Source organism: Panicum hallii, chromosome 2 (genome assembly GCF_002211085.1).
Source record: "Panicum hallii strain FIL2 chromosome 2, PHallii_v3.1, whole genome shotgun sequence".
Classification (NCBI taxonomy): Eukaryota; Viridiplantae; Streptophyta; class Magnoliopsida; order Poales; family Poaceae; genus Panicum; species Panicum hallii.
In genome coordinates this window covers 12,552,141-12,696,319 of record NC_038043.1, presented here as the reverse complement: position 1 = coordinate 12,696,319, position 144,179 = coordinate 12,552,141, and the positions used below count along the sequence as shown (strand labels likewise).

General features: G+C 47.5%; 1 protein-coding gene across 1 annotated transcript; it reads left to right on the top strand.

The window, feature by feature from the left end:
• Positions 1-42,428: 42,428 nt before the first annotated feature.
• On the top strand, positions 42,429-45,656 carry LOC112879780 (the record flags this gene model as incomplete). Its single annotated transcript, XM_025944181.1, has 4 exons — positions 42,429-43,380; positions 43,492-44,015; positions 44,169-44,929; positions 45,056-45,656. Coding segments are annotated over exons 1-4 (2,838 nt in total), but the record flags the coding sequence as incomplete, so codon positions are not given.
• Between the last annotated feature and the right edge of the window lie 98,523 nt (positions 45,657-144,179).

The window sequence follows — 144,179 nt, the reverse complement described above, 5'->3', positions numbered from 1 at the left end:
TCGCGGAAGAGATGGTATAACGAACCAATTCGGCTCCATCGCCTCGTCCCCGGGATCCATGACTTCCAGCAGCTTCTATTCCTCGTCGATCGCCGAGCAAGTCCACAACACCTCAAGAAAGCTCGTAAACCCTTTCATCGAGCTCTTCCCATCGTCAATCCTGTTCACTGCGGAAATTCACTTTCCGCTTGTTCTTCTTCATAACCAAGGCTACCCCAAGGTTTGCCCTAATTCTCTGAATCTTCTTAATGCCGGCGATTCCTTTGCCGGAATGTCGTCGTTATCCTTCTGTTATTTGTTTTCCCGGACTAGGGACTTGATTGCTATGTTTTAAAAGTTCTAGGATGTTCTTTGTAAAATTTCCAAAGCTTGCTATGTTTCAAATCGATAAACTTCTACATTTTATAGATTTTCATAGGAAGTTCATAAAAATGTAAAATCAATTTCGTTTGAAACCCTAAGTCAAAACCTATAAGTTTTATGTTGTGATCTTGAGTGAAAATCTTTGATGTGTGGTTTAGGTCAAATGTTAGAGAATGAATGTTTTGTTGTGCTTTATATGGTATGTTTGTGTTATAACTGAAAAGTAAGTCATAGAATATAGATCTTAAATAGAAATATGTGATGTTTTGTTAAACCTTTCATATGAGTGCTCGTATCCTTACCATCAAGACTTTGTCCCCGTCTCGATTGCTGTTTCTTTAGGTTCCTTGTTGTATAAGGATCCCCGTTAGTTCTTGTGTGTCTGCTGCTTAGCCAAAACATCTCGACAGCTATGTTTCAGTATTAGGTTATCTACCCAGCCACTTAGCATCTGTTTTCTTTAAGTCTATGATGTTTCTGCGTAACAGCTGTCAGTCGATACTTCTACCACCGGCTGATTAGCTGATACGATTGTTACCTTTCTAGTATCGGCTACTGCCGATACAATCCTTTTGTTCTGTCCTACATCGACTGCGCAGAGTCGTATCGGAAAGATACCCACGATCTTAAGGTTCTTGCCATCGACCGACCCAGGCCGATTTTAGTTGCTCTCCATATCAGTTATGGCCGCTCAATCCTTAGTTTTCCCATCTATATCCACACACGTCTATCAGTCGATTTATCGACTGAGAGATCGACTATATATCTATCGGCCATATACCCTTAACCACACTCCAATCGGCTATACGTCACTCAATTGTTGTGTTGACGTAATCAAGTCGATATAACCACACTTAGTTACCTAGAGTAACACTTAAGCACATCTCAGTTAAGACAACTGTTTTAGGAATCATCCTTCTGCCAGGGTAATCGATGCTTTTATCGATCACCTAGGAAATCGACGCACCATTCCATCGGCTAAACCCTCATTGTTTCCAATCGGCTCTGTTGCAATCTTCAGCAAGTAACCGATCATAATTAGATGTCCTCTTAAAGCTCTATCTAAGTTTAGTTTCAGATCTTTTTGGGTGTTAGGTGAATAGTGTGTTATATGAATGCTAGATTGCAATTGTATTGGGAAGTAAAGTAGTGTTATGTGCACACTTTGAATGAAATGTTGCATTGCATGTAGATACGACTACGTTCGGCAACGGTACCTACGAGATCTCCCCGGAGTCTACGGAGGATGTTCCTAAAGATCAAGTGAACGTCATCAAGGAACTGACTGAAGCCCCGAACCAAAGTTCGGAAGATATTAACATTACTGACTTCAGACCCACCAGTAAAGGCAAGCCCCGGACATATCCCACTATTTTATTTACACTGCAATCTATGTCTATCTATATTATATCTTGCATTAAGTCTAGGAATTGAAGTGAAACCCTAGGTGCATGAATCCTAGGAATCCAATGTAATGCTCCCGAGTCCTTATCGGATAGATGCTCCGCTAATAGGACCGGTAGAAGTCGAGTGATTTCCTGTCACTCGCGCGACATAGGAATTGCATGTTTACATTTATGCAACCACTATAAGGATGACGGACAGGGTCATGTGCTGTATCATGACCTGGAAGTTTACCCTGTCTGTTTTGATAAAAGTTTTAAGGCCGAAATGTATGGTAGTGGTGGCTAAGCGTTTGAACAGTACTAGCCACATGCCGTGAAATTGTGTAAAGCGGTAAGCCTAGTAACCGATCGGCCCGGCAAGTGGGTATATTTCCACCACTCGATCTTTATGTTATGTTCACACGCACCGACCTGTGGGAGTACGTTCTGCATGGCAGACAGGAATACGGGTTTTGTAGTCGCGCTACAGACGTATGTCCTGCACGAGTGATGTGCGTACGGTCCTGCAAGTCGCTTGTGGTGGCCTGCCCACGAGTCGGAATGAAAGGTAAACGGTTGCTTCGGAACGCCCTGCCGGTATTCCCAAGCGTGTGTGTTAGGTTTACCTTGCAAGGTTAAATTCGATTCGAATCGTCCGCCTCTCACGAAGCTTGAGATTGCTTATCACTTCTGCCACATTGAGTAAAAAGTGTAACTGTTAATGAGACAATCTTGGTGAATGATAATATCAATCATGCTTGCTTAGTATAGGTGCTAACCTAGAATGGCTAATCAAGCTAGAATCTGAAAGCTAAAACTTGAAAATAAGTTATATTCTTAGTTGCTTTTCAGCTAAAATTAAACCCGGAACCATTACGAGCTTTCATGAGTCTAGTTATGGGTTAAAGTATACCCAATCCCGGGTAAGCCTTGCTGAGTATTAGTATACTCAGCCTTGCTAGTTTTATGTTTTTCAGATAAAGCCTTTGAAGATACTACTCTTCCCTGTCTTGGCCCTATGCTCGTCCAGAAGATTGGTCCGTGGAAAGGGATCCGTCCTCGGCCAATACTGATGATCTCGAGTGATGTCGTGCCCGGGCTTAGCATGACATCCGTCTTGACGACGTGTTGTAATTGTCGCGTATGTTTTCCGCTGCCAAAAACCATAGCTTTAATGGTTGGTAATCTTTTCTCTAGATTTGAAACTTCATACTTCTTTTGGAAACTCTTGTAATGTAATTCTCTGTAATGTAAAATGTGATGGTGATTGTATCTCTGGACTCACCTTCGTGTGAGGTAACCTTATTTGATCCTGTGTATCGGTGGTTTATCGGGACGTTACCCGACAGGCCAAGGGATTATACCGTTTGAAGCACGTTGGAGCCCTCTGGGGTGGACTCACGTACTTGAGCCGGTATAATTCAGGTTGGTTCTGCCTCAGTGCAGGCGGGACGACGAAGGCCGGCGGCGGCGGACGCAGGGGCTCGGCGCGGCAGCGTTGAGGGCTAGGAGGGGGAAGGCCAGGTGTGCGGCGGCGGTGGTGGGGAGTTGGGGGTGCCCCTCGGCCCCTTTTATAGGCGGCCGAGGCAGTGAGCGGCGGTGGCCGGTGAGGGGGGGAGCCGGCGAGCGGTGCGGGGCGCCGTAATGGCGTTCGTCCGCTTGCTCTTGTCGTGGCGCGGCGTGGCGGCGGGGTGCAGGTGCCGAGGGCACGTGGGGGGGGGCGCTGTGCGAGCACAGGGCGGGCGCGCGCGCGGGGAAGGGCGCGGCAGCGGCGGGCGGCGCGGCTTGACGACGGGCGGCGCGGCCGCGTTCCGGGGCGGGCGCGCGCGTGCGCGAACAGCGCGGTACGGCGCGGGCCAGGGCGAGGACGCGGGCGACGGGCGGCGCGGCGCGGCGCTCGGCCACGCGCCGCGCGTGCGCGCGCGTCGTGACACGGCCGGCAGGGGCCTGCGCGCGGCGCGGCAGGGGTGCGCGGTGCGCACGGGCACGCGCGCGTGCGTGACGCAGAGGGGGCTGGCGCGTGCGTGCGCGAGGGAGGAGGGCTGGCGCGCGCGCAAGGGCAGGGGTGGCGCTCGGGAGCAGAGGAGCAGGGGAGAGGGGAAGGAAAAAGAAAAGGAGGAGGGAAAGGAGAGAAGAAAGAAAGAAAGGGAAGAGAGAAAAAAGAAAAGGAAAGAAAAGGAAGGAAATGGGAGAGAGAAATAAAAGGAGAAAGAGAGAGAGAGGGGGGGGGGGGGCGTGTCGGCGCCGGTCGCGGCGGTGACCGCGGCCGGTCGGCCACGCGCGCGCGGGGTTCGCGCGCTGCACGAGGAGCGCCGGCGCTAATCGCGGCGGCCGGTCGCGCGTGAGCGGCAAGTCAGCGAGCGATGCGGAACGGGACATCGTTTAGGGTTTTGACATCGAGCCGTTTTCACGAATCACTTTTGCGCATGATTTAATTAAGTGAATTTTTCAGGGTGTCACAAACCTACCCCACTTAAATGAATCTCGTCCTCGAGATTCGGCTGGCTCCTAAATAGATGGGGAAACTCCTTCTTTAGCGCCTCTTCGCGTTCCCATGTTGCTTCTTCTACTCCGTGTCTGCTCCATTGAACTCTACATATCCGTACTTCGGAGTTTCTTGTCCTCCTAGTGACAGTGTCCAGAATTTTGACCGGTACTTCCTGGTATCGCAGATCCGGTTGCAGGTCTATTGTTTCTACCGGCACGTGTTCTCCCTCGGGTACTCTCAAACATCTCCTTAATTGCGAGACGTGAAACACTGGATGTATATCCGACATTTCTTCTGGTAACTCCAGTTGGTATGCCACTGCTCCGACTTTCTTTAGAACCCGATACGGTCCAATGTACCGAGGAGCCAACTTTCCTTGTACTTGAAATCTTCGCGTCCCTCGAATAGGTGAGACCTTAAGATAGACAAGATCGCCTGGGTTGAAACTTATTTCTCGCCTCTTCTTGTCTGCGTAGCTCTTTTGTCGCGACTGGGCTGCTTTCAATTTCTCGCGGATCTCCGCTACTTTTTCTTCCGCTTCTTTTATGAGCGCGGGTCCTACTAGGGCGCGTTCCCCAACTTCTGACCACATCAGGGGAGTTCTGCACTTTCTTCCATAGAGGGCTTCGAATGGCGACATGCCCAAGCTGGCTTGGTAGCTATTGTTGTACGAGAACTCTGCATAAGGTAGGCTCTGCTCCCAATCATTCCCATAGGTCAGTACACATGCTCTTAGCATATCTTCCATGACTTGGTTTACCCTTTCGGTTTGACCATCCGTCTGTGGGTGGTATGCGGAGCTAAAATCCAACTTAGTGCCCATGGCTTTATGTAGGCTTTTCCAAAACCTAGAGGTGAATTGGGTTCCTCTGTCTGAGACAATTCTGCTAGGCACCCCATGTAGTTTTACTATGTTTTCTACATAAAGCTTTGCCAGCTTTTCTCCACCATAAGTAGTTCGTACAGGTATAAAATGAGCCGATTTAGTGAGTCGGTCTACTATCACCCATATGGAATCGTGTCCTTTCTGTGTTCGGGGTAGACCCACTACAAAGTCCATTCCTATTTCATCCCATTTCCAGACCGGGATAGGCAAGGGTTGCAATAATCCTGCCGGCTTTTGGTGTTCGGCCTTGATCCTTTGGCAGGTATCACAATGTGCCACAAATCGTGCAATATCCGCTTTCATCCCACTCCACCAGTATTTTTTTGCCTTATGTCCATATACATTTTGGTGGATCCTGGGTGGATGGAGTAAGCCGAGTTATGGGCTTCGTCCATGATTAATGGCCGGAAATCTCCACCCTGGGGTACACAAATCCTATCCTCGTACCACAATGTTCCCTTATCGTCCACTCTAAAACCTGGCGCTTTGTTTTCTCCAGTTTGCTTGCGGATCTTCATTAACTCCTGATCCGAGCTTTGGGCTTCTCTAATCCTATCCTCTAGTGTCGATTGAATGTTTAGCACTTGGCTGGAACCTCGAGGAACAATGTGCACGTTTAATCGTGCCATTTCCTCGCATAGATGGTCATCCTCGGGTCCATAGCTTTTCCGACTTAAGGCATCGGCTACTACGTTTGCTTTCCCGGGGTGATAATGAATTTCCAAGTCATAGTCCTTGACCAACTCCAACCATCTTCTTTGCCTTAAGTTTAAATCCGGCTGGGTAAAGATATACTTCAGACTCTTGTGGTCGGTGTAAACCTCACACTTATTTCCAATCAGGTAATGTCTCCAAATCTTAAGGGCATGCACTACGGCTGCTAATTCCAAATCATGGGTCGGATAATTCTGCTCATGAGTCCTGAGTTGACGGGAAGCATATGCAACGACTTTCCCGTCTTGCATCAGTACACACCCTAATCCTTGTCGGGATGCATCACAATAAATGACAAAATCCCGATGAATGTCCGGTAGGGTCAGCACTGGGGCGGTTGTCAACCTTTGTTTCAACTCTTGAAAACTTCTTTCACAACTTTCTGTCCAGGCGAACTTCTTCTCCTTCTTAAGAAGTTCCGTCATGGGTCGGGCTATCTTGGAAAATCCTTCGATAAATCTTCGATAGTACCCAGCTAATCCAAGAAAGCTTCTGATTTCACTAACATTAGTCGGTCGCTGCCAGTTGGAAACTGCTTCGACCTTCTCTGGGTCCACTGCCACGCCTTCCGCGGTCAAAATGTGACCAAGGAAAGCTACCCTCTCCAGCCAGAATTCACACTTGCCGAACTTGGCATATAACCTATGTGCCCTCAGCTTTTCCAATACTACCCGCAGATGTTGCTCATGTTCCTGAATACTCTTGGAGTAGATAAGTATGTCGTCGATAAAGACTACGACAAACTTATCCAGCTCGTCCATAAATACTTTGTTCATGAGGTTCATAAAATAGGCAGGGGCATTGGTTAGTCCAAAGGACATTACGGTGAACTCAAACTGCCCATAGCGGGTGACAAAAGCTGTCTTAGGGATGTCACTTTCCCTAATCTTGAGTTGAAAATACCCTGACCTTAGATCGATCTTGGAAAAGTACTTGGCTCCCTTAAGCTGATCGAACAGGTCATCAATCCTGGGGAGGGGGTACTTATTCTTAATGGTAACTTCATTCAGTGCCCGGTAATCTACACACAACCTCATACTCCCATCTTTCTTCTTGACAAACAGCACTGGGGCTCCCCATGGCGACGAGCTTGGTCTGATAAAACCAATTCGTTGCAATTCTTCTAGTTGCTTCTTTAACTCCGTCAATTCCGAGGCTGCCATCCTATAGGGCCTCTTGGCTATAGGGGAGGTTCCGGGGATAAGGTCGATGACGAATTCTATATCCCTGTCTGGTGGCATACCGGGGAGTTCCTCGGGAAAAACATCTGGGTATTCATTTACTACCGGGACTCCTTCTAAGGGCTTGGCTTCCATGCTAAACATCATTGGGTCAAACTTACTATCCCGGGTGTGGCAGATCACTTGTACTCCTTCAGGGTTTGTTAGGTGTACCACTTTGTCCGCACAGCCTATGAGACCATTGTGTCGGCTTAACCAGTCCATTCCAAGGATTACGTCTATTCCTCCTGACTTAAGTACTACCAAATCTGCTAGAAAGTCTACCCCACTTAAATTGATCCTTACCCGTGGACAACCTAATTGACAATTGATGTCGCCTCCAGGCGTCCGGGTTAATAGGGGTGTAGCTAGTAGTACTGTAGGTATTTTGTGTTTTTCCACAAAACTTGAGGATATAAACGAGTGCGATGCTCCAGAATCGAATAGTACTGTTGCCAGAGCTGAGTTGACTAGATACTCACCGAGCACTACGCCTTGAGCTTCTTGAGCCTCCTGCGCATCGATGTGATTGACGCGGGCTCGTCCAAACGACTGCTGGGGCTGCTTCGTCTGCTGACTGTTGTCATTGTTGCGGACGGGCACACGGTTGGCACCAGTCAGGGCTGGTCTGGGTCCATTCACTGTGTTGGAGAAGGCTGACGTGGCCGGCTTATTCTTGGCATAAGGGCAGTTGGCAATGTAATGCCCTATTTCACGGCAGTTGAAACAGGCCCTAACATTGTTGCTGTCAGGGGCGGCCTGGCTTGCTTTGCTCAGCGGGGCCCTCGTGGTATTCTGGCTTCTAGGCGGGGCCTGTGATCCTGTCACTTGAGACTGAGTTCTATACTGCATCGGGGCCTGGGATCTTGGTGCAGTATAGTTGGAGTTCCTCGGCTTTTGGAAGCGGTCCTGTTGGCGGGCCTTACTTTCCAGGAATTTGCGTTTATTATCCTTTCTTTCTTCAGCTTTGGCCCTTTCTGTGAGGATAGCCTTGTTCATCAGGGTGTTGAAGTCCGGATAGATTTGGGGAGTAAGCAAGGTCCGGAGTTCTGGGCTTAACCCCTTCTTGAACATGCCTTGCTTCTTATCGTCGTCGTTCACTTCTTCCGGCGCGTACCGGGCCAATTCTATGAACCGGTGGGTGTATTCTTCCACCGACATGCTTCCTTGTTGTAGTGTGCGGAATTCATCTGCCTTGCGCTTCATAGTGGCCGAAGGGATGTGGTAGCGGCGGAACTCCCTTATGAATTCTCCCCAGGTGATGGTAGAGGCATCTTCGGCTGCGGCACAATAGTTTTCCCACCAGGATAATGCTGTTCCGGTGAGCTGGTGGGCTGCTAGAAGGACTTTATCCCGGTCCTGGCATTTGAATGGTTCGAGCTTCCTCTGAATTACTCGCAACCAGTCGTCAGCATCCAACGGGTTGCAGGATCCGGCGAAGGTAGGTGGCTTGGTCCTTAGAAAGGCCGTCAGCTTGTCGTTCATATTCTGCCCTCGTGGCTGCCGGTTAATGAGGGCATTCGCCAGAGTCTCCAGTATGAGGGTCTGGTTATGGATGATCTGCGCCAGGTCTCCGAGGGGTGGGGGTGGTGGTAGTTGTTCTCCTTCTTGACTTCCCCCTCGGTTCTGGCTTACTTCTTGTTCTCCTTGGGGAAGATCTTGTTCAACGGGATGTGCTCCGACACTAGCGGCTACGGGGTTCCGGCCACGGGAGGCCCTCGCGACGTTCCGGGGGGTCACCTGTTGATTGGGTAAACTAGGGTTACGATTATGTGATGTTTAAGTTGTTTAATTCGTATATATATAAGGCAGAATCTACCTCCTGCCGGTACTCATATAAATAATCAGCACACAACAAACCAGCAAACAACATCACAAACAACAAGCACAAACCATTTTATTACTGCAAGGGGGTTACAACTTAGGGTAAGGCTAGGTATCGTGCTACTCGTCTGGGATCAGGTACCACAACAAAAGTGGCTGGGGACACATTACTAGGGTGGCGCCGGTCATTTTACTCGCGGGGCAGGCCTTCTTCTAGGGCGGAGAGTGCGAGTGATCCTTGCTCGCCGTCCTCTGGGTTTCCACCGGTCAGGGGTTGCGCTTGAGCATTCCTTTCGACGGCGGCAGCAGAGCTTTCAGGGTTTCCGGGTGGGGCTTGTGTGTTTCCAAAAAGGGGTCCCCATCCTATGATGGGCGTCCCGAGTAAAACATGATCCTCCCCAATTGCCGGGACTGGTGTCCCACTCCGGGTCCAATCTTGCATACGCCGGTCTCGGGCCTGCCTGAGGCTCTCTTGGGCGACTGCTTCGCTACTGACCGCGGCTGCGGCTCTCGCCTCGGCGTGGGCGGCTCGGATCTGCTGTATCCTCACCGCGAGCTCTGCTTGCTCGGCTCGATGGGTCTGCTCCCTTAGAAGGTTGGCTTGCTCATCAAAGAGTTGGTCCAGGGCGGCTAGGTAAGTAGCCACTTGGTACAGGGGGCCTTCTTCGTGGCGACGTCGTTCCAGGTTTCTCATGCGTGCTTCCCAGACTGGGGTCCTGATGGCCGGCGGGAAGAACTTCGCTGGTGTGGGGGCGAGGTGTTCTTCAAAAATCCGGCACAGATAACGGAGTGCTTTTCGGATGGCCAAGGGGTAGGTGTCTTGGTGTCTAAACCCCGTGGCGGTCGCTCGCCAAGGCTGGATGTCGGGGTAGCGGTTGCTCCTGGAGATGACCAGGATCACCCTGCAGCGGAGGGTACCATGGTGCTCGTACTCTCGGCTGTAGTACCTTGGGCGCTCTGTAACGCCAAGGTCCTCCAGGGTGTCGATCAAGAGGCTGGGGAATCCAGGTGCAGCTTGGCAATCGCCCTGGGTCCATCCTTCCTCAGCCATCTGAAACAGAAATAGGGTAAACAACCTGGTATAGGTGCAAACGGGAGTAGATGATATTTATTATTACAACAAGGGTGGTACAGTTTTCATGGATACGTGGTCATTAGGGTAGGGTTTTCGCTAGGGGTGCTAATCCTATCATGGGGATTTTTCCTCGGTCCTGATAGAGCGCTTCTTTATTGGAAGAAACCGATCCATCTCGTTTTCGGTCTGAGTACCCTTATCCCAATGGGTTTCCATGGGTTCTTCTTCTTCTTCCTCGATCCATCCACCTATTCCGTTGCGGTTCTCGTATTCTTGTATCTGGACTTGGAGGGCGGCCACTAAATACTCAGCGTTCGCAGCTCTTGTTCGTTGCTCCTCCAGCTCCTGGGTTATCATTTCAATCCCATGGATTAGCTGCTTCAGTTGTGCCGCCTGCTCGCGGTAGAGTGCATCCAAGCCAGTAAGGTAGATGGACAGGTGGGAGACCGTATCTTCTAGGTCTTCTTCTTCTCGTCCAAGTCCTCTCATCCGGGCAATCCAAGTGCGTCCTCTTCCCTCAGCGGGTGGGAAAAATCCCATAGGGGTCCGCTGAAGGTGGTGCCTGTAGAGCACACGCAGCCGTCGCAGGGCTTTACGGGCGGCCTTTCGATAAGTGTCGGGGAAACGGAAGCCAGCGGTGGAGATGAACCAAGGGTCCACATCAGGGTAGCAGGTGCTTCTCTCCACAAAAACCATCATGTCGCACCGAAGGGTGCCTCCGGCGATGTACTCACGGTAGGCATACTCCGGTGGTTCCATAACCCCAACGCATTCCAGGCTGAGCAATAGTAACTTGGGGAGGCCGGGCTCTGCGTGGCAGATTCCGCTAACCCATCCATTGCCAGCCATCTGGAACAAGGCAAAGACCAGTGGTGAGTGTTTGTGCAGAAAATTTCTAAATCAGAACAAGTTCTGGGGCCTGAAAAGGGGTCTCGCTCCTAGGGTCTCGTCCTACGGCCAGCCTACGGCTCTGATACCACCTGAAGCGTCCCCCCATCAGGGAAGACTTAAAAGTGTTGCTTTATCAGTCCCAGGAGGCTGATAACACTTTTATTACATCAGATGGTACATCACCGTACTACTCTACGCGGTAATGGGCAGTGAAGCGCCACTATCGCGAGGATTACAACCAGAACCCACACAACTACACTAGCTACGAACAAAGGATCATCAGAGTCTTGCGCCATGCGGAATCCAACGGTGGTCTCAACCACAGGCAAGGCTGGGTGCAGGACGAAACCCTACTCGTTGTCTTCGGGGACGTAGTCTGGGTCCTCCACTGTAAAAGTAAGAAGGGGTGAGTACAAACGTACTCAGCAAGTCCAATCACACCCACGAGGGGGGGTATAACAGAATTTAATGCACAGGATAATCCAAGGATAAGGTTATAGTTCATTTACGGAAAACTCAGTTGTGTGCAAGGTTTGTTTCAAAAACAACTTTCAAAACGAGTTTCCTAATACCAAAAAGCACACTGTGTCGATCCACACAGGATCCAAGTTTTAAACTGCTACCGGACTCCCCGTCTGCCGTAGCACACGGCACAACTGCCGGACACTTTCCAAACAACTCACACCAGCCCACCCATTCCCAGAGAGAAACACTAGTTATGTGACCACACCGTAACTTGCCCAATACCGTGGGCACGGCTATTCGAATAGATTTTAAACTCTGCAGAGGTGTGCAACTTTACCCACAGGTGGGGTACCACAGCACGAACACCTTAGTGCCGGTGCAGATCCCATCGAAGCCCTTACCCACCTTAGCTAGACCTGACTAGCCACCACGGGATTTATCAAGGGGTCATTCGACCTACCACCGAGGTTTAACCAGGGCATAAGTCACACAGAGCTTATCCCGTCTCCTTGATCACCCGTTGCTCCCAGCTCTCCTGATGGCTATCAGACTAACTAGTGGGGCTAGGCCAAGCCGTTGCCCATACAACGGTCAAGTGGCTCGCACGACAAGAAGCTAGGTGAGATGTCACATCAACTCAGTCCTTAGGGGTGACAAGATGGATATCTCCCTTCCACGCTCAACCACACAGGTACGAGCACACCAACGGCAATTCACACAGAATTGCCATCCATCCCGTCTAACTCACTTTTCAAAACCACATTTTATCCCTTCCCAAACACACGCATTTTCTTTATAAAACCAAGTGGTCAAGGTATGGTTATCACAAACAAGGGTGGCTATCCTACCATGTTTTCAGCAAGCAAAACCATGCAATTTTATAAAACAGGCCTCTGGGTTGTGTTTATAAAAACTAGGACAGAAACATGCATCAAAGGGCGGAATTGAACTTGCCATCGTCAAACCCTTGCGGGAGGTCCTGATCGAAGTACTGTCCCTCGGGTTCGGGGTCGCAAAACTGGTCCTCGGGTGCTTGGTCGCAGTCGGGAACTCCTTCGTTCACTCCGTGTCCTACGACGCAAACAGACAGACATACCATCAAGCGAAAGAACTAAAAGCTTTCATCGTTAAGCTTGAATCGGAAATAATTTAGTTACAGAGTTTGGGGTGGTATCTCTAGGTGGTTTCTTAATGGCATGGCTAAAACTATACTAGAAAGGGTGTGGTAAAGTTTCGGGTCGATCGGAGGTCGTTTCGCACATAAAATGACGAGCTAAAGAGGATTCGGGTGGTTAAACAGGGCTCCAGGGATTTATTCGTAAATATCTGGAGGGGACAAGGGCCTGTTTGCAATTTCTAGAAATACGCAGGACACGTTAAAGGATGTCGAGTGTAATTAGGTTTACGTGGTGGAGGGACTTGGTTTGAAATAATAAAAAGAGTGAGGTTTCTTTAGCAAAAGAAGTAACTAAAGGGGGGAAGGGGTCCTCTTGGGAAATACAGGAAGAGGGGGGGGCTATGGGCAAAACGCCCTTCTCCTTCCTCTCCCCCATGCAAAACAGAGGAGGGGGAGACAGGGCGCCGGCGGCGGCCCGATCCGGCCGGCCAGGGCACGGCGGCGGCCCGGAAGTGGGGAAAAGGGAGAGGGGCGCGTGGGGATCCCATCCCCGGCCTCACCTCGGGCCGGGATGGCGTGTGCAGGCGGGACGACGAAGGCCGGCGGCGGCGGACGCAGGGGCTCGGCGCGGCAGCGTTGAGGGCTAGGAGGGGGAAGGCCAGGTGTGCGGCGGCGGTGGTGGGGAGTTGGGGGTGCCCCTCGGCCCCTTTTATAGGCGGCCGAGGCAGTGAGCGGCGGTGGCCGGTGAGGGGGGAGCCGGCGAGTGGTGCGGGGCGCCGTAATGGCGTTCGTCCGCTTGCTCTTGTCGTGGCGCGGCGTGGCGGCGGGGTGCAGGTGCCGAGGGCACGTGGGGGGGGCGCTGTGCGAGCACAGGGCGGGCGCGCGCGCGGGGAAGGGCGCGGCAGCGGCGGGCGGCGCGGCTTGACGACGGGCGGCGCGGCCGCGTTCCGGGGCGGGCGCGCGCGTGCGCGAACAGCGCGGTACGGCGCGGGCCAGGGCGAGGACGCGGGCGACGGGCGGCGCGGCGCGGCGCTCGGCCACGCGCCGCGCGTGCGCGCGCGTCGTGACACGGCCGGCAGGGGTGCGCGGTGTGCACGGGCACGCGCGCGTGCGTGACGCAGGGGGGGCTGGCGCGTGCGTGCGCGAGGGAGGAGGGCTGGCGCGCGCGCAAGGGCAGGGGTGGCGCTCGGGAGCAGAGGAGCAGGGGAGAGGGGAAGGAAAAAGAAAAGGAGGAGGGAAAGGAGAGAAGAAAGAAAGAAAGGGAAGAGAGAAAAAAGAAAAGGAAAGAAAAGGAAGGAAATGGGAGAGAGAAATAAAAGGAGAAAGAGAGAGAGAGGGGGGGGGGCGTGTCGGCGCCGGTCGCGGCGGTGACCGCGGCCGGTCGGCCACGCGCGCGCGGGGTTCGCGCGCTGCACGAGGAGCGCCGGCGCTAATCGCGGCGGCCGGTCGCGCGTGAGCGGCAAGTCAGCGAGCGATGCGGAACGGGACATCGTTTAGGGTTTTGACATCGAGCCGTTTTCACGAATCACTTTTGCGCATGATTTAATTAAGTGAATTTTTCAGGGTGTCACAGTAAGTTACTCCCAAACCAAAATGACCTAATTAGTAAGTCAAGACCGTCCCATTCCAGTCTTGTGGTTGCGCGGTTGTCCCAGGTTGTCGCTCTATGAACTGGTCCTTAGGGAGAGTGGCCAACCAAGCACTAAGAACCGTGCTGGCCCCTAAACCATGTTTCTAATAAAAATATATTTTAACGAGACGTGAGCCGCTCAAGCACACAGCACAGAGGGCCACTCTCGGAATCATGTTGCATATATCATTAATCAAATTTAATTAAAAAGGACCATAACATGTGAGAGTGCAGCACCTAGCACAACTAATCAAAATGCAACCCAAGGTATTTATATAAAGGAATAAAAGTGGCTAGGAAATCCTTATAGGCATACAGTATTAAAATGCAGGATGAAATTGTATTTAAAAGTGATAGGATGTTCATGTTATACTTGCCTTCCTCAAAGTTCTCCTGCTGCTGCTCAAAGGGCTCTGAAGAAGGTGGCTCCTAGTATTCCTCCGATGGCTCAACGTCTACTCAGGATCGCAACGCCAAAACATGGTCCACACATGCACATACATACAAACAATGGCAACAGATAAGAAACAGTACAACAATACAGTAAAACAGCATACAAAACTAAGCTAAAGCTATTCTACGCGTTACAACGATCGCGTGAGCGCGAAAACCACCTAAAACAGAGCTAAGACGCGAAAACTAGGGTTAAAACAGGATCTAGGGACTTAACTGTAAGAAAAATAGGAGTCTCCAGGGCTTCTGTGCAAAAACTGAGGGTCTAAACATAATTAAAGGGTAGACTTAGGGTCTAACCCGCAAAAAAATAGGAGATGGACGGTGGGTTCTATATTTAAGAAGCTCAGGGGCCTAAACGCTAAAAATAGGGCTTATCTGCAAATACTTTCGAACGGTGCTGGACCGCGGGTTGTTTTCAAATAAACCCAAGGACTCTTTAACAAAAACGCCAGGCCGAACTGGTACCTTCTAATCTGGGCCACTGGATCTAGATCCAACGGCTCGGACCCGATCTAAAGCGCGAAGGATTTCACCCGTCGGATCGGGATCTGACGATCCGGACCCCCTCTCAAGCTAGATCTAATCCTGGGCATTGGCTCCCGATCGGACGGCTCTGGGCGAAGAGGTACGCGGAATCTAATATCGACAGTAGCTCAGGATCGGATGGCTGGCACCTAACGCGAGCGAGGGGTGGCGGCGCCGGGTCGCCGGAGCGATTTCCCGCGGCGGTGCTTCGCCGATGTTGGCTGATCTCGGCCGTCCAGGCTTGGTTTTGGACAAGGTCCGACCTGGGAGGTAGAGCGCGACACCGTGAACTCATCTAGGCACTCAAGACGGCTGATTAGGGTTTGGGTCGGGGCTCCCCACGGCGGGGGCGGCACTAGGTCGCCGGCGTGCTGTGGTTAGGCCGCTGAGGGGGACTAAGGGCCGCAATTTCTAGCGCAACAGAAAGAGCGGGGTGAGGAGATGCTCATCGAGGCTGGGGTTCGGGCAGTGCGGCCGTGCAGGACGTCGACGTCGAAGTCCCACGGCGGCGCACGGGTGGAGGTTGGTGACGGGTCGATGCAGGCCTGCTCCGGGCTCTTGAGCTCCACGGGTCGGCGTGTGGAGTCCCTGTGAGGCCAATGGAGGGGTCAGCCTGGCCGGAGCGGCACCAACGGTGGCCAATTGCCACGGTGGCTAACTCACCCGAGATGGCGTCCAGGCTCAATTCTAGCATGCGCAAGGGCGAAGCCGAGGTCAGGGGGCTCGGAGTCGATCCTGGGCACGAGATAGGGCTTCTGCGGCGGCTCTGGTGGGCTGTAGTGCGGCAGGGTGGCCGGTCCACGGCGGAGTAGGGTCACGGTGTGGCGGAGCAAGCAGAGGCAGTGGCGTTAGGGCTTGGGCGGTGGGGCGTCCTCGACGTGCGGGCCTGGCATGGAGGGCTCGCCGGAGATCTCGGGTGCGGCCGGTGATGCGAGGGAAGAAGGGAGATGGAGAAAGGGCGCTGCCGGGTGGGGTCGGCTGGTCAGAGAGAGAGGGAACGCGTGCGGGTGAGCGAGCTGGCTGGGCCGCGTGCGGAAGAGGAGAAGGGGAGAGTGGGCCGCGCGAGAAAAGGGCCGGCCCAAGAGGAAGAGAGGAGGCAGGTTGGGCTGCCTTCTCCAATTTCCTTTCCTTTTTTCTTTTCCAATCCTTTTGAAACTCAAATCTATTTGAATTCAAATGAACTTTTGAATTCAAACCCTGTGCACTCATTCCAATAAAACATATGCAGAACCATGAATGCACAATCATGTTGTTCCTAAAATAAATTTTAATTCTTTGTATAATTTAATTAGGTTAAATGCAAACTAAGCTCAATAAATCTTTAGAAAAAAATTAATGGAGCCAAATTAAATCCATTATAATTCTTGGAATTTTACATTAGGGTGTTACGATTAATGAATAAACTTATAATGTTTTAACCTTACGAGATCAAGGGGGAGAATGTTGGAATTGATCTAAACCATTTTGCCGCTAATGGTTTTGCCTATGATCAGTGGGCAACAACCGACTATATTGGTGTCGATTCCCCTAATGCACCCAGGGAGAGAGACATAATAAACATCTAAGCTTCTATCCCTCCCCCACTTGTTCCTGATCAAAATCTTCTACTGCAAGCATTAGGAAGAACTACATAGAGCATCTACACATCTAGATGGCTTCTACATCTAAAGATGGTATGCCTATACCTATTCTAAAGCATTTACATGTGATTCATTTGGATCTAGTCGATCCAGAGGATATAACAATTTTAAGTAGCTTTTGGAGGATAAACTAATTAGTCTCCTCAAATAGCAAAGAATCTACTGGAAGCAAAGGGGAACAATCAAGTGGGTAAAATTTGATGATGAAGGGACTAAATTCTTTCATGCAAATGCCACAATTAGAAAAAGATCAAACTTCATAACTATTCTTCAAGATAGCTCTCGATAAAAAACAACTCAGCATGCTGATAAGGCTTCTATCCTCTGTGAAGCTTTCGTGGAATAGCTGAGCACCTCAGAATATCAAGGTATCCTTTTTAATTTGGAGACGCTCCTATCACAGGATTTGGATCTATCTTTCTTACAGGAACCTTTCACTAATGAAGAAATAGACCAAGTTGTGAAAAATCTCACCAATGACAAGTCTCCAGGGCCAGATGGATTCAATACTAACTTCATTAAGAAATGTTGGCCTATTATCAAGTTTGATTTTTATGAACTTTGTTGAGATTTCCAACAAGTGAACGTGTATTTTCAACAAGGGAACATGTGTTTGGGAAGTATTAATGGGTCTTACATTACTCATATTCCAAAAAGGGATGGGGCCATTTCTCTATCTGATTGTAGACCTATCTGACAGGGTACCATAAAGAAAGGTCCTCCCGGGCCTGGCCAAAATCGGACAGCCAAGGTCGAGCGAGTGGCCCACGAGGCCAATTGCACTTATAGCCGGGGTCTGCATGGCAGGCGATGGCCCCAGGTTAGACCTTAGCATCTGCAGGACACGTGGCCACCTCCCAACCTGCAACAAGCTAGGCGAGCTCAGGAGGCAAACGCCACTGCAATAGCCAGGTCCGACCTCCCGACCTGCAGGGGAGCTGTAAAGACGGGCTGGTGGAGGGCATTAATGTTAGGCTGATGTGATGCGCGCGTGCGCTCACGCCCTCCGTCTGACAGGCAAGATAGGGGCACGGCTAAAGGCCTGGAGGTCTAGGACGCGGTGCCCCTGGGCAGACAGACTATCATGATGCCGCGGACCGCCACCCATACCATCTGCGCCCGCCCTGTCAGAATGACGGCACGGACCATTACCCATCACCCTCCACCATCAGGCCTAGGACGGAGGGAGGCGCCAGGCTAGCAGGGCCCGCAGCGCACTATCAAGACTGGGGGAAGGGAGGCTCAACCTCCCGACCCCCTCGAGGGACGTTGACTTCGCCAACAGAACGAAGAAGCCCGCCCCGAGGGACCGGGGCCGCTGTATTGCAAGCACGCCCATGCCATGTCTTGCCAAGGGGATGGCGGACATGACCAAAGCCACGTCAGGTGGTGGCGCTAGCCAGGCGGATGAGACCTGGCTTAACGATGAGACCGAACGCAACCAACTGGAGACCCTAGCTAGGACACGCGTAGAGCTCTCGACCTCCTCACCGGGATGTCAACCCTAGGGGGAGTACCCCTTCTTCTCAATGTAGCCCAGCCCACGGAACTATATAAGTGGAGCCCGGCCTTCTCTTTGACAGGCTGAACATTCTCAACACATACGCATGCACCTGCTTGCAAGCACCCTGTTGTAAGCAACCAGTGCTCGATCGCAAGGATCACGAACAGGCCACCCATACTGGACGTAGCGCAGTTGCCCGAACAAGTCTAACCCCTGTCTTCGAGCATTAGACATCGAGCTATGGAGAAGCGTGGCGCAATTTATTAGCTGGTGAATGAAACACCAACACTATCTCTCTTCTAAATACTTCTATTGAAATCATTACCAAACTCCTGCAAATAGACTGCAATCAGTAATCAAAGCTCTCATCCATCAGAACCAATATGGATTCATCCAAACCAGAACAATTCAAGATTGGTAGCTTGGGCCTTCGAATATATCAATCAAGAAAGGATATTAATTTGCTAAAATTGGATTTCGAAAAGGCTTTTGATAAAGTGGAACATCAATCAACGCTTCAAATCATGAAACACAATCACTGCCTTTGCACCCAGTTGGATAGAAGCCTTCTAGCAAAGAAGGCCCCAAACAATAATAAAAAACTTCCTAAGACTAATACGGCTGGGCCTGAGTCTAATATACCATTTCCTAAGACTAATACAACTAGGTCTGAGTCTAACATATTCAGCTTCATCAGTAATAGATCTTTCAGCAACAACATTGTGGTCATCAATCCTTCTGCATAAGCAGCTGCCAGTGTAACGGAGCTCCTTTTGCAATACATCGATTGTGGCAAAGTGGCATTAAAATACCATTTCATCTATATATTTCATGAGCAGATCTTCCCATATGAAAAGCTCACATACCTGCAAAGATGAAAATATGACAATTAAATGAAGTAAGTGGTGAACGATGATACTAAATAGTATTGGGACTCTGTGGAGTTGAATATAGAAAAAGAAGTAGATGATGCTTAATGGAAACATGATCTATACCGGGAAATTTTGGAATCTATGGCCATAATTCCTTGTAGTACCGGTTGTACGATTGAAAGCAGAGAGCGGCCGTAGGAGCACTGTAGTTCAGGCAGCTCAGTGAGGTCGGTTCTTCCTCTATGAATCGAAGAAGAGCTAGGAAGAGTTTCAACAATGCCAATCATTGAAAGCACTGAGCTGGGAGAACCATCAAGTGTAGTCCATGAGTTGGTACACTTGGTCCACCAAGTGTAAGAAGACGCAACGAGGTACACAGGCTGGAGGAGAAATTCGATGGCATTGAGCTCTGCCACATCCTCCAGCACGGTAACAAAGCCGCTGACTTCCTGGCCAAGCTAGCTTCGAGCACACCAGCTGTCGGTCAAGCGCGACCGACCTTCCAAGCCGCCGTTGGGCCCGAACGTGCCCGACCCAGCCTCGAGGACTGCCAACGGGGTTGGCCCAAGACAGGGGGTTGGGGAGGGTGTGGCAGAACCAACCTGAATTATACCGGCTCAAGTACGCGAGTCCACTCCCAAGGGCTCCAACGTGCTTCAAACGGTATAATCCCTTGGCCTGTCGGGTAACGTCCCGATAAACCACCGAACACAGGATCAATAAGGTTACCTCACACGAAGGTGAGTCCAGAGATATAGTCACCATCATATTTTACATCACAAGGAAATTACAATACAAGAGTTTCTTAAAGCAGTACGAAGTTTCAAACTTAGGGAAAACATTACAAACTGTTAAGGTTATGATTTTTGGCAGTGGAGAACATACGCGATGATTTACAATACGTCGTCAAGACGGATGTCATGCTAAGCCCAGGCACGACATCGCTCGGTATCATCAGTGTTGGCCGGGGACGGATCCCATTCCACGGACCAACCATCTGGAAGAGCACAGGGCCAAGGCAGGGAAAGAGTAGGGTCTTCAAAGACATCACCTGAAAAACAAGTTACTAGTAAGGCTGAGTATACTAATACTCAGTAAGGCTTAACCGGGTTTGGGTATACTTTAGCCCGTAACTAGACTCATGAAGGCATTTCAAGGGTTCTGGGTCTATTTTCAGCTGAAAAGCAACAAAGAGTATGAACTACTTTTAAATTTTAGCTTTCACATTCTAGTTGATTATCCATTCTAGGTTAGCACCTACACTAAGCAAGCAAGGTAGAGATTATCATCCATCAAGATTGTTCCATCATTAGTTACACTTCTTACTCTATGTGGTAAAAGGGATAAGCAGTCTCATTCATCGTGAGAGGCGGACGATTCCTGAATCGAGATTCAACCTTGCAAGGTAAACCTAACACACACGCTTGGAATACCAACAGGGCGTTCCGAAGCAACCGTTTCCCTCATATTCCGAGTTATGGATCAGGGCCACCACAAGCGACTGCAGGACCGTACGCACACCAATTGTGCAGGACATACGTCTGTAGCGCGACTACAAAACCCGTATTCCTGTCTGCCATGCAGAACGTACTCCCACACGTCTGTGCGTGTGAACAAAAAATAAAGGTCGAGTGGTGGAGACGTGTTCCATTTGCCGGGCCATTCGGGTACTAGGCTTACCGCTTACCATATTTCGCGGTATGTGGCTAGTACTTTCAAACGCTTAGCCACCACTACCACATGGTTCGGCCTTAACCACTTTTAACAAAACAGACAGGGTAAACCTTCAGGTCATGATACAACACATGACCCTGTCCATTATCCTTATAGTGGTTGCAGAATTGTAAACAAGCAACTCCTATATCGCGCGAGTGATAGGAAATGTAACACCCTAAGGTAATTTCCTTAAATTTTAATGAATTTATTTTGGCTCAAATGAAATTTCCATGTTTTTCTGAAATTTCTATGGCATTTAAAGCAATTTATAACACAAGAAAATAAAATTAATTATAGGGTCAACTTGCTTGTGCATTCATGCTGGTGCATTGTTTTATTTGTGTTGGGTTTGAATTCAAATTTATTTGAATTCAAATGGAATGGTTTGAATGGTTTGAGTGTGGAAAAGGAAAAAGAAAAAGAATAGGGAAAGGAAGCAGCCCAAACCCTTTGGCCCGGCCCAGCTTTTCCCTCCCCTCTCCTCTCTTCTCTTTTCCTTGGGCCCTTTCCCCTCTCTACTCTCTCCCGCATGGGCCACCCGAGGCCCAGCACCCTTTTTCCCCTCCTCTCCCCGCGTGGGCCGCGCCCGGACCAGTCTCGCGTCTCTCTCTTCTCTCTTTTCCCTCGTCCCAGCCCGAGCTCCTCCTCCCTCTCTCCTTCTTTTCTCTCGCGCTCAGCAGCCGGCCCACGTGCGCTCGTTTTTCCCCGCTCTCCCCTTCTCCTTCCCCTCCTCTGTTTCTCCCTCCGCCGGCCGGCCGCTCGGCCACTGGCCGTGGTCCCGCTCCGCCGCGCCCCGGGCTCCCTTCCCTGCACCCGCGAGGCCCCACTGGCCAGTACCCGAGCCTCCTTTTCTTCTAGAAGCCCGCCGCGTTTGGATTAGGTCAACCCGCACGAGTTCGCGGGTGATGCGGGGCCATTGCGCGAACGACCCGCACGCCGAGGCCGTCGCACCCCCTTTTCTTAGCCGGCCGCTCTCTCGCGTTTTCCCTCAGCCGCCACTGCCCTCCCCAGCTTCCTCCGTGCCCTTGCACCACCGTGCCACCGCTCGACCGAGGGGCGCTGCCGTCGACCGAGCTCCACGACGTCGCAATTCTCCCCGGCGCCACCGATCCTCGACCGCTAGCCACCGTCTCAGCTTCCAGGGGAGGTAAGGAACGCGCCGAGCCCCTCTTCCCTCCCTATTTCCCTCTACGCGTGTGCGTCCCCCTTGCCGCCGTGATCCCGTGCCGCCTCCGTCGTGGGAAGCCCCAACCCGAGCCCTAAATTGCTTTCCTGAGCGTCTAGGTGTGTTCAGCGCATTGTGCTCTACCTCCAGGACTTGATGTCGTTCAAAATGGGGCCCAGATGGCCGAGATCGGTCACCTCCGGTGAAGCGCCGCCACGGGAGTAGTCACCGGCGAGCAATCGCCGCCCCCGGGCCCCCCTTTTCCCTGAGCCGTCCGATCGGTGTCGAGCGCGTGAGATTAGATCGAGCTCGAGGTGGATCTTGAGCCGTGAGATCGAGATCCGAGGGACCCGAGTCGCGCGTACCGCTTCGCAATAAGGATTAGATCTGGGCCGTTAGTTTTTGATCCGAGGGTCCAGATTGAGGGATACCGTTTCAGCTCGACCCTTTTGCTAAAGAGACCCTACCCTTTTGAAGAATCAACCCGCAGTCCACCCCGTAGTTCAAAAATAATTGCAAACAAGTCCTTTTCTTCTCGTTTGACCCCCTGAGCTTTCTGGAAATTGTTTCTCAGCCCTAGTCTTGGAGTTTTTGCAGGCTAGCCCCTGTGTCTACCCTTTAATTAGGTTTTAGCCCTCAGTTTTTGCACAGAAACCCCTGGAAGTTCCGTTTTTCTCGCAAATAGGTCCCTGGATCTTGTTTCAAGCGTAGTTTTCGCGTCTTAGCTCCGTTTTAGGTGTTCTTTATATCCACGCGATCGTTGTAACGCGTAGAATAGTTCTAGCATAGTTTTGTGTGCTATTTTTATGTAATGTTGTACTGTTTCTTATGGTTGCTATTGTTTGTGCATGTGTGTATGTCTGGACCATGCTTGATGATCGTGAGTAGACGCGGAGCCTTTGGACCAGTACCAGGAGCAGCCATCTTCTGAGCAATTTGATTAGCAGCAGAAGAGTTTCAAGGAAGGCAAGTATAACATGAACATCCTATCACTTTTTAATACAATTTCATTCTGCATTTTAATTCTGTATGCCTATAAGGATTTCCTAGCCACTTTATATCCTTTATCTATATCCTTTGGGTTGCATTTTGGTTAGTTGTGCTAGGTTGCTGCGCTATAACATATCTTGGTCCTTTTTAATTAATTTATTAATGATCTTATGCAACTTAATTCTGGAGCCGACCCTCTGTGCTGTGTGCTTGAGTGGTTTGTGCGTCCTTAAAAATATGTTTTTGTAGAAACATGGTTTAGGGGGCCAGCACGGTGCTTAGTGCTTGGTTGGCCACTCTCCATAAGGACCGGTTCATAGAGCGACAACCTGGGACAACCGCGCAACCACAAGACTGGAATGGGACGGTCTTGACTTACTAATTAGGTCATGTTGGTTCGGGAGTAACTTACCTACGTGGGCAAGAGGGGTGGTAAGCTTCAATGGTCCCTGCTCCTCCGGCTTGGTCTGTGCTGTGTGTCTTGTACCCCCGGAGGTGGGCCCCATCGTCGCTGATCCAGAATCCTTAGCGGTTACACCTTACCAACATGATCCTTTGTAACGGTCTCGTAGTGTGCTTGCTAGCCATCTCACCTAAGGAAGTGTGATGAACAACTAGCGTAGCTCACGACTTGTGGGTAAAGTTGTGCAACCTCTCGAGAGTGTAAAACTGATATATCAGCTGTGCTCACAGTCATGAGCGGCCCAGATCCTCCTTTTGATTAGTGGGGTTATCAACCTTTGATTAGGGAGATTCCCCGGGTGGTTTTAATTTGGTTGGTTTCTCAGTAGTTCTTAATTAATATTGATTAATTTCTTATGCAATATGGGTTTATGGTAATTCATCCACTTATAGCAAATGGTTTTAATAAAATTTGCCAAGATTAAAAGCTAATGCAGTGGAGTCAGCTAACCCTAGAGCCTGATACTCGTGTTATACTTGTTGAGTACAAGTTGTGTACTCACACTTGCCTCTTCCTCTCTTCTGTTCTCTTTGGGATATCTTCGACTGCTGCTCAGTACCAGGCGACGTGGAGGACTACGTCAGCGGCTTCGATGATTTCTAGGCGTTGTCTCCCAGTTGACGTCCCTGTGGCGCCCCGCTCTTCATGTATTTATTTTACGCTTCCGCATTCCTTGAATTGATTCTTGATTCAGTTGTAATAAAGATATTCATTTTATAATTTATACGTTTTTAAATTTGTGACATGTGTTGTGATATCTTGATAATCTGTTGTATATATGCGTGACTTGATCCTGGCGCATATATGATTGCTCGATTTATGTCCTCATAAATCGGGTATGACAGGAAATCACCCGACTTCTACCGGTCCTGATTAGCAGAGCATCTATGCGATAAGGACTCGGGTACATTACATTGGATTCCTAAGATTTTATGCAACTAGGGTTTCATTACAACTCCTAGACGTAATGCATAGATAGATATAAACATTATAAGTTGCAGTGTAGATAAAGTAGGGGTTATGTCCGGGGCTTGCTTTTACTGGTGGGGCTGAAGTTAGAGATGTCAATATCTTCCGAACTTTGGTTCGGGCTTTAGTTAATCCCTTAGTGACATTCACTTGGTCTTCAGGAACATCCTCTGCAGACTCCCGGGAGATCTTGTAGGTACCGTCTGCAGAAGTAGTCGTATCTACATGTAATGCAACATTACATTCAAAGTGTGCATATAAAACTATCTTACTTCACAATAAAGTTGCAATCCAATACTCATTTAACATACTACTCACCTAACAACCAAAAAGATCTAAAACTAAACTTAGACAGAGCTTTAGGGGAACAACTAATTAGAATCGGCTGCTCGTTGAAGATTACAACAGAGCTGATTGGAAACAACAGAGGTTTATTCGATTGAAAGGTGCATCGGGTTCCTAGATGATCGATGAAAGCATCGATTACTTTAGCAGAGGGGTGATTCCTAAAGCAGCTGTGTCTTAACGGGGATGTGCTTAAGTGTCATCTTAACTAACTAGGTGTGGTTGTATCGGCTCGATTACGTCAGCACAACTATTGAGTGACATACAGCCGATTGGAGTGTGGTTGAGGGTATGTGACCGATAGATATATATAGCCGATAAATCAGCTGATAGAAGTGTGTGGCTAAGGATGGGAAGACTAAGGATTGATCGGCTATAACCGATATGGAAAACAACTAGAATCGGTTTGGATCGGCCGATAGCAAAAACCCTAAGATTGTGTGTGCACCTCAGATTGATCGGCTATGTGGCAGCCGATGTAGGACAGAACAACAGAATTGTATCGGTAGTAGCCGATATTAGAAGGGTAACAACCGGATCAACTAACCAGCCGAGGGTAAAAGCATACCAAAAGAAGGGCATCGGCTGACAGTTGCTACACAGAAACATCATAGACTCAAAGGAAACGGATGCTTAGCGACTGAGCTGATAGCCGACGCTGAAGTATAGCTGCATAGATGTATTAACTAAGCAGTAGATGCACACGAATTAACAAGGATCCTTATACAAAATGGACCTTAAGGAGACTGCAATCAAGACAAGGACAAAGTCTTGATGGCAGGGATAGGAACACTCGTGTGAAAAGATTAACTAGATATCACACCTTTCTGCCTAAGACATATATCCTATGATTAACTCTTTAGCTACAACACATGCATACAACACAAGATACAATAAAGCACTCACTCCCTAACATTTAACCTAAACCACACATCAAAGATTTTCAGCTCAAGATCACAACATAAAACTTGTAGATTTTGACCTAGGGATTCAAACAAAATTGATTTTGTATTTTTATGAACTCCTTACGAAAATCTATAAAATGTAGAAGTTCATTGATTTGAAATAAAGAAAGTTCTGGAAATCTTATAGAAAACATCTTAGAACTTTCTAAATCGAAGCAATTAAGTCCCTGGTCGAGGAAAACAGAGAACAGGAAGATAACGACAAGGTTCCGGCAAAGGGGTCGCCGGTATTAGGAAGATTCAGTGGATCAGGGCAAACCTTGGTTGTGGAGAAGAACAGACAGAAAGTGAATTCCCGCTGTGAACAGGATTGGCGATGAGAAGAGCTCGATGAGAGGGTTGACGAGCTTTCTTGAGGTGTTGTGGTCTTGCTCGAACGATCGGTGAAGGGTAAGAGCTGTTGGATGTTGTGGACTCAAGGAAGAAGCCGATAGGGCCGGATTGGTTCGCTATGCCGACTCCCTCGCGAACCTCAGGGTTTTCCTGCTCACGGGCTGAACTTCTTTTGCTCACACGCGTGTGCTGCAAAAACATGGTCGGCACACTCGCGTAGCCTCCTGCAGAATCGCCGCGCTTGGTGGCATCTCCGGTGCGCCGCTTCTGCTTTGCTCCCGCATCAACGGCCCCCAGCCTGCATGCGCGTGGTCAGTTGCCTTGCATACGCACGCGCCTGGCTGCACCGCGGCTCCTTCATGCTTGTCATGCCCGACCGCCGCCTTCAATTGCCGTCTCACACTGCAGCTCCTCCCGCATCGTGTGCGACCTCCCTGCACACCAACTTGGTCGCGGCCTGAGCTGCCCAGCGAAGACACCGCCATGCGCTGCGTGCCGCCGCTCTGCACGTCGTTGCCCTGTACACACTCGCTCTGCACGCCGTTGCTCTGCATAGCTCCTCCTCCTTCTCCTGTTGCCAGATCTGCGCTTACTCCGGTCTTGCCACGTCGCTTCCGCGCACGCCCGAATCGTGTGCGTTCTTGGTCCGTGTCACGTCTTGCTGCGGCCGCCCGTGCCAGACCATCACCAGGTACTCCATGCGCGGGGCCTTGCTATCCTCGTGCTAGCCCACGCCAAACCACCGCGCCAAAGCTCCACCTGCACGTTCAGTCCTGCACGCCGGGCCGCGCCGTGCCCACACACGCGCTTGCGCACGCTCTGCTCCAGCGCCTGAGCCAACGTCGCCTGCGCCGCGCTCTGGTGCTGCCTGGATCCCGAGCGCTCGCACGTTCGGGTGCCTGTTCGCCGCGTGCTGCTCCACCTGTGCACCCGCATCACCAGCCTTCACTCCTGCCCGCGCCACTCCCAGCCACTGCGCTGCTTCCGCCGCGCTGCGCCCCAGCTCCCGCTCCTGTGCTTGGCTCACGCGCGCCTCCGCTCGCCCCATCGCCCAGCTCCCGCAGCCACCCGAGTTGCCGCCAGCTCCCGCGCCCTGCATCGCTCGCCCACGCAGCTGCGCGCCGCGCCAGCCGCCCGCGCGCTCCGCGTCCGCGCGCAGCGCCCGAGCTGCCCGAGCAGCGCGCTGCCGCGCGCTCCCGCGCCAGCTGCGTCCGCCGCTCCGCCCGCCGCGGCTCATGCGTGCTGCCCCACCAGCCGCGAGCCGCCTGGCGCTCCGCCTGCGCGCGCTCGAGCCCGGTCGCTCGCCTCCGCCCGGCGGCCGCGCCGAGCCGCAGCCGAGCCGCTGCGCGCCCGTCGCCACCGCGCCTACGGCCGCCTGCCTCGGGCTCGCCCGCTGCCGCTCTGGCGCCTGCGCCGCACCCCGCAAGCCAGCGCCGGCCGAGCCGCTCGCGTGCGCGCGCCGCCAGCCGCGCCTGGATCCACCCGAGCGCCTGGTGGAGAAGAGGAAGGGAGGCAGGGGAGAAAGCCCCAGGAAGAAGCGCTACCAGTGGAGAAGAGATAAGCGCCGGAGATAAGAAAAACAGAGGAGGAAGGGAAATGGAATTCCCCAAGGACTTATGCATAAATCTAGAAAACTGCAGGGACCTTTCTGTGAAACATAAATTTCTCATCAATCTAAAACCCTAATGAAGAAATGCCCAAAATGAAAGTTGGAGAGTTTTTCAAACTCTACAACATTGCTTTAGGGCTCAAGTTCAAAAACTCAAAACTTATATCTTTACACATGAATTTTTGAACAAAAGTTGGATTTGAATTACTTTTGTCCTAAAGGTGTAATTCATAAAATTTCAGGGCCTAAATGTAAGTCTTTATGACACGTCATGATGACGGGATAGACTCGTCATAATGATTGGATAGACATGTCATAATGACTTGCACCTTTTACACTTTAGTCCTGAGTAACTTTGAAAATTACTTTTGTAAATCAAATACTTGCATAAAAGGATCTATACTTTTATAAAATTACATAAACATCCTTATTTTTACCATTTTACCCAAAATTTTTACACACTTCAACACACACATTTCAGATGAAACTTTTGGATAAATATATAATTTTTACAGGGGATAAAATAAGAAAAACATATTTGCAAAATCACCCTTCACTTATTTGAAGTTATCCCTTAGCCAAATATATTTGCAAAAACAACCCTAGGCTTTTCTGTAATTACAAAAATACCCTTTTTACTTGCACTCTAAATTTTCAAAAGTTTCACATAAACACACACAAGCTTTACACTAACAAACACATACTTGACACTAACAAAAATATATGTCTAACTTACAAGTAATTGAACTGTCACAGCGGGATCCCCCGAGACTGACGAGGGCCGGGAGATAGCGACGACCGAGCCTGACTGGATTGCAGCCATCCTCGGATACCCCATGAAGGGAATCCTCCCTCTTGACGTGACGGAGGCATGACGCCTTGCTTGTCGAGCCAAGGCGTACGTCGTGGTCGGGGGTGCCCTCTACAAGCGAAGCACGTCAGGGATCTTGTAGAAATGCATCCCTCAAGAGCAAGGGCTGTAGATGCTCCGTGAAATCCACGGGGGCATCTGTGGTCACCACACAGTGCCGAGATCGTTGATCGGGAAAGCCTTCAGACAAGCCTTCTACTGGCCGATCACGGTTGCCGACAAGCAGCACATCGTGCGCACCTATGAAGGGTGCTAATACTACATGCGGCAGACCCATCTGCCCGCACAAGAGCTATAGACCATCCCGATCACATGGTCGTTCGTGGTTTAGGGACTTGATATGGTCGGGCCCTTCCGGAAGGCGCCCGGGGGCTACGACCACCTACTCGTCGTAGTTGATAAGTTCACCAAGTGGATCCAGGCGAAGCCAGTCACCCAGATTCTTGGTCGAGTTCTTCCTCGATATCATCTACCACTTGGGGTTCCCGAACTGCATCATCACCGACAACGGGACCGAGTTCACGGGGAAGAAGTTCTTACGCTTCTGCGATGACTACCACATCTGAGTTGATTGGGCCTCGATTTCACACTCCCGGACCAACAGTAGGTCGAGCGCGCCAACGGCATGGTCCTGCAGGACACTTCATCGGGTAAAGGCATGCCTGGGCTAATTTGCTTAAAGGCATGAAAATCTACCCCATGCTGCTATGAGGGACTCCTCGAATTGCTCAAATGCGACAATTTCAATCCATGGAGAAGGTGTGAAGGATAAAGGAGAGAATGAGTGACAAAAGTCAACTCACAGCTTTCCCCAATCACCGTTCACATTTCCCATGTTGTGGGTGTACCATTGCTCTAGGAGAGAGGAAGGAAACAACTTCCACCTCAAGGTTTACTGTGTAATGCCTAGGATAACCATACATGAACATACTTCCTTGAATTCTCGCAAATGATTGTGTGGATCTTCATTCTCAGCTCTAGAGAAGGGTTGTGCCCGAACCAAGGCAATGTAACCAGGGTGGAGTTCAAAGCCACAAGTTGTGGTAGGTTTAGAAGAGGGTTGTGGCTCTAAGAAGTCACCCTGAATGGTCGAAAGGTATGGACAAGGATAACCTTTCATGGGTAGCGGGGCTGAAGGTAGAGGTAAGGAAAAACAAAAAATACGAGGATAAACTGGGTAGCGGGGCTGTAGATAGGGGCAAGAAAAAGAACAAAGGATATGATTTTTTTATATAGATAAGAGGACGAACTAGGTTCGAAGTCAATACAGCAACCGTTCCCCGGCAGCAGCGCCAGAAATGTTTGTTGGTATTTCTTAACGTTCATGAATAAATCCGCAAGCGCACGGATATACCATCATAGCACTTCACTCGGAGAGTATTCAGGGTATCATATTTTCTCAGGAAACGGAGGTGTAACGGCATTCTAGCTAGTCTACCCTGAAGAATCAGAGATAGAATAGCCTAGGTAGTGTGGTTTATCTAAGGGAAAGGGTCAAGGAAGGATAAACTCAGCTGCTATATGTTTACTTCGGGCACTGATCTGACCCTGGTCTGCCATGGACCTCCGGCTATTAGCTAAACTCCGAACCCGGACATGGGGGACTTCACTAACCACGAAGCAGCTTCATAGCGGATAGACAGAGCTGCCACCACCTGCGATCTACCCCTGCAATACCTTGGGGCTCGCAGCAAACAAAGGTAATCTAGGGTCTGAACACCACGTTTATGCCGTCGACTACTACTCTAGCGTTGTATAGGGTTATCCCATCTTTATCAGGGGCCCTCTACTAGAGCATCTGCTACAAGAACGGACGATGAACCCACAAATGAATAACAACAAGAGAATAGCTCTACCAAGAACTTTACCACTTTAGATAAACTCGGATACCTACTCAAATGATTCGTATCCGACAAGGTACAAGCCGAAGAAGGTTGCCAACAACCCCGGCACTCCTCCACACTTCTCCTCCCCCACTCCCTATCTTAATCCTACAAGTAGGCCGAAGGTGGAGTCCCTCTACATCTCTTCTTCTTCACTTGTATCTTTGTGTGTGTTCAATGGGGGGCTCTCCTCCTCCTTATATAGCCCTCTAAGGGCAGAGCGTAGGGAGAACTTTCAGGGTGGTACCATCTGGAACCGGCGTAGGGAAGCGGTGGGAGAGTCTAGGAGAAAGTTGGGGCTGATTGGGCCTAGTGGTGATTTGGCCGAACCCAATATTTCTGTGGCCTTTTGGCCCAATCTTCGGTCAGTGCACTCCTTGTGGGCTTCTTGTGTGGGTTTTTGAGTGTTCATCTGAAGTTAAGTTAGTTTAGCATGTCATGTGGCCCTTGGATCCATGTGCCTGTCTCTGATTTTGTCAGAAGCGCATTTTCTCTTGGGCTTGGGCTGATTTGCTTTGGGTTGTGGGCCCTCCAATTCTCGTGCTCGCATAGGATGCTCTAAATTGTACTTTTTCTCTTTGTTTGAGCTCAGTTTTCCTCCGTTTGCAGACAAGGTCTCCTAGAAACAGTGATTCACCAAAACTCATGGAAATAATTAGTATTAAACTCCTATCTCTAGTTTGGTGTTTGGTTTGACACTATTCTCTGCAAGAGTTGACGGTCAGATATGATACTTAAGGATTGTTAACAGTCACTCATGGTGAATGGTTCCTTACCATGGAAATGTTTTGCCTCTTTTCATCCTACTTCTAAAAAGGCTTTTGTGGAGCTCAGGGTAGGGAATGGAAAAAAAGGCATACTTGCATTGCATATGTTGTGAAGTAAAAAACCGGACCAAAAGAGAAAATAAGTCATACAATCAGATCAAGATGTGATGTGTGTGGATATGTGGGCGGTAGGTGGAAGATGTATGAAAAACACCCTTTTATGTGATCTCTCTCCCTTTTGAAACTAGTTTGAGAACATGGCTATATATATATTTTTCTTCTTCTTTTTTGTACATACTTGGACCTTCATGTGTCCAACTTTTTTTTATTCTTGGACCTTCATGTGTCCGGATTTTTTTCTCTGCTTTTTTTCGATAGCCCTTGTCTCTTTTGTAACAATAGATGGAGAGAGAGACCAACACATAGCATGGAGTTTTTATTTTGTAGAATGAAATAGATGGATGGGCACAACTTCCAGTGTAGAAGTTGGCATGTATGGGTGGAGTGTACGTGATCTTAATCATGAGAGTATGAAAAGAATCTCACAAGGGTCGCAAACAATTTGACAAAGCTTAATGCAAAAACAAGTAGCATATGTATAAGGTTTTCAGCGAGATCAACATATGGCTTTGGTAGGAATTTAGCATCATCGTGGAGTCAAGCTATTGATTTTAAATTTTTTGAAAGAAAAGTTCTGAAGCACTTTGCAGAGAGAAGCAAGGTTCCTTTCAACATACCATATCTCATTCATCAACTACTTAGATGACATGTTTTCCCTAAGATAGATTGTTCACAAGTAAAAGGAATATAAGCGAGGAATAAAGAATATGCAAGCCAGCCATAGGAAAGCCATGTTTCACATGAGCAGATTGGCAAGGTTCACTGAGTTTAATTTTAGCGATCAATAAGAAATTTGTTTAAACTCAAGGATCAGGGAGTTAGAGGGTTGTGTGGCACAAACCCATCGTTGAAGAGGAAGAAGAGGAAACTGAGGGGAGTCAGAGGTGGTTTGGTCGAAACAGAGGTTCGGCCATCCCTCTCTGGATTCCATCCATCCTGTTCTTCAGTGTGATGGACCATTCGATGTTGTGCGACATGTTGGGGGAGGATCTCGAATGAGTGTGCACTTGGTGAACTTGAGAGATCTCCCCCACACTTATTCCTGTACCTATTTTTATTTGATGAAACCAGCAAAGGGTGGAAATAAAAATTCTACCTATTTGAATACCGGGGAGTTCAAACTTTTATTTACTCAAGGTGCATGCAGCAAGTGTGGTGCCTCAAAATTATTTTTGTTATTATTGTCATTATTACTATAGATTTTGTTTTATCATGGCAAGTTGGGTATGCCGGGAAACATCGCAAGGTGAAAACATGAGGCGAGGATGCATGAAGTGTGTGGGATACTTACCTGATCAACCTTCCCAAGCGTTGAACAAAAATGCAAAAGTTAAACTTCATATGCATGGAGCAAAGCTTTGCATTTGTTCCGCTTGGTTCTTCATGCACTAGTCTTCCTATGGGATGAAGGAGCGTTGTATGAGTGTTCTGGTCATTGTATGCTGCTCCTTGGTAGTTTATTTTATTCCCTGCAAAAGGTTAGTGGACAATAAGTACTCGAGGAACATTTAAGGAATTTTGAAAGGATTTCATTGTTTTCTTAAGATTAGTTGTTCACATCCATGCTTAAGGAAAATCAAATACAAAAATTCTAGTAGCATGGATCCTGAAATGTGTGCCATCATTTTTATTTTATCATTTTTTATTCAAGAGATATTCTTTTAGTTCAAAAAGGTTTATTTTAGGGAGACTTTTTTATTTTGAAAGATTCTGTTTATTTAGGAAAACTCAAACAAGGCTGAGATAAAGCAGCATGAACATACCAAAGGGGAATTTTGGAAAATACTCACGGTGAATCTTGAGAGGTGATCTGTGCCTCCCTTGCACGCCGTGCAAGTTTTGTTGAAGCGTGTCTCGAGCCTTGGGTTATCTCACATATGAACTGAACTTGAGGACTTACCTGTAAATCTTGAAAATTTTCCTGCATGGGTTAGTCCATGAAAGATATGCATCCAAAGTCTATGATAGTATTAACTCGACGGTTCATTAATCAAACTCGACACCATGTCTAATTTGATTAAAGAAGGCTATTTAACCTATGTACCATGCTTAATTTAAAAAGCCTATGGATGCATCTTGCAAAAAGACATCCAAACCAGAGCATACGAACGTAAACAAAGGAAACATGGTTCTTGCATGATCAAGCTCTATTCATATGGAGATAAACATGAGTAAGGGATTGATGAATCTTTTCCTTCATGTACCTGAGTGTTCTTACCGGCAGCACATGATGATAGATGATCCGAAACTGCTGCAGCGGTGTGTGGTCACGTACATTTGTTGATGACTCCTCCATTTTGATATGGACTGTAGCGGAGGAAGACTCTTTGACCATGCCAACTCAGGTGTGTTGTACCCATGCCTCGTGTGTGGGAACCATGTTCCTAGGAGGCATGATCCGTTGGCACAATGCTGTAGGTTTGGAGATGCAGAGTACGTCTCCTTTCATGCATGTGAGCAAGTGCTAAACGGAGTGGAGCAGCAAAGGCCTAGAAAGGAAAAGGAGCATTCCTCTTGCTTGTATGCACGCATGAGCTGCTAGAGCGAGGCTACGCAAAAGCCGGGAGCGGATGAGGTTTATGCCAAAGCTTTGCAAGCGTAAGCGAGAGCAAGGCTAGATGGAGCCAGACAGCAAAATGATATCTATGAGGATGCAATGCCATGGCTTGGAGGAATGCGTAATGCAGCCTTTGATTCTTGTGGAGCATGCTGACTCACTCTCACTCTCATCTTGTTCTTCCTTTTTTTTCATCTCTTTCTTCCTCCCCCTTTTATGTTTTTCTCTCTCTCTTTTTAATTCTCTTTCTACCTTTTTTTGTCTCTTTTTTTTCATATTTTTCTTCTTTTTTTGATAAGCAAGTATGAGCTGACATCTTCTTTAAACCGGGATTCTTCTTGGTATGTCTGGAACTTGCAGAAAGATGCTCACCGATTTCCCCCACACTTGGACTTTTGTGTGTTGGAACACCAAGAGTCAAGTGTTGTGGTGTGGTGTTTCCTTTAGAGTGTGTTCCATCACCAAAGAGGACAAGTGTACAGTTGAAGCAGCTCCCATGTTCTTGGGCATCGTATGCCTTTCATTCTTTTTAATCTCAACCTGAAATGGTTAGCGACCAAAAATACCCAAAGGCACATATTGTCCTAAAAACATGTTTTTGCTTTTTATTAAACAAAAGAAAACTTTATTGAAAGGGGAATGAAAGTCTGGGCCATCTCCCAGCAGTGCTTTGTTTGTGGTCACAAGCTCGGCCATGGGGAACTTCTTTCTTGCAGCTACGATGGTGATGCAGTTCCTGGCTTCACCACCATTTGTGGATTCATCATTGTTCAAGCTGCAAGGTTAGTGTTGCAGTGTGCCCACAAAATTTACAATGCTTATGATAAACATACGCATCTGCAACCAACCGTCTAAACATTTTGCAAGGGAGGACTTTAGGGTGGTTGCAGTCCTCGTGCGTGCTTACAGCACAAAGCATGGCCAACTCTAGAAAGGCATTATGCGAGCATGGTTCTTGAGGTTCTTCAATAATGAAGTTCCCATGCTCGTCTAGGGAATCCTTTTCTCTAGATTCTAGAGTCAGTTCCTCATAAAACTCCATCGCCCATGAGTTCTCCATCTCAAGAGAGTCCTTGTGAAAGGCCGATGCTAGGCCAGGGAAAGAGGCTCAAACCCGATCGAGGGTGAGCATAACAAAATAAAATTGATTTACGGCTAATCAGTATCAATTATAAAAAATAGAAAATTATTTCTCAATTATCAATTTCAAATAGATAGGTAAACCCCATAACAGGAATTGTTACACGGATACCGAGTTGGTCTCTCTCTTATGTACATATCCCTATAGAGAATCGTGCTTTCATTTTTCATTGCATGGAATATAAAGAAAAAATAGAGAATTATGATATTGATATAGAGTGACCTGACCCCTGTTGGTCCAAGTGAAATTCAGTCTAGTGTTCTTAAAGATATTCTCCATTTTTGCCCTTTCCCTACAAAAGGTATAGTCTGAAGGCTAGCACGCACCATTCTGATGATGGTCATTCATTTTCAGAAAGGTCTTCCGAGTCATCCTCTTTGGGGGCAGAAGGTTCTGAACCCTCAAATAAGGTTGGCTTGGCTGAAATGAACGGAGAAACACGCATCGCTGTCTCGAGTGCGTTTTGGTGAGGCTTTGCCATGGGATCTTTCAAGCATAGGGTGGCGGAAGCGGTTTTTCTAAGCTTTCCATCTAGGCTCCCTTGGGATTTACCATGAAGTTCTTCTAATAGGTAGCCTAGTAGAAGATCAAAATTGATGATAGGATAGATGTGGATATCTAAGCGCACCTCAGTTCTGTCTATGATGATTGGCACGACTGTTGCGATCCCATGACATTTGAAGATAAGTCCTATGGGACTTGTGAAGAGTCTGTCGGTCAGAGCTAGAGGCATGTCACCCAAGAGAGTTTTCGCTAGGAATTCAGACATGATGCTAGCCTTGACCATGGGTCATGAAGGGCTTCTACGATAGTTCCCTTTATAGAACAAGGTATGGTCATTGAAGGAGAACGAATCTGAATTGCTTCAGAAGAGCATTTTACTTCCATTAATCATTCTTTTGCTGGTTCCTTTCTAGGGAGAGCCTTCTCAGGAAGATTTGAATAAAGAGAAGGTGTTGTAGCCTTCTTGTGCCAATAGTGGTTCGAGGTGTTCCCAAAATCATCAAATTCGATAGGGAAATCCGAAGGGTAGAGTACTACTCCTTCCTTAGGTGCTTGTGGTTTGGGTGGGGGTCTAACAAATGAATCTATGGATGGAGAAGGTACAGGGTTGGATTTGGCTGATGAGGGCTCCTCAAAGCATGACATGTCTTTTTCCTGGAGAGGTTTGGGAACTACAATGGAGGAAGTGTGTTTTTCTAAGATACGATCAAGGATTTTCTTTCCTTCCGTTAGGGTTTTATATGCGAAAGAACCTCCAGCAGTGAAGTCAAGATCTAGAGTAGAGGTCATGTCTAAACCCGCACATAAGATGTGCAAGGAAACTTCATCGGGTAAAGGCATGCCTGGGCTAATTGCTGAAAGGCATGAAAATCTAGCCCATGCTGCTCCGAGAGACTCCTTCTCGAATTGCTCAAATGCGAGAATGTCACTCCATGGAGAAGGTGTTAAGGATAAAGGAGAGAATGAGTGACAAAAGTCAACTCATAGCTTTCCCCAGTCACTATTCACATTTCCCATGTTGTGGGTGTACCATTGCTCCGCCCTCTCTGGGAGAGAGGAAGGAAACAACTTCCACCTCAAGATTTCCTATGTAATGCCTAGGATAACCAGACACGAACATACTTCCTCGAATTCTCGCAAATGATTGTGGGGATCTTCATTCTCAGCTCCAGAAAAGGGTTGTGCCCGAAGCAAGGCAATGTAACCAGGGTGGACTTCAAAGCTAGAAGTTGTGTTGGGTTTAGAAGAGGGTTGTGGCTCTAAGAACTCGCCCCGAATGGTCGAAAGGTATGGACAAGGATAACCATTCATGAGTAGCAGGGGTGAAGGTAGAGGTAAGGAAAAACAAAAGATATGAGGATAAACTGGGTAGCGGGGGTGAAGATAAAGGCAAGAAAAAAAAAGCAAAGGATATGATTTTTTATAAAGATACAAGGATGAACTAGGTTCGAAGGCTATACAACAACCATTTGCTGGCAACGGTGCCAGAAATGCTTGTTGGTATTTCTTAACGTTCATGAATAAATCTACGAGCGCACGGATATACTGTCATAGCACTTCACCCGGAGAGTATTCAGGGTATCATATTTTCACAGGGAACGGAGGTGTAACGGTCTTCTAGCTAGTCTACCTTGAAGAATCAGAGATAGAATGGCTTAGGTAGTGTGGTTTATCTAAGGGAAAGGGTCAAGGAAGAATAAACTCAGCTGCTATATGTTTACTTCGGGCACCGGTCTGACCCTGGTTTGCCAAAGACATCTAGCTATTAGCTCTACTCCAAACCCGAACATGGGGGACTTCACTAACCACAAAGTAGCTTCGTAGCGGATGGATAGGGCTATCCCCACCTGCCATCTACCCCTACAATACCGTGGGGCTCGCAGCAAACAAAGGTAATCTAGGGCCTAAACACCATGTTTATGCCGTCGACTACTACTCTAGCATCATATAGGGTTATCCTGTCTTTATCAGGGGCCCTCTACTAGATCATCCGCTACAAGAACGGAAGATGAACGCGCAAATGAATAACAACAAGAGAATAGCTCTACCAAGAACTTTACCACTTTAGATAAACTCGGATACTTACTAAAATGATTTGTATCCGACGAGGTACAAGCGAAGAAGGTTGCCGACAACCCCGGCACTCCTCCACACTTCTCCTCCCCACTCCCTATCCTAATCCTACAAGTAGGTCCAAGGTGGAGTCCCTCTACATCTCTTCTTCTTCACTTGTATCTTGGTGTGTGTTCAATAGGGGGCTCTCCTCCTCCTTATATAGCCCTCCAAGGGCAGATCCTAGGGAGAACTTTCAGGGTGGTACCATCTGGAACCGGCATAGGGAAGCGGTGGGAGAGTCCAGGAGAAAGTTGGGCCCGATTGGGCCTAGTGGGGGTTCGGCCGGACCCACCCTTTCTATGGCCTTTTTGCCCAATCTTCGGTTGGTGCACTCCTTGTGGGCTCCTTGTTTGGGCTTTTGAGTGTTTGCCAGAAGTTAAGTTAGTTTAGCATGTCATGTGGCCCTTGGATCCATGTGCCTATCTCTAATTTTGTCGGAAGTGCGTTCTCTCTTGGGCTTGCGCTGATTTGCTTTGGGTTGTGGGCCCTCCAATTCTCGTGCTCGCATAGGATGCTCTCAATTGTACTTTTTCTCCTTGTTTGAGCTCGGTTTTCCACCGTATGCAGACAAGGTCTCCTGGAAATAGTGATTCACCAACACTCATGGAAATGATCAGTATTAAACTTCTATCTCTAGTTTGGTGTTTGTTTTGACACGGTTCTCTGCAAGAGTTGACGGTCAGATATGACACTTATGGACCGTTAACAGTCGCGCCAAGACACGGTCGACCAGCTCGACGATGCACGCGACATGGTGCTCCTCCGATCCGCCAAGTACCAGCAGACCCTCCGCCGATACCACAACAGGAATGTTTGAGGTCGGGCATTCCAGGTTGGTGACCTGGTGCTCCGACGCGTACAGTTGACGAAGGGCAAGCACAAGCTAAGACCCCCCTATCCTTCGTGTACCTCCTGAGCAGATCGTGCCGACCTGCACGTGCAGTGTGCACGACCCACCCGCGTTTCCGTTGCATGAAAGCGAGTCCAACGAGCCAGCCCCCAAAAAACTCCAACATGTGCACAACAAAGGAAAACACGACAACAAAAGATAACAAAGCACGCCCGGATAGCATGCGAAGCTAGCATTAACTTCAAAATAAACATGTTTTGGGCTGCGAGGACCCACATTTGTCCAGCACAAAAAAGTTGAAGCAACGAATGCCCACGCAGGGGCCGAAACTTAAGGCATGTCAATACGGCGGTTGATGGCGACGGATAGTGATATCTACTCAGCAAGCAAGTAGGCGTGCGGCTCAGCAGCGCATCCAAGCTCGAGCAGGTCATCGTCACACTACGCAGGGTCACACCCGCCCCCTATAACCGCAAGGTTCATGTTGTGATAATGGGAGGCGACGGCAACGAGCTTGCAGTGGGCATCGAGGAAGACCCCGTCCAAGATCAGCTCGTCGATTCACGCAGGAGCTGCACGAAGCCGCTCGATTAGCTCATCATAATCTCCACCGCCCAGACCAAAGATGTGGGTGCCGAGCCCCAGGGCTACCACACAGACCTCTGCGCGCCAGCTCCTCCTTCATGTCCAGGAGCTCATCCCTCAGCTCCATGACGCTACCGGAGGCGGTGCTGACCCTCCGCTGCCATGCTAGCTGATCGAAGGCAAGCGCCGTAAGAAGAGCAGCTCAAGAAAAGGACGATGAAGACAACGCCGAAGAACTCATCGCCTAGGAAACTTGCAATTCCCGGAGCCACGCGTCGGCCGTGTCCGCGCGTGCCCGCTCCTGGGTTGCATCGCCCGCGACCGCATCCTTGGTGGCCTCCGTGCAAATCGCCACGAGCCTGGCCTCCTCCAACTCCTCGTCCTGATGATGAGGTGGCAGGCGAGGACCCCCCCCCCCCTCCCCTGATCCTGGCAAGCCGAAGGAAACCGCCCCTTGGCTGTGGTGCAGCTCCCGTAAGAACTCCAAATTGGCTCAAGAGATCGCCATGAGTTCCTGGAGCAAGCGGGGCGCTCAGCATCCAACGGCAAAATGGAAGCAAAGATGATAAAGGAACAGAGTGTGATCTCACCTGGCTAGCCAGGATAACCTCGATGGTCTGTGCCCTCAGCATGCCAGCAATCGATGCGGTAGCCGTGGACAGCATCCCCCTACGCCTCCCGCAACCGGCTGTCCGCAGCTTCCCCGTCGGTGTGGAGAACGTCCCAGCTCTCCTGCTCTGGCCCGTTGTCCAGACGGAACATCATCCATGAAGGCTCGCCATGGTGGAGCCACTCCACAACTGGCTCCGGTGGCAGCGAAATCCGTAGGGCGGACGGTGCATTCGGGAGCGGCAGAGCAAGAGCAGCCGTGGGAGGAATAGCCGCATCGGCAGGCACCACAAGATCCAGGAGGCCGCGGTAATGCCACGCTCGTGCGCAGTGGATGCCCTTGGGGCAGCGGTGGGCCTCCACATCTCGGCACCAGGAGGAAGCGTGCTAGGAGGTGGCGGTAGCTCCTCGGTGCCACCTTCCGCGCCACCTTGCGAAGGAGGCGATGGCGGAAGGGAACGTATGCGGATCCCCGGTCCACGCTCTGACGGTGGAGCCCGAACCGAGTGTGTGCTGAGGATGGCCCTTGGGCGCTTGAGAGGTGGGCAGGCGCCCTGACGGGGGGTGTCGCGCTTGCTCCCCGAGCCCACCGTAGGAGGGGCAGATGATCGCATCTCCGGGACGATCGCCACGGCATCGGAGCATGCGGATCCCTTGAGATCATGAAACCAAGAAAGAAGTGAGGCGAGGCCTGGAAGAACCCATCAGCGAGCCCTCCTCCTAGGGTAGCTCATAGAGCAGGCACTCGTGAATCTGGAGAGGCTACCCCGACAACAGATGAACGCGCGTGCCAGGCCCACGCTGGTAAGGTAGGCCTCGACCTGACCTCAGATGGCCCCGACGAGCTCATCAACCCATGGGAGATCCTCCGCCGAGCACGACCAAGGAGGAAGGGGGAGGCTCACCGGGGGCACCATGACGAACTCTGGCACGGGCCCATCAATGTCGTTGCAGATGTAGAACCATTCCCTCTCCCAGCCAGGAACCAGCCCCACCGGCTGAAGGCGAGGATAACCCTGAGCCAGATCCGGGTGGACCACTAGCGTCACCCCTCCGACGTGCGCAACCGTCACGTCGTCGGGCTTCACCTTTAGGCCCTCACACTACTAGAAAACGGTCTATCGCTACCAGCACGTTAGTGCCGGTCAAGGACTAGCCGGCACTAACGTGCCTCAACAGTATCAGGCGGGCACGTTAGTGCCGGCTAGAAATACCAGCCGGCACTAACGTGCCATCCCACCGACTGCCAAAACGGTCAAAAGGCACGTTAGTGCCGGTCGTTATATCTAGCCGGCACTAACGTGGTCAATTACAAGTTAGTGCCGGCTATCTGCTCTAGCCGGCACTAAAAGTACACATTTAGTACCGGCTAAAGCCACTAGCCGGCACTAACTTGCCCCGTATATACCGGCCACTCCGAAGCCAGCCCTCCATTTCATTTGGCACTCCTTCTTCCCCAGCCTTCAACCGAGCTCTTCTCACTCCCATGGCGTGTTACAGGGAGGTGCTGCCCATTTTTCCCCAAATTTGTGAGGATTTCACCCATCCAAGTGCACCAAAGGTTAGTATCTTCTTCCACTCTTCTTTCACGGTGTTTATTCTTTGTTTCATGCTTTCTAGATAAAGAAAATAGTGATAAATTTGAACTTCATGTGGTCGTGAATATTCACCAGATGTATCTATGATGAAAATAAAATCAGTTTTAACAAAGTGAGCCAAATAATATCTACAGCTAAAATGGGGTAATTGAACATATAAAGACAGCACTTGGTTGGATGTTATGCAAATCTAACGTTCATATAAGGAACATATAAAGACAGCACTTGTCCCCGGTAGTTATCACAGCTTTAACCCTGGGTTAATGAGCTAGAGTGAATATAAGGAAAATTTTTGTGGCACCATGGCTCTGAATAAAAGGTGCCAAGGTGGAGTACCTATCAGATTGAAATTAATGTGTGCTATATGATTTATTAACTTCAGTAGCAGATTTTATTCCACAACCGAATATGAATACTCAGAACAAAACTTTAGGGAAGAATAATGCATAACACATGCGATGATCACTGTGTCCAATCAGTACATAATTACATATAGAACAATGCTAATGCTTAACACAGGTAGTCAGCCAGTATCTGATAGCAAGAATTCACGGGACACGAAATTGCTCTTAATACTGAAATGAACAAGAACTAATAAAGCTGCAACTCGTGACAATAGTCATTTAGTCCGATAAATAAAACAACACTTTATAAGGCAACCATATCATGTTATCATCTTCTTCAGGGAGTCAGTTCTACTCCAGGTATACTTTGTAGCATTGATAGCGACTGTATCAAAAAAACAAAATTTTGATGTTTTCTTCTTATGCTCTTAAGATCTTATCCATTTGCATTTGAACTTTCTTTTAACCAGTGATGTTCTGAACTTCTGATAGATAAGCCTCTCAATTTATATTGTCTCCTAATAAATGAACTGTCTTCCTTGATCCATTGGTATTCTATCTTTGTACTACCCCCTGTCAATCTTTCAGCGTCATTGCAGTAAAAGCATGACTAAGAACATGATGTTTACTTCATTCTTAACTTTTCGATACAGTTTCTCACAGTTTCACTCTCAAAGCTACTCCCTCCGTTCCGTTTCAAATTATCAGTCGTTTAGACTTTTCTAAATTCATAGTACAGATGAGCATGATTTTTTTTTAATTTGTACAGATGGACCGGCAATGGATGCACGGAAGCCGGAGCACCTCGGCGTGGATTCAGGGTTTAGATTCTTTTCTCAAGGCAGCAGTGGCAAATAGGTCGCCAAAGGGTTTAATGTGTTGTCCATGCAGTGTTTGCGAAAATAAAAAGGAATTCCGGAAAAGAGAAACTCTATGGAATCACCTGGCCTTGAATGGTTTTATGAGTAACTATAGCCTTTGGACTAAGCACGGCGAAGTTGGAGTTATGATGGAAGATAATGAAGAAGATGACGATGGTGATAACAATCTTCCAGATTGGGCATGGGTTCATGAAACAGGTAGCTTTCAAGATGAACCAATGGACGAGGGTGAAGCAAATGTTGAACCAGAGGAGCCACCTGACGAGCTAGGTCAGGCGTTGCTTGATGCACGGAAAGACAGTGACACTGTGAAGGAGGCATTAAAGTTTGAGAAGATGTTGGAGGATCACAAAAGGCCGTTGTTCCCTAATTGCAAACCGGAGCAGAAGAAGTTGGGTACCACGCTAGAGATGCTGAAATGGAAGGCAACTAATGGTGTCACCGATAAGGGATTTGGTGAGCTACTAAAGATTGTAAAGAACATGCTTCCTGAGGGTAATGAACTGCCGTCAACAACATACGAAGCTAAAAAGATGGTTTGCCCTCTTGGATTGGACGTGCAGAAGATTCACGCATGTCTTAACGACTGCATCCTGTATCGCGGCGAATACGAGAACTTGGAAGCTTGTCCTGTTTGTAGCGCATTGCGGTATAAGATCAGGCGAGATGATCCAGGTGATGTTGATGGGGAGCCGGTAAAGAAGAGAGTTCCCGCAAAGTTGGTGTGGTACTTCCCTATAATACCACGTCTGAAGCGCTTTTTCAAAAACAAGGACAACGCTAAGTTGATACGGTGGCACAAAGAAGACCGTAAGGAGGATCACATGATCAGACACCCAGCAGATGGGTCCCAGTGGAGAAACCTTAACCGAGAGTATCCTCAATTTGACAACGACCCAAGGAATATAAGATTTGCTCTAAGTGCGGATGGAATGAATCCGTACGGTGAGTTTGGCAGCGCTCATAGTACATGGCCCGTGACCCTATGTATGTTCAACCTTCCTCCTTGGTTATGCCTGAAGCGTAAGTTCATCATGATGCCGGTGCTTATAGAAGGGCCAAAAGAACCTGGCAACGATATTGATGTGTTCCTGCAACCCTTGATGGATGATCTCTTACTGCTCTGGAAAGAAGAAGGTGTACATGTGTGGGATGAGTATAAACAGGAGTCTTTCAACCTCCGAGCTTTGCTTTTTGTATGCATCAATGATTGGCCTGCACTTGCAAAACTTTCGGGACAGTCGAACATGGGATACATGGCCTGCACCCACTGTTATGATGAAACCGATAGCATTTATTTGAAACACTGTAAGAAGTCCGTATACATGGGCCATCGCCGATTCCTTCCTACCGATCACCCCCTAAGAACCGAAGGGAAGCATTTCAAAGGAGAGTCCGAAACTCGTCGTAAGCCTCTGTTCCGTAATGGAAAGCGTGTGTTCTCGATGATCAAGGATGTGAAGGTAGTATTTGGAAAGGGTCCCGGTAGCCAACCTGTTCCGAAGGATGACCAGGGACATGTTCCAATGTGGAAGAAGAAATCTATATTGTGGAACCTACCTTATTGGCAAGTCTTACAGGTTCGCAACGCAATTGATGTGATGCATCTGTCGAAGAATCTTTGCGTCAACCTACTAGGCTTTCTGGGAGTGTATGGTAAGTCAAAAGACACATTGGAAGCAAGGCGCGACATGTGGATGCTAGCCGGGCGACAAGGCTTGCAACCCGAGAAGAGAGACAAAGGACGCCACTATTTAAAACCTGCCAGTTATAATCTGAGTAAAGAGGAGAAGGAAATCATGTTCGATTGCTTGAACAGTATCAAGGTCCCGTCTGGGTACTCCTCAAATATACAGGGCATAATAAATGTGAAAGAGAAGAAAATTCAAAACTTGAAGTCCCATGACTGCCACGTTCTGATGACACAATTACTTCCGGTTATACTGAGGGGTGTTCTTCCGGAAAATGTGAGATTGGCAGTTGTAAAGCTTTGTGCATTTATGAATGAAATTTCACAGAAAGCAATTAATCCAAATAATCTAATAAAGCTGCAGAAAGACATTGTCGAATGTCTTGTCAGCTTTGAGATGGTCTTCCCACCTTCCTTCTTCAATATTATGACACACCTTCTAGTTCATATTGTGACAGAAATAACTATTCTGGGTCCTGTTTTTCTACACAATATGTTCCCTTTCGAGAGATTCATGGCAGTATTGAAGAAGTACGTGCGTAAACGTTCTCGCCCAGAAGGATGCATTGCTAAGGGCTATGGAACCGAGGAGGTCATTGAGTTTTGCGTTGACTATCTTCCTGATCTCAATTCGATTGGGCTCCCCGTGTCACACCATGAGGGGCGACTAAAGGGAAAAGGCACACTAGGAAAGAAATGTAATGTGCACATCCCTTGTAGTGAATTCAGCCAAGCAAACTTCACGGTTCTTCAGAATTCATCCAAGGTGGCTCCATATATTGATGAGCACCTGAATATTATACAGTCTGAAAATCCACAAAAGAATCTTTCTTGGATTACACGCCAACATATAAAAACTTTTGACGGCTGGTTTAGACGAAAATTATTGGGCAACAACACAGTTGATCAAGAACTTCAATGGCTGGCTAGGGGACCATCAATCACTGTCCAGCAATACCAAGGGTACGAAATCAATGGGTATACATTTTATACGAGAGCTCAAGACAAAAAAATCACCAACCAAAACAGTGGTGTCCGTATGTGTATAGTAAACAGTAATGGAGAAAAGAACAACTACTATGGTGTCATAGAGGAGATATGGGAACTTGAATATGGACCCATAGTTGTCCCTTTATTTCGTTGCGAATGGGTGGCTGGAGGAGGCGTAACGAAGGACCGGTATGGGATGACCATAGTTGACTTTAAAAAGATTGGATATAAAGATGAACCATTTGTTCTAGCCAAGGATGTGACACAAGTGTTCTATGTGAAGGACATGTCGAGCAAACCGAAGAAGAAGTCAGATAAGATGTCTGAAGCAGACAAGGCTGGAAATGAGCCGAAACGGCACATAGTTCTTCCTGGAAAAAGAAAAGTTGTTGGAGTTGAGGATATTTCGGACAATTCGGAAGATTATGACCAGATTGATGACCTTCCTCCATTCTCAGTTGACGTTGACCCTAGCATCCTCTTATCCAAAGAGGACACACCTTACTTACGCTGTGATCACGCTCAAGGCACTTTCGTCAAAAGGAAGATTATCAATGTTCCAGTAGATAATGATAATGAGTAGTAGTTTTATATAAATTTTGTATTGAATTCTCTCAATCAGTGATGTAATGTAACGCACCGCATCGTATTTATCTCAATTCTTGATACTATTTATCCAATTATGACATAATATCATCTTCAGATAATACTATATTTTTGCATGGTATAAATATTATTTACGTTCACTAATTTTGTATTACTAGAAGCATTGAAACATTAAATTACAAACAAATAATCAAGTAATATGAGAATTGATTACATCATTCCATAGGCTACTATTGAAAAGTTTTTTGAACAATTTTGCATGAATCAAAATGAAATGTTTTCGATTTATTATCAATAACACAAACATATACACATATAAACCCTTTACGGTACACATAATTGATAATGGTTGCATATTCGTTAATTTACTTCAATTACTATTATTATTGTGTACATATAATTACTATAATTATTGTGTAGCTAAAAATAAGATGTAATATTTGTTATATTATTCTAATTATTAAGCCTATGTTGATCTAATTTAAGAATACTACAAATTTAGTGTAAATGGGAATTGGCGTGGCCAGTTCCCGCGCGCCAATTCCCGCGCGCATGGTGCACGTTAGTGCCGGCTGGTAATACCAGCCGGCACTAACATTAGCACGTTAGTGCCGGCTGACATTACCAGCCGGCACTAACGCGCGCACCTGACGTCAGGTGGACAAGTTAGTGCCGGGTAGTAATACCAGCCGGCACTAACATTAGCACGTTAGTGCCGGCTGGTATTACCAGCCGGCACTAACTTGTCCACCTGACGTCAGGTGGGCGCGTTAGTGCCGGCTGGTAATGTTAGCCGGCACTAACCTAGCCATCTCCCCAACAAGTTAACTCCTTGGCATTCAGATCGACGTCGCCCCCAACTTACCGCCGCCCCGACGTCCTCGCCCCGTTGCTGCCGCCGCCCGAAGCTCCGGCCGCCGCGCACCTCGTCGTGCTCGCGCGGGGCCCGTTCCGCGCAGCCCGGCCGCCCGGCTGCCCCCCCCCCCGCCTCGGGGTCCTCGCGCCACTGCTCCTCGTCCTCGCGCCATTGCCGCGCCGCCGCCCGAAGCTCCGGCCGCAGCGCACCTCGTCGTCCTCGCGCGCGGCCCGTTCCGCGCAAGCCCGGCCGCCCGGCTGCCCCTGCTCGGCGTCCTCCCGCCATTGCTGCGGCGCCCGAAGCTCCGGCCCCCACCGTCGACCCCTCCCTCCGGACCTCCTCCTCGCGGTGAGCACCTTGTCATCTCCTGGCCATGTATCTTGTCTTGCCTCCTTGCCTGTATAGAAGTTCTCTTAATATGATGTTGATCTTTTAGCAACTAATAACAATATATTGCAAGAGCAATTATACGTCAAAAATTACTTGCAAACTTATTTATGACTACACAAGCCATACATTAATAGACAGAGGGATCAGGGTAGTCACGTCTTTTCTACCTTTTCCAAGAACTCAAGAGCTGCCTCCACTGCAGCCTCTAGTCCTGTTCATTGCTTGTTTTGCAGCATTATAAACATTAAGTGGCACACAGTTGCAGTGCCATATTACAAGTTTACAGACTCAATTCATCTAATCTCAGTGCTACTTATTCGATTAGGAACTTATTGAATAAATAAAACCTCAGTTGTACAGCTCACATGTGATAAAATTGGATCAATGTAGAATGTTGATAGGCACACCTCATATAAGGGGCAGAAATGGGATCAATTCTAAAAAAACAGATAATACTAAAGTTTGCTATCCTGAAGACTATTCCCAATTGATGATATGATGTTTAAGTAGTACTGTCCAATCGTTCCAGTCAATAAAGGTGTATAAAAAAAATCAAGATGCACTATCATTCTGAACTAAGGATATTATTAGTGCTATATATTTTCTATTCTGCTCACTCCTCTGTAACATCCTCATTGAAACGGATTCGAGGTGAGCACATCCTGCACATATTAGTGGTCTTAAATAATGTAGCGTCGGCATGGAAACTTCTTGTTCTTGCTCACGGCCTGCTAATGCTGATGTACTAGTGTTCTGCGTTTGATTGTCGGGATTTCTTGGTGCAAACTGTTTGCTAAAGTTAGATGGTCAGGTAGAGGCGTCTAAATCCAAATTGTTTCATCTTCCCGGAATGCTTGAGCTAGTGTTGCAATTTCAGCAGAATCTTATTTAGGCGTTCTAAATCTAGAACGTTTCAGAGGAGCAATGAGCCAGTAATGCACGCAATTGGCTACGTTTCGCGTTGTGTGGTATTCAGGACTAGTTGGGCTTCAGTGGTTTTACCCTGATGTTGACTGATGCATGTGTGTGAATCAATACTTCCTTGAATGTGTTTATGCTTGAAACAATACATACTTTATGGAGTTTTGTGTTTCGATGGATTCACACTGGCTGGTGACTGCTAGTTCCGCGCAGCCCGGCCGCCCGGCTGCCCCTGCCACCTCGAGGTCCTCGCGCCACTGCTCGGTGTCCTCGCGCCATTGCTGCGGCGCCCGAAGCTCCGGCCCCCACCGTCGACCTCTCCCTCCGGACCTCCTCCTCGCGGTGAGCACCTTGTCCTCTACAGAACCCTTCTTCGGTATGGTCTTTTTTGGGCTTAAAGACTTGTAATTCTCTTGTACAGCCGCAGTTTTTTGCTTGCACTTATATAAAAAAAAGTAGGAGCCTCCCCTGCTGTTCTGATGTTATGCAACTTAATTTTGATTCTCCTACACCTGTCTTTCAGGGCCAGTTAATAATATATGGTAACTAATCAGTAATAAGTTAGCACAGCAAGAGACTTTTAAAGTCACTGTAATAACTTGAGACCACTTTAACGAATTTCTATTTGTACAAAATTAACAGAGACCTGACAGAGGATTTCATAGTGTTTCAAATTAGCGCTAGAAATTTCTTGTGCGTCCCACTAGTTTCTAACATTTTCAGTGACCACTATATACTTGCTGCTCCTAATAACATCACGAAAACCTATAGTACACAGCATTCACACATAAACAAATTTGTCAAGACTGCCCAGGGATGAATCTTTTTAAGTATCCCTACAGGTGGTGCATTCTTCGGTCACTCTTCCTACTATTAACTAATTACCACATGAAAACAATTTGTAAGACAGCACAAAGAGAAGTCAAACAATATGGGCTACGATTTATACCATTAGTAGATATATTGTCTGACGGTCAAACGCACGTTAGATATATGAGAAGTCAAACAATATATTGTTATCAGCTAATTGCATATATCGATTTTTACCAATATTATTCATTAATTTGACCTCATCATGTGAGTTTTCCTAATTTGTATCTAGGCATTACCTAACTGCACATTATTCATTAATTTGATCTCAATGTGTTTATAACAATTTCAGGTTACTTGTGGTGGTGAACTTGCTGTCCTCCACGCCCTCCGAAGAATCTGCTGAAGAAGGTTTATATCTGCATTTGCTTGATCTTCTCAACTTTGATCATTAGTAGATGAGTTATATTCTTCGGTAATTGGAATACTGATAAAAGTCGAACAAACTCGAAGGTCGATGGAGGAGGTATATGAGTTATATTCTTCGGTAATTGGTGATCTAAGAGTTGTATGACATGTTGTGTGTGGTCAATGCTTGATGTACGTGTAATGCTCAATGCTTAATGTGTTGGTTTCAGTTGATATCATCAAGCATCACGCTGCTGGAAGATCTGTTGATTTTTTATTTTTTTTTGCTTTTTTCATTTCAATATGATTACAGAGGCTATTCTTTCATTTATGTGATATTATGTCTAATTGTATTATGTGTTCCCTGTACTCTGTGTATTACTGTAATTTGTTTTCATCGCCCGTAGCAATGCACGGGTACGAACCTCGAAATGTTAAGACTGAAACCTTGCAAATACATACATTTTAAACCTTGCAAATACATACATTTTATTAGTACTAGAAAATACTTAATGTTTTTTTATTGTTTCGGGTAGTGGAAATGGATCCTACGGACAACCAAGACGAGTTAATGCACGAGCTCATTTGTGGTAGTACTGGGCAAGTAGCTCCAGAGTTTCATGAGGATGAGAACGATGGCAGCCAATTTTTAAACTTGCATTATCATGGCGACCAGGAGCAAGATATTAGTGGGGAGGAATTCGAAAATGCCGAGGAAGCCGAGGTATGAAATTTAGTGATTCTTCCAGGCATCAGGATAAACGTTTTGTCAATACCTGCCGTGACGTACACTAGTTGCTAGCAACCCGCTTGATAAATTTGCGATTCTTTCAGGCATCAGGATCGACGAGGCCTAAACGGAAACGTGGCTCCAAGAGGAAGATGGTAGGATGTACGACCATCACGGAGATCAACGGAGCAACCGGCGAGCCACTAGCCCCTGGTCAAATTAAGACGACCTTTGTAAATCAATTGGGATATCTTGTTAGGGAGAACGTCCCCATAAAGTACAAGCTTTGGAAGAGAAATAAAGTCTCTGATCGACCTGAAGATATCGTGCCAGATTCAGAGAAAGATTTGTTATGGAAAGAGGTGTCGTTGCACTTCAACTTTCCCCCAGGCAAAGCTGACAAAGTAAAGGGATGGGCATTTAAGAAGATGGCAATTCAGTTCGCCTCGTTCAAGAAAAAATTGGTGGCAAACTTTGTGAACAAGGGCCTCACACCAGATTTTGATAAAGTCTGGAAGAAGCAACGAGAGTGGTGGAATGAATTCGTGAATTACAAGCGCAGTGCTGACAGCATGGCAGCCTCGATTCAAGGCAAAATGAATGCTAGCAAAAAGACAAACTTCCATAGACTTGGGCCTGGAGGTTATAAGGTTGCTGTTCCGAAATGGGAAAAGATGGAAAATAATTTAATTGCAAAAGGAATCGTACCGCAGACCTTGAGTTGGCCCAAACGAGCAAGGTATTACTTCTATGCTCATGGAGGCACACTGGACCCCGACACTGGAATGTTTGTGACTAGCGACGTACTAAGAGAGGCTGCCCAAAGACTTGACGAGGCAATGAGGCGTACGGAAGAAGGAACCTTCCAGCCCAACAGAGAGAATGACGAGCTGACTTACGCTCTTGGGAATGCGGAACACACTGGACGGACCCGAGGCATGGGCGTAGTTCCGTGGAAATATGGCTTTTCCGGAGATCTCGAAACCTACCGAAGCCGATGCAGAAGCAAGGCAGTAGTGGCAGAGAAGATCTGTAGCCTAGAAAACCGGATAATGTCACTTGAGGCAGCAGTTGGGCAACGCTCGGATCAACCAGCTGCCAATGTGGAGTTCAGCACCCCTTCCCAGCGTCGTAGCAGTGTTGCTTCCATAGAGCACCCTGCTTTGGGTGCCGACAGGACGAGGGACCCCATCGACGACATTACCGTTAGGACCCAGTGTGAGCTTCTGGTTCTTTATGGGAAAAAGCTCAAAGTTTGTGCTGAGGGTTATGCGGAAGTCCAAGAAGAAGGCAGGACAATACATTGCCAGCCAATTCCTGAAGGATTCGCCAGAGTCTTTGTTGACCGAATTACTGAAGAACGCTGGGAAGACTTGGACCTCCCGATCCCTATAAGTCCTGAAGAAACAGAACTACAACATGCCGTACACACATGGATTGCGTGGCCAAAGCGCGACATAAGATTGGTGCAAGCAGCCACAGATTCCGCTCGGTGCTCAAGGCAAAGATCACCAACGCCACCTGATGACAGGAATCCTAGTGTTGGCCCACCTTCTCCACCGCCTGCACGGGACCCCAGCATGGATCCGCCATCACCAGCCGCACAAAGCGAGCCAATTTCGGCATCATCACCAGCCGCACAACAGAATCAGAGTCAGCGACAGAAGGCATACACGGTACCTTCGGTCCAGCCATCTCATAAGCAGCAAAGAAAGAAGAAAGCGAAGGCTCCACAAGAGAAAGAGGCAGAAGAATCGTTTCAAACCTTCTTGCTGAAGCGCAAGCTACTGAGGGAGGCTGCGAACAAGAAGCCAGAAATAGATCCGGTTGCGAAGGCACACTTCGTTAAACACTTCATTAAAGATCCCACCAAGAAGAAAGAAAGGGAGTCGGATTATGATCGGCAGATCAGAAAGTGCTACAACAACCCCAAGAATCGACGGATCAATGCAAAGACCGTTCCCCAGCTCGGAGAGCAGTCCAAACAATCGATCGCTTCGTTGATAGTGCCGCGTGAAGAATGTCCTGATGAATCAAGAGATCCGTTGACCATGGCTGGGATGATATTGCAAACTGATCTAACAAGGGCTCAATTGCTTGGGGAGGCCCTACAGGATGCCCGCGGCAGGAAAAGTTTGTACTTGGTGAACCTTTGATATGGCCAGAGTTATTACCATTCCTACCAACGAGAATGGCCGAGTTACACAAATGGTATGCCGTGCAATCTAAAGCTAATCAATTAGAGATGTTCCCAGCCCGGATTAAAGATGAGCATTTCTGGCGGGGGGCAGGTGAAGTATATATCGAGTTTGAAGCACTTTACGATTTATACCATCAAGATGCCCTTGACAAGTCCCTCCTGAGTGTATGGTGCATGTGAGTATTGTCTCTCGTTTCATTATTTTTAGCCTTGTGTGTTGACTGATCCCCGTTTTTCTTGTGTCCCGTAGGTCAAAAATTCAAATTTGCCGAAAAAAGAACTTCCATAACGTCGGGTTCTTCGACCCCGATATTATACACGAGAAAACGGTAGAGCAAAGCCCTGAAGAAATAGTCAATATTATATACAGGGGGTTGCGTAAGAATAGCATGTGTCCCTTCATTCTCTTGCCATACAACCATCAGTGAGTCATTCTTTGTTAGCCTCTTGTTTTCAATCCCTTCTTATTAATAATACTATTTAATAACTATTTTAATCAACATTAATTGGTTATGCGTATGTATATGCACAGCTTTCATTGGATATTGCTTTGTATTTGGATTGAGGAGCACAAGGTCTTGGTGTACGACTCGTTAAGGCAAGATAAATCAAAGTACCAAGATCTCATCGAGGTGGTAAATACTGCATGGCATCGCTACCTCCGCAAACACATAGGCTTGCCCATAGGTGAAATCGAGCCTCTTTGTTGGGTGACTGATTTTCCGGTATGAATATACTCTCGCTACTAATGTCATTCGTAATAAACATCAGAAAAATTCTATATCTTAACCCACATTTGTCCATAGTGTTGGAGACAGGGACAAGGAAACAACTTATGTGGATACTACGTATGCGAGTGGATCAACACTTTTGCAAGTGAAAAAGGGCAAATGACAGTGGAGGCATTCAATGTACGTGAGCACAATCACATCTGCTCATCATTTTAATTCATTATCTTTTATTCTCATGTTTTTTCGAAAAATGTGACAGCATTGGCGGATGAAAGAAGAACTCATTGAAATGGCTCGGATCAGGGCAATTCAAGAAGCAATATGCGGATTCCTGCTCGATGAAGTCATAAATCCTAAGGGCGAATTTTATGGCGATGTCCGTACAAGCGTCGCCGAAAAAGATCCGACGACGGGGAATTTGATAAATTACTATAGTTGATGTTCTTACTAATTTGTAATATCTCAAGTACTTTTAAACTCCTAAGTGTTCCATACATGATGAATATATATATATAATATTAGTGTAATATGCTGTCCTAATATTACTGTGCAATGCAAAAAGTACGATTATGTAGTCGCATACGGTACAAATACGCATAGCCATACGTATAATGGAACGAAAAACGAAAAACAAAAGGTAAGAACATCAACCCTAAACCCTAAACCCTATACGTATAAAAACGAAAAACAAAAGGTAAACAAAAAAAGATTTAGTGCCGGCCAGTTATACCAGCCGGCACTAACCTTGCTGCCAGGAGCCGGGCAGGGTCGGGCAAGTTAGTGCCGGCTGGAGTAACCGACCGGCACTAACACGCGCCAGTTAGTGCCGGTCAATAAAGCCGGCACTAACGGCTGTCACGTTAGTGCCGGCCATTTAGTGCCGGTCACAGGGACCGGCACTAAGTCTCCCTGTGACCGGCACTGATGTGCCTTTCTCCGGCAGTGTCAGCTACGAACAGCCAGTGGAAGAGGGAGAGGCTGGGAGCGATGCCTAGAAACCCCTCACATAGGGAGACGAATCCGGCGACTTGAAGCAGCCCGTCCGTATGAAGAAGTATGAGGCCCGATGCCAAGCTCACGGAGGACTAAGTGGAGAAAGTCATGCGGCAGCATACCGAAGCCACTCCGAAAAAGCTCGGCCAGCATTGCTGCCTCCAAAGGAACGAGCCGCGGAAGGATCTCCCTGGTCGCAGGACTCGAATCGGAGTCACGGGGGTGGAAACCCTTCTCCTCGAGGTTCCCGATCTTCTCCACCGACATGATGGATGTGGCAGAACCGCCTGAATTATTTCGGCTCAAGTGCGCTAGTCATCGCTAACAGCCGATACTAACTGAACGCACTTCAAACGGAACAACCCATTGGTTTGTCGGGTCTTTGCCTGATGCAACCACGGTTCAATAGGATCGAAGCAGGTTTACCTCGCACGAAGGTGAGTTTACAATCATGCAACAGCTCACCAACTTTTAATTACAGAATATTAAACATTATTACCAGATGTTTCAAACTTAAGGTAAACTTATACAAATATTGTTTAAAACGACAAGCTAAACAGCTTGTCCAGATTCACAGCGAAAGAAAATTAACACGAGACTACACACGTCGCGAAGGTTGACACCACGCTCAGCCCGAAACATGGCATCATTCAGGAGGGTCACTGCCAGCCGGGGACGGATCCCATTCCACGGACCAGCCAAACGGAACAGAGGTTGGCCATGCTGGACTATCCGTGGGGTTCTCAAAGGTCATACCTGAAAAATTAACTAGCAACACTGAGTATAATAATACTCAGCAACACTTAACCGCTTCATGGTATTCTTAGCTATGTAACTAGACTCATGAAGGCTTGAAATGGTTCTGGTTTTAATTTTAGCTGAAAAGCAACAAAGAGTATGATCTAACTTGCATGTTTTAGCTTTCAAATTCTAGTTGCATTAACCATTCTAGGTAAGCACCTATACTAGACAAGCAAGGTAGAGTTTAGCATCCATCAAGATTATTTCAACAAATGTTACTGTTCTTACTCTATGTGGCAGAAGGAATAAGCAGTCTCAATCTCCGTGAGAAACGGACGATTCCTGAATCGAATTTCAACCCTTGCAAGGTAAACCTAACTCACACGCTTGGAACACCAACAGGTCATTCCGAAGCAACCGTTTCTCTCATATTCCGGGTTATAGATCAGAGCCACCACAAGCGACTGCAGGACCGTACGCACACCAATTATGCAGGACATACGTCCGTAGCGCGACTACATGATCGTACTCCTATCTGCTACGCAGAACGTACTCCTACACATCGGTGCGTGTGTACGACAGAAACCAATTAATCGAGTGGTGGAGACATGTCCATTTGCCAGGCCAATCAGGTACTAGGCTTACCGCTTTACCATATTTCACGGCATGTGGCTACTACTTTCAAACGCTTAGCCACCACTACCACACACTGCGACCTTATCAACTTTTATCAACACAGACGGGGTAACCTTCCGAGTCATTATCACATGATCCCGTCCATGATCCTTGTAGTGACTGCAGAATAGTAAACATTCAACTCCTATATCGCGCGAGTGACAGAAAATCACCCGACTTCTACCGGTCCTATTAGCAGAGCATCTATACGATAAGGACTCGGGCACAATACATAGGTTCCTAGGATTCATGCATTGAAGGTTTCATTTCAACTCCTAGACTTAATGCAAGATATAATATATAAGTAGAGAATTGCATAATGTAGTAATTTGAAATACTGGGTTATGCACCGGGCTTTCCTTCTTGAGCGGGGCTGGGGGTAGGAGTGTCAAAACTTTCTGAACTTTGGTTTGGAACTTCAGTTATAGTCTCGACGACGTTCACTGGGTCTTCAGAAAACCCTAGCTCAGTTTCCGGGACTAGCTCGTAGTCTCTGTCGTCGAGTGTCGTTGATTCTACATGATATGCAATGATTTGATTAGATGGTTCTCGAGTTAAAAGTTTTATTTCACAATAAAGTTGCAATCCAACAGGTTAATACACTCAAACTCATAAAGCAAGAGGGTTAAACATAAACCTATTATTGGCTCTCTAATCCAATTACCTTAATTAGTTGAATTAATTGAATTAGATTAACAAGTTTGATTTTTTTTTGAAATTCATAAAGGCTATGGCCTTGAATTTTTGTGGATAAGTTTATTCCTAGTGGATAAGCTTACCATGAATTTTTCATACAACAACAACAACAACAACTTAGCCTTTTGTCCCAAGCAAGTTGGGGTAGGCTAGAGATGAAACCCACAGAAAACAAGAATAAGAAACACAAAAAGGGCACAAGCCAAAGGAAGAGTTAGGGGTTAAACAAAAAGTAACAAAGGTCACCGATTCAGGTACGATAATTGCTAATCTCCAAGCGCTCCTATCCATAGCTAATTCCTTAGCGATATTCCACTCCTTAAGTTCTCTCTTAACCGTCTCATCCCAAGTTAGTCTAGGTCTACCTCTACCTCTCTTTACATTATCGTCCCACTTTAAAACTCCACTACACACCGGCGCCTCAGGAGGCCTCCATTGTACATGTCCAAACCATCTCAACCGATGTTGAATCACCTTCTCCTCGATAGGTGCCACCCCTACCCTATCTCGAATCTCTTCGTTCCGGACTCTATCCCTTCTTGTATGCCCGCAGAACCAACACAGTATACGCATCTCTGCTACACTCAGTTGCTGGACATGTCGCATTTTTGTAGGCCAACATTCAACACCGTATAGCATCGCCGGGCGAATCGCAGTCCTATAGAACTTACCTTTTAGCCTCTGTGGCACCTTCTTGTCACAGAGGATGCCCGAAACCTGCCGCCACTTCAACCAACCGGCTGAAATTCTATGTCTAACATCTTCATCAATGTCTCCATCTTTCTGAAGCATTGATCCTAGATACCGGAAAGTATCCTTCTTGGCCACCACTTGACCTTCGAGGCTAACGTCCCCATCCTCATGCCTAGTCGGGCTAAAGTCGCACATCATATACTCGGTTTTGGTCCTACTCAGTCTGAACCCCCTCGACTCTAGCATGTGTCTCCACAGCTCTAACTTCATATTAACCCCTGCCCTACTCTCGTCAACTAGCACCACATCATCAGCAAAGAGTATACACCAGGGGATATCACCCTGTATGTCCCTTGTGACCTCATCCATCACCAAAGCAAATAGATAAGGGGTCAATGCTGACCCCTGATGTAGCCCTATTTTAATTGGAAAGTCACTGGTATCGCCATCACATGTTCGAACACAAGTCATCGCATCCTTGTACATATCCTTGATGAGGGTAATATACTTAGTTGGGACTTTATGTTTTTCCAAGGCCCACCACATGACGTCTCTCGGTACTTTGTCATACGCCTTCTCTAGGTCAATAAAAACCATGTGTAAGTCCTTCTTCTCCTTTCTATATCTCTCCATCAACTGTCGTACTAAGAAAATCGCCTCCATGGTCGACCTCCTAGGCATGAACCCAAACTGGTTTTGGGTCACCCTTGTCAATCTTCTTAGGCGATGCTCGATAACCCTTTCCCAAAGCTTCATCGTGTGGCTCATCAGCTTAATCCCGCGGTATTGAACATCTCCCTTATTCATGAAGATCGGTACTAATATACTTCTCCTCCATTCCTCCGGCATCTTGTTTGACCGGAAAATTAGGTTAAAAAGCTTAGTTAACCATACTACCGCCCTCTCGCCCAGGCATCTCCACACCTCAATGGGGATGCCATCGGGGCCCATCGCTTTACCTCCCTTCATCCTCTTCAAGGCCTTCCCGATCTCTGCCTCCTGAATCCTCCTCACAAAGCATCTGTTGGTATCATCAAATTAGTCGTCCAACTCGAAGGTAGGACCCTCATTTTCTCCATTAAACAACTTGTCGAAGTATTCTCGCCATCTATCCTTGATCTCCTCATCCTTCACCAGAAGTCGATCTGTCCCATCCTTGATGCATTTGATTTGGTTTGTGTCCCTTGTCTTCCTCTCGCGGGTCCTAGCTATCCTATAAATGTCCTTCTCTCCTTCCTTCGTACCTAGCCATTGATAAAGGTCATCAAAAGCCTGACCTTTCGCTACACTTACAGCTCGCTTTGCAGACCTCTTCACTAATCTATAGCCCTCGATGTTGGTTGCGCTCTTGTCGAGGTGAAGGCGTTTGAAACACTCCTTCTTCTCCTTAATAGCCCTTTGCACCTCGTCATTCCACCACTAACTCTCTTTCACTTCCTGCTTGCCTCCCCTACTCACACCAAACACTTCTGAGGCCACCTTCCGAACACATGTCGCCATCTTTAGCCACATATCATCTACATCTGCCCCTTCTTCCCAAGGCCCCTCGCCTAGCATCCTCTCCTTAAATGTTTGTGCCTCTTCCCCTCTAAGCTTCCACCACTTCGTTCTCACAATCTTGGCACATTTGTCCCGGTGGGTACGTACCCGAAAACAAAAATCCGCCACCACAAGCTTGTGTTGGGGGACAACACACTCCCCAGGTATCACCTTACAATCTAAGCAGGCACGTCCATCCTCTGTCCTAGCAAGGATAAAATCGATTTGGCTCGAGTATTGTCCACTGTGGAAGGTCACTAGATGGGACTCCCTCTTTCTAAAGAGGGTATTCGCTAACAGCAGGTCGTAGGCCAACGCAAAATTCAAAACATCCTCCCCCCTCGTTCCTACTACCATACCCGAAACCCTCGTGTACTCGCTCATATCCTACGTTAGTCGCACCCACATGGCCATTGAGGTCTCCTCCTATAAAGAGCTTCTCACTGATAGGCACGGTACTAACCATGCTATCAAGATCTTCCCAGAACTGACTCTTGGAGCTCTCAGTAAGACCTACCTGAGGTGCATAGGCACTGATCACATTTAGAACCAAATCTCCAATGACCAACCGCACTAGGATAATCCGGTCGCCTTGCCTCCTAACATCTACAACTCCATCCTTAAGGCTCTTATCGATCAAGATGTCTACACCATTCCTACCCGAAGTTGTCCCTGTGTACCAAAGCTTGAAGCCAGAACCCTCCACCTCCTTCGCCTTCTGGCCCTTCCATTTAGTCTCCTGCACACATAGAATATTTACACGCCTCCTAATTGCTACATCGACTAGTTCTCTTAACTTACCTGTTAGAGACCCTACGTTCCAACTACCTAGACGAATCCTAGTTGGCTCGGCTAGCTTCCTTACCCTTTGCACCTGTCGAGAGAAATGCGAAGACCCTTGCTCATTTTTCACTACACCCGGGCGCAGATGTAGCGCGCCACAGAGGCTGCGACGACCCGACCCTTGCTCACTTATCATCGTACCCGGATCACGATACGACGCGCCCCTGAGGGGATGATGACCCCGGCCCTTGCCCATTTAACACCACACCCGGGTTCCGATGTAGCGTGTCGCTAAGAGGGTTACGCCCCAATGAATTTCTTATGGGTTTCATTTCCATTAGAGTGGCTAATTTTTACGCTGGTTCGCTAAACCTAACACAACCCTCCACATTTTCTCATCGCGGGCTTGGGACCGGCAACGGCAGTGTTACCACGAATTTTGCATAATTTTCTAAAAATAGATACTAGGGTATTTGAATTTAGTTCAAATGTTAGGTTTAAATTCAAATCTTAGGTAAACAGTGTTATAAATTCCTAAAATATTTACTATGGACTATTCTATTGTAGATCATCACATGGTAAAAAGATCTAGGTATAAAATCCTTAGTAGCATGCTTAATTAAATTTAAACCCTTTCAAGCTTAATTTGCATAAGTTTAAACTAACTTAAGCTAGAGTTCAGTACTATAGTTGAAAATTGCACACAAGCTAACCAGGTTACACACCAAAAATCACCATCAATAGAGCTAGCATGTAAAAGTTATGCTCAAACTACCCTTTTGTTAAACTTTAAAATAACTCAAAAAGCATTTAGTTTTAAACCACACTTTAGTAACAAAAGTAGTCGAGCTCAACTTCTAGAGTACAGCAAAACTGGTTTGACAATTTTTGGATTTTTCTACGAATTCCTATGGATTTTACAAGTTGGCTGATTTGTGTTTAGAGAGGGGTGCTGCTTTCTCACAGATAGGCCCCTGGAAACATTTGAATCTTCACAATTGAGTCCCTAGCCGGACTACACAGGAAGTCCGATCGATGCCGATCGAATTCCGGCGAGAGAGCTCACCGGCGGCGAGGGGCAAGTGAGGGGAAATGCTCAGTAACTCACGGCGGTCTCGGGGGTGGCCGGGGTTGAGGCAGAGAGGGGCTGAGGTGGAGTATCGACGGCGAAGCCGAGCGGGCGGTGGAGCTCCGAGGGGGTCGATGGCATTCCGGTGGCTAGGGTGCCGGAGGGCGGTGGAAGAGTAGCTAGAAAGCTTCTACGGGATGATGTGGTGCTGTTGGTGCTCTTGGTTGGGGTTGAGGGGCTCTGTAGCGTCGGGTCGACGGCGAGGCCGAGCGGCGGCAGAACTTGAGCTCGCCGGCGCTGCGGGGGACGATGCTCGGGTGCGGGAAAATGAAATTGGATGGGTCAGTGAGCTACAGGGAGTCGCGTCAATGCTCTAGGAGTGCTGGACCGGGGATGGGAAGCGGCGTGGGTGGTTGTCGATGGTGAGCAGGCGCTGCGGCGGAGGTCCGGCGAGGAGCTGCGTGCGGGGAAGAGAAATGCCGGGGAAAAGAAGTGCTTGAGTGGGTAACGAAGGTCATGGAGCAGCTGCTGAGCATGTTTTAGGACTGGGAGAGGCACAGTGCACGCGAGCAGGAGCTGGTGATGCCGGCGGCACGCGTGGCGGCCCTAGCGGCGGCGGCGCGACGTGGGGAGGCAGGAGCAGGCCAGCGCGAGGCCGGGAAGGCGGCGGGCAAGGCGTGGGAGGGCACGTGGCATAGCTCAGAGCGGCGCGGGGGCGGCGGGTGCGCGGCACATGGCCGGCGAGGGCGGCGGCAGCCGGGCGCAGAGAAAACAGAGGTGGAGGGAGCTGGAGGTAGACGATGGGGACTGATCTGCTATTTTCCAAAAGTGCAGGGACTCCTCTGTAATGTCTAGATAACTTTCAAACCATAGCTCAAATGAAAATATCCCAAAAGCAAAAGTGTAGGGTTTAGCAAGATCTACAACTTTGCTTTAAGGTTCAGTTGCAAAAGAGTTAATGATTGAAACTAACATAAAACTTGGCAAGGTTTGAAACTTTAATTAAATCCTATTTAAAAACTACACTACACTCACATCCTATGTGTAGTTTCACCTATATTTGCGATGTAAAAGCAAGTTCTTTACTTTTGCAAAACAACCTTCATATGTTTTGATTTTACCTCCCATTCTCTCCCATTTAACACTAGAGGACCTATATTTTTCAGAATTACATAAATGTCCTTTTTCCTTTTACATCCAAATTTGAACATATAACACAAGGTCTAACATGCACACTATATACTAGAATTTAGTGTGTTTATAACCCTAATACCTGAATGTCACAGCCTTCCCCCCTAAAAAAGAATCTCGTCCCGAGATTCCGGAACAGAATGGAATCGGGTGATCAAATTTGGAAGTTGGCTTGAAGGAAGTCTAGGAAATTTCGTTGAAGATAGGATTCGGTTTCCCAAGTCGCTTCTTCTTCAGTGTGATGGTCCCACTGAATTTTGAACATTCGGATAGTTTCTCTTCTAGTACTTCTTTCTTTGGTGTCTAGTACCTTGATCGGATGCTCGGTATAGTATAGATCTGGTTGGATTTCAATAGATTGAGAATCGATGATCTCGGTAGGTATTTTAATGCACTTCCTAAATTGAGATACATGGAAGATGGCATGGATGGCCGCTAACTGAGGAGGAAGTTGAAGACGGTAAGCTACGGGTCCACAGATTTTGAGAATTCCAAAGGGTCCGATATATCGAGGAGCAAGTTTTCCTTTTACGCCGAACCGTTGAATACCTCAAGTAGGAGATACTCGAAGATATACGAAGTCTCCAATCTGGAACTGTAACGGTCTCCTTCGTATGTTAGCGTAACTTTTCTGTCGAGATTGGGCGGCCTTGAGATTATTCTGAATAGTCTTCACCTTTTCTCGGCTTCAGTGACAAGGTCCGGTCCAAAGATTTTACGTTCGCCGGTTTGTGACCAACTTAAAGGCGTTCGGCATCGGCGACCGTACAATGCTTCGAACGGGGCCATCTTGAGACTGGTTTGATAGCTGTTGTTGTACAAAAATTCTGCCAATGATAAGCATTTGTCCCAATTCTTGTCATACTGAATTACACAGGCTCTAAGCATATCTTCCAGAATTTGATTTACCCTTTCAGTTTGTCCGTCTGTCTGAGGGTGATATGCGGAGCTTCGAATTAACTTAGTTCCAAGAGCATATTGAAGTTGCTCCCAGAACCGAGCGATGAATTATGCTCCATGATCAGAAATGATCGTCTTAGGCACTCCATGAAGACGAACGATTTGTTCTAGATAGATCTCAGCATACTTTTTGGCGTTGTAGGTGGTATGCACAGGAAGGAAATTAGCAGTCTTGGTTAATCGATCAACGATTACCCAAATAGAGTCATACCTTTGGGAGGTGTTGGGTAAGCCAACGATAAAATCCATGCTGATATCTTCCCACTTCCAAGAGGGAATGGGTAAAGGTTGAAGAATACCAGTAGTTTTAAGATGACTGGCTTTGACTCTTTGGCAAATGTCACACTCCGAGACATACTTTGCAAGTTCTCGCTTCATACGAGTCCACCAAAAGTTCTGTTTCAGATCCTGGCACATCTTGGTACTACCAGGGTGCATAGAGAATTTGGACAAATGAGCTTCGTCCAAAATTTGCTTACGAAGCTTATGGTCCTTAGGTATTCGATGAACCATAGAACTCCTTCGTGATCTATTCGAAAGCATTTGTACTTTCCTTCTCCTTGGGCCAACTTCTGTTTAATGATTCTGACCCCTTTGTTATGCTGTTGTGCCAGAACAATGTTATCCCAAAGTGTAGCTTCAATTGAGAGATGATTCAGGCTGCCTTGAGGAATGATATCAAGATTTAGCTTTCTCATTTCCCAACAAAGCGTCTCATTGAAAGCCTCTACTGATAGGCAAGAATAATGTGCTTTGTGACTAAGTGCATCCGCAACGACGTTGGCCTTGCCTGGATGGTAGTGTACTTCCAGATCATAGTCTTTGATAAGTTCTAGCCAGCGTCTTTGCCTCATATTTAGATCTGCTTGCGTGAAAATGTACTTGAGGCTTTTGTGGTCAGTATAGATATGGCACTTTGTACCCATTAGATGATGTCTCCAGATTTTAAGTGCATGGATGACAGCTGCGAGTTCAAGATCATGGGTAGGATAGTTCTGTTCATGAGTCCTGAGCGCTCGCGATGCATAAGCAATCACTCGGTTGTCCTGCATAAGCACACAACCAAGTCCGATTCTCGAAGCATCACAATAGATGTCAAAAGGTTTTAAGACATTAGGTTGAGCTAAAACTGGGGCAGTGGTAAGATGTGCTCTGAGGGTATGAAATGCTTCTTCACAATTCTGATCCCAGGAGAATTTAACTCCTTTCTTTAATCGTTCAGTCATAGGCTTGGCTATTTTTTAGAAGTCAGGAATGAAATGACAATAATAGCTAGCGAGACCAAGAAAACAACGGATTTGATGGACTGATGTTGGAGTTTTCCAATCCATCACTTCTTGTACTTTACTGGGATCAACGGATATACCGTTACTGGAGATGGTATGTCTCAGAAATTTAACAGTATCCAGTCAAAACTCACATTTAGAGAATTTGGCGTACAAGTGGTGGTCTCTCAATTTTTGAAGAACAACATGGAGATGTTTAGCATGATCTTCTGGATTCTTGGAGTAGATCAGAATGTCATCAATGAAGACCACAACAAATTTGTCGAGCTCTTGCACGAAGACAAAGTTCATGAGATACATAAAATATGCTGGAGCATTGGTAAGACCAAATGACATGACCAGGTATTCGTAGAGTCCATATCTGGTGGAAAAAGCTGTTTTTGGAATTTCACTCGACCTAATTTTGATTTGATGCCGGAACGAAGATCAATCTTAGCGAATACCTTGGTTCCAGCTAACTGATCAAATAGAATGTCAATGCGGGGCAGAGGATACTTGTTTTTGATGGTTACCGCATTGAGGGGACGATAATCTACACATAGCCTTAATCTATTGTCTTTCTTCTTCATGAATAGGGCTAGACAACCCCAGAGTGAAGCACTTGGACGGATGTAACCCTTATCAAGGAGGTCCTGGAGTTGGATTTTTAATTCGGCCAGTTCATTGGGTGGCATACGATAGGGCCTCTTAGATATGGGGGCTGTTCCAGGTTGGAGTTCTATGATAAATTCAATATCCCGGTCCGGGGGCATTCCAGGCAAATCATCCGGAAAGAAGTCCGGATATTCACAGACAATAGGGATGTCCTTTAACTTGATCCTTTCTACAGCGTAGGCACAGGAGTTGTTGTACTCCCGTTGTGGAAGACAGAGAATAGTAGGCTCATGGTCGGGTGAATCTAGCTCCACGGCTCGGGAAGGAATATCCAATGATACTCGATGCCTAGTCATCCAATCCATGGCTAGAAGGACATCCATTCCTTCTAGATCCAATAACAATAAATCTTTTCTCACCAGATTTCTACATCTGAATTGGCACACTTCTACAAACTTGGTTTGAGGAAATTTTACCACCAGGAGTCGCTATCATATATGCCCCACTAGTAGGATGAAGATCCCAGCCTATTTTCGTTGCACATTTTGAACTGATAAAACTATGGGTGGCATCAGAATCAAAAAGTATAATCACGGGTTGATGGTTGACAGAGAAAGTACCCGTCATTATTGACGCACCCTCAGGGAGTTCGGAGAGAGTAGTAAGGTTCACCCTCCCCTGGTGGACTTGTATCATCTGCTTCTTGCCCTTGCCCTTGTTGTTCGAGTTGGATGTCTGCCCTTGAAAAGATCTTCGGGGTTGGGGTCAATCCTTGATGAAATGGGACGGGCTACCGCAATTGAAACAACGATAGTTGTTGTTTCCTTGATAGGATGGCAGAAAGCTCGGCCGTGGGCCTTGTTGTTGTTGTTGTTGTTGGGGTTGTGGTGTCAGTGGCCGATTGAATCAAGCCTGCTGGGGTGGCCTGGCTACCCATCTGCCTGGTTGATTGTTACGGGGCGGGGCTCGGGTAGCAGTGTTCTGGACCAACCGATACCTTGGCGGTTGCACCATTGAGAGTCCCGTGGGTGTCTTCCATTTCTTTTCTGCCCGGTGGGCTGAGATGCAGTCCTCTTGAGTAATGGCCATATTGACCAATTCATTAAAGTTGTCAGCCTTTACCAGATTCAGTCGTTCTTTAAGCTTGGTATTCAGGCCTCGACGGAAACGATCTCGCTTACGAGTGTCTGTATCCGCATGATAACCCGCATATTGGCACAAATGATTGAAGACCTGTGCATATTGCATGACAGTGCGGGTTTCCTGAGTCAGATTCAGAAATTCATTGAGCTTTCGCTCAATGAGTGCTTCGGGAATGTGGTGCGCTCTGAAAGCGGTCTGGAATTCTTCCCAGGTGATGACATGATCAGCCGGCTGCATTGCATGGTAATGGTCCCACCATATGCGGGCAGTGCCGCAAAGTTGTTGGGCTGCAAAGAGCGCCTTGTTCTCATCTGAACATGAGGCAGATAACATTGCAAACTTAGACTCAATGGTGCGGAGCCATGCGTCAGCGTCAAGGGGCTCGTCTTCTTTATGGAATAGTGGGGGCTGGGTACTAAGAAAGTCTTGATAATTTGCTGATGAGTGTTCATCACGACCTCGGGACTGGTGATGAAATTGGCCCATCTGAGCCTGCACTAGCTGGTTGAGGAGTTCTGTCTGTCGGGCTATGACCTCTGCTAGATTTGGTGGGGCTAGTGGTGGTTGCTGGGAACCGCTAGCTTGATCTGCTCGGAAACCTTCCTGGGTTCCGTGTGTAGCTCCAACCATCTGAAACAAAGGAGATATCCATTATCAACCATATTCTTACTCCTAATTTCAGATGATATACTGTTGCCCAACAGATATGTAATTCACATGCTCCGTTCAATCAACTTATTTTAGATGCATAGATAGTGAACAAGATAGCAGAACACAAGGCTTAGATTACAACGCAGGGTGGCTCAACTATCACGGGTCAAACCATACGTCCACAGGCCATCTATATTATAACAAATGGCCCTGAGTCTAGGTAGACTATCCACTACCTATGTCACCGCATTCTACACTAAGTACATCCGAAAAATTGACGATTTAGGTGAACTAAAAATCGTCGAGATCGCCTACGGAGGACAGACTGCCGGAAGAGGAATGATTTGGCTGAGAATTGGGTTCTGGGTCTCTGTAACAACCTAATGTAAAATTCCAAGATTTATAATGGATTTAGTTTGGCTCCATTAATTTTCTAAGGATTTATTTTGCCTAGCTTGCATTTAATCTAATTAAATTACACAAGTAATTAAAATTTATTTTTTAGGTTCAACATGTTTGTGCATTCATGCTGGTGCATAAGTTTTATTTGATTGCATGGTTAGAGTTGGATTCAAATTTATTTGAATTCAATAGGTTTGAGTTTGAGTTTGGAAAAGAAAAAGGAGAAGGAACTCTCTCTCTTCCCCTTGGGCCGGTTCCTCTCCCCGTGGCCCGCTCTTCCCTCCCCACGCTCAGCCCAGCTTGGCCCGCGAGCTCGTCGCCCCTCGCTGATGTGTGGGCCCCAGTCGTCAGCCCCTCCCCTCAACCACCCGCGCGCACGGCCTGCCCACCTCCCCTTTTCCCCAGCCCAAAGGCCCGTGTCGCCAGCCCTTTCCTTTCTCCCCCTCCCTCCTGGGCCGAGCGCTTGCCCCGGCCCAAGCCAGCAACACCGCGCTCCCTCCCTCTGCTCTCGCTGACCCGATGGCCCTACAGGTTAGGGTCATCCTCTTCCTCGCACCGCTCTCTGCTTCGCTCACCCGCTCCGCCCCGGCCGCTCCTCTGCACCCTGGGCCCTCTCCACCGCGCCGCACCCGACCCGAGCCCGCACGCCAGCCTCGCCCACGCCTAAACCCCTGTAGAAGCTCACCCCGAGCTCGGATTTGGGCGAGTCACAACGAACACGCGTGATGCGCAGAATCCGTTGCACGGGTGACTCGCACGCCGAGGCCGCCCCAACCCTTTCTTAGCCGTAGCCGCTCCTCGTGCCCACCCTAAGCCGCCTCTGCACCCCGAGCATCACCCGAGCCCCTGTGCCGCCACGTTATCGCTCGGACCGAGGCTTGCGCTACCATCGACCCGCCCCTGCGCCACCGCAATTCAACCTCGGCGCTGCCGATCCTCGACTTCTAGCCACCGTCACAGCTTCCTAGGGTGGTAAGGAACACGCCGCGCCCATTTCCCTTCCCCCTTTTCCTCTGCGCGAGCGAGGTTTCCTCACTGCCGTGTAGCGGCGCCGCCGTGCCATGGGGAAGGCTTCCTTCCGCTAGCTTTTGTCCTGACCCGATGCCATTAGGAAGTTTGTCTCACTGTGCTGGTGCTTCTAGGGCAGATCCCCACTCGATTTGGGGCCAGGACCGTTGGGTCGCAGCACACCGGTGATCCAGTGCCGCCCCCGCCGTGGTGAGCCCCGACCGAACCCTAATCCGCCGCCTAGGGTGCCCAGGTGAGTTCGCTGTGTCGTGCTCTACCTCCCGGGCCAAACCCTCTCAAGAATTAAGCCCGGACGGCCAAGATCGGCCAACACCGGCGAAGCGACGCCGCGGGAGCAGCATCTCCGGCGACCCCCGCCGCCGGCCGCAGCCCGACCTCTCCTAGACGCCCGATCCGGAGCGGGTGACCGAGATTAGATCGTGCCAGAACAGGTTAGAGCCGCCAGATCTGGATCCAAGCATCCAAATTAGAGGATACCCCTTCGGCCTGGCAGTTTTGCTAAAGAGCCCCTGAGTTTTCATGAAACCAACCCGCAGTCCACCCCCGTTCAAAAGTAATTACAGATAAGCCCTATTTTTAGCGTTTAGACCCCTAAGCTTCTTAGAAATAGGACCCACCATATAGATCTTGAGTTTTGGTGTGTTAGCCCCTGCGTCTATAGTTTAATTTCATTTTAGTCCCTAGTTTTTGCGCTGAACCCCCTGGAAACTTCTGTTTTCTTACAGAAAAGCCCCTCGACCCTGTTTTAACCCTAGTTTTCACGTCTTAGCTCCGTTTTAGGTGGTTTTCACGCTCACGCGATCGTTGTAATGCATAGAATAGCTTTACCTTAGTTTTGTGTGCTGTTTTATTGTATTGCTGTACTATTTCTTATCTTTTGTCATTGTTTGAATGTATGTGCATGTGTGGACCATGTTTTGGGGTCGCGATCGTGAGTAGACGTTGAGCCATCGGAGGAGTACCAGGAGCCACCTTCTTTAGACGCGTTTGAGCAGCGGCCAGGAGAGTTTGAGGAAGGCAAGTATAACATGAACATCCTATCACTTTTAAATACAATTTCATATTGCATTTTAATACTGTGTGCTTATAAGGATTCCCTAGCCACTTTCATCCTTTATATAAATACCTTGGGTTGCATTTCTGGTTAGTTGTGCTAGGTGCTGCGCTCTCACACATTATGGTCCTTTTCAATTAAATTTGACTAATGGTATATGCAATTTGATTCTGAGAGTGGCCCTCTGTGCTGTGTGCTTGAGCGGCTCACGTCTCGTTAAAATATATTTCTATTAGAAACAAGGTTTAGGGGGCCAGCACGGTGCTTAGTGCTTGGTTGGCCACTCTCCCTAAGGACCGGTTCATAGAGCGACAACCTGGGACAACCGCGCAAACACAAGACTGGAATGGGATGGTCTTGACTTACTAATTAGGGCATTTTGGTTTGGGAGTAACTTACCTGCGGGGCAAGAGGGGTGGTAAGCTTCAATGGTCCCTGCTCCTCCGGCTTGGTCTGTGCTGTGTGCTTGTACCCCCGTGAGGTGGGCCCCATCATCGCTGATCCAGAAACCTTAGCGGTTACACCTTACTAACGTGATCCTTTGTAACGGTCTCGTAGTGCGCTTGCTAGTCATCTCACCTACGGAAGTGTGATGAACAACCAGCGTAGCTCACGACTTGTGGGTAAAATTGTGCAACCTCTCAAGAGTGTAAAACTGGTATACTAGCTGTGCTCACGGTCATGAGCGGCCCAGATCCTCCATCTGATTAGTGGGTTTATCCTGGGTGGTTTGGCTTGGTTTCAGTAGACTCATGATGAATTCTAATTACTTATTTATGCAACTTGGGTTATGGTAACTCATCCACTTGTAGTAAATAGCATCAATAAAATTTACCAAGATTTAAAAGCTAATGCAGTTGAGTCAGCTAACCATAGAGCCTCTTAGTTTGTGTTATAGTTGTTGAGTACAAGTTGTGTACTCACACTTACCTTCTCTACTCTTCTGTTCTCTTTGGGATATCTTCGACTGCTGCTCAATACCCAGCGACGTGGAGGACTACATCAGCGGACTTGACAATTTCTAGGCGTTTGTCTCCCAGCCGACGTCCCTGTGGCGCCCTATTCTTCATGTATTTATTTTATGCTTCCGTACGTTTTGAACTGATTCTTGATTCAGTTGTAATAAAGATATTCATTTACCATTTATACGCTTTTATTTCATAATATGTGTTGTGATATCTTGATAATTCTATTGTATATATGCGTGACTTGATCCTAGCGCATATATGATTGCTTAGTTTATGTTCTTATAAATCGGGTGTGATAGAACTGGTATCAGAGCCATGTCGACTGTAGGACGAAACCTAGATAGAAATGGTCGAGTCTAAGAACTTCCTTTCTCTTGCCTTGCTTCCACAAAACTCAAGAAATTCATTTCTGCTTCTATTGCTTGAGTTCTAAACCTCAATTTGCTAACCCTCTCTGTATTTTTTTTCCAAAAATTAGTCGGATATCTTCCTTAGACGTTGGCTTGTGATTTTCTATCTGTCCTAACAAGCCTAGGATGCCTTGGAAAAGAAAAATACGCTAGAGCGTATGGTTGTTTTAGTCGAGTGGTGTGATAAACTCGGCTAATGTTTGAATATTGAGTGTTTATGATTGTGCAAAATGTTTGATTTGGACTTTTGGTTGACTGCATAGTTTAGAAGTTAAACTTGCTTATGCAAATTGACTCTAATGCAAACTTGAACTAAGTAATAAAATTGAGATAGACCGTTGGGGGGTAAAACCATACACTCTTTACTCTCTACTTTATCCTGCCAGAGTTTTCTTTCCAGAATCGTACAATATCTGTCTCTTATAAATTTCGTTCTGCTGCAAACAGATGGTGAACACCACGAGCACCGGCAACAGTTCTGGCCAGCAGGGGTAGAACAACTAGAGTACCGGCCAGCCGATGCCGATGCCTCTACCTCTGACTCTGGAGCAGTTCTTCCAGCTCCAGATGCAGATGATGGCCACCCTGAACAACACTGTTCAGACTCTGCAGCAGATCCACACTCAGCCGCCACCTCCTCCACCGCAGCAGCCCCGCGACAGGCGTGCGGACTTTCTGAGGGGTCACCCGCTGACGTTCTCCCATGCAGCTGATCCACTCCAGGCTGACGACTGGCTTCGCTCGATGGAGCGCCAGTTGGATGTCGCTCAGTGCGACGACAGGGAGCGAGTTCTGTACACAGCCGGGCAGCTGCGAGGCTCAGCTCTCGATTGGTGGGATTCCTACCCAGCTCGGGACCGTGACGCCCTCACTTGGGTCCAGTTCCGGGAGCGCTTCAGGAACCACCATATCCCCGCTGGAGTCATGAAGATGAAGCACAAGGAGTTCCTTGCGCTTAAGCAGGTAAATTAGAGTAAAATCTTTCCGCAATTCCTTTTTGAGCTCAAACCCACCCTTGTTATAAGAAATGCTAAGTAATTTCCATCTTCTTTTTCCGGTGCTTATCGTTTTAGGGAGCTATGACGGTGACCGAGTACCGTGATCGTTTCCTCCAGCTTGCTCGCTATGCCCATGCTGAGGTCGCCAATGATGGCGATAAGCAGGAGCGCTTCAAGTAGGGGCTGGACGATCACATTGAGTACGCGCTCATGAACCATCACTTCGACAACTTCAACCATCTAGTTGACTCTGCCCTCAACACCGAGCGCAAGCACCGGGAGATTGAGGACAAGAAGAGAAAGATGGCTCCTGCTGTGACTGGCAGCAACACTCGGCCTCGGTACCAGTACCAGCAGCAGCAGTAGAGGCAGATCCAGCCGTACCAGTAGCGACAGCAGCAGTACCCGCCTCGTCCTTAGCAGCAGCAGCAGGCGGGACAGGGCCAGAGGCTTCCAGCACCTCCGGCACGCTCAGCTCCACCAGCTCCACTAGCTCCGCGGTAGGGAGTGCCTACTCCTCCTACTGGACAGCAGGCTCCAGCATTCCCACGGGCATGCTATCACTGCGGCGAGCAGGGACACTACGCCAATGTTTGTCCCCGGAAGGCGCAGTCTGGACAGCAGGGGCGCCCAGCTCAGCCCAAGGTGCCATCACAGGGCAGGGTGAACCACGTGACGGCCGAGTCGGCGGCCGAGGCTCCCAATGTGGTTATTGGTACGTTCATGGTTAATACCCACCCTGCTACAGTGCTTTTCGATACTGGTGCTACGCATTCCTTCATTACTCAGTCTTTTGTTGAGCATCATGGTATTCATACTAGCACATTAAAGAGGTGCATGTTAGTATCTTCACCGGGGGGCAGATGAGGCCTCATATCTTCTGTCCCAGAGTCAGTGTTGCCATAAGGGGGGTAGAGTTCAGTGCAAATCTGATGGTGCTAGACACCAAGGGTATCGATGTGATCTTGGGGATGGAGACCCTTGCTAGATGGGGCGTCAGGATTGATTGTGCTCAGAGGGCTGTCCACTTGTTAGCACCAGATGGACAGAAAGTCACAGTCAGTGCTTCGGAGCCCTCTGGATTTCTTTGTCAGATGGAGGTTAGACCCACGGATGGTATTCGCGTGGTGTCTGAATTTCCAGATGTTTTTCCGGATGATTTGCCAGGTATGCCGCCTGATCATGACATTGAGTTTTCTATTGATCTCTTGCCTGGCACAGCTCTTATTGCTAAGCGGCCCTATCGTATGGCACCCGTTGAGCATGAGGAAGTTAAGAAGACCGTCGACGAGTTGCTAGCCAAGGGCTATATCCGTCGCAGCTTTTCTCCTTGGGCTTTTCCTGTATTGCTTGTAGAGAAGAAGGATGGCGCGAAGAGAATGTGCGTCGATTACCGGGATCTGAACGCAGTCACCATCAAGAACAAGCATCCATTGCCTCGTATTGAGGATCTTTTTGATCAGCTTCAGGGTGCTTGTGTGTTCTCGAAGATTGATCTGCGTTCAGTTTATCACCAGCTGAAGATTCATCACGAGGATATCCCGAAGACGGCATTCACCTGCAAGTATGGGCTATACGAGTATACGGTCATGTCCTTCGGCTTGACCAATGCTCCGGCTTTCTTCATGCATCTGATGAACAAAGTTTTCATGGATTATCTGGACACCTTTGTGGTGATATTCATTGATGATATCTTGGTATATTCCCAGTCAGAGGCAGAGCATGAGAAGCATCTGAAGCTCGTGTTGCAGAGGTTGAGAGAGCACAAGCTGTATGGCAAGCTCAGTAAGTGCGAATTCTGGATTGACGAGATCCCATTCCTCGGTCATGTCATCTCAAGGGAGGTATTGCGGTGGACCCCGGCAAGGTGAAGGATGTGCTTGACTGGGTGGTGCCGCAGACAGTGAAGGAAGTTCGCTCCTTTCTGGGCTTAGCAGGATATTATCGGAGGTTCGTTGAGAATTTCTCCAAGATTGCGAAGCCTTTGACTTCCTTACTAGAGAAGGGTGTGGATTCTCCTGGACTGAAGAGCGTCAGATGGCCTTCGAGGAGCTGAAGAAGAGGTTAACTATGGCGCCAGTCCTTACTCTGCTAGACCAGAGCAAGAGGTTCACAGTGTATTGTGATGCTTCGAGGGATGGTCTTGGTTGCGTCCTGATGCAGGAAGGCAGAGTTATTGCTTATGCCTTGCGGCAGTTGCACCAGCACGAGCTGAATTATCCCACTCATGATCTGGAGTTAGCCGCAGTTGTGCATGCTCTGAAGATATGGAGGCATTACTTGTTTGGGCAGAGGTGTGATATTTACACCGATCACAAGAGCCTCAAGTACATATTGACGCAGAGTGAGCTGAACATGCGGCAGAGAAGATGGCTAGAGCTAGTCAAGGATTACGACCTGGAGATTCACTATCATCCGGGCAAGGCCAATGTTGTAGTAGATGCTCTGAGCAGGAAGAGCTATGTCAATATGGCCGTGGCTTTCCAGATGCCTCAGGAGTTATGCGAGGAGTTTGAGCAGTTGAGTCTGGGTTTCTTGCATCACACCTCGAGTGCATCATTCGAGGCAGAACCCACTCTGGAAGCAGAGATCAGGCAGCATCAGAAAGAAGATAAGAAGCTGCAGGAGATCCGTGAACTGCTCAAGATTGGCAAGGCACCTCATTTTAGAGAGGATGATCAGGGCACCTTGTGGTACAAGGGCCGGATATGTGTGCCAGATGTAAAGGATCTCAGGAAGCTGATTCTGAGTGAGGCTCATGATACAGCATATTCCATTCATCCGGGCAGCACGAAGATGTATTATGACCTCAAGGAACGATTCTGGTGGTATGGGATGAAGCGTTCCGTTGCGGAGTACGTGGCTATCTGTGACACTTGTCAGCGTGTCAAGGAAGAGCATCAAAGGCCAGCAGGCCTATTGCAGCCATTGAAGATTCCAGAGTGGAAATGGGAGGAGATCACTATGGACTTCATTGTTGGATTGCCTCGTACTCAGAAAGGGTACAACTCTATATGGGTAGTAGTGGATCGGTTGACGAAGGTTGCCCACTTCATCCCGGTGAACACTACTTACTCCGGTGCTAGACTCGCAGAGTTGTACATCTCCAGGATCGTATGTCTACATGGTGTTCCGAAGAAGATCATATCTGACCGAGGATCTCAGTTCACTTCGCGGTTCTGGGAGCAGTTGCATGATTTGTTGGATACGAAGCTACGCTTCAGTATCGCTTATCATCCTCAGACAGATGGGCAGACAGATAGAACCAACCAAGTGTTGGAGGATATGCTTCGCGCCTGCGCTATTCAATATGGTACCAGCTGGGATAAATGCCTGCCGTTTGCAGAGTTTTCATACAACAACAACTACCAAGAAAGTTTGAAGAAGTCCCGCTTCGAGGCCTTGTACGGGCGGAAGTGCAGAACTCCGCTATATTGGGATCAGATTGGCGAGAGGCAGATGTTCGGTTTGGATATTATTGAGGATGCAGAATAGCTGGTACAGCAGGTACGAGAGAACCAGAGGGTCGCTCAGACTCGTCAGAAGAGCTATGCGGATGTACATCATCGGGACCTGACCTTTGCAGTGGATGATCATGTGTATCTGAAGGTCTCGCCAATGAGGGGAATCCGCAGGTTTAATGTGAAGGGGAAGTTAGCCTCTAGATACATTGGTCCGTTCAAAGTGTTGGAACGGAAGGGTGAGGTAGCATACCATTTAGAATTACCTCCCAATCTCTCAGAAGTGCATGATGTCTTCCATGTATCTCAGCTGAAGAAGTGCTTGAGAGTGCCGAAAGAGCAAGCACCGTTGGAAGGGTTGGAAGTGCAGGAGGATCTGACCTACACCGAGCATCCGGTGAAGATTTTGGAGACGTCTGAAAGAGTTATCCGGAATAAGAGGATCAAGATGTGCCGTGTTGAGTGGAGTCATCACACAGAGGATGAGGCTACTTGGGAGCGAGAGGATGAGCTGAGGAAGACCTATCCCGATCTCTTTGCTTGCTAGCCTATCTGAATCTCAGGATGAGATTCCTGTAAGGGGGGTAGGTTTGTAACACTCTAATGTAAAATTCCAAGATTTATAATGGATTTAGTTTGGCTCCATTAATTTTCTAAGGATTTATTTTGCCTAGCTTGCATTTAATCTAATTAAATTACACAAGTAATTAAAATTTATTTTTTAGGTTCAACATGTTTGTGCATTCATGCTGGTGCATAAGTTTTATTTGATTGCGTGGTTAGAGTTGGATTCAAATTTATTTGAATTCAATAGGTTTGAGTTTGAGTTTGGAAAAGAAAAAGGAGAAGGAACTCTCTCTCTTCCCCTTGGGCCGGTTCCTCTCCCCGCAGCCCGCTCTCCCCTCCCCACGCACAGCCCAGCTTGGCCCGCGAGCTTGTCGCCCCTCGCTGACGTGTGGGCCCCAGTCGTCAGCCCCTCCCCTCAACCACCCGCGCGCGCGGCCTGCCCACCTCCCCTTTTCCCCGGCCCAAAGGCCCGCGTGCCCCAGCCCTTTCCTTTCTCCCCCTCCCTCCTGGGCCGAGCGCTTGCCCCGGCCCAAGCCAGCAACGCCGCGCTCCCTCCCTCTGCTCTCGCTGACCCGATGGCCCCACAGGTCAGGGTCGTCCTCTTCCTCGCACCGCTCTCTGATTCGCTGACCCGCTCTGCCCCGGCCGCTCCTCTGCACCCTAGGCCCTCTCCACCGCGCCGCACCCGACCCGAGCCCGTACACCGGCCTCGCCCACGCCTAGACCCCTCTAGAAGCTCACCCCGAGCTCGAATTTGGGCGAGCCGCAACGAACATGCGCGATGTGCGGAATCCATTGCACGGGTGACTCGCACGCCGAGGCCACCCCAACCCTTTCTTAGCCGCAGCCGCTCCTCGTGCCCACCCTAAGCCGCCTCTGCACCGCCAGCATCACCCGAGCCCCTGTGCCGCCGCGCCATCGCTCGGGCCGAGGGTTGCGCTGCCGTCAACCCACCCCTGCGCCACCACAATTCGACCTCGACGCCGCTGATCCTCGACTTCTAGCCGCCGTCGTAGCATCCTGGGGTGGTAAGGAACACGCCGCGCCCAATTCCCCTCCCCCTTTTCCTCTGCACGAGCGAGGTTTCCTTGCTGCCGTGTAGCGGCGCCGCCGTGCCATGGGGAAGGCTTCCTTTCGCTAGCTTTTGTCCTAACCCGATGCCATTAGGAAGTTCGTCTTGCCGTGCTGGTGCTTCTAGGGCAGATCCCCGCTCGATTTGGGGCCAGGACCGCTGGGTCGCAGCACACCGGTGATCCAGTGCCGCCCCCGTCGTGGTGAGCCCCGACCGAACCCTAATCCGCCGCCTAGGGTGCCCAGGTGAGTTCGCTGTGTCGTGCTCTACCTCCCGGGCCAAACCCTCTCAAGAATTAAGCCCGGACGGCCAAGATCGGCCAACACCGGCGAAGCGACGCCGCGGGAGCAGCATCTCCGGCGACCCCCGCCGCCAGCCGCAGCCCGACCTCTCCTAGACGCCCGATCCGGAGCGGGTGACCGAGATTAGATCATGCCAGAACAGGTTAGAGCCGCCAGATCTGGATCCAAGCATCCAAATTAGAGGATACCCCTTCGGCCTGGCAGTTTTGCTAAAGAGCCCCTGAGTTTTCATGAAAGCAACCCGCAGTCCACCCCCATTCAAAAGTAATTACAGATAAGCCCTATTTTTAGCATTTAGACCCCTAAGCTTCATAGAAATAGGACCCGCTGTCCAGGTCTTGAGTTTTGGCATGTTAGCCCCTGCGTTTATAGTTTAATTTCATTTTAGTCCCTAGTTTTTGCGCTGAACCCCCTAGAAACTTCTATTTTCTTAGAGAAAAGCCCCTGGACCTTATTTTAACCCTATTTTTCGCGTCTTAGCTCCGTTTTAGGTGGTTTTCACGCTCACGCGATCGTTGTAACGCATAGAATAGCTTTACCTCAGTTTTGCGTGCTGTTTTATTGTATTGTTGTACTGTTTCTTATCTTTTGTCATTGTTTGCATGTATGTGCATGTGTGGACCATGTTTTGGCATCACGATCGTGAGTAGATGTTGAGCCATCGGAGGAGTACCAGGAGCCACCTTCTTCTGAATCCTTTGAGCAGCAGCCAGGAGAGTTTGAGGAAGGCAAGTATAACATGAACATCCTATCACTTTTAAATACAATTTCATATTGTATTTTAATACTGTGTGCCTATAAGGATTCCCTAGCCACTTTTATCCTTTATATAAATACCTTGGGTTGTATTTCTGGTTAGTTGTGCTAGGTGCTGCGCTCTCACACATTATGGTCCTTTTCAATTAAATTTGACTAATGGTACATGCAATTTGATTCTGAGAGTGGCCCTCTGTGCTGTGTGCTTGAGCGGCTCACGTCTCGTTAAAATATGTTTTTATTAGAAACATGGTTTAGGGGGCCAGCACGGTGCTTAGTGCTTGGTTGGCCACTCTCCCTAAGGACCGGTTCATAGAGCGACAACCTGGGACAACCGCGCAACCACAAGACTGGAATAGGACAGTCGTGACTTACTAATTAGGGCATTTTGGTTTGGGAGTAACTTACCTGCGGGGCAAGAGGGGTGGTAAGCTTCAATGGTCCCTGCTCCTCCGGCTTGGTCTGTGCTGCGTGCTTGTACCCCCGTGAGGTGGGCCCCATCGTCGTTGATCCAGAAATCTTACTGGTTACACCTTACTAACGTGATCCTTTGTAACAGTGTCATAGTGCGCTTGCTAGTCATCTCACCTAAAGAAGTGTGATGAGCAACCAGCGTAGCTCACGACTTGTGGGTAAAGTTGTGCAAACTCTCGAGAGTGTAAAATTGGTATACTAGCCGTGCTCACGGTCATGAGCGGCCCAGATCCTCCGTCTGATTAGTGGGTTTATCCTGGGTGGTTTGGCTTGGTTTCAGTAGACTCATGATGAATTCTAATTACTTATTTATGCAACTTGTGTTATGGTAATTCATCCACTTGTAGTAAATAGTGTCAATAAAATTTGCCAAGATTTAAAAGCTAATGCAGTTAAGTTAGCTAACCGTAGAGCCTCATAGTTTGTGTTATACTTGTTGAGTACAAGTTGTGTACTCACACTTGCCTTCTCTACTCTTCTGTCCTCTTTGGGATATCTTCGACTGCTGCTTAGTACCCGGCGACGTGGAGGACTACATCAGCGGACTTGACGATTTCTAGGCGTTCGTCTCCCAGCCGACGTCCCTGTGGCGCCTTGTTCTTCATGTATTTATTTTACGCTTCCGCACTCCTTGAACTGATTCTTGATTCAGTTGTAATAAAGATATTCATTTACCATTTATACGCTTTTATTTCGTGATATGTGTTGCGATATCTTGATGATTCTATTGTATATATGCGTGACTTGATCCTGGCGCATATATGATTGCTCGGTTTATGTTCTTATAAATGGGGTGTGACAGTCTCCATGCTCGGAGTCGAGATCGGAAACTCCCTCGATTTCCTCTAGGGTCTTCTTCTCCACCTTCAGGTACTACAGGTACAGCAGGAGGTACTAGCTGCTGCTGGAGTTCATCGATGTGAGCATGGGCGTCATCAACCTCAAGAATAAGGTCGTGAATTTGCTCCTGGAGGAACTCAATGATCATGTTGCGCTGAGTGATTATTGCATCACTCTCATTGATCTGATCCTCCCGGTGAAGAATGGTCTACTCTCGCGCTGCGATAATCTCCTCCTTCTCCGTGACCAAGGCTTGAAGCTCCACTATCTGAGTGACCTGTCGATCAGCATTTCGATAGTGGCCTTGAGCGATACCAGTCAACTGACCCATACCGCGGCGTAGCAGAATCTGATAGTGGTGTTGAACATTCATAAACCTGATGGTACCACAGAGCGTTTCTTGAGCTGAATCTCCAAACATATGACCATAATGAGCTATCCTGAAATTCCACTCATGATCACCGGAATCTATTGCAGGGATAGGCCAATGGGATGCCCTGCAACTTCCATGGGGTGCTGGTTGCAGAAGATGTGAATGGCCTCCAGAGCTGCAGTCTCGATGGTGTCGACGAGACGATAACCAACCACATCGACCTCGATGGGCTGCCACTGAGAATGGAAAGGGTGATGAGGAATAGTCATCTTGACTCTGCACCGGGGAACACCCTCCTCTCTATACTCCACTCCATCGTACTGGGGAGCCTCGGTATAGAAGAATATACTAAGGGATTCCCATAGGAGACAGGGAAAACCCTCCTAGTGCAAGGCATTAGTATGGAGATGCCCTGCATGATCCTAGAAGATGTTGGAAGGAGCCACCATCTGAAACAAGAATTCAGATGGTGAGTTTAGGAATAATACTGAAGATCCAACTAAGGCTGTCACAAGAATCCTATTAAAACCATACTAAAGATAGACAACACTTAACCTGTCCTTAAAAGAACAACACATTCAAACATTCATTTTGTTTATTAATGGATTATGCATGCACGTACTATTCGACCTCACAACCAAAACAACTGCCGAATATCTTCGGACTTATGTGGTTAATTTCGGTGGCATAACACATTTGTCTCTCACTAATATCTAGTCGATAAGTCCTATCCGTCTTAACCTCTTAATCGTGGTTAGTGTACCTGCAGAAGACCACATTTATATACATGAACCTTTCATGGCAGTACGACATGAAAGCGTTCCCAAACAGTACTGTTCACTATAGAAACAGTATCTATACAATTCCCGCCGTACGGACAACGTTAGCATACGTTACATTTGCAACGTATTCACGGGGTACCGTATAAAACGGGTGTATGAACAGCGATCGCCATACCCTGCGCCGAACCATATACTTCCAATATAATTAACTTATGGTTGGTATATTGGCAGCATCTCAAGTAGGCCACTGCTTGAGAAACAACGTTCGGTTCGCATCACCGACGGAAAGGCCAAGCTCCCTCAGTTGGCTGAGGATCCTTACCTTCTTACCTCACCATCGAAGGTGTCGTTACAAATAGTAAAGTTGGGTTGTGCATGAACTTAAGTTTTGACCCAAAGTAGTGCTGCAAGTTAGAGCTATACTCTTTACATATATATACTAGTAGCCACCTGATTACTCCCATATAAATCCCTAGGGCTTTGCGTTCTAATCACCAACCTTAACGAATCCAACGTACTTCGTAAATTCGTTTGTTAAGCAAGTTTTTATCCTGAAAATATTTTTAAGAGCTGCTGCAATGTGTAAGCATAAACCTACAGCTCTGATACCAGCTGTGGCAGAATCGCCTAAATTATTCCGGCTCAAGTGTGCTAGTCATCACTAACAGCCGATACTAACTGAATGCACTTCAAACGGAACAACCCATTGGTCTGTCGGGTCTCCGCCCGATGCAACCACGGTTCAACAGGATCGAAGCAGGTTTATTTCGTACGAAGGCGAGTTTACAATAAACAGCTCACCAACTTTTAATTTACAGAATATTAAACATTATTACAAACTGTTTCAAACTTAAGGTAAACTTATACAAATATTGTTTAAAATGACAAGCTAAACAGCTTGTCCAGATTCACAGCGGAAGAAAATTAACACGCGACTACACACATTGCGAAGGTTGACACCACGCTCAGCCCGAAACATGGCATCATTCAGGAGGGTCACTGCCAGCCGGGGACGGATCCCATTTCACGGACCAGCCAAACGGAACAGAGGTTGGCCATGCTGGACTATCCGTGGGGTTCTCAAAGGTCATACCTGAAAAATTGACTAGCAAGACTGTGACACTCAGGTACTTAGTATTGTCACCCACTAGATTTTGGTATGAAGTTGTGTGCAAAATGTGGTGAAAGTGTGTTTAAAAATTTAAATGATAAGGGAAAAAGGGTTGTTTATATAATTATAAATTAGTAAAGGTCCTTTAGTGTTAAATGGGTAAGTATGGAAGGTAGAATTTAAATGTATGAGGGTTGCTTTGCAAAAATCAAAAACTTGCATTTAAATCGTACATATAGGTGAAAGTACACCTAGGATGTACATGTAGTGTAGTTTTTAAATTGGATTTATATAAAGTTTAGAAACTTTGCTAAGTTTAATATTAATTTCAAATCTTTAGCTGTTCTGCAAATGAAGCTTAAAGCAAAGTTGTAGATTTTGATAAACCCCGCACTTTAGCTTTTGGGCCCATCTTCATTTGAGCTCTGGTTTGAAAGTTACTTATACATTTCAGCGAGGTCTCTACACTTTTGGGAAATCACAAAACAGCCCCCTTCTTCCTCCTCCAGCCTCGGCCTCCTCTGTTCTCTCTGCGCCTGACTGCCGCCGCCGCTCTGCCGGCCATGTGCAGCACTCCCGCCGCCCCCGTGCGGCTTTGAGCCCTTCCACGCGTCCTCCCCTGCATCGCCGCCGCCTTCCCGACCCCGCGCTGGCCCGCCCCTGCCTCTTCCACGTTGCACCGCCGCCGCCTGAGCTGCCACGTGCGCCGCCGGCGTCGCCAGCTCCTGCTCGCGCGCGCTGTGTCTCTTCCGACCTTAAGGCCTACTCGGCTGCTACCCTGTGATCATTTCTACTCACCCGAGCACCACTCGCCCACAACACTCTCTTCTTCCGAGCTCAATTCCTCATCGGACCTCCGCCGCCGTCCCAGGCCACCGCCGACAGCCACCCCCACCACCTTCGGACCCCGATCCAGTGCATCAGCAGCACTGCCACGACCCACAGAAGCTCACTAAGCAAACCAGTTTCCATTTCCTCCACCAGAACAGCCGGACCGCAGTGCCGACGAAGCTCCTGTATCGCCGCCCGTTCGGCCTCGCCGGGAACGAAAGCATGCCATCACGGCACCCGCCATTCTTCGTCGCCGGCCATGCGCCGCCGCCGCTCCTCGAGCATATCACCCACCATCGTGACCAGTAGCTCTTGTAGGCCACGTAGTACCCGTTCTTCCCCGGCCAAATCCTCGCCGCCAGCGAGAACACATCGGCCAGAGCCGCTAGTCGTCGTCGAGAGCGGTCAAGGGCCCATTTGCAATTTCTTTTCTGATTCTAAGGGTCCTTGTGCATAAACCCGAGGGCCCCAGTGTAAACTTCTTTGTTATTTTATGTGGGCAAGCTGCCAGTTTGTAAAATCGATAGGAAATTGTAGCAAACTCCAAAAATTGTCAAACCGGTTTTGTTGGAAACTAGAAATCAAGCTCTACAACTTTGGTTAATGGAGTCTGGGTTAAAAGTAAATATGTTTTGATTTATTTTAAACTTAAGGTAAAAGGGTATCTTATGCATAACTTTTGCATACTAGCTTATTTTCTTATAATTTTTGGTATGTAGCTTCTTTAAGTCATGACTAAGCTTATGTAAAAATTTCAAGCTTAGTATTACTCTGTAGTTTAAGTTCTTTTAAACTTTTGCAAATCAAATTTGAAATGGTTTGCATTGAATTAAGCATGTTCCTAAGGCTTCTATGTTTATATCTTTTTACCCTAACCTAATCTGTTGATAATTAGTTCATAATTAAATTTTCAAGACTTTATAGTTCTATTTACCCAAGATTTGAACTTATAAATTCAAATTCTAATGCTTTAGTCTCTGTTTCCAGAAAATTATGAAAAATTCACCATATGCTTATTTATTGAAAATAAACTTAATCACAAAAATCCATGGTCAAAACCTTTATGGTTTTAAAAAAATAAAAATCAAATTTGTCCAATTACTTCAAAGTAATTTAATGACTTAAGTATAACTAATAACTTGGAATCAAAACCCCCCCTTTCTTCATGACTTTTTATTGGTTAATTTGTTGGATTGCAACTTTATTGTGAAATAGAATCTTTATCTCAAGCACTATCTCACTTAAATCATTGCATATCATGTAGAGTCAGCAATGCTCGACGACGAAGACTACGAGCTAGTCCTGGAACAAGACCAAGGGTTTTCTGAAGACCCAACAAACATCGCCGAGAATCTAACTGAAGCTCCGAACCAAAGTTCGGAAATCTTTGACACTCCTGCCCCCAACTCCACTCAAGAAGACAAGCCCAGGTGCATAACCCAGTATTTCAATTTACTACAATTTATTATTTATATATTATATCTTGCATTAAGTCTAGGAGTTAAAATGGAACCCTAGCTGCATTGATACTAGAAACCTATGTATTGTGCCTGAGTCCATATCGAATAAATGCTCTGCTAATAGGACCGGTAGAAGTCGGGTGATTTCCTGTCACTCGCACGATATAGGAGTTGAATGTTTATTATTCTGCAGTCACTATAAGGATGATGGACGGGGTCATGTGCAATATCATGACTTGAAAGGTTACCCCGTCTGTGTTGATAAATATTGATAAGGTTGAAGTGTGTGGTAGTGGTGGCTAAGCGTTTGAAAGTACTAGCCACATGCCGCGAAATATGATAAAGCGGTAAGCCAAGTACCTGAATGGCCCGGCAAATGGACATGTCTCCACCACTCAATTATTTTAATTTCTGTTGTACACACGCACCGACGTGTGGGAGTATGTTCTGCATAGCAGATAGGAGAACGATCATGTAGTCGCACTACAGACGTATGTCCTGCACAATTGGTGTGCGTACGGTCCTGCAATCGCTTGTGGTGGCCCTGATCCATAACCCGGAATATGAGGGAAACGGTTGCTTCGGAACGAACTTTGGATGTTCCAAGCGTGTGAGTTAGGTTTATCCTTGCAAGGTTTGGAAATTCGATTCAGAATCGTCCGTCTCTCGCGGAAATTGAGATTGCTTAATCCTTCTGCCACATAGAGTAAGAACAGTAATCATTATGGAATAACCTGGATGGATGTTAATCCCTACCTTGTTTGTCTAGTATAGGTACTAACCTAGAATAATTAATGAAACTAGAACCTGACAGCTAAAATATGAAAGTTAGTTCATATTCTTTGTTGCTTTTCAGCTGAAATTAAACCCAGAACCTTTTCAAGCCTTCATGAGTTTAGCTATGGGCACAGTATACCCTAAACCCGGGTAAGCCTTGCTGAGTATTAGCATACTCAGTCTTGTTAGTGAACTTTTCAGGTATGACCTTCGAGAACCCCACGGATAGCTCTGCATGGCCAACTTCTGTTCCGTATGGCTGGTCCGTGGAGTGGGATCCGTCCCCGGCTGGCAGTGACCCTCCTGAGTGACATCAGGCCTTGGGCTGAGCATGATGTCGACCTTCGCGACGTGTGTAGTCACGTATTTATTTTCTTCCGCTATGAACCTGGACAAGCATGTATGGCTTGTCGTTTTAAACAATCTTTGTATAAGTTACTTTAACTTTGAAACGGTTTGTAATAATGTTAATATGCTGTAATTAAAAGTTGGTGAGCTATTGTGTGGTTGTGAACTCGCCTTCATGCGAGGTAAACCTGCTTCGATCCTGTTGAACCGTGGTTGTATCGGGCGGAGACCCGACACACCAATGGTTTGTTCCGTTTGAAGTGCGTTGAGTTAATATCGGCTGTATAGCGATGATTAGCGCACTTGAGCCGGAATAATTCAGGCGGTTCTGCCACAGCTGGTATCAGAGCTGTAGGTTTACTCTTACAACTGCAGTAGCTCTTAAAAAATATTTTCAGGATAAAATTGGTCAAACAAATAAATTTACAAAGTGCGTTGGACCCGTTAAGGTTGGTGCTTAGAACGTAAAGCCCTAGGGTCTTATATGGGAATGATCAGGTGGCTATTGGTATATATATATATATACATATACAGATAGCTCTAACTTGCAGCACTACTTTTTGTTGAAATTTAAATTTACGCACAACTGAACTTTACTTTCTGTAACGACACCTTCGGTGGTGAGGTAAGGAGGTAAGGATCCTCAGCCAACTGAGGGAGCTTGGCCTTCCCATCGGTGATGCGAACCGAACACTGAATCTCAAGCAGTGGCTTGAGATGCTGCCAATATATCAACTTAGGTTGAATATATTGGGAGTATATGGTTCGGCGCAGGGTATGGCGATAGCTGTTCATACCCCCGCATTTTGGGGTACCCCCGTGAATACGTTGTTTAACGACGTATGTTAACGTTGTCTGTACGGCGGTAATTGTACAGATGTTGTTTCTATAGTGAACAGTACTGTTTGGGGACACTTTCATGTCGTGCTGCCATGAAAGGTTCATGTTATATAAATGTGGTCTTCTGCAGGTATACTAACCACGATTAATAGGTTAAGACGGATAGGACTTATTGACTAGTTATTAGTGAGAGACGTATGGGTAATGCCACCGAAATTAACCGCGTAAGTCCAATGATATTCGGCAGTTGTTTTTGGTTGTGAGGCCGAATAGTACGTGCATGCATAATCCATCATTAAATAAGTGAATGCATGATATGGGTTGTTCTTTTAAGATGTATATAGTGTTGTCTATCTCTAGGATGGGTCAATAGGATTTTTGTGCTAACTTTGGTTGAGTAGCTTAAGTATCTATCTGATTTCCAGTCTTTGCTATTATCAGAATCAATTGTTTCGTTCCATTTACCTTGTGAGTTCTCAGCAGGGTAAACATATCTCACCATTTGCATTCTTGTTGCAGATGGCAGCCCCTTCAAACGTCTTTTGGGATCCGGCAGGGCATCTCCACACAAATGCCTTGAATGGGAGGGTTTTCCTCGTCTTCTTTGGGAATCATTACGTTCGTTCTGCTATACCGAACCCCCACAATATGACACAGTGGAATACCAAGAAGAAGGTGTTCATCGATGTCGAGTCAGAATGACTATTCCTCAACATCCCTTCCGCTCCCAATGGCAGCCCATCGAAGTTGCCGTGGTAGGTTATCGTATAGTCGATACTATTGAGGGAGCAGCTCTGGAAGCCATCTACTTTTTCTGCAATCAGCATCCAAGGGAAGTTGCAGGACAGCCTATCGGTCTATTCCCTACAACAGATCCCAATGATCCTGAGTGGAATCTCAGGGTAGTCCCTGAAAGTCATAGGTTGGAAGGCTCAACGGAAGAAACGCTTCGAGGTACTATTCGATTTATGAACGTTCAGCATCATTATCAACTTCTGCTACGTCGCGGTATGGGTCAGTTGATCAGTATCTTGCAAGGTCACTTCAGGAATACTGACCGACAAGTCACCCAGATTGAGCAGCTTCAAGCCTTGGTGACAGAGAAAGATGAAATCATCGCCGCCCGAGAGGAGACTATTCATCACAAGGAAGATCAAATCAACGAGAGTGACGCAATGATCACCCAACGCAATACGATCGTTGAGTTTCTCCAGGAACATATCGACGACCTCATCCTTGAGGTTGATGATGCCCATGCTCAAATCAATGAACTCCAACAGCAGCCAGCACCTCCTGCTGTACCAGCACCCGAAGCCGAAGAAGAAGATCCAGAGGAAATTGAGGGAGTTTCAGATCTCGATTCTGAGCATGGAGATCCTGTTCTCAGTCCCTATCATTCCTCTTCAGGCAGTCAGTCATCCGTGGGCAACTTCGATGACTTTTAGTTTTGTTTGAGTTGGTGACATTCTAGTTGTAATTAGTGTAGAAAGGTGTGACATAGGTAGTGAGTAGTCTACCTAGATTTAGAGCTACTTGTTGTATTATATGTGGCATGTGTACTTATGAAATGACTTGTAGTAGTCAAAGCGCCCTGATGTAAGATGTAAGCACCACCAGTGTTTGCATAGTAATCTAAACCTCGTGTTTTACCATCTTATTCAATATGTTGCATCCGGAATGAGTTGATTGAATGGAGCATGTTACATATCTTTTTTGCAACTGTGTATCATCTGAAATTAGGTGTAAGAATATGTAGATAATGATGGACATCTTCTTTGTTTCAGATGGTTGGAGCTACTCGCGGAACTCCGGAAGGTTTTCGGCCCGATCAAGCCAGCGGTTCCCAGCAACCGCCACCAACCTCGCCAAATCATGCCGAGGTCATGGCCCGACAAACAGAACTCCTCAACCAGCTTGTGCAGGCTCAAATGGGCCAATATCATCATCAAATCCGAGGCTGAGATGAACCCCCATCGGCCAGTTATCAAGACTTCCTTAGTACCCAGCCTCCACTATTCCATAAGGCGGATGAGCCCCTTGACGCTGACGCTTGGCTCCGCACCATCGAGTCCAAGTTCGCCTTATTGTCTGCCCCATGTACAGATGAGAATAAGGCACTTTTTGCAGCCCAACAACTCCGTGGTACAGCCCGCATATGGTGGGACCATTATCATGCCATGCAGCCTGCCGGTCATGTTGTCACCTGGGACGAGTTTCGGACCGCTTTTTGAGCGCATCACATCCCTGAAGGACTCATTGAGCGAAAGATCAATGAATTTTTGAATTTGACTCAGGGAACCCACACCGTCCTGCAATATGCACAAGTCTTTAACCACTTGTGCCAATACGCGGGATACCATGCGGACAATGATGCCCGCAAACGAGATCGTTTTCGCCGAGGCCTGAACACCAAACTTAAAGAATGACTAAATTTGGTAAGGGCCGATAATTTTAATGAATTGGTCAACATGGCCATCACTCAGAAAGACTGCGTCTCAGCCCACAGAGCAGAAAAGAAAAAGAAGACACCCACGGGGCCTTCAGCTACACAACCGTCAAGGTATCGGTTGGTTCAGAATGCTGCTACTCGAGCACCGACTCGAAGTAACTTGCCTGGTAGATGGGCAGCCAGACCACCCCAGCAGGCACGATTTAATCGACCACCGACACCACAACCTCAGCAGCAGCAACAACAACAGGGTCCGCGGCTGAGCTTTCCACCAGTCAACCAAGGAAACAACAACTATCGTTGTTTCAACTGCGGCAGCCCATCCCACTTCATCAAGGATTGCCCTTAACCTAGGAGACCCTTCTAAGGGCAAACCTCCAACCCGAACAGCAAGGGTAAGGGCAACAAACAAGTGGTCCAAGTCCGCCAGGAAAGGATGAACCTCACCACTCTCTCTGAACTCCCCGAGGGGACACCAATAATGACGGGTACTTTCTCTATCAACCATCACTCCGTGATTATACTTTTTGATTCTGGTGCCACCCATAGTTTTATCAGTTCAAAATGTGGAACAAAATTAGGCTTGGACCTTTATCCTACTAGTGGGGCATATATGATAGCAACTCCTGGCGGTAAAATTTCCTCAAACCAAGTTTGTGGAAGTGTGCCAATTCAAATGGGTAAAAATCTGATGAGGACAGATTTACTATTATTGGACCTAGAAGGAATGGATGTCCTCTTAGGTATGAATTGGATGACCCAGCACCATGTGTCCTTAGATATCTCCTCCCGAACCATGGAGATAGATTCACCTGAGCACGAAACTACCATTCTCTATCTTCCACAACGGGAGTGCATCAATTCTTGCACCTATGCTACAACCGGGATCAAGATAAAGGATATCCCTATTGTTTGTGAATACCCAGATGTCTTCCCAGACGATTTGCCGGGAATGCCCCTGGACCGGGATATCAAATTTATCATAGAACTGCAGCCCGGCATAGCCCCTATCTCTAAGAGACCCTATCGTATGCCACCCAATGAGCTTGCCGAGTTAAAAATCCAACTCCAAGACCTCCTTGATAAGGATTTCATTCATCTGAGTGCATCACCATGGGGTTGTCCAGCCTTATTCATGAAAAAGAAAGATAATAGCTTAAGGCTATATGTAGACTATCGTCCTCTCAATGCGGTAACAATCAAAAACAAATATCCCCTACCCCGCATTGATATTCTATTTGACCAGTTAGCCGGAGCTAAGGTATTCTCTAAGATTGATCTTCGTTCCGGTTATCATCAAATTAAGATCAGGCCGAGTGACATTCCAAAAATAGCCTTTTCTACCACATATGGACTCTACGAATATCTGGTCATGTCATTTGATCTTACCAATGCTCCAGCCTATTTCATGTATCTCATGAATTCTGTCTTCATGCAAGAACTCGAAAATTTGTTGTGGTCTTCATTGATGACATTATGATCTACTCTAAAAATCCGGAAGATCATGCAAAACATCTTCATGTTATTCTTCAGCGATTAAGAGACCACCACTTATACGCCAAATTCTCCAAGTGCGAGTTCTGGTTAGATACTGTGAAATTTCTGGGTCATACTATCTCCGGTGACGGTATATCCGTTGACCCCAGTAAAGTACAAGAAGTGATGGATTGGAAACCTCCCACATCAGTCCATCAGATCCGTAGTTTTCTTGGTCTAGCTGGCTATTATCGTCGCTTCATTCCTGACTTCTCCAGAATAGCCAAACCTATGACCGCTCTACTAAAGAAAGGTGTTAAATTCTCTTGGGATCAAAAATGCGAAGATGCATTCCACACTCTCCGAGACCATCTTACAACTGCTCCGGTCCTAGCTCAACCAGATGTTTCAAAACCCTTCGACATCTATTGTGATGCTTCAGGAACTGGACTTGGTTGTGTGCTTATGCAGGACAACCGAGTAATTGCATACGCATCACGAGCACTCAAGGTTCATGAACAGAACTACCCTACCCATGATCCTGAACTCGCAACTGTTATTCATGCCCTAAAGATCTGGAGACATCATCTGATGGGTACAAAAGTGTCATATTTATACTGACCACAAAAGCCTCAAATACATCTTCACACAAGCAGATCTGAATATGAGGCAAAGAAGATGGCTAGAACTTATCAAAGACTATGATTTGGAAGTACATTACCATCTAGGCAAGGCCAATGTCGTTGCGGATGCACTTAGTCTCAAGGCACATTGTTCTTGTTTACCTGTAGAAGCTTTCAACGAGACTCTTTGTTGGGAAATGAAAAAGCTTAATTTAGAAATCATTCCCCAAGGTGACTTGAACCATCTCTCAGTTGAAGCCACGCTTAGGGATAGCATTGTTCTAGCACAACACAAGGAGAAGGGAAGTATAAGTGCTTCCAAGTAGATCCAAACGGAGTTTTATGGTTCAATGAACGTATCGTTGTACCCAAGGACCCTAAGCTCCATAAACAGATATTGGACGAGGCCCACCTATCTAAATTCTCTATGCACCCTGGCTATACGAAGATGTACCAGGATCTGAAACAAAACTTCTGGTGGACTCGTTTGAAACGAGAAATTGCCAAGTATGTCTCAGAATGTGATATCTGCCAAAGAGTCAAAGCCAGTCATCTAAAAACTGCTGGTATTCTTCAACTTTTATCTATTCTCTCTTGGAAGTGGGAGGATATCAGTATGGACTTTATCGTTGGCTTACCCAACACTTCTCTCAGGCATGACTCCATTTGGGTAATCGTTGATCGATTGACCAAAACTGCACATTTCCTTCCCGTGCATACTACATATAATGCCAAAAAGTATACGGAAATCTATTTGGATCAAATCGTTCGTCTTCATGGAGTACCTAAGACGATCATTTCTGATCGTGGAGCACAGTTTATTGCTCGGTTCTGGGAGCAACTTCAACATGCTCTCGGAACTAAGTTAATTCGAAGCTCCGCATATCACCCTCAGACAGACGAATAGACTGAAAGAGTAAATCAGATTCTGGAAGATATGCTTAGAGCCTGCGTCCTTCAGTATGACAAGAATTGGGACAAATGCTTGCCACTGACAGAATTCTCTTACAACAACAGCTATCAAACCAGTCTCAAAATGGCTCCGTTCGAAGCATTGTACGGTCGCCGATGCCGAACTCCTTTGAGTTGGTCGCAAACCGGCGAGCGTAAAATCTTTGGACCGGATCTTGTCACGGAAGCAGAGGAAAAGGTGAAGACTATTCAAAACAATCTAAAGGCAGCCCAATCTCAGCAGAAAAGCTATGCAGATATACGAACAAGACCATTACAGCTTCAAGTCGGAAACTTCGTATATCTTCGAGTATCTCCTACCCGAGGTGTTCGAAGGTTCGGTGTAAAAGAGAAACTTGCTCCTCGATACATCGGACCCTTTGAAATCCTTGACATCTGTGGACTCGTAGCTTATCGTCTTCAACTTCCTCCTCAACTAGCGGCCATCCATAACACCTTCCATATATCTCAACTTAGGAAGTGTGTCAAAATTCCTACTGAGGTCATCGATTCCCAAACCATCAAAATTGAACCTGATTTACCCTACACAGAATATCCAATCCGGGTACTAGACACCAAAGAGAGAAGCACTAGAAGAGAAACCATCAAAATGTACAAGATTCAGTGGAACCATCACACAGAAGAAGAAGCAACCTGGGAAACCGAATCTTATCTTAAACGAAATTTCCCAGACTTCCTCCAAGCCAACCTCCAAACTTGATCGTCCAATTCCATCTTATTCCGGAATATCGGGACGAGATTCTTTTTAGGGGGGAAGGCTGTGACACTTAGGTACTTAGTATTGTCACCCACTGGATTTTGGTATGAAGTTATGTGCAAAATGTGGTGAAAGTGTGTTTAAAAATTTAAATGATAAGGGAAAAAGGGTTGTTTATATAATTATAAATTAGTAAAGGTCCTTTAGTGTTAAATGGGTAAGTATGGAAGGTAGAATTTAAATGTATGAGGGTTGCTTTGCAAAAGTCAAAAACTTGCACTTAAATCGTACATATAGGTGAAACTACACCTAGGATGTACATGTAGTGTAGTTTTCAAATAGTATTTATATAAAGTTTAGAAACTTTGCTAAGTTTTATATTAATTTCAAATCTTTAGCTCTTCTACAAATGAACCTTAAAGCAAAGTTGTAGATTTTGATAAACCCTGCACTTTTGCTTTGGGCCCATCTTCATTTGAGCTCTGGTTTGAAAGTTACTTATACATTTTAGTGAGGTCCCTACACTTTTGGAAAATCGCAAAACAGCCTCCTTCTTCCTCCTCCAGCCCCGGCCTCCTCTGTTCTCTCTACGCCCGACTGCCGCCGCCTCTCTGCCGGCCATGTGCAGCGCTCCCGCCGCCCCCGCGCCGCTCTGAGCCCTTCCACGCGACCTCCCCTGCATCGCCGCCGCCTTCCCGACCCCGCGCTGGCCCGCCCCTGCCTCTTCCACGTCGCACTGCCGCCGCCCGAGCTGCCATGCGCGCCGCCGGCGTCGCCAGCTCCTGCTCGCGTGCGCTGTGTCTCTTTTGACCTTAAGGCCTACTCAGCTGCTACCCTATGATCATTTCTACTCACCCGAGCACCACTCGCCCACAACACTCTCTTCTTCCGAGCTCAATTCCTCATCGGACCTCCGCCGCCATCCCTGGCCACCGCCGACAGCCACCCCCACCACCTCCGGACCCCGATCCAGTGCATCAGCAGCACTGCCACGACCCACAGAAGCTCACTAAGCAAACCAATTTCCATTTCATCCACCAGAACAGCTGGACCGCAGCGCCGACGAAGCTCCTGTTCCGCCGCCCGTTCGGCCTCGCCGTCGACCCACCGCTACCGAGCCTCTTAACCCCAACCAGGAGCACCAACGGCACCACGTCATCTCCCTGAAGCGATCCCGCCCCTCCTTCACCGCCTTCCACCACCTCAGCCAGCAGAACACCGTGCCGCCATCGCCACCGGTGAGAGCCCGAAGTCCACCTCACCGTCGACAACTACCTTCTACCCCATCTCCGACCAAATTGGGTACGGGAAAAGCATCCCCGCACTCCCGCAAAGCTCATGCGCGCCCTATCTGCCCACGTTTGCTAGCCCCTCGCCGGGAACGAAAGCATGCCGTCACGGCCGCCGCCATTCTTCGTCGTCGGCCATGCGCCGCCGCTGCTCCTCGAGCATATCACCCACCATCGTGACCAGTAGCTCCTGTAGGCCACGTAGTACCCGTTCTTCCCCGGCCAAATCCACGCCGCCGGCGAGAACACGTCGGCCAGAGCTGCCGGTCGTCGTCGAGAGCGGTCAAGGGCCCATTTGCAATTTCTCTTCTGATTCTAAGGGTCTTTGTGCATAAACCCGAGGGCCCCAGTGTAAACTTCTTTGTTATTTTATGTGGGCAAGCTGCCAGTTTGTAAAATCGATAGGAAATCGTAGGAAACTCCAAAAATTGTCAAACCAGTTTTGTTGGAAACTAGAAATCAAGCTCTACAACTTTGGTTAATAGAGTCTGGGTTAAAACTAAATGCTTTTTCATTTATTTTAAACTTAAGGTAAAAGGGTATCTTATGCATAACTTTTGCATACTAGCTTATTTTCTTATAATTTTTGGTATGTAGCTTCTTTAAGTCATGAGCAAGCTTATGTAAAAATTTCAAGCTTAGTATTGCTCTGTAGTTTAAGTTCTTTTAAAGTTTTGCAAATCAAATTTGAAATGGTTTGCATTTAATTAAGCATGTTCCTAAGGCTTCTATGTTTAGATCTTTTTATCCTAACCTAATTTGTTGATAATTAGTTCATAATTAAATTTTTAAGACTTTATAGTTCTATTTACCGAAGATTTGAACTTAAACTTGAAATTAAATTCAAATTCTAATGCTTGAGTCTCTGTTTCCAGAAAATTATGAAAAATTCACCATATGCTTATTTATTGAAAATAAACTTAACCACAAAAATCCATGGTCAAAACCTTTATGGTTTTAAAAAAATAAAAATCAAATTAGTCCAATTACTTCAAAGTAATTTTATGACTTAAGTATAATTAATAACTTGGAATCCAAACCCCCCCTTTCTTCATGAGTTTTTATTGGTTCATTTGTTGGATTGCAACTTTATTGTGAAATAGAGTCTTTAACTCAAGCACCATCTCACTTAAATCATTGCATATCATGTAGAGTCAGCAACGCTCGACGACGGAGGCTATGAGCTAGTCCTGAAACAAGACCAAGGGTTTTCTAAAGACCCAACAAACGTCCCCGAGAATCTAATTGAAGCTCTGAACCAAAGTTCGGAAATCTTTGACACTCCTGCCCTCAACCCCACTCAAGAAGGCAAGCCCCGGTGCATAACCCAGTATTTCAATTTACTACAATTTATTATTTATATATTATATCTTGCATTAAGTCTAGGAGTTGAAATGGAACCCTAGCTGCATTGATACTAGGAACCTATGTATTGTGCCCGAGTCCATATCGAATAAATGCTCTGCTAATATGACCGGTAGAAGTCGGGTGATTTTCTGTCACTCGCGCGATATAGGAGTTGAATGTTTATTATTGTGCAGTCACTATAAGGATGATGGACGGGGTCATGTGCAATATCATGACTCGAAAGGTTACCCCGTCTATGTTGATAAATATTGATAAGGTTGAAGTGTGTGGTAGTGGTGGCTAAGCGTTTGAAAGTACTAGCCACATGCCGCGAAATATGGTAAAGCGGTAAGCCTAGTACCTGAATGGCCCGGCAAATGGGCATGTCTCCACCACTCGATTATTTTAATTTCTGGTTTACATACGCACCGATGTGTGGGAGTACGTTCTGCATAGCAGACAGGAGTACGATCATGTAGTCGCGCTACAGACGTATGTCCTGCACAATTGGTGCGCGTACGGTCCTACAGTCGCTTGTGGTGGCCCTGATCCATAACCCGGAATATGAGGGAAACGGTTGCTTCGGAATGAACTTTGGATGTTCCAAGCGTGTGAGTTAGGTTTATCCTTGCAAGGTTTGGAAATTCGATTCAGAATCGTCCGTCTCTCGCGAAAATTGAGACTGCTTAATCCTTCTGCCACATAGAGTAAGAACAGTAATCATTATGGAATAACCTGGATGGATGTTAATCCCTACCTTGTTTGTCTAGTATAGGTGCTAACCTAGAATAATTAATGAAACTAGAACCTGACAGCTAAAATATGAAAGTTAGTTCATATTCTTTGTTGCTTTTCAGCTGAAATTAAACCCAGAACCTTTTCAAGCCTTCATGAGTTTAGCTATGGGCACAGTATACCCTAAACCCGGGTAAGACTTGCTGAGTATTAGCATACTCAGTGTTGCTAGTGAACTTTTCAGGTATGGCCTTCGAGAACCCCACAGATAGCTCTGCATGGCCAACTTCTGTTCCGTATGGCTAGTCCGTGGAGTGGGATCCGTTCCCGGCTGGCAGTGACCCTCCTGAGTGACATCAGGCCTTGGGCTGCGCATGATGTCGACCTTCACGACGTGTGTAGTCGCGTGTTTATTTTCTTCCGCTGTGAACGTGTTCAAGCATGTATGGCTTGTCGTTTTAAACAATCTTTGTATAAGTTACTTTAACTTTGAAACGGTTTGTAATAATGTTAACGTGCTGTAATTAAAAGTTGGTGAGCTATTGTGGGGTTGTGAACTCGCCTTCGTGCGAGGTAAACCTGCTTTGATCCTGTTGAACCGTGGTTGTATCGGGCGGAGACCCGACAGACCAATGGGTTGTTCCATTTGAAGTGCGTTGAGTTAATATCGGCTGTATAGCGATGATCAGCACACTTGAGTCGGAATAATTCAGGCGGTTCTGCCACAGCTGGTATCAGAGCTGTAGGGTTACTCTTACAACTGCAGTAGCTCTTAAAAAGTGTTTTCAGGACCCGTTAAGGTTGGTGCTTAGAACGTAAAGCCCTAGGGACTTATATGGGAATGATCAGGTGGCTATTGGTATATATATATATATGTATAGATAGCTCTAACTTGCAGCACTGCTTTTTCTTGAAACTTAAATTTATGCACAACTCAACTTTACTTTCTGTAACGACACCTTTGATGGTGAGGTAAGGAGGTAAGGATCCTCAGCCAACTAAGTGAGCTTGGCCTTCCCGTCGGTGATGCGAACCAAACGCTGAATATCAAGTAGTGGCTTACTTGAGATGCTGCCAATATATCAACTTAGGTTGAATATATTGGCAGTATATGGTTCGGCGCAGGGTATGGCGATCGCTGTTCATACCCCCGCATTTTGAGGTACCCCCGTGAATACGTTGTTTAACGACGTATGTTAACGTTGTCTGTACGACGATAATTGTATAGATGCTGTTTCTATAGTGAACAGTACTGTTTGGGGATGCTTTCATGTCGTGCTGCCATGAAAGGTTCATGTTATATAAATGTGGTCTTCTGCAGGTATACTAACCACGATTAATAGGTTAAGACGTATAGGACTTATCGACTAGTTATTAGTGAGAGACGTATGGGTAATGCCACCGAAATTAACCGCGTAAGTCTGAAGATATTCGGCAGTTGTTTTTGGTTGTGAGGTCGAATAGTACGTGCATGCATAATCCATCATAAGTGAATGCATGATATGGGTTGTTCTTTTAAGATGTATATAGTGTTGTCTATCTCTAGGATGGGTCAATAGGATTTCTGTGGTAACTTTGGTTGAGTAGCTTAAGTATCTATCTGATTTCCAGTCTTTGCTGTTATCAGAATCAATTGTTTTATTCCGTTTACCTTGTGAGTTCTCAGCAGGGTAAACATATCTCACCATTTGCATTCTTGTTGCAGATGGCAGCCCCTTCAAATATCTTTTGGGATCCGACAGGGCATCTCCACACAAATGCCTTGCATTGGGAGGGTTTTCCTCATCTTCTTTGGGAATCATTACATTCGTTCTGCAATACCGAACCCCCACAGTATGACGCAGTGGAATACCAAGAAGAAGGTGTTCATCGATGTCGAGTCAGAATGACTATTCCTTAACATCCCTTCCGCTCCCAATGGCAGCCCATCGAAGTTGACGTGGTAGGTTATCGTATAGTCGATACTATTGAGGGAGCAGCTCTGGAAGCCATCTACCTTTTCTGCAATCAGCATCCAAGGGAAGTTGCAGGACAGCCTATTGGTCTATTCCCTACAACATATCCCAATGATCCTGAGTGGAATCTCAGGGTAGTCCCTGAAAGTCATAGGTTGGAAGGCTCAACGGAAGAAACGCTTCGGGGTACTATTTGGTTTATGAACGTTCAGCATCATTATCAACTTCTGCTACGTCGCGGTATGGGTCAGTTGATCAGTGTCCCGCAAGGTCACTTCAGGAATACTGACCGACAAGTCACCCAGATTGAGCAGCTTCAAGCCTTGGTGACAGAGAAAGATGAAATCATCGCCGCCCGAGAGAAGACTATTAATCACCGGGAAGATCAAATCAACGAGAGTGACGCAATGATCACCCAACGCAATATGATCATTGAGTTTCTCCAGGAACAAATCCACGACCTCATCCTTGAGGTTGATGATGCCCATGCTCAAATCAATGAACTCCAACAGCAGCCAGCACCTCCTGCTGTACCAGCACCCGAAGCCGAAGAAGAAGATCCAGAGGAAATTGAGGGAGTTTCAGATCTCAATTCTGAGCATGGAGATCCTATTCTCAGTCCCTACCATTCCTCTTCAGGCAGTCAGTCATCCGTGGGCAACTTTGATGACTTTTAGTTTTGTTTGAGTTGGTGACATTCTAGTTGTAATTAGTGTAGAAAGGTGTGACATAGGTAGTGAGTAGTCTACCTAGATTTAGACCCACTTGTTGTATTATATGTGGCATGTGTACTTATGAAATGACTTGTAGTAGTCAAAGTGCCCTGATGTAAGATGTAAGGACCACCAGTGTTTGCATAGTAATCTAAACCTCGTGTTTTACCATCTTACTCAATATGTTGCATCCGGAATGAGTTGATTGAATGGAGCATATTACATATCTTTTTGGCAACTGTGTATCATCTGAAATTAGGAGTAAGAATATGTAGATAATGATGGATATCTCCTTTGTTTCAGATGGTTGGAGCTACTTGCGGCACTCCGGAAGGTTTTCGGCCCGATCAAGCTAGCGGTTCCCAGCAACCGCCACCAGCCCCACCAAATCTGGCCGAGGTCATGGCCCGATAAACAAAACTCCTCAACCAGCTTGTGCAGGCTCAAATGGGCCAATATCATCATCAATTCCGAGGCCGAGATGAACCTCCATCGGCCAGTTATCAAGACTTCCTTAGTACCCAGCCTCCACTATTCCATAAAGCGGATGAGCCCCTTGACGCTGACGCTTGGCTCTGCACCATCGAGTCCATGTTCGCCTTATTGTCTGCCCCATGTTCAGATGAGAACAAGGCACTTTTTGCAGCCCAACAACTCCGTGGTACAGCCCGCATATGGTGGGACCATTTCATGCCATGCAGCCTGCCGGTCATGTCATCACCTGGGATGAGTTGCGGACCGCTTTTCGAGCGCATCACATCCCTGAAGGACTCATTGGGCGAAAGCTCAATGAATTTTTGAATTTGACTCAGGGAACCCGCACCGTCCTGCAATATGCACAAGTCTTTAACAACTTGTGCCAGTACGCGGGATACCATGCGGACAACGATGCCCACAAACGAGATCGTTTTCGCCGAGGCCTGAACACCAAACTTAAAGAATGACTGAATTTGGTAAGGGCAGGGGACAAGTAGGGTCTTCAAAGACTTTACCTTAAAAACATATAACTAGCAAGACTAAGTATACTAATACTCAGCAAGGCTTACCCGACTTCTACCGGTCCTATTAGCATAGCAGCTAGTCGGACTCAAGTTCTAGTGTTCAGTACATCAGTTCCTGGAATTATGCAACTAGGGTTCCAAGCAATTCCTAAGAACTTAATGCATAGAATTACATAAATAGATATAGATTGCACTGTAATTAAAATAGTGGGTTATGTCCGGGGCTTGCCTTTACTGGTGGGGCAGAAGTTAGAGATGTTAGTATTATTATCTTCCGAACTTGGTTCAGGCCTCGGATAATCCCTTGGTGACGTTTACTTGGTCTTCAGAAACATCCTCTGCAGACTCCTGGGAGATCTTGTAAGTACCGTTTGTGGAAGTAGTCGTATCTACATGCAATGCAACATTACATTCAAAGTGTGCACATAAAGCTATTTTACTTCACGATAAAGTTGCAATCCAACATTCATTTAACATATTACTCATATAACATCCAACAAAATCTGAAACTAAACTTAGATAGAGCTTCAGGTGGACAACTAATTAAGATGGACTATTTGTTGAAGACTACAGCAGAGTTGATTGGAAACAACAGGGGTTTAGTCGATAGGATTGGTAAAGAAGGGAGCTATCTATACAGTTTTAGGAAATCTGCTGATTTCATTTCGGAAGAGAAATCGGCATGAGCAATCTCTGTATATGAGTAGAAAAGATTAGCCGATTGGTAGGTGTACCGGGTTCCTAATTGATCGATGAAAGCATCGATTACTTTAGCAGAGGGGTGATTCCTAAAGCAGCTGTGTCTTAACTGAGATGTGCTTAAATGTTATCCTAGGTAACAAGGTGTGGTTGTATCGGCTTGATTACGTCGGCACAACAATGGAGTGACGTACAGTCGATGGGGTTATCTAAGTTAGACCTGTTACAAGAACTAGGTGGAACAGAACACTAACATCAGACTAGGCTGATGAGACCACAAGTGCGGAATTAAACTGAAGAGAATGTGGCTGTTGGGTTTGTGCCGATGGGACATGTTCTACAGATGTGCAGCCGATTGGAGTGGGGTTAAGGGTATATGACCGATAGATATATAGCCGATTTCCTAGCTGATAAATCGGCTGATAGAAGTGTGTAGATAAAGATGGGAAAACTAAGGATTGATCGGCCATATTTGACTGATACGGAAAACAACTAGAATCAGCTTGGATCGGCCGATAGCAAGAATCCTAAGGTTGTGTGTGCATCTTCGATACCTCGACTATGTGCAGCTGGTGTAGGACAGAACAAAAGAATTGTATCGGTAGTAGCCGATATTAGAAGGATAACAACCGTATCAGCTAATCAGCTGATGGTAGAAGCATATCAAAAGAAATGCATCGGCTGATAGCTGTTACACAGAAACATCATAGACTCAATGGAAATGGATGCTTAGCGGCTGAGCTAATAGCCGACGGTGAAGTATAATTGTAGAGATGTACTAGCTAAGCAGCAGATACACATGAACTAACAAGGATCCTTATACGAAAAGGACCTTAAGGGAACAGCAATTAAAATAAGGATAAAGTTTTGATGGCAGGGATATGAGCACTCGTGGGAAAGGATTAACTAAATATCACACATCTCCACTTGAGACATACATCCTATGATTTACCTTTCAGCTATAACACATGCATATAACATAAGGTACAATAAAGCACTCATTTCCTAATACTTAACCTAGACTTCAAATCAAAAACTTTCAACTCAAGATCACAACATAAAACTTGTAGATTTTGACCTAAGGATTCAAACAAAACTGATTTTGTATTTTTATGAACTTCTTACGAGTTTCTATGGAATTTAGAAGTTCACTGATTTGAAATAAAGAAGGCTCTGGAAAATTTTACAAAGAACACCCTAGAACTTTCTAAATCGAAGCAATTAATTCCCTGGTCGGGGAAAACAGAGAATAGGAAGATATCGACGATGTTCCGGCAAAGGGGTCACCGGCATTAAGAAAATTCAGTGGGTCAGGGCAAACCTTGGGGTAGCCTTGGTTGTGGAGAAGAACAGGCAAAAAGTGAATTCCCATGATGAACAGGATTGGCGACGAGAAGAGCTCGACGGTGACAAGGTTCCGTGGGTGACGAAGAAGCTTGCCAGGGAATTGTAGTGGGTGAAGAATAGCCGGAGGGGTATTCCTCACGGTGATCCATGGTAGCAGTAGTCGGTTGAGCGATCAACGAGGGGTAAGAACTGTTGGATGTCGTGGACCCCTGGGACGAGACGATAGAGCCGGATTGGTTCGCTATGCCAACTCCTCTGCGAACCTCACGGTCCTCCTGCTCACGGGTTGAACTTCCTCTGCTCACGCACGTGTGCCACCGTGCCTGGTCATATCTCCTGCGCGCTGCTCCTGTTTTGCTCCCGTATCCCTGGCCCTCAACCTGCTCGTGCGTGGCCTGTTGCCTTGCACGCGCACACGTCTGCGGAATCGAGCCGAGCCGGCCATCGGCAGAACACTTCTGCTCGCACTCGCGAACGTGCCAGTCCAAATCCGCCTGGACCTCCGGGTCTTGCAACTCCGCCGCCCTCTCCACTTGCTGTGATGCCATTAGGGCCGGCCTACTACCGCCGCCGGTCTTGTGCTGCGCGTCGAACCCGCGCCGCGTTACTCCTGCCCCGACCTCCGCATGGATGAGGGGAGCTCGCCGTGCCTTGCTGCGCCTAGCTCCTCCGAGCTCGTCGCACCCGATCGCCGCCTTCGCTTTGCTGCCTTCTCCTTCCGACTTGCCACGCCATAACTGCCCCTCCGCCTCCGTGAGGGACGCGGTCTGCCTGCATTAGGGTCATGACTTTCGTTGCCCTCTCCTCGACGGCCTCTGCTCAATGCGTTGTACATCACCGCAGTTGGCTTCACTTCTCCTGCGGCCATCATTTCGTCGAACACCCTAGCTGCGTCCTCGATACGGCCAGTCTTGCACCACCCAGAGATCACCGGGGCGTAAGTGTACTTGTCAGGGTCGATGCCACCGCGTTCCCGCATCTCGCGCAGAAGCTTTCCACCACAACTCGTCCTGCGCGCGCGCCTGGTCGCCAGCCACCGCGCGTCCACGCTCAAGCGCCACCTGGTCCCGGGCTCCACTCCTGCTCCAGCGTCGCGCCGCTCCAGCGCCCGCATACACGCTGGTTCCCGCACCTGCTCCAGCCCAGCGCCTGCTGCCGCGTGCTGCTCCACCCGCACCGCGCTAGTGCCCGCGCCGCCAGCTCTCGTCTGCGCTCGCACCAGTCAAGCCGCCCTGCACCGCGCTCGCTTGCGCGCTCCAGCCCGCCGCTGGCTCCCGCTCGGCTCACGCGCCTGCCAGTCCCCGCGCCGCCGCCTGCCGCCTGCGCTCCGCTCCTGGGCTCGCACGCCTGCGCTGCGAGCCGTGCCGCAGCCTGGAGCCGCCCGCCACACGCCCCGTGCCAGCGCACGCCGCCAGTGCCCGCGCGCCTGTGCTTGCGCCGCCCGAGCCGCGCCGCACCGCGCCGGCTCGCGTGCGCCTGCGCGCCCGGCCGCCCTGCCACCAGCCGCTCGCACACCCGCTGCTTGCTCAGGCCGGGTAGAGGAGAAAGAGAGGGGGAAAACCGGGGTGGGGATAAGGATGGGGCCAGAGAGAGGTGCCGCCGGGGGGAGAAAAAGGAAGGGCGCCAGGAAGAAGAAAAACAGAGGAGAAGGAGAAAAGGGATTTCCCAAGGACTTATGCGCAATTTTAGAAAACTGCAGGGACCTGTCTATGAAGCATAAATTTTCCATTAATCTAAAACCCGAATGAAGAAATGCCCAAAACGAAAGTTGTAGAGTTTTTCAAACTCTACAACATTGCTTTAGGGCTCAAGTTCAAAAACTCAAAGTTTATATCTTTACATGTTAAATTTTGAACAAAGGTTGGATTTGAATTACTTTTGTCCTAAAGAGTGTAATTGCACAACATTTAGGACCTAAATGCAAGTATTTATGACACGTCATGATGACGGGATAGACACGTCATAATAATTGGATAGACATGTCATGATGACTTGTACCTTTTACACTTTAGTCCTGAGTAACTTTGAGAGTTACTTTTGTAATTCAACTACTTGCATAAAAGGACCTGCACTTTTATAAAATTACATAAGTACCCTTATTTTCACAACTTTACCCAATTTTTTATACAATTCAACACATGCATTTCTAATGCAATTTTTTGGATAAATATATATATTTATAGGGGTTAAAGTAAGAAAAACATGTTTTGTAAAACCACCCTTCACTTATTTTGAAGTTACCTCCTATCTAATTACATTTTGCAAAAACAACCCTAGGTTTTTCTGTAATTAGAAAAATACCCCTTTTACTTGCACTTAAAATTTTGAAAAGCTTCACATAAACATACACAAGTTTTACACTAACAAGCACTTACTTCATACTAACAAATTATGTGCCTAGCTTACAGGTACTTGAACCGTCACAGCCTTCCCCCCTAAAAAGAATCTCGTCCCGAGATTCAGGACGAAAGATTCTTAATGGAAGAGAAGCAAATCACCCATCAAAGTTGCAAGAAGCAATCACACCAGAGAAGATTGATTGTCATTGGAATATGACGAGATGAGTATAACGAGAGCATGGGTGGATTATACATGGATGAGTATGACAAGAGAAGAGAGAGAAAGGTGATCAGTTTCTCCCAAAGCTAAGATCACAACATGAGGATGATAAAGGTCGGCGACATTCATCACAAGATTTATGGATAGCAAGTGAGGATAGTACGAGAGATTGATAAGATGTTTGAAACATTCCTGCTCAGAGCTTATTACCTGAATGATTTGGGTGATGTTGATTGCAAAACATGCCTATTTATTCCGGTGCAATCAAGGGATAATGACAAAATGCTCCAATTTAGAGTGCAATGCTCGATATATAACCATGAACGTGATGCACTGTTGAGATGTATGATTGCAATGATGGTGCAACACGAGGATGGAGGATTCCATGCACGACCGAAATGGTGCATATAACACAATGCAATTACCATGATGCAATGTTTACACCATGATGCAAGGATGACGATGCTTGCAATGTATGCACGTAAGAAATGCATAAAGTATGATGCATACCGTCATGAGTTGATGATGCACATGACTCGCACCCTGCAACCGTTCTCTCATAACTAACACCTGGGTAGTTCTATATCCTTGGGTGAGGATCAAAAGTTAGGACACTAGTAAGGTTGCATAAAAAGAGATTGCGGTGAGTTACGTCACATATACCTAGGCACCAGTGCGCCCCTAATGGCTCAATCATGTGGCTGCAGCGCACATGAGGCCTTAGGTTCCGACACGGCATCATGGTCATGTGATTAAACACCACTACAAAAGAGGAATAGCAACCCTGTAGTGCCAACAGCATCAAGATAGATTTAAGAAACCGAAGACAATCCGAAGTTGTATTGGAGGCACACCCGTTAGTCAGCCTACGGATTTTCGATGACGATGCAACACCATGCACTGACCAAAGATGGTATATGTTATGATGCATGTCTTTTGCCGGGAGAATTATATTCAAAAAGTAATTATTGTCATAAATCTTTTTAATTTATCCAAAATCATCGGAGCAAAAATTGAAGGTGCAACTTTCAGATGTTGTAACCAGAATAGCCAACGATAAGGTAGACATCAAGAGGAAATGGATATTGAATGATGGGTTTGCTGATAATTATCAAGGTTTAACCATCAAAGGAAAAGCTTAGTGCTTCTGCCGAAACAGATTCAAAGCAAGATCAAGAGTTTGATTTAGCTGTCAAGCTAAGATCGGCGATATGGTCCAAACATGACCCAACCCACTTGATTCACAAAAGACCTTCTCAACTCCAGGTTAGCCTAGTAGATTACGTTGGCTCCTACAACACAAAGTCTAGACGGGCATTCAGATACAAGCAACATATTTTAATACAACAATGTAACAAGCAAGGCAATCAAATCCATCCAAGATAACATGATGCATGCACGTACTACACGTCCTCACAACCAAAATAACTGCCAAGCAATCTTGGTCTTACGTGGTTAAGTACGGTGGCATCATATAGATACGTCTCTCCCTATAATATCTAATCGTTCTTACGTTCAAGCTTACGCAACGAGGTTAGCGTACCTGCAGAAAATCACAAGATGTATATATATACCGAACGTTTCATGCCAGCATGTCATGAAAGCGTCCCCAATCATTACTGTTTACTATAGAAACAGCATCTGTACAATTACTGCCGTACAGACGACGTTAACATACGTTATCAAAACAACGTATTCACTGGGGTACCGCAAAATGCGGGGGTATTGCTGTTCATACCCTATACCTAACTATATACTCCCAATGTAGTCAACCAAAGTTGGTACATTGGCAGCATCTCAAGTAGGCCACTGCTTGACAAACAGCGTTCGGTTTGCATCACCGACGGGAAGGCCAAGCTCCCTCAGTTGGCTGAGGATCCTTACCTTCTTACCTCATCATCAAAGGTGTCGTTACAGAATGTAAGGTTGGGTTGTGCATGAATTTAAGTTTTGACAAAAAAGTAATGCTGGTAGTTAGGGTTATATATATATATACTATAGCCACCTCTATTTCCCTCATAAACATTACCCTAGGGCTTTACATACTAAGCACAATCCTTAACGAATCCAACGCGGCTTTGCTAAACATTTTGTTGGTCAACTTTTATACTGAAAGCATTTTTAAGGTAAAATGTATCTCCAGAGTAACCTTATAGCTCTGATACCAGCTGTGGCAGAACAAACCTGAATTATACCGGCTCAAGTATGCGAGTCCATTCCGGAGGGCTCCAACGTGCTTCAAAAGGTATAATCCCTTGGCCTGTCGGGTAATGTCCCGATAAACCACCAAATACAGGATCAAATAAGGTTATCTCGCCCGAAGGTGAGTCTAGAGATACAGTCACCATCATATTTTACATCACAGGGGTTTACATTACAAGAGTTTCCAAAAGTAGTACGAAGTTCCAAATTTAGAAAAGTTATTACAAACTATTAAAGTTATGGTTTTTGGCAGCGGAAAACATATGCGATGATTATCAACACGTCGTCAAGATGGATGTCATGCTAAGCCCGGGCACGACATCACTCGGTACCATCAGTGTTGGCCGGGGACGGAACCCATTCCACGGACCAACCATCTGGAAGAGCACAGGGCCAAGGCAGGGGACGAGTAGGGTCTTCAAAGACTTTACCTGAAAAACATATAACTAGCAAGACTGAGTATACTAATACTCAGCAAGGCTTACCCGTTCATGGTATACATAGCCATGTAACTAGACTTATGAAGGCTTTTAGCTTTGGGTAGAGTTTTCAGCTGAAAAGCATCAAAGAGTAGATCCTTAATGTCAACTTTTAGCTTTCAAGTTTTATGTGATTATTCATTCTAGGCAGGCACCTATAGCTATTCAGGCATGGTAGAAACTTTAGCCAAACATCATCTTTGATAACCATAACATTGCTCTTGTTACTCTATGTGGTAAAGGGATCAAGCAGTCTCAATCTTCGTGAGAAGCGAACGATTCTGAATCGAATTTCCAACCTTGCAAGGACAAACCTAACTCACACGCTTGGAACATCTAACAATAGTTCCGAAGCAACCATTTTCCTTTCAGTCCGACTCGTGGATCAGATCCACCACAAGCGACTGCAGGACCATACGCACACCCAATGTGTGCAGGACGTACGCCTGTAGCGCGACTACATGTCCGTACTCCTGGTTGCCCTTGCAACACGTATTCCCACACGTCGAATCAAGTAACCAGAAGAACCAAAATACGAGTGGTGGGAGGTATGTCCACTCCTCAGGCCGATTGGTAACTAGGCTTACCGCTTACCATATTTCGCGGCATGTGGCTAGTACTTTCAAACGCTTAACCCACACTACCACACACTGCGACCTTATCAAGTTCAACAACACAGACGGGGTATCATCTCAACCATGATACCTCACAAAACTCCCATCCGTCATCCTTATAGTGATAACAGGAATGTAAACACTACAACTCCTATATCGCGCGAGTGACAGGAAATCACCCGACTTCTACCGGTCCTATTAGCATAGCAGCTAGTCGGACTCAAGTTCTAGTGTTCAGTACATCGGTTCCTGGAATTATGCAACTAGGGTTCCAAGCAATTCCTAAGAACTTAATGCATAGAATTACATAAATAGATATAGATTGCAGTGTAATTAAAATAGTGGGTTATGTCCGGGGCTTGCCTTTACTGGTGGGGCTGAAGTCAGAGATGTTAGTATTATTATCTTCCGAACTTGGTTCGGGCTTCGGATAATCCCTTGGTGACGTTTACTTGGTCTTCAGAAACATCCTCTGCAGACTCCTAGGAGATCTTGTAAGTACCGTTTGCGGAAATAGTCGTATCTACATGCAATGCAACATTACATTCAAAGTGTGCACATAAAGCTATTTTACTTCACGATAAAGTTGCAATCCAACATTCATTTAACATATTACTCATATAACATCCAACAAAATCTGAAACTAAACTTAGATAGAGCTTCAGGTGGACAACTAATTAAGATGGACTATTTGTTGAAGACTACAGCAGAGTTGATTGGAAACAACAGGGGTTTAGTCGATAGGATTGGTAAAGAAGGGAGCTATCTATACAGTTTTAGGAAATCTGCTGATTTCATTTCGGAAGAGAAATCGGCATGAGCAATCTCTGTATATGAGTAGAAAAGATTAGCCGATTGGTAGGTGTACCGGGTTCCTAATTGATCGATGAAAGCATCGATTACTTTAGCAGAGGGGTGATTCCTAAAGCAGCTGTGTCTTAACTGAGATGTGCTTAAATGTTATCCTAGGTAACAAGGTGTGGTTGTATCGGCTTGATTACGTCGGCACAACAATGGAGTGACGTACAGTCGATGGGGTTATCTAAGTTAGACCTGTTACAAGAACTAGGTGGAACAGAACACTAACATCAGACTAGGCTGATGAGACCACAAGTGCGGAATTAAACTGAAGAGAATGTGGCTGTTGGGTTTGTGCCGATGGGACATGTTCTACAGATGTGCAGCCGATTGGAGTGGGGTTAAGGGTATATGACCGATAGATATATAGCCGATTTCCTAGCTGATAAATCGGCTGATAGAAGTGTGTAGATAAAGATGGGAAAACTAAGGATTGATCGGCCATATTTGACTGATACGGAAAACAACTAGAATCAGCTTGGATCGGCCGATAGCAAGAATCCTAAGGTTGTGTGTGCATCTTCGATACCTCGACTATGTGCAGCTGGTGTAGGACAGAACAAAAGAATTGTATCGGTAGTAGCCGATATTAGAAGGATAACAACCGTATCAGCTAATCAGCTGATGGTAGAAGCATATCAAAAGAAATGCATCGGCTGATAGCTGTTACACAGAAACATCATAGACTCAATGGAAATGGATGCTTAGCGGCTGAGCTAATAGCCGACGGTGAAGTATAATTGTAGAGATGTACTAGCTAAGCAGCAGATACACATGAACTAACAAGGATCCTTATACGAAAAGGACCTTAAGGGAACGGCAATTAAAATAAGGATAAAGTTTTGATGGCAGGGATATGAGCACTCGTGGGAAAGGATTAACTAAATATCACACATCTCCACTTGAGACATACATCCTATGATTTACCTTTCAGCTATAACACATGCATATAACATAAGGTACAATAAAGCACTCATTTCCTAATACTTAACCTAGACTTCAAATCAAAAACTTTCAACTCAAGATCACAACATAAAACTTGTAGATTTTGACCTAAGGATTCAAACAAAACTGATTTTGTATTTTTATGAACTTCTTACGAGTTTCTATGGAATTTAGAAGTTCACTGATTTGAAATAAAGAAGGCTCTGGAAAATTTTACAAAGAACACCCTAGAACTTTCTAAATCGAAGCAATTAATTCCCTGGTCGGGGAAAACAGAGAATAGGAAGATATCGACGATGTTCCGGCAAAGGGGTCACCGGCATTAAGAAAATTCAGTGGGTCAGGGCAAACCTTGGGGTAGCCTTGGTTGTGGAGAAGAACAGGCAAAAAGTGAATTCCCGTGATGAACAGGATTGGCGACGAGAAGAGCTCGACGGTGACAAGGTTCCGTGGGTGACGAAGAAGCTTGCCAGGGAATTGTAGTGGGTGAAGAATAGCCGGAGGGGTATTCCTCACGGTGATCCATGGTAGCAGTAGTCGGTTGAGCGATCAACGAGGGGTAAGAACTGTTGGATGTCGTGGACCCCTGGGACGAGACGATAGAGCCGGATTGGTTCGCTATGCCAACTCCTCTGCGAACCTCACGGTCCTCCTGCTCACGGGTTGAACTTCCTCTGCTCACGCACGTGTGCCACTGAAACACGGCCGGCACACCCGCGTAGTTTCCTGCAGGACCACCGCACCTGGTCGTATCTCCTGCGCACCGCTCCTGTTTTGCTCCCGTATCCCTGGCCCTCAACCTACTCGTGCGTGGCCTGTTGCCTTGCACACGCACACGTCTGCGGAATCGAGCCGAGTCGGCCACCGGCAGAACACTTCTGCTCGCACTCGCGAACGTGCCAGTCCAAATCCGCCTGGGCCTTCGGGTCTTGCAACTCTGCCGCCCTCTCCACCTGCTGTGACGCCATCAGGGCCGGCCTACTACCGCCGCCGGTCTTGCGCTGCGCGTCGAACCCGCGCCACGTTATTCCTGCCCCGACCTCCGCATGGATGAGGGGAGCTCGCCGTGCTAGGCTGCGCCTAGCTCCTCCGAGCTCGTCGCACCTGATCGCCGCCTTCATTTTGCCGCCTTCTCCTTCCGACTTGCCACGCCATAACTGCCCCTCCGCCTCCGCGAGGGCCACGGTCTGCCTGCATTAGGGTCGCGCCTTCCGTTGCCCTCTCCTCGACGGCCTCCGCTCAATGCGTTGTACATCACCGCAGTTGGCTTCACTTCTCCTGCGGCCATCATTTCGTCGAACACCCTAGCTGCATCCTCGATACGGCCAGTCTTGCACCACCCAGAGATCACCGTGGCGTAGGTGTACTTGTCAGGGTCGATGCCACCGCGTTCCCGCATCTCGCGCAGAAGCTTTCCACCGCAACTCCTTCTGCGCGCGCCTGGTCACCAGCCACCGCGCGTCCACGCTCAGTGCCGCCTGGTCCCGGGCTCCACTCCTGCTCCTGCGTCGCGCCGCTCCAGCGCCCGCATACGCGCTGGTTCCCGCACCTGCTCCAGCCCAGCGCCTGCTGCTGCGTGCTGCTCCAACCGTACCGCGCTAGTGCCCGCGCTGCCAGCTCTCGTCTGCGCCCGCAACAGTCGAGCCGCCCTGCACCGCGCTCGCTTGTGCGCTCCAGCCCGCCGCCGGCTCCCGCTCAGCTCACGCGCCTGCCAGTCCCCGCGCCGCCGCCTGCCGCCTACGCTCCGCTCCTAGGCTCGCACGCCTGCGCCGCGAGCCGTGCCGCCGCCTGGAGCCGCCCGCCGTGCGCCCCACGCCAGCTCCCGCCGCCAGCGCCCGCATGCCTACGCTTGCGCCGCCCGAGCCACGCCGCACCGCGCCGGCTCGCGCGCGCCTGTGCGCCCAGCCGCCCTGCCGCCAGCCGCTCGCACACCCGCTGCTTGCTCGGGCTGGGTAGAGGAGAAAGAGAGGGGGAAAACCGGGGTGGGGATAAGGATGGGGCCAGAGAGAGGTGCTGCCGTGGGGAGAAAAAGGAAGGGCGCCAGGAAGAAGAAAAACAGAGGAGAAGGAGAAAAGAGATTTCCTAAGGACTTATGCACAATTTTAGAAAACTGCAGGGATCTGTCTGTAAAGCATAAATTTTCCATTAATCTAAAACCCGAATGAAGAAATGCCCAAAACGAAAGTTGGAGAGTTTTTCAAACCCTACAACATTGCTTTAGGGCTCAAGTTCAAAAACTCAAAGTTTATATCTTTACACGTTAAATTTTGAACAAAGGTTGGATTTGAATTACTTTTGTCCTAAAGAGTGTAATTGCACAACATTTAGGACCTAAATGCAAGTATTTATGACACGTCATGATGGCGGGATAGACACGTCATAATGATTGGATAGACATGTCATGATGACTTGCACCTTTTACACTTTAGTCCTGAGTAACTTTGAGAGTTACTTTTGTAATTCAACTACTTGCATAAAAGGACCTGCACTTTTATAAAATTACATAAGTACCCTTATTTTCACAACTTTACCCAAATTTTTATACAATTCAACACATGCATTTCTAATGCAACTTTTTGGATAAATATATATATTTTGTACAGGGGTTAAAGTAAGAAAAACATGTTTGTAAAACCACCCTTCACTTATTTTGAAGTTACCTCCTATCTAATTACATTTTGCAAAAACAACCCTAGGTTTTTCTGCAATTACAAAAATACCCCTTTTACTTGCACTTAAAATTTTCAAAAGCTTCACATAAACATACACAAGTTTTACACTAACAAGCACTTACTTCACACTAACAAATTATGTGCCTAGCTTACAGGTACTTGAACCATCACATGATCTTCGTTCCGGTTATCATCAAATTAAGATCAGGCCGGGTGACATTCCAAAAACAGCCTTTTCTACCAGATATGGACTCTACGAATATCTGGTCATGTCATTTGATCTTACCAATGCTCCAGCCTATTTCATGTATCTCATGAATTCCGTCTTCATGCAAGAACTCGAAAATTTGTTGTGGTCTTCATTGATGACATTTTGATCTACTCTAAAATCCGGAAGATCATGCAAAACATCTTCATGTTACTCTTCAGTGATTAAGAGACCACCACTTGTATGCCAAATTCTCCAAGTGTGAGTTCTGGTTAGATACTGTGAAATTTCTGGATCATACTATCTCCGGTGACGGTATATCCATTGACCCCAGTAAAGTACAAGAAGTGATGGATTGGAAACCTCCCACATCAGTCCATCAGATCCGTAGCTTTCTTGGTCTAGCTGGCTATTATAGTCGCTTCATTCCTGACTTCTCCAAAATAGCCAAACCTATGACCGAACTACTAAAGAAAGGTGTTAAATTCTCTTGGGATCAAAAATGCGAAGATGCATTCCACACTCTCCGAGACCATCTTACAACTGCTCCGGTCCTAGCTCAACCAGATGTATCAAAACCCTTCGACATCTATTGTGATGCTTCAGGTACCAGACTTGGTTGTGTGCTTATGCAGGACAACCGAGTAATTGCATACGCATCACGAGCACTCAGGGTTCATGAACAGAACTACCCTACCCAAGATCTTGAACTCGCTGCTGTTATTCATGCCCTAAAGATCTAGAGACATCATCTGATGGGTACAAAGTGTCATATTTATACTGACCACAAAAGCCTCAAATACATCTTCACACAAGCAGATCTGAATATGAGGCAAAGACGCTGGCTAGAACTTATCAAAGACTATGATTTGGAAGTACACTATCATCCAGGCAAGGCCAATATCGTTGCGGATGCACTTAGTCGTAAGGCATATTGTTCTTGTTTACCTGTAGAAGCTTTCAACGAGACTCTTTGTTGGGAAATGAGAAAGCTTAATTTAGAAATCATTCCCCAAGGTGACTTGAACCATCTCTCAGTTGAAGCCACGCTTAGGGATAGCATTGTTCTAGCACAATAGTGGAATAAAGGGGTCCGAATCATTAAGCAGAAGATAACACAAGGAGAAGGGAAGTATAAGTGCTTCCAAGTAGATCCAGACGGAGTTTTATGGTTCAACGAACGTATCGTTGTACCCAAGGACCCTAAGCTCTGTAAATAGATATTGGACGAGGCCCACCTATCTAAATTCTCTATGCACCCTAGTTGTACGAAGATGTACCAGGATCTGAAACAAAATTTCTGGTGGACTCGTTTGAAACGAGAAATTGCCAAGTATGTCTCAGAATGTGATATCTGCCAAAGAGTTAAAGCCAGTCATCTGAAAACTGCTGGTATTCTTCAACCTTTATCTATTCCCTCTTGGAAGTGGGAGGATATCAGTATGGACTTTATCGTTGGCTTACCCAACACTTCTCTCAGGCATGACTCCATTTGGGTAATCGTTGATCGATTGACCAAAACTGCACATTTCCTTCCCGTGCATACTACATATAATGCAAAAAAGTATGCGGAAATCTATTTGGATCAAATCGTTCATCTTCATGGAGTACCTAAGACGATCATTTCTGATCATGGAGCACAGTTTATTGCTCGGTTCTGGGAGCAACTTCAACATGCTCTTGGAACTAAGTTAATTCGAAGCTCCGCATATCATCCTCAGACAGACAGACAGACTGAAAGAGTAAATCAGATTCTGGAACATACTCCCACATGTCGGTGCGTGTGTACAACAGAAACCTATTAATCGAGTGGTGGAGACATGTCCATTTGCCAGGCCAATCAGGTACTAGGTTTACCGCTTTACCATATTTCGCGGCATGTGGCTAGTACTTTCAAATGCTTAGCCACCACTACCACACACTGCGACCTTATCAACTTTTATCAACACAGACAGGGTAACCTTCTGAGTTATGATAATGCACATGATCCCGTCCATGATCCTTATAGTGACTGTAGAATAGTAAACATTCAACTCCTATATCGCGAGAGTGACAGGAAATCACCCGACTTCTACCGGTCCTATTAGCAGAGCATCTATACGATAAGGACTCGGGCACAATACATAGGTTTCTAGGATTCATGTATTTAAGATTTTATTTCAACTCCTAGACTTAATGCAAGATATAATATATAAGTAGAGAATTGCATAATGTAGTAATTTGAAATACTGGATTATGTATCGGGGCTTGCCTTCTTGAGCGGGGCTGGGGGTAGGAGTGTCAAAACTTTCCGAACTTTGGTTCGGAACTTCAGTTAGAGTCTCGACAACGTTCACTAGGTCTTCAGAAAACCCTGGCTCAGTTTCCGGGACTAGCTCGTAGTCTCTGTCGTCGAGTGTCGTTGATTCTACATGATATGCAATGATTTGACTAGATGGTTCTTGAGTTAAAAGTTTTATTTTACAATAAAGTTGCAATCCAACAGGTTAATACACTCAAACTCATAAAGCAAGAGGGTTAAACATAAACCTATTATTGGCTCTCTAATCCAATTACCTTAATTAGTTGAATTAATTGAATTAGATTAACAAGTTTGAATTTTTTTTGAAATTCATAAAGGCTTACCATGAATTTTTCATAATTTTCTGAAACTAGATACTAGGGTATTTGAATTTAGTTCAAATGTTAGGTTTAAATTCAAATCTTAGGCAAACAGTGTTATAAATTCCTAATATATTTACTATGGACTATTCTATTGTAGATCATCACATGGTAAAAAGATCTAGGTATAAAATCCTTAGTAGCATGCTTAATTAAATTTAAACCCTTTCAAGCTTAATTTGCATAAGTTTAAACTAACTTAAGCTAGAGTTTAGTACTATAGTTGAAAATTGCACACAAGCTCATTCAAAACATAACCAGGTTACACACCAAAAATCACCATAAATAGAGCTAGCATGTAAAAGTTCTGCTCAAACTACCCTTTTGTTAAACTTTAAAATAAATCAAAAAGCATTTAGTTTTAAACCACACTTTAGTAACAAACATAGTCGAGTTCAACTTCTAGAGTATAACAAAACTGGTTTCACAATTTTTGGATGTTTCTACGAATTCCTATGGATTTTACAAGTTGGCTGATTTATGTTTAGAGAGGGGTGCTGCTTTCTCACAGATAGGCCCCTGGAAACATTTGAATCTTCGCAATTGAGTCCCTGGCCAGACTACACAGGAAGTCCGATCGATGCCGATTGAATTCCGGCGAGAGAGCTCACCGGCGGCGAGGGGCAAGTGAGGGGAAATGCTCAGTAACTCATGGCGGTCTCGGGGGTGGCCGGGGTTGAGGCAGAGAGGGGCTGTGGCAGTGTATCGACGGCGAAGCCAAGCGAGCGGCGGAGCTCCGAGGGGGTCGACGGTGTTCCGGTGGCTAGGGTGCCGGAGGGCGGTGGAAGAGTAGCTAGAAAGCTTCTATGGGATGATGTGGTGCTGTTGGTGCTCTTGGTTGGGGTTGAGGGGCTCTGTATCGTCGGGTCGACGGTGAGGCCGAGCGGCGGCGGAGCTTGAGCTCGCCGGCGCTGCGGGGGACGATGCTCGGGTACGGGAAAACGAAATTGGATGGGTCAGTGAGCTGCAGGGAGTCGCAGCAATGCTCTAGGAGTACTGGACCGGGGATGGGAAGCAGCGTGGGTGGCGGCAATGCTCTAGGAGTACTGGACCGGGGATGGGAAGCAGCGTGGGTGGCTGTCGACGGTGAGCAGGAGCTGCGTGCGGGGAAGAGAAATGCCGGGGAAAAGAAGTGCTTGAGTGGGTAATGAAGGTCGTGGAGCAGCTGCTGAGCATGTTTTAGGGCCGGGAGAGGCACAGCACGCGCGAGCAGGAGCTGGCGATGCCGGCGGCACGCGTGGCGGCCCTGGCGACGGCGGCGCGACGTGAGGAGGCAGGAGCAGGCCAGCGCGAGGCTGAGAAGGCGGCGGGCAAGGCGTGGGAGGGCACGTGGCATAGCTCAGAGCGGCGCGGGGGTGTCGGGTGCACGGCACATGGCCGGCGAGGGCGGCGGCAGTCGGGGGCAGAGAAAACAGAGGAGGAGGGAGCTGGAGTAGACGATGGGGACTGATTTGCTATTTTCCAAAAGTGCAGGGATTCCTCTGTAATGTCTAGATAACGTTCAAACCATAGCTCAAATGAAAATGTGCCCGAAAGCAAAAGTGTAGGGTTTAGCAAGATCTCCAACTTTGCTTTAAGGTTCAGTTGGAAAAGAGTTAAGGATTTGAAACTAACATAAAACTTGGCAAGGTTTGAAACTTTAATTAAATCCTATTTAAAAACTACAGTACACTCACATCCTATGTGTAGTTTCACCTATATTTGCGATTTAAAAGCAAGTTCTTGACTTTTACAAAACAACCTTCATATGTTTTGATTTTACCTCCCATTCTCTCCCATTTAACACTAGAGGACCTATATCTTTCAGAATTACATAAATGTCCTTTTTCCTTTTACATCCAAATTTAAACATATAACACAAGGTCTAACATGCACACTATATACTAGAATTTAGTGTGTTTATAACCCTAATATCTGAATGTCACAATGGAGCTCATCCAGTATGACATGGCCTCTAAAGCGGCAAGCGGCGGCAGCGGTGATGGTGAGCTCGAGGTAAGCAATATCCTCACTCTTGCCTCGTTTCTCCTTTTCCCTTGTGCTCATTCGAATTGCAGGAGGCGATGAAAGGAGGGTGACAGTCGCACGTATGTGGAACAATTTATATCCATCCTCGTTCGGGCGAAGCTGGGCAGGCACCGCCCGTCGAGTGGTGGACCCCACGACATGACGCTTCGGTAGGAGAAGAGGACGACTGACGTCTGCACAGCAGGCGCAATTAATTCGTGCAACGACCGAAGGGTGCAGGCCACCCGAGCGCTTCATCTCCCGCAACCAACTAAGGCCCATGAGGGCCCGTGGAGCATGACGACCAACCCAGGGCCGATGGCGCAATCAGGCCCACGGAAGCGCGGGGTTCATAAGCCGACCCATACGTGATGGGCACAAGGCCACCCCAGCAAACAGACAGAGAGCTAGAGGCATGAATGGCAAAGGTGCCAGCGGCCGTGAAGCGGGCCGGTGCAACCCATTCAACCATGCCTCCTCACGACCGAGTCGTCAGTGACCCCGACGAGAGGAGCCGCTGAGCCGCCTGACCTCCCACGAAGGAGGTCGGGAACCAGAAGAGTGGGCGATCGGGATTCATGGAATGTCTCCCAGCGAGGCACAGCCGAACTCCCACGAAGGGGAGGCGATCGGGTTCCACTCGGTTTACTCAACGAGGCTCGACGAGCATGCCACTCGGCAAATGCAGCAAGCGGCGCACGGCTCATCCGTGGAAGAACATGGGTGGAGGTCCAACGATGGATCCCGCTGAAAGCAGCGAACAAGTCATGCACAGAACAAAGTGACGCATGCAAACAACTCCTTTATTAAATTATAAGGTGGAAATGATTACATGATAGCCGGCCCAAGGCTGTGTACAAAAACAAAAAAAGTAGAAGCTACCCAGCAAGGTAACGCCTGAAGTTTTCACGAGTCTACTTCTGCATGGGTGTGGTCTACCACGGATTGCTGCGTAACACCCCATCCTCTAATAGTAGAGTAGCCCTGACAATGGAGGCGGGAGGATGAGAAAGAGAGACCCAGAGCTACGAACCCCGAGAGTTGCTCCCGCCAGGCCGGTCCATGCGACACCAAGCAGATTCGGTGCTCCTCCACAAAGACGGGGCTGGTGCGGCGGAGTCCACTTGTGCCTCCCAACGAAGGAAGCTTGAGGAACCGCCCCTTCCCCAACGACTTTAGGCGGAGGAGCTGACCTGCTTGCGCCTCAGAAGGATGCCAGCGTTGGAAGCAAGGCAACCACCTCATGACGACCACACCGAGGGTATGGAGGCCCTAGTTCTCCTTCCTGATGCTCCACCGCTAACAGCCGATCCTCTAGCAGCAACCAACAAATGATCTGGGCCCAGCATGAGCACGCTGGACCCGAGCTCTGGTAGGCCTAAACCAGCTTCTCAACATCAGAAGCTAAATCTCATGTAACTGGATGAGTAGCCAAGAGCCTAGCACCGCTATTTATAGCCGTGGCAAGGCAGAGCACATAGCAGAGGTAATAGGCGACGAAACTACCAGAGATTGGCATTAAGATGCCCACCTGGCCCCATCACCTCCATCTGCAATCCGCCAGACGGGACGACAACGCACAAGCCAAAATGAACAGATGGGAGCTAAGGGAAAGGCCACGCGGTGGAGGACGCACGACCCTCGAGGCCAAAAACGACGAACGAATCCACACCAGGAATCCCAACGTCATCATAGCGGCGCCTAGTCACCGTCATCGGTGACATGACCGGATGAGAGCACCCGAACCATTGCGCCAGCCACAGGAAACCAGCAAAGACACGCCATCTAACCCTCTGTGCGAGTCCCTGACTCGCCCAGAGGCTCGGTGTTGACACTCATTACAGCTCGATTTCGACCATCAAATCCTGCATAAAAGAGGAACTAAACCACATGGCAACACTAGTATAGGGTGGTTTATCTAGCGAATTCCACAAGTGCTGGTCTAAATATGTATGCTGGTGCATTCGAGCTAAAATTGCAGGAAAAGAGCAAGCCTGATCCAAGGCTAAGCAGCTCTGACCAATCAGAATGCGTCATTCAGTCTCACACGGATCAAAGGGCCCACTAGCATAGGAAACCGACCCAAGGTAGAGCCAAATCACTTTCCAGGGACCAGAGGGCCCACCTACCAGACACCTATCCAAAGCTTAAGTCGGTTGGTGCCCAACTTGGTTCAGTCGATCCAGACCAGGTGCCACCGACTTACCTCTTCCACATGGAGCTCCCTCATTGGCTCCCAATGGCGGTTCTTGGAGGCTTCAGTTGTTTCCTAGGCCATACACCCCTGGTGCCACACCTATAAATATGAGGAGGGAGGGGTAAGAATTGATACACACTTCACCCTTGCAACTTTGCAATCCTCCTCTCCCATTCCGAGCTCTAGGCTCTCTCTAGAGGTGTAGCGCTGCCTAGGCGGTGTTAGAAGATAGGAGGAGAGTGAGGGGAAGTAGGGGAAGTGTCGGGGTTGTCGGCACTCTCTCTCAGCTTGTACCTCGACGGATGCTTATCAATCAAAGTAAGTGTTCCTGACTTCCTTAGTGCTTTAGTTTCATAAGTAAGTAGTGGTTCTAGCTCTTTAGTTGTTTACGGGAGTGATAGTTCACTAGTTTAGTGGGTACTCTAGTCTAAGACTCCTGATAGAGATGGATGTTCTTGGCCAAGGCTAGAGTTAGTAGAAGACAACATAGTTGTGGTGTCTAGGCTAGACTTTACGTGTTGGTTGTGGTATATCCCACGGTTTGATGAGGTAGGAGATAGGTGGTGATAGCCCTACTTACTCATTGTAACCCTCCCCGTTTGAGTGTATCCTAGTTCCATATTACTGGGGCGTCTCGCTTTTATCCAGACGGAGCCAGTTTTCCGAAGTAAACAACTAGGATAGTCCTACCTTACCTTTGATTCTTATCCTTAGGAATCCACTCCGCTCCTTCCCTCTAGCCAGTGTGGTGTCCTTGGATGAACCTGAACCTAAGAGAGTGTAGACACATTCCTAAATGGATACGATACCTTGGAATACTTCTAGGTGAAAACTACAACGGTATTCCGTGCGCTTGTGGATTTATTCGTAACCGTAAAAAGTACCAACAAGCTTTCTGGCGCCGTTGCCGGGGAACGGTTGCTATATTCTCTTCAAACTCAGTTCATCCTAGTATCTTTTCTCCTTTGATTCTATCTCTACCCCCGCTATCCATGGAGCAGCCATTCATTCAACAGCTCTCCACACCTAAGGGCGAGTTTTGTGAGCCACCACCTTCTTCTGATCCAATTCTTTCATCTGGCTACAAACTCAGTCTCGGCTACATAGCCTTGGTTCACGAACATCCCTTCTCGGGATGGGACAAGGAAAATCCCTACCATCATCTGTGTGAATTTGAGCTAGTGTGTTCATGTCTGAAAATTTCAGGCATGACACACGAAGCTCTCAGGTGGAAGTTATTTCCCTTCTCTCTTATAGAGTTGGCGAAACAATGGTACATAGCCAATGTAAGAAGTGCGAACGGTGAAGCGTCCCCTCAGCTGAGGTGACTTAAATGTGATATAAAAATCAGTCCCAGGAGGCTGATACACATTTATTACATCAGATGGTACATTACCGTACAAACCTCCGAGGAGGCGGGCATTCGATACAAACGATAACTAGTAATAAAATAGCTATGGTAATGCACCAAAGCGTGACCCACGTGGGATCCAGCTCGGGCTTAGAGTAACACGCTAGCAGAAGCATCTTGCGGAGGGTCAACACCACAGGCAAGGTTGGGCGCGGACGCAACCCTTATTCGTCGTTTCCGATCACGTAGTCCGGGTCTTCCTCTGAGAAAACCACAAATATATATAGGGTGAGTACAAAGGTACTCAACAAGTCCAACCACACCCGCGGAGGGGTGATAACAGAGATCATGCATGGTTGTATCAAGGGTGGGGTTAGGGTTTATTTGCGATAAAGCGAGATTTTACACATGCAAGGGTTTGTTTAACGAAAGCACTTTCTCAAAACATTTTTGTAGTAATCGTATCATAAGTAGTGTTGATCCTGCACCAAGGATCCAAGTTTTAGTGTCATCGGACTCGGCGTCCACAGTAGCTTACTGCACAACCGCCGAGTACTTTCAAAACAACCTATGCCACAAAACCAATCATCCCGAAACATCTATTGAAGTGACCATGCCGTAACGCGTCCAATACCGTAGACACGGCTATTCGAATAGATTTTTACACTCTGCAGAGGGGGTACACTTTACCCACAAGTAGGGTACCGCACTACGAACACCTTAATGTCGCGGCGGATCCTAACAAAGCCATTACCCACCTTAGCTGAATCTAACTAGCCAACACGGAAGCTACCATGGGGTTAATGACCTATCAACAAAGTCATAACCGGAACATAACTCACACAGATCGTATTCCTTTTCCATGGTCTCCCGTTGCTCACCCGCTCTCCTTTTGGCTAGCAGAACAACTAGTGGGGTTTATACTAAGCCGTTGCCCACACAACGGTCGAGTGGTTGTACGATAATGGGTTAGGCAAGATGACACCTCAGTTCATCCTTATATTTACCAGACGGACATCTCCCAACCATGCTCAACCACAAAGGTACAAGCACACTAGTGGCATTTCACACAGAAAACGCCGTCCATCTCGTCAGATTATGTCTTTCTTTTATTTTCTCAAAATCCCGTTCTATCTTTTAAAACACTCGTACCCTTATTTTTGGTAAAGCGCTTGTGGTCATGGTTTAAAATACAATAAAGGGAATACCAGGTAATAAGCAATCAACGGGTGGCTATCCAACCGTGTCTTGCAATAAAACAAAGCATTTTATAAAACAGGCCAATAGGTTGCATTTATAAAACTGGGATAAATATGCATCAAAGGGTGGGATTGGACTTGCCATTCACAAAGCCTTCCGGGAAGTCCTGATCGAGGTACGGTCCTTCAGGTTCTGGCTCACGACACTGTTTCTCGGACTCTTGCTCGCAGTACTGCTCGTCGACGGGTTCTCCCTCGGTCACCTCGTGATCTACGGCGCACACAAACAAACATTCAATAAAGAAAAGAGGTAAAGGTTTTATCTACAAGCCTGAATCGGAGATAACTTAAGAAACAATGGTAGAAAGAATATTTTCGAGGAATTTCTTGATGGCACGGCCGGCATTATGATAGAAATGGCGTGGTAAAGTTTCGAGGCAAACGGAAGATTTTTGGCGCATGAAATGATAGGCCGAACGGGGTTTTAGGGAAGGGATAAGGGTCTAAGGACCTATTTGTAATTACTGTTGGGAGGGGGAGGGCTTGATTGGAATTTCCGGGAATACCTAGGGTACTCTAAAAAGGGCCAGGGACTTATCCGTAATTATTTTGTGTAGTGGAGGGGTTCATTTCCTAAATAGAATGAGCAGGGGGGGTTTATTTGTAAAGAGGGGTAAAAGGGGTGGGCTCTTAAGGGAATAGGCAAAAGAGGCAGGGGGCTTAGGGCAAATGTGCCCTTCTTCTTCCTCCCGTTACCAGAACAGAGGAGGGGGGGATAGGGGCCGGCGGCGGCACCAAATCCGGCGGCCCTAGGGCACGGCGGCGGCTGGGGATAGGGCTACACGGAGAGGAGAGCAAGGGGAATCCATTCCACTACTCACCACGAGCCGGGGTGGCGTGAGGCGGGCTGCCCACGAGGGCCAGGAGCGGCAGGCGGAGGGCCTAGCGGCGGCGGTAGTGCAGGGCCGAGGAGAGGGGCTAGGGCTGCGGGGGAGTTTGTGGTGGCGGCGAGGCACGTCGTGGGGGGGGGGGTACTTATAGGCCGAGGGGGGGGGAGATGGCGCGGTGGAGGTCGGCGAGCTCGGGGCGGTCAGTAATGGCGGTGGGGGCGGGATTGCCGCTGCGCAGGGCGGCCGGTGGCGTTGGTCGTCGCTGCGCAGGGCGCGTGGTGGCGTGTAGCAGGGAGGGGCGGCCTGGGGGCATGCGGCGCAGGGGGAGACGGCCCGTGGCGAGGCGACGCGCGGCGGCCGGCACTGCTCGGCGCCGTGGCAGGCAGGGGCAGCGTGAGCGCCAATGCGGCAGGGGTGCACGGCGTGCGCAGAGGAGGGGCCGGGTTAGGCCGTTCCTGTGGCGTCGTCAAAGGGCGGGGGGGTGGTGGTGGTGGCCGGCGTTGAGCTCTGCTCGGTGCCGTGCTGCGTATGCAGGGGAGGTGAGAGGAGCAGGAAATAGGAACAGAGAAAGGAGAAAGGGGAAAGAGGAATAGGGAAAAGGAAAAAGGAAGAGGGGGCGTCGGCGAAATTCGCGGCGATGGTCGCGAGCGTGCGGCGCGACGCGCGAGGGGGTGCGGCGTCGGCGTGATTCGCGTGACGGTCGCGAGCGCGGGGTTGAGCACGCGGCACGGCGCGCGGGTCGAGGAAGAGAGAAAAGATGGCGATTATCTTTTGGGGGTCAGACGGCGAGACGCCGGGGAATTGTTTTGGGCGATTAAGAGCTCGGGCTGTAGAGGGTTTTAGGATCGATCCGAACTTGACAACGAAAAGGTTTTTAAAAGATACTTTTAGCGAGTGATTTGTACTGTAATTTAAATAGGGTAAAACGCGGGCGTTACAAACCTACCCCACTTAAAATGAATCTCGTCCTCGAGATTCGGCTTGTTCCTAAATAGATGGGGAAACTCTTTCTTAAGGGCATCTTCGTGTTCCCATGTGGCTTCTTCCACTCCATGTCTGCTCCACTGAACTCTGCAAATCCGTACGTCAGAGTTTCTTGTTCTTTTTATGACAGTGTCCAAAATCTTGACAGGTACTTCTTGGTACCGAAGATCTTTCTGTAAAGCTATTTCTTCTTCCGTCACCCGTTCTCTTTCGGGTACCCTCAGGCATCTTCTCAGTTGGGATACATGGAATACTGGGTGTATATCGGTCATTCCTTCTGGTAGTTCCAGACGGTATGCTACAGCTCCGATTCTCTTCAGTACTTGGTACAGTCCAATATACCGAGGGGCTAGTTTCCCATGTACCTGGAATCTTCGAGTCCCTCGAATAGGTGAAACCTTAAGATAGACGAAGTCTCCTGGTTTGAAGCTTGTTTGTCGTCTCTTCTTGTCTGAGTAACTCTTCTGTCGGGATTGGGCGGCCTTCAGTTTCTCTCTAATTTCGGCCACTCTTTCTTCCGCTTCTTTTACGAGTGCGGGTCCAACCAGGGCACGCTCTCCAACTTCTGACCACATCAGGGGGGTTCTGCACTTTCTCCCATAGAGAGCTTCAAATGGTGACATGCCCAAGCTTGCTTGATAACCGTTGTTGTACGAGAACTCAGCGTACGGTAAGCTTTGCTCCCAATCTTTGCCATAAGTAAGGACACATGCTCTTAGCATATCCTCCATAATCTGGTTCACCCTTTCTGTTTGACCGTCGGTCTGTGGGTGATAAGCTGAACTAAAGTCCAACTTGGTGCCCATGGCCTTGTGCTTCATGGTGGCTGCTGGGATGTGGTAGCGACGGAATTCATCCACAAACTCTTTCCAAGTGATAGTGGAGGCATCTTGCGCAGCTGCACAGTAGTTCTCCCACCAAGCCAAAGCAGTTCCAGTGAGTTGGTGAGCGGCTAAACGGACCTTGTCACGGTCCCCATGTTCAAACGGCTCAAGTTTCCTCTTGATGACACGCAGCCAGTCATCTGCGTCCAAGGGATTGTAGGATCCTGCAAAGGTGGGTGGCTTGGTCCTCAGAAAGGCTGTCAGTTTGTCATTTGTATTCTGCTCACGGGGCCTTGGGTGGGTGATAACATTGGTCAAAGCTTCCAATAGAAGGTTCTGATTGTTTAACACTTGCACCAGGTCGACGGCCGGTGGGGGTGGGGCATGTTGTGCTCCTACTTGGCTTTCCCCTCCCTACTGGCTCACTTCCTGATCTTCCTGGTCTTCCTGATCGGGGGCTTGTCCTTGCATATCTTGTTGTCTCTCCGTACTTGGGGTGGCATGTGCCCGTCTTTGGAAAGTCCTGTTGTTACGCCTAGGGGCCGTCTGCGGATTGGGTAAAATCCTTATGAGACTTAGATTTGAAATTAGGTGATATATATATGTGTGTGTGTGTTTTTTTTTGAAGGCAGACTCCACCTACTGCCAGCAATCGCATAGACTAACAAGCATCAAGTGCAAATAGTTTTTTTTTTACGCTGGGGTACAACACTCGGGGGGATACAACACTACACGGTCGGGTACAAGGGTCACAACAGAGGGGTGGGCACAATCCTAGGCTCGGGGCCGAAACGGCTTCATCCCTGGGGCACCTCTAAGGCACATTACTCACGGGGCGAGTCGTTTTCCGGGGCAGAGTGAACTTCCAGTGGGATGAGTAGTTCTTCCTCGTCGTCCTCGAGGATCCCCTTTTCCTGGGGCCGCTCGACGGCTCCTCCTCCTGTGGCTGCAGCTGTCCCTTCGGTACCTTCGGGTGGAGCTTGCGGGGTCCTAAAAAGTCCTCCCCATCCTGTGATGGGTGTTCCGATTAGGACTCGGGTTTCCCCGATTGCCGGGACGGGTGTTCCGCCGTTGGTCCACTCTTGCATGCGCCGATCCTGAATTTGCCTGAGGCTTTCCTGAGCGACGGCTTCGCTACTTATAGCGGCCGCGGTCGTTGCTTCGGCTTGAGCCACCCGGATTTGGTGCATCCTCACTGCAAGCTCGGCTTGCTCAGCCCGGTGGGTTTGCTCCCTTAAGATTTGGGCTTGCTCGTCAAAGAGCTTGTCCAGGGAGACGAGGTAGGCCACCACATGGTATAACAGGTCTTCATGTTGGCGGCGCCGTTCCAAGTTCCTCATGCGGGCCTGCCAGACTTGCGTCCTGATGGCCGGAGGAAAAAGCCTCATTGGTGTGGGAATGAGGTGTTCTTCGAAGATCCGGCACAGGTATCGGAGAGCTTTTCTGATGGCCAAGGGATAGGCATCCTGATGTTGAAATCCTGTGGCCGTCACTCGCCATGGTTCGATGTCGGGGTGGCGGGTGCTTCTGGCGATGGAGAGAACCACCCTACAGCGACGAGTACCGAGGTATTCGTACTCCCTGCTGTAGTACCTTGGGCGCTCGGTAATGCCGAGGCGCTCCAGAGAGTTGATCAAAAGGTGGGGAAAGCCAGGTTCCTCTTGGCAAACGCCCTGAGTCCACCCATTCTCAGCCATCTGAAAACAAGGACAGGGTAAACAATCTGGCACAGGTGCAAAGGGAGTAGATAACATTTATTATTACAACAGGGGTGGTACAGTTTTCATGGATACGTGGTCATTAGGGTAAGGTTCTGGCTCGGAATGCTAATCCTATCATGGGGACTCTTCCTCGGTTCTGATAGGGCGCTTCTTTATTGGGATGCTTCGATCTTCGGTTTGTGTGCCTTTATCCCAGTGGGTTTCCATGGGTTCTTCTTCTTCCTCTTCTTCCTCTATCCATCCACCTATTCCGTTGCGGTTCTCGTATTCTTGCATCTGGGCTTGGAGGGCGGCTAAGGAATACTCGGCGCTGGCGGCCCTTGTCCGTTGTTCCTCCAGCTCCTGAGTTAACTTTTCAATCCCATGGATTAGCTCCCTCAGTTGTGCCGTCTGTTGGCGGTAGAGTGCATCCAAGCCGGTAAGGTAGATGGATAGGTGGGACACCGTATCTTCTAGGTCTTCTTCTTCTCGTCCAAGTCCTCTTATCCGGGCAATCCAAGTGCGTCCCCTTCTCTCAGCGGGTGGGAAAAATCCCATTGGGGTCCGCTGAAGGTGGTGCCTGTAAAGCACACGCAGCCGTCGCAGGGCTTTACGGGCGGCCTTTCGGTAGGTGTCGGGGAAGCGGAAACCCACGGTGGAGATGAACCAAGGGTCCACATCAGGGTAGCGGGCGCTTTTCTCCACAAAAACCATTATGTCGCACCGAAGGGTGCCCCCGGAGATGTATTCACGGTAGGCATACTCTGGTGGTTCCATAACCCCAACGCGTTCCAGGCTGAGCAATAATAATTTAGGAAGGCCAGGCTCTGCGTGGCAGATTCCGTTGACCCATCCATTGTCAGCCATCTGGAACAGGGCAAAAACCAGTGGTGAGTGTTTGTGCGGAAATATCTAAGTCAAAACAAGTCCTAGGGTTTAAAAGGGGTGTCGCTCCTAGGGTTACGTCCTACGGCCAGCCTACGGCTCTGATACCACCTGAAGCGTCCCCTTAGCTGAGGTGACTTAAATGTGATATAAAAATCAGTCCCAGGAGGCTGATACACATTTATTACATCAGATGGTACATTACCGTACAAACCTCCGAGGAGGCGGGCATTCGATACAAACGATAACTAGTAATAAAATAGCTATGGTAATGCACCAAAGCGTGACCCACGTGGGATCCAGCTCGGGCTCAGAGTAACACGCTAGCAGAAGCATCTTGCGGAGGGTCAACACCACAGGCAAGGTTGGGCGCGGACGCAACCCTTATTCGTCGTTTCCGATCACGTAGTCTGGGTCTTCCTCTGAGAAAACCACAAATATATATAGGGTGAGTACAAAGGTACTCAACAAGTCCAACCACACCCGCGGAGGGGTGATAACAGAGATCATGCACGGTTGTATCAAGGGTGGGGTTAGGATTTATTTGTGATAAAGCGAGATTTTACACATGCAAGGGTTTGTTTAACGAAAGCACTTTCTCAAAACATTTTTGTAGTAATCGTATCATAAGTAGTATTGATCCTGCACCAAGGATCCAAGTTTTAGTGTCATCGGACTCGGCGTCCACAGTAGCTTACTGCACAACCGCCGAGTACTTTCAAAACAACCTATGCCACAAAACCAATCATCCCGAAACATCTATTGAAGTGACCATGCCGTAACGCGTCCAATACTGTGGACACGGCTATTCGAATAGATTTTTACACTCTGCAGAGGGGGTACACTTTACCCACAAGTAGGGTACCGCACTACGAACACCTTAATGTCGCGGCGGATCCTAACAAAGCCATTACCCACCTTAGCTGAATCTAACTAGCCAACACGGAAGCTACCATGGGGTTAATGACCTATCAACAAAGTCATAACCGGAACATAACTCACACAGATCGTATTCCTTTTCCATGGTCTCCCGTTGCTCACCCGCTCTCCTTTTGGCTAGCAGAACAACTAGTGGGGTTTATGCTAAGCCGTTGCCCACACAACGGTCGAGTGGTTGTACGATAATGGGTTAGGCAAGATGACACCTCAGTTCATCCTTATATTTACCAGACGGACATCTCCCAACCATGCTCAACCACAAAGGTACGAGCACACTAGTGGCATTTCACACAGAAAACGCCGTCCATCTCGTCAGATTATGTCTTTCTTTTATTTTCTCAAAATCCCGTTCTATCTTTTAAAACACTCGTACCCTTATTTTTGGTAAAGCGCTTGTGGTCATGGTTTAAAATACAATAAAGGGAATACCAGGTAATAAGCATCTCTAGCAGTGGTTAACGTCTAACGGAGCAAAACCTAGGTCATCAAGGAATAGTCATAGCAATCAAGGGGTGGCTATCCAACCGTGTCTTGCAATAAAACAAAGCATTTTATAAAACAGGCCAATAGGTTGCATTTATAAAACTGGGATAAATATGCATCAAAGGGTGGGATTGGACTTGCCATTCACAAAGCCTTCCGGGAAGTCCTGATCGAGGTACGGTCCTTCAGGTTCTGGCTCACGACACTGTTTCTCGGACTCTTGCTCGCAGTACTGCTCGTCGACGGGTTCTCCCTCGGTCACCTCGTGATCTACGGCGCACACAAACAAACATTCAATAAAGAAAAGAGGTAAAGGTTTTATCTACAAGCCCGAATCGGAGATAACTTAAGAAACAATGGTAGAAAGAATATTTTCGGGGAATTTCTTGATGGCACGGCCGGCATTATGATAGAAATGGCGTGGTAAAGTTTCGAGGCAAACGGAAGATTTTTGGCGCATGAAATGATAGGCCGAACGGGGTTTTAGGGAAGGGATAAGGGTCTAAGGACCTATTTGTAATTACTGTTGGGAGGGGGAGGGCTTGATTGGAATTTCCGGGAATACCTAGGGTACTCTAAAAAGGGCCAGGGACTTATCCGTAATTATTTTGTGTAGTGGAGGGGTTCATTTCCTAAATAGAATGAGCAGGGGGGGTTTATTTGTAAAGAGGGGTAAAAGGGGTGGGCTCTTAAGGGAATAGGCAAAAGAGGCAGGGGGCTCAGGGCAAATGTGCCCTTCTTCTTCCTCCCGTTACCAGAACAGAGGAGGGGGGGATAGGGGCCGTCGGCGGCACCAAATCCGGCGGCCCTAGGGCACGGCGGCGGCCGGGGATAGGGCTACACGGAGAGGAGAGCAAGGGGAATCCATTCCACTACTCACCACGAGCCGGGGTGGCGTGAGGCGGGCTGCCCACGAGGGCCAGGAGCGGCAGGCGGAGGGCCTAGCGGCGGCGGTAGTGCAGGGCCGAGGAGAGGGGCTAGGGCTGCGGGGGAGTTTGTGGTGGCGGCGAGGCACGTCGTGGGGGGGGTACTTATAGGCCGAGGGGGGGGGGAGATGGCGCGGTGGAGGTCGGCGAGCTCGGGGCGGTCAGTAATGGCGGTGGGGGCGGGATTGCCGCTGCGTAGGGCGGCCGGTGGCGTTGGTCGTCGCTGCGCAGGGCGCGTGGTGGCGTGTAGCAGGGAGGGGCGGCCTGGGGGCGTGCGGCGCAGGGGGAGACGGCCCGTCGCGAGGCGACGCGCGGCGGCCGGCACTGCTCGGCGCCGTGGCAGGCAGGGGCAGCGTGAGCGCCAAGGCGGCAGGGGTGCACGGCGTGCGCAGAGGAGGGGCCGGGTTAGGCCGTTCCTATGGCGTCGTCAAAGGGCGGGGGGGTGGTGGTGGTGGCCGGCGTTGAGCTCTGCTCGGTGCCGTGCTGCGTATGCAGGGGAGGTGAGAGGAGCAGGAAACAGGAACAGAGAAAGGAGAAAGGGGAAAGAGGAATAGGGAAAAGGAAAAAGGAAGAGGGGGCGTCGGCGAAATTCGCGGCGATGGTCGCGAGCGTGCGGCGCGACGCGCGAGGGGGTGCGGCGTCGGCGTGATTCGCGTGACGGTCGCGAGCGCGGGGTTGAGCACGCGGCACGGCGCGCGGGTCGAGGAAGAGAGAAAAGATGGCGATTATCTTTTGGGGGTCAGACGGCGAGACGCCGGGGAATTGTTTTGGGCGATTAAGAGCTCGGGCTGTAGAGGGTTTTAGGATCGATCCGAACTTGACAACGAAAAGGTTTTTAAAAGATACTTTTAGCGAGTGATTTGTACTGTAATTTAAATAGGGTAAAACGCGGGCGTTACAAACGGGGATTGGAAAACTTTTCGAAATAGGTCCTGTCTTGCATTTTTTTCCATTCTCCCATATCTGCACCTTACGAGCAGAGATTCTGACCTTCCATCAGAACGAGAAGGAATCCATTGGTGCTGCTTGGGCCAGATTGTCCTCTCGAGTTCAATCTGGACCAGACTTGTCTCTCCCCGATCACTTACTTCTTCAGCATCTCTACACGGGGTTGAGCAAGGACAATGCACACTACCTCGATGTCACCTCAGGAGGATCTTTTGCATAAAAGACTCCAGCCGAAGGAAGGGAAATCCTAAAGAAAATCATGGAAAATACCTCCTTCATTTGCTCACATGACCCTCCTCAGGAAAATCCCGAGGTACACCACGAGGAAATTCTAGTAACCGAATCTCGACCCATAGATACCCAATCATTAGATTCGACTCCTAAAACCTCTCCTAAACTCAAAATTCCAAAAGAAGAGGACCCTCTACCTTTGGAATTCTCACATAGTTTCAAGAAAGATCTTTTGGAAGACTTCGGAAACACCACGAACTATTCTTGTCAGAAGAGACCACTAGTCCCCGTCACTCCTCCTGAGCCTTATGAAAAAGAATTATCTCTAGAACCACTCTAATGAGCACCGAATGGTTGAGGGAAGGAGAATTATCTCTAGAACCACTCTAATGAGCGCCGCATAAGGGACCAAGATGTGATAGCTCTTTTCAACCCCACTGATAGGAGGATGAGTCCCGACGTTGATGATCCAAGGCTCCAAACGAACAGAACCTCGCAATCACTACACCACTGCTCTGTTGGTTATCACCCATGTCACATGAATGACCTCACCACGAAGGCTTACCCCTGCAAGCACAATCAAGAACACAAGCAAGAACAGGAGAGGCAATCAAACAGACTTGATTACGAGATGGAGTCTCACAAACCGATGAACGGTGACACTGTTTGATGATAGATTGAATCTAAGCAAAACCCAAACCCCAAAGTGGTGATGGATACTGAATAAAAGAGATCTAGGGGTGTGCAAGTCCCCTGGACGCAACACTAACGGGCTCCAACACGGTACACGGGCCAACGGCCCAACAGACGGTGACACAACACCCTGACAGATTCTGGTCGTCCACTTGTGTTGATGATTCCTGTCGACTCAGAAGGAATTTTGAGGTGGGACTGGTGCCATTGGAAGCTCTATGAAATTCTAATTCCAACCATATATAGAACGTCGAAATCCAACTCTGTATGTAGCCAGGGCGTCAGTTTTGGTGAAGTTAGGTTCTGGAATCCGAGGTGGAGTCGAAGTCGAGTTGGACATGGACTCCTCCTTGGTGTGGACGTCCTAGCTCCTCCTCCTTGACTTTTTGGCCTTCTCCAAGTCCTTGCTGGTCCTCTCCATTGTTCCTAATCAATAACACATGCATGGAACCAAGCGTAAGTTCTGAAAAGCAATTGACAAGGTTAGAACGTACCTAGAGATCCAACTATCACGCACATGCTCTAGTGATCGGTTCTTACATTGTATGCAAAGGAGAGATGTCCTCATCACCCGTTGTCGGAGCCAACATTATGTCGGATAATTTTGCTTTAGCCTTCTTAGGCGGTGAGGCTTTAGCCCCGACAGGCAGAACTCTCAAAGGACCCTCAGGTTCCCTCTTGAGCAGTTATGGGGTGATCCAAAATGTGTCTATGAGGCACAAGGATGTTAAGGCAAGCCTCAATTTCCATGTTTTCGAAGTTTCCCACTTTGACATCTTGATAGGGCATCCCGTCGAGAATCTTCTCATAAATCTACTAGATTCAGGGAACCTTAGCATCCGAGTAGGAAATGAATCTCTTGCTGTTCCTACCACTCGAACAACAAACACAGTAGCAATGATTTCCCCTATCACAGAGAAAATTGAGGAAGTGTTGGATATCACTCCTCTGGATTTACCAGAATCACTCCTCGAGAAAGATGCAGAAGAATTCATCCAAGAGGAAGAAGATTCTGATGAGGTCCTAGAACTCCCAGAGCTTGAAAAACCAACACGATCCCCAATTGAGCTAAAACCTCTTCCCTTTGGGCTCTAATATGCCTTTCTGAACAACGATGTAGAGTATCCCATGATCATCAGCGATAAACTCTTAGAAGAGGAGACCTCAAAACTCATCGCTGTTCTAGAAAAGCATAGGACTTTTTTTGTTTACACTCTCCAGGATCTCAAGGGCATCAGCCCTACTCTTTGCACGCATCGCATCCCTACCGATCCTACCATGGCACCTTCTAGGGAACCTGAAAGAAGGTTGAACAATGCAATACATGAGGTTGTAAAGAAGGAGGTCTTAAAGCTCCTACGCGCCGAGATCATTTATCCCATCCCATATAATGAGTGTGTAAGTCCAGTGCAGGTAGTTCCCAAGAAAGGAGGTATGACGGTCATGGAAATTAGCAAGAATGAATTAATTCCGCAGCACACCGTCACGGGGTGGAGGATGTGCGGTGACCACAGAAAGCTCAACAAGGACCACTTCCCGCTACCCTTCATTGACAAGATGTTGGAAAGGTTAGCAAAGCACTCTTTCTTTTGTTTCCTTGATGGCTATTCTAGTTACCATCAGATTCCTATCCATCCCGATGATCAAAGCAAGACAGCCTTTACATGCCCCTATGGAACCTACGGTTACCGAAGAATGTCATTCGGGTTGTGCAATGCACCCGCATCATTCAAAAGGTGCATGATATTCATCTTCTCGAACATGATTGAAGATATTATGGTGGTCTTCATGGATCACTTCTCGGTATACAGTAAAACCTTTGATCATTGCCTCAAAAATTTGGACAAGGTCTTGCAAAGATGCAAAGAAAAGGACCTGGTGCTGAACTGGGAGAAGTGCCACTTCATGGTCCGAGAGGGCATCGTTCTTGGACACTTAGTTTTTGAGAGAGGAATACAGGTGGATAAGGTGAAAATTGAGGTCATCAAACAACTACCGCCGCCCACCAATGTGAAAGGGATCCGAAGCTTCCTAGGCCATGCAGGGTTCTACCGGCGCTTCATCGGTAACTTCTCTAACATTGCTAGACCCCTTACGAGCTTACTAGCTAAGGGTGTCCCTTTCCATTTTGATGATGAGTGCCTAAAAGCCTTTAACACTCTCAAAGGAGCACTCATCTCAGCTTCAATCGTCCAACCCCCAGATTGCAAGCTCCCTTTTGAGATCATGTGTGATGCTAGTGACTATGCGGTGGGGGCCGTACTTGGGCAAACGAAGGACAAGAAGCATCACGCGATCGCCTATGTTAGCAAGACACTAACAGGAGCTTAACTTAATTATGCCACAACTGAAAAAGAGCTCCTGGCAGTCGTTTTTGCTATAGACAAGTTTGGATCTTACTTGGTGGGGGCAATGGTCATCGTCTACACTGACCACGGAGCTCTAAAGTACCTCCTCACTAAGAAAGATGCTAAACCAAGGCTCATAAGATGGATCCGTCTAGTCCAAGAGTTTGACCTGAAAATAAAAGATAAGAAGAGAGTAGAAAATTTCGTAGCAAATCATTTATCGCACAGGAACTACCGATAAATGACTTCCTTCGAGATGACATGCTCCTTAAGGTGACGACAGTTTATGGTTTCAGGGTACGTACCACCAAGAGAAGGTAGGAGGAAGCTAGCGTACAAGAGCAGACGCCATCTATGGGATGAGCCGTATTTATATAGAGTATGTGCAGATGGATTATTGAGAAGATGTGTTCCCATGCCAGAAGTGATCAAGATCATTGAGAATTGCCATGCAGCACCATATGGAGGACACTGGTGTATTTCGCACACAAGCAAACATCTAGCAGAGTGGTTTCTACTGGCCCACAATGTATGAAGACACCAAGGATTTCATTCGAAGGTGTCATAGTTGCCAGAAGCACGGAGGGATCTCAGCTCGCAATGCCATGCCCCTAACATATAATCTTCAAGTGGAACTCTTTGATTTATGGGGCATCGACTATATAGGACCTTTTCCAAAGTCTCATAACTGCGAGTATATCTTGGTCATAGTAGATTATGTCTCCAAATGGGCCGAAGCCATGCCATGCAGGGCAGCCGATGCTAAGCATGCCAAGAGGTGATCTTTCCAAGGTTTGGAACGCTGAGGATGGTGATCAGAGATGGAGGTTCTCATTTCATTGACACGGCCTTCAGAAACTTCCTCAAGGAACTAGGGACCATAAACAACAACGCTACCCCTTATCATCCCCATACAAGTGGTTAGGTAGAAACATCTAACAAGCAAATCAAGAATATTCTACAAAAGACTGTCAATGAGATGGGCAAGGCATGGAGGCCAAAGCTAGCAGATGCTTTGTGGACATACAGTACAGTGTACAAAACACCCATTGGCATGTCACCCTATCAACTCATCTACGGGAAAACATGTCATCTACCCATCGAGTTGGAGCATGGAGCACACTAGGCTATTTGGAGATGGAACATGGATCTCAATCAAGCCGGAGAGCACAGGAAGTTGCAGATCTCAGAACTGGAGGAATAGAGAGACAAAGCCTATCATAGTGCCTCGATATACAAGGAAAGATTAAAAAGATGGCATGACAAAGGGCTGAAACCGAAGGTCTTCAACCTAGGAGATAAGGTATTGCTTTTCAATTCCAGGGTAAAGCTGTTTGGTCAGGGGAAGTTACGGAGCAAGTGGCTAGGACCATACCTCGTTGTCGACACAACTCACGGGGCCATTATGATCCAAGACGAAGAAGGTAACCTTCATAAGGTAAATGGTCCTCACTTGAAACTATTCCTAGAGCATGATAAACTCATTAATGAGGATATAGACATGATCGAGATAGTCGATCATGAAAATATGCTTCATTAGAGGCTTTACACGCTAAGACCAGAAGTAAACCACTTGTATATACCTTCTAGAACTCTCCTTGTGCTACCCAGAAAAGACCTCGAGCCAGCTGGGCCTAGCTCAGTTCGGCCGAACTGCCCAGTTCGGCCGAACCAAGGCAGGCATCCCAGCAGCCCAGCCTTGGCAGGCATGGACTCCATCTCGTACCCAACTAATCTACGGCTGCCACGAAGGGTTTTGGTGGAAGAATTAGGGTTTTTACCACATTCCGTTTAAATTATCAATAACCCTTCTTCTTCCTTATCTCTCCCATCTGCTCCTGCACCCCAAAACCACCAAAGCCGTTTTCACATTTTGCACCTCCATGTCCGGCAAGGAGATCATGCCCTTCATCAATGACAAGCATCCAAGCACCTATGCTGGCAAATAGCCCAAATTCTCCCTAAACCCTCATGGAGGAGGCCCTCTCGTTGACAATAGCTGCTTCCACACTCCCACCTAGCGCTACAAGGAATGGGAGACCAAGAGGCACTACCACTGGGTCGGCCGACCCTTGGATTTGGCCGAACCAGAGATGGGGCCGCTCAGCCCCTCATTCCAGTACACCACCATCCTCACCACAAGGGAGCTAGAAGACAAAGGCACGGGCTCAAAAACCACGCGGAAGGTGCTTTAGGGAAGTTCTTGAGACGATCACGGTCAAGCTTTTTGAAGATGGGATCACCCCTGGGCCAAGATTGAAGCCCGATGAAGAGTATGTGGGATCTGTGCTGAGTAAATATGGGGATGTCATCTCCCATAACTACAAGAGGGAAAAGACATCCCCTAATGATCCTCCACCAATGCCACGCCTTAAGATCTAGTGTGTATGTCCACCGGCCAAGGAAGGAGACAAGAACAAAGGGCCGGCTAACTCCCCGAAGGTGTACTCCAAGGAGGAACTTATCTTCTTAATAAGGAGTCTACAATTGGAGAACAAAAAGATAAGCCTCTCCCTGCAAGAGTAGAAATCGGTGCTCAATGATGTCTATGAGGACCTCGGCACATCTCACAATAGCTTGAACGATAGGATGGATCAATTGGTTAAGATCGTAGGGGAGAGGAGTGACTCCGATGATAGTTCATCCAAGGATCTTGTTTAGTTTACTCAGTTGGCGCTAGGTTAGGTTTATTTCCTTTCATTTTCTTTACTTCTTATTTCCATCATTATAGGCGCCCCATAAGTTGGTTTGAATAAGACTTTGGCTCCCTGGTGTTAATGCTGGTAGATCCCCCTTCGGTTTTACTTTTTTGTTTGATTTGATTGAACGAGATAGGATTGAAAACAAATGTGGGGGAGATCCTCGCGACATCTTGATGAACCTACACCGAGAACACCCCTTACATGTTATGTGCAACACAGGACGAACAACCATGCTCAAGATGAGACCGAATAGGCACCTGCTTGGTTCGGCTGAACCCTTGGTTCGGCCGACCCATGGCTAGGCACACTCGGCCTCTCCTCGCTTCGATTCCTCGGTTTGCACGCCCTCACTCATTTTCTCCCTGATCCCTAAGTTTTGAACATGTTTTTAATGATCAATCTATAAAGGTTAGACTCAATTAAAAGTTGGAGTACTTGATTTTGCTGATTCATGCTTGTTGGCACCCCTTAACCTATATGAACTAATCCGCAAGTGCACGAATATAGATGTAGATTTCATAAGGGGGTTTACCTGGGATATCGAATCCGAGGAATGATAAGCGCGACCAGACCTAGAACTATTCAACCAGACCCACCAGGGGAGAAGAGGTAAGGGGGTAGAGGGCTTAACTTCAGTTTGCCAACTCGTTACCCCGATAACTTGCTATCTACTAGCTTGATCTGCTTCGGCAGCTGGGAGAGGAAGGACTTCGGAAAGGGGTTAGAGGGGAGTCCAACGGCAGCCTACTATTACTGCTATGAGAACACCTAAACATGGTGGACTACGAAGGATGGATAGGGTTGTCACCACCTGCCGCCTACCACACTGTTCCGTGGGGTGGAACACAACCCGAGGTAACTAACCAAGTCTAAGCACCACGCCTAAACTATCGAGTCACTGACTTCTGCCTCACATTAAAGCTAGAAGAAACCCTAAATGGATAGAACTTGCTAACCACGCAGACAAGGAATCCCGCAGATGAATGAAAGAAAATAAACAAATTACTAAAAGTAAGAGAAGAACTAGCAAGACACTAAAGATAAATGAGGAAATTGCTTGAATAAGCTTTATTCCTCCGAGGTGGCTACAGAGTCAGAGTAGGACTGAGGAAACCCAGTTCCTCTCCTAGATTGGCTCTCACCCAAGCTCTCACCTCACTTTCTCCCTATTCAACACTGCTTGTATGGAGGTTTAGGCAGCTATTTATAGCTTCTCAGGGTCGGTACTCACTACTTGGCTTGGCTTGTAAGTAGGTATGACGGTTAACGTAGCTTGTATGCGAAAATGGACATGTGGCGTTGCAAGGCTAGGCCGGCTAGCCTAGGAATGCTACCACATGTCATCGCCTTTCTTGTGGACACCTCTGATCACTTCAGGAGGTAGGCAACAGTGCTTCACTTTGAGGCGTGGAAGTTACAGGCTGGCCAGCATGGATGAGGCCGGTCGGCCTGTCTCTAGCTCCTCTCAACCCTCTCATGCACCGACATGTTGATCAAGTTGTGCAAATCCTCAGGAAGGTGGTTTTGAGCCTGAAGACCTTGGTAGTCACTGCAAGTGGGCCCATCAATCCATGGTTCAAGCCTTTCGACCGTAGATTTTTTACTTGATGATGTGCCGGTCAAGGTTGATTGGATTTGTGTTTTAGCCTTACAGGTGAAGTTTGGCACGTGTTCGCATTAGTGCTAGGCCGGCCGGCCTAAGGGAGGCCGGTCGGCCTGGGTTTTCTCATAATTTGGCCGAAATTTATGTATTGAGCTCCTGAAATCAAATAATCACCAAAACTAATGGAACTCATCAGGATAAATAATTTAAGTATGATTTTGGCCATAAAAGTATGAAATTCAGGGAAATGTTGGCGGTAAAAATCATGGAAATCGACCGCCAACACACCCCCACACCTAGACATTGCTCATGTTGAGCAAAAGGGTTGAATTAGATCCAGAGGATCAAGCAAGTCTAGGGTCATGAAAACCAAAGTGTGCTTGAGAATATATTTCGAAGCTTTTCCTCATACCTTGGATTCCTAGTGGCTAACACCTTTTCCTTTGCCTATTGACCCTCAGAACAAATCATTGTGGAACGTGATACTTCCTGTTCTCAGTACTTTGAAGTTTTGTAGGATTTTCAAAATTTAGAGGCATACTCTCATTCTCTCAAATCCACTCAGTCGCTCACAATGTTTGAACCTCACCGTGGCTTTTCATGAAGCCTCTCCTACTTCTAAAGTTTGTATGTAGGGCTTAAGGTAGGGATTGAGATATGCACATCTTTTACCACCTATGTTGCGAGATAAATAAGCTTGTCTCTGAGAGGTTATGTCACCCGAGGACTTTGGTCAAGTGCAAGTGAGTGTGGACAATGAATGTCCTTGATTGGTATTTGATTCTAGCTTCTTCCATCTTCCCCTTATTTTCTCTCAGGGGGATGGAGAACTGCTTGAGAACCATAATTCAAGGACTTTGTTTGATGGACGTGTTCGTGTATAACCAAAGTATCAAGATGCATGACCAATCTTCAGAGGCAATGGCGTTTGATCAAGCTCAAGGTGTAAATGATAGCTCTTTGGGTTCAAATCATATCAAGGGTGTGTGTGTATGGCTCTATATGGGATTCGGTAAAATTGAGCATGAATGAGAGTTGCCTCACTATCGGATTTGTACTCCGGCAAGTCCACTAGGGGTATGCCCAGGGGTAGATTTGAAGTGAGGGAGATCGCAGAACCAAGAACTCGATGGTAACACAAGACAATGATTTAGACAGGTTCGGCCCACGATGCGCGTAATACCCTACGTCCTGTTGGGGTGGATATGTATTGCCTTGCGTTCGGGATGAGAAGCCGCCGACGCCTATGATGGGAGGCCGTCATGGCTGGTATGATGTGTGTTCCCCTAGGGGTACCCCTACCCCTCCTTATATACTCTGGGGGATAGGGTGTACATGACAAGTCCCCTAATTGGTTACTATACAAAAGATCTAATCGGAATACAACTGTGTTTGGGCTGAATATGCCTTCCTTGTGTACTCGGCCCGACCCATCTAGTTGCCGGTAGGGCCCTCTGTCAGGGTACCCGGGGGTCTAGTTCCGTCACTCACTTTTTATTTTCACAAAAAATTCTCCAAGACTTTGAATTAGGAAAGATCATGCCTCACAAGTCATTATATCATGAAGGTCAATAAACAAAAGATCAAGTGACCCTATCATAAAGTTCCAAAGGCATAGAGTACTTTTGCATATGAAATAAAACTCAAACACTCTTTGATAAACATGCAAAATTTCATCTCTTCGTAGGTGGTTTATTCAAATTTTAGTTTCATTAATTCTGGTGTGAAATTGAATGAAGCCCAGAAAGGGAAAGGATCAGGGGGTTCGCAAACCTCAGTGTCCAGCCAGATGGCCGCAAGGGGCCGACTGGTGGGGCCAACCAACCTGGTGTAGGCTGACCGGCCTGCAGTTGTTGCCATAACATCAAGTTCAGGTTCCACTCGTGCAGGCACGGCTCCAGAGCCCTGCGTCCCTCAGCACTTGAGCATTTCGGTGCAGGTGTAGGCCGGCCGGCCTGGGGCAGGCGGCCCGGCCCTGGTTTGCATCTGAATTCGCCCGTTTTCTTCTAGGGGTCCAGTGATGTGCTGCTCATCTCTGTTTGCTGTGCACTTGATGGAAAATTAGAATAGGGGTGCGGTTGGCACACAAGTATGCACGAACCACTAGACATGGCATTAAACAAGCAAACTCTTTTTATTTTATTGAATTCAAAATGAGGTGCTGCTAGAATTACAAAGTTGGAAACAAAATTTGGAAAGGGAAAAATTAAATGCAGCACCTAAACCTAGAACTATTCTAGCCTATCCTGTCACCTAAACCCTTGGGTCTAGGGCCCAATAGAGGTCTTCATTCCAGGTCGCTTTTGCAAGGCACTTGATCTTGGAGCAAACGCCCTTGCGAACGGTGTCCACCTTGTCATCGAGATCCATATGTCCAATCTTGGACTCGGCCACACGCTCATCCATATTGTTCAACTTGAGCTGGAGCACGACAAGCAGTCTCCACAGTGTGGTGATGTCGGCACCTTCATCATCGTCGTCATCATGGCAGCTGTCCTCATCATCATCATTGTAGGTGTCACTAGCGGGGACTATACTCTGGTGACGCTGGTTGCACCAAATGCAGGGCCGTGATGTGTGCGATGTGCATTCCTGATGAGGACAGCATGAGTCGCTTGTCGACTGCCTTTTTGGGGAAAGAACCCCAGTGGTTGGTCATGTAGGCGTCTTCACATGAGTGCGCGTGTTGACCCCCACACTTGAGCTCCTAGAGGGGGATCCCACGTGAGATGGCGGTGAACAGCGTGAAGGCGAGGCCGGCCAGCCTGAGGCTGATGCCTCTGGCTTGCAGGCGGTGAGGTGAAGGCCTCGGCCATCGCCCAGGGCTTGATAATGTGGACGCTACTGGAGGACGCCCAGCTATGGTTTGATTTGGAAGGTGCCAAAGGGGAAGGAGTGGACATGGGTGCTGATTTCGGTGTCATGGGTGAGGATTGTGAGGCCATGGTGGTGATCTCAGAGAGTTTCAAAGTGAGGAAGGCTAAAGGGTTTGGAAGAAGAAGAACGGGGGCCTTTCGATTTAAAACGACACTCCTCCATCCCATTCTCTCGGAGATGTGAAGGGGATCCTGGATAATGCCGATTCAAATTCGAACGTTTGAGTTCAAGCTCGAGGCCAGGCCGGCTAGCCCCTCCTTGTCAGGTGCGGCCTTCGATCTTCTCGAAGCATCTCTCCCTCACTTCTATCTCTAGTTTTTGGGTGCACAACAGGCTAGAAAAGGGGAATGAAAGAAAATGAAGAAAAGGGAAGAAATCTATCCTAAGATATGGCACATTTAAGGTCCGGCGATGACCATAGATGAGGGCTCTAGCTCGGATTAATCGCAGACATCAATTTCTTCGAGTTCCGGTATTTCGAGCTCGAGGAATATTTTCATTCTTTGGCCATTGGCCTTGAAAATGTTCCTGTCATCATCCTGGAGGGTTAGAGCACCGTGATCGGCAGCATTAATTACTAAGTAAGGCCCTTCCCACTTACTTCTAAACTTACCATGACCAAACAAACGAATGCGAGAGTTAAAGAGCATTACCTTATCTCCTACTTTGAAATGCTTGATCTTGATTCGCTTATCGTGCCATCGCTTTGTTCGCTCCTTATAGAGCTTGGAGCTGTGGTAGGCCTTCTCCCTCCATTCATCCAATTCAGCTAGTTGGATTTGTCTCTTGACTCCAGCTGATTGGCTATCCATATTCCAACTCTTGATTGCCCAGTGGGATTTGAACTCAAGTTCAACTGGCAAATGGCAAGTTTTGCCATAAACCAATTGGTACAGTGTCATTCCTATCGGGGTCTTGAATGCTGTCCAATATGCCCAGAGTGCCTCGGGTAACTTGCTCTTCCATCCCTTTCGCATGGCATTAACTGTCTTCTGTAGAATGTTCTTGATTTGTTTGTTGGATTTTTCTGCTTGACCACTCATCTAGGGATGGTATGGAGTTGCAACCCAATGATCTACTCTCAACTCGCTGAGACACTTCCTAAATGTTCTATTAATGAAGTGTGAGCCTCCATCACTGATCATGACTCTGGGAACTCTAATGCGACGAAATATGATTTCCTGAAACATTTTCTTCGAGTTCCTTGAGTCGGCCGCAATGCAAGGAAGTGCTTCAACCCATTTGGACATGTAGTCCACTACCACCAACATGTATTCACACTGCTCTGACATAGGGAAAGGACCCATGAAGTCCATTCCCCATTCATCGAAGATCTCCACTTGAAGGTTGCTCTTTAGTGGCATAGCATATCGGGAATTGATGTTCCCATGTTTCTGACATCTTGGGCATCACCGCACAAACTCTTTGGCATCTCCATACATGTTCGGCCAGAAGAATCCACTCTGCCAAACTTTAGCATGGGTCTGGAATGCTCCGTAGTGCCCTCCAAATGGCGAGGAGTGACAACATTCTAGAATTTTGCGGGTCTCACATAGCACGATGCAGCGGTGGAGTAAACCATCAGCACAGACCTTTAATAGATAGGGGTCACCCCAAAGGTGATATCTGCTGAGGTGAATTAACTTCTTTTTATCTTCTCGTGGAGGTATATACCCAGTCACCATGAAATTCACTAAGTTGGCATACCTTGGATTGGATGTTGTGACCTTCAGAAGAGTATCATCTCTTAAGTAGTCATCAATTGGTAAATCCGATCCTTTGACTTGCATCCTTGAGAGGTGATCAGCCACACAGTTATCTGGTCCTTTCTTATCTTTGATTTTCAAATCAAGTTCTTGTAAGAGCAGAATCCAACGGATGAGTCGTAGCAGCATGAACTGTGTATACTCACTTTGGTACCAACCAGGTAGGATCTGAACTTGTTAATGGTGAATACCACTACTAAAAGTTCCTTCTCCGTCATTGCATAGTTCAACTGGGGTCCGGTCAATGTCTTACTGGCATATGATATGGCATAATGCTGCTTGTCTCTGCATTGACCCAACACTGTGCCGATGGTGTAATCACTTGCATCGCACATGATCTCGAATGAAAGATTCCAATCTGGTGGTTGTATGACGAGTGCGGACACCAGTGCCTTCTTAAGGGTGTAGAAGGCTATGAGGCAATCCTCATCGAAGTTGAATAGGGTCCCTTTGGCAAGAAGACTTGTCAAAGGCCTGGCTATATGGGAGAAGTCCTTGATGAACATCTGATAAAAGCCTGCGTGCCCCAGAAAACTCTGAACTCCCTTGACGTTCATCGGGGGTGGCAACTGCTCAATCACCTCAATTTTTGCCCGATCCACTTCTATCCCTTTTTTCTGACACTTTATGCCCAAGGACAATCCCTTCTCTGACCATGAAGTGACACTTCTCCCAATTAAGGACTAAGTGTGTTTCTTGGCATCTCATGAGAACTTTGTCCAAATTCTCAAGGAACTCCTCAAAGCTCTTGCCATAGACTTAGAAGTCATCCATGAATACTTCAATGATATTCTTGATCAGGTCAGAGAAGATCGCCATCATAAACCTTTGAAATGAAGCAGGTGCATTGCAAAGACCAAACAAACATTAGCCTGTAGGCGAACGTGTTGTAGGGACAGGTGAAGGTAGCAGAAGAATGAGTGCTTTGCCAACCGTTCAAGCATCTCATTAATGAAGGGGAGAGGAAAGTGATCTTTTTGGGTAGCCTTGTCAAGCATCCAGTAATCGATGCACATCTGCCATCCAGTAACTATCCTCTAAGGTATAAGCTCATTTCTCTCATTCTGAACTACTGTCATGCCTTCCTTCTTTGGAACTACTTGAACAGGGCTGACCCACTCACTATCTTGCACGGGGTAGATGATGCCCGCGTGCAGTAGTTTCAGAACCTCTTTCTTTACTACCTCCCTCATCGGATCATTAAGCCATCACTGATGCTCTCTTGACAGCTTATGGTCCGGTTCGATTAGAATGCGAGGGTGCATAGGTTGGGGTTGATCCCCTTCAAGTCTTACAGAGAATATTCAATGATGGATCGGTACTTCTCCAAGACTGCAACGAGCCGCCGAGTCTCACTCTCTATCAGCTTATCACTGATGACAACTGGCGTGCTTCTATTGTTGTGGAGGAATGCATACTTTAGACAAGAAGGTAGCGGGTTCAACTCAGGAAGAGGAGGTTGTGATTTCTCTTCTTCGCTGAGCTTACTCTGGCCGTCCGGATCTGTTTCCGAGGTGAAGTGAATGACATCTTCTTCAATAATGGGCTGAGTCATCCCCTCTTGAATGATGCTCATTGCTTCCTCCACTGGGTCTTGCTCCAGTCTAGCTTTTGCAATGGTGTTGCATGAACGAACTAGGCTGACCGGGATTCTGCCCTTGCCAACCTTAACCTCGAGGCTTGCTCGGTCTCTGTTTGGGTTGACAAGTGGCTCTATTGTCTACCCAATCAAGATGAACCTTTCACCTTCCAGGATATCGAAGATGTGAAAATCCAAGAACGCCTTGTTACATCCCATCTTCAATGGCGTAACGTGAAGGATTCCTGTACTCTTCACAATGGCCGTCGATCCACATTAGGTGTTTACGAGAGAAAGTCAGGGGTTCTTCTGGTGCAATGTGATCTACCAAAGTCTTGGACATCACATTCGCCCCAACTTTTGGGTCGTAAAAGACTTCTTGCGGTGCAGCGTCCCCAATAGTGTAGAGGAGTATTCTGAAATTGCGGTAGATCTGTATGATACTATTGTTTGATTCCACTTCTCTATCCATTCATTGCTCATAATCGCAGTATGACCCTCAATCTACGGTGTAGCATTTGGAATGAACGCCTCAGATCTTGAGCATATGCACTTATGCTCTTTTGGGAAGTTTGATGTGTTGCCGAGTTCCACATACTCTTCTTCTGTGAAGAGATCAGGGATGAACATTGGCATATCTTCAATGAGTGGCTCATGATTTGTGGACTTGCTTAGTTCGGTGATCTCCTCTATGTATGGTGGACGTGGAGAGGACGCAGTTGATATGATGCGAACTTGTTGATTCTCCTTGGGTTGATCAGTTGGCTCGGGTGGATCGTCGAAGACTCCCATGTACTGAGTGTTGTTAAGGACTTTCAACAGAATAGTCCGTACTTCAACCACTATCTTGTACATGACGGATCCCTTGGAGGTGACATTCATGAAATGCGCACTCTCCGACTTCAACCCACCAATGAAGTGCTGCATTAGCATCTCTTCTGGAATATTGTGAGGTGGTCTAGAAGTTGCCATCTGCATGAATCTTGCCCATGCTGCTCCAAGTGACTCTTCGCCTTGCTTGAATGTCAGCAGTTGAATGTGAAGCGGCATCACTTTGGTAACAAGGAAGAAGAATAAGCAGAACTCATCCTTCGATATGATCCAATCTCCTCCAACTCTTCCTGCCTTTCGGTTGTACCAAATTTTTGCCTCCCCCGTCAGAGAGAACGGGAATAGCTTCCATCGTAGGTTGTTTTGATTCATACCGGGTATGGTGAGAAGAGAGCAATTCTCCTCGAATTTCTGCAGGTGAGCATAGGGACATTCGTCCTTCCTTCCAAAAAAGGACTGTGCGCGAACCATGGCTATGAGACTGGGATGGATCTCATAACCATCAGATAATATGGGGTGGCAAGATGGTGGCGGATCCAAATACTCGCGAGATGGAACTGCCGGATAACTAGGAGTAAACTCCATGTGGTGTGTGGAAAGGTTGTGGAAAGTGTATGGCTGAAACAGCTCTGAAACTCGTGTTGCTACCGTTCCCCGGCAATGGTGCCAGAAAGCTTGTTGGCACTCCTTAGCCTATACGAACTAATCTGCAAGCGCACGGATACCAATGTAGCTTTCACCAGGGAGTTTACTTGGGATATCGAATCGAAAGAATGATAAGCGCGACCAGACCTAGAACTATTCAACCAGACCCACTAGGGGAGAAGAGGTAAGAGGGTAGAGGGCTTAACTTCAGTTAGCCAACTCGTTACCTCAATAACTTGCAATCTACTAGCTTGATCTGCTTCGATAGCTGGAGGAGGAAGGACTTCAGAAAGGGGTGAGATGGGAGTCCAATGATAGCCTACTATTACTGCTATGAAAACAACCGAACGTGGTGGACTACGAAGGACGGACAAGGCTATCACAACCTGCCGCCTACCACATTGTTCCGTAGGGTGCAACACAACCCAAGGTAA